Source organism: Elephas maximus, chromosome 12 (genome assembly GCF_024166365.1).
Source record: "Elephas maximus indicus isolate mEleMax1 chromosome 12, mEleMax1 primary haplotype, whole genome shotgun sequence".
NCBI classification, from domain to species: domain Eukaryota; kingdom Metazoa; phylum Chordata; class Mammalia; order Proboscidea; family Elephantidae; genus Elephas; species Elephas maximus.
The window spans coordinates 61,556,005-61,661,842 of record NC_064830.1 but is presented as its reverse complement, the minus strand read 5'-3'; the positions used below and the strand labels follow the sequence as shown (position 1 = coordinate 61,661,842).

At 45.9% G+C, this 105,838-nt stretch overlaps 2 protein-coding genes across 3 annotated transcripts; one reads left to right on the top strand and one right to left on the bottom strand.

Moving 5' to 3' along the window:
• Positions 1–4,114: 4,114 nt before the first annotated feature.
• On the top strand, positions 4,115–87,284 carry TRAP1 (TNF receptor associated protein 1). The gene is made up of 18 exons (XM_049902894.1): positions 4,115–4,243; positions 28,862–29,029; positions 29,894–29,976; positions 31,203–31,343; positions 44,824–44,895; positions 49,013–49,173; positions 51,500–51,609; positions 52,319–52,392; positions 52,939–53,094; positions 54,567–54,687; positions 55,306–55,375; positions 67,075–67,222; positions 68,887–69,072; positions 69,518–69,656; positions 70,275–70,360; positions 72,019–72,164; positions 86,760–86,832; positions 87,010–87,284. Exons 1-18 carry the CDS (start codon positions 4,156–4,158, stop codon positions 87,109–87,111), a joined length of 2,124 nt encoding a protein of 707 aa, XP_049758851.1. The 5' UTR covers positions 4,115–4,155; the 3' UTR covers positions 87,112–87,284.
• DNASE1 (deoxyribonuclease 1) lies at positions 87,199–92,133 on the bottom strand. 2 transcript variants are annotated; one of them, XM_049902895.1, is made up of 8 exons: positions 91,788–92,133; positions 91,454–91,542; positions 91,256–91,339; positions 90,776–90,928; positions 90,526–90,670; positions 90,295–90,449; positions 87,837–87,933; positions 87,199–87,540 (listed from the first exon to the last, which is right to left on the bottom strand). In XM_049902895.1, exons 1-8 carry the CDS (start codon positions 91,965–91,967, stop codon positions 87,493–87,495), a joined length of 951 nt encoding a protein of 316 aa, XP_049758852.1. In that variant the 5' UTR covers positions 91,968–92,133; the 3' UTR covers positions 87,199–87,492. The 2 variants fall into 2 exon arrangements, with proteins under 2 accessions (XP_049758852.1, XP_049758853.1); XM_049902896.1 differs by having other exon boundaries at positions 90,526–90,638; positions 90,813–90,928.
• Positions 92,134–105,838: the final 13,705 nt, after the last annotated feature.

Genomic DNA, 105,838 nt, shown 5'->3' with positions numbered 1-105,838 from the left:
GTATATAGGAAGGTGTATTTTTTTTTTTATATAAGGTTAGGGTTAGGGTTAGGGTAAGGTTTTGTATAAGAGACTGACTTGATGTGTAAACTTTCACTTACAGCACAATAAAAATTAAAAAAAAAAATATGTGTCAACTCGGTTAGGCCACGATTCCCAGTATTGTCATTGTTCTCCATTTTGTGATTTTCCTATGTGTTATAAATGATAATCTCTGTGGCTAAAGAGGATTAGGGTAGGATGTAACACCCTTGCTCAGGTCACATATCTGATCCAATGTAAAGAGAGTTACCCTGGGGTGCGGCCTGCACCACCTTTTATCTTACAAGAGATAAATGAAAGGGAAGCAAGCAGAGAGTTGGGGACCTCATACCACTAAGAAAGCAGCACCAGGAGCAGAGCAAGTCCTTTGGACCTGAGGTTCCTGCACTGAGATGCTCCCAGACCAAGGGAAGATTGATGACAAGAACCTTCCTCCAGAGCTGACAGAGAGAGAAAGCCTTCCCCTGGAGCTGATGCCCTATATTTGAACTTGTAGTCTACTGACTGTGAGAGAATAAATTTCTCCTTGTTAAAGCCGTCCACTTATGTTATTTCTGTTATAGCAGCACTAGGTGATTAAAACAAAGGGCAAGAGTCACTACTGCAGATGGCAGGGAACATGCTTGAATTCTGCATTTCCCTGGCTCAGAGCCCTTTCCTCCGATACCCTGCTGAGCTAGCTGGAGACCCCTATCTGAGAGCTCCCCCTTTATACTTGGGGACTCAATCTCAGCAAGGGAACACTGTCTGCACATGCCAGTGTGTGACACTCCCAGTGCCACCCTGGTGGGTGTAGTCTGACTAGAAGTGACCACTGGCAAAGCAGAACAAGGCCATTTGGAGAAACAACCTCCAAGTTCTCCAGTGAAATCAGAATGTTCCAGTAAGTGCCAGGCCGTCCAGTTCCTCCCCCAGGAACAGTCCAGGTCCTGCTAAGTGGTTGCCCCTGACTCCATGAAGGAGCCAGGATTTACTTCTGGCTTGGCCTGCCCACCAGCTGAATCCCAGCAGGTGCGGGGGTGGAATAGCACCTGCTTCCAGCCAGCTCTGGCTGTTACCTTGGGCTGGTCTCAAACCTAGCCACGGACCGGCATTCATCAAGCATCCTGGGCAATATTTGTCAAACGAGTGAGTAAAATATTTGGCGTCTACTGGACTCAAGCCATGGAGTTTTCAATCACCTCATATGCATGGGAAAGCCGGGCAATGAAAAAGGAAGGCAGAAGAACTGATGGTGGTGTTGGTGAAGAACATTGAATTGGACTGACAGAAGAACTGGAGCCCCAGTGGCACAGTAGTTAAGTGATTTGACTGCTAATCAAAAGGTCAGTAGTCCATATCCACCAGCTGCTCCTTGGAAACCCTATGGGGCAGTTCTACTCTGTCCTACAGGGTCACTACGGGCCAGAATCGACTCAACAGCAATGGTTTGGGTTTTTTTTTTGGTTTCAGACAGAACAAACAAATCAGTCTTAGAAGAAATACAACCAGAACACTCCTTAGAAGTGAGTATGACAAGACTTCAGCTTGCTTACTTTGGACATGTCATCAGAAAAGACCAGTCTCTAGAAAAAGTCATCATGCTCGGTAAGGTAGATACCTGGTCAGCAAAAATGAGGGAAACCCTCCATGAGATGGATTGACAGAACAATGGGCTGAAACGCACCAATGATCAAGAAGATGGTGCAAGACCGGGCAATATTTCATTCTGTTGTACATGGGGTCATCATGAGTTGGAGCTGACTTGCTAGTAACCAACAATAACAACTGGACCCACACTGAGTTTGCAGCAAAGTCCTGCAAGGATGAAAAGGACTTTAAGAAACACACCAAGCCCTGTGCAGATGCCTCCAGGCCATTAGTTGCTTCTGTGAACACAACGGCTTTAACATCTCACTAACCCAGTAGAGTTCTTGTCTCTGAAGCTTTGTCAGAGGCCCTCGGAGCTGCAGCTTCCCTTCCCAGACAGTCTGTAGCATCTCCCTGGGAGAATCCTACTCCTAAGCCTGAGCACTGAGACAGTCCCAGAATAGCTTCCTGGTAACACCCAGAGTCTCAGGATAGCCTGGAAGAATCTCTCCTTGCCACCCCATATTTCACCTTCAAAACATCAGCTGCCTTATGAGAGGGTCCACAAAATTGGAAAAAATCATATTGTCCCTGGGGTCTTTCCAGGCTGAGAGGTATCCTTCAGCCATAAGCCAGTCCTCTTCTGGGGGATTAGTGGAGAAGCCCTCCCAGAAGTTGGTGCCCTGAACAAAGAAATGAAGAAAAAGGAAAGCAGTTGAATTTTGCCTTTTGTCACGGGTGTTGTTCACTATCCTCAGCTTACCCCAGGGGTTGTGGGGGGCAGGAGACCTGGGTGGGAGTCTTTCTGCTTTCCATTTTACTTGTCTGCCCTTGGCCCCTTCAAGGCACGGCTTTGATCCCTGGGCACCCAAGAAGCCTCAGTTCCCTGGTCTAGCCTTGGACACTTGACTACAAGGTCGTCTCTGAAAGCCACCGGCTAGAGAAGGAGGACAGAAGACCCTGGTAAGTTTGTCTGGAACCTAAGGTGGTTCCGGGTCTCCTGCCCTTCCAGAGCCTGGGTCTTGCCTGTCTCAGCAGCAGCCACCCATCCTTAAATGAAGCCCAGGTTTTCCCCCACTCTTTGCCAAATACCACTTCCTTTTCCTGAAATGAAAGGTCTCCCCAAGCAAATATATTGCACCATAGACCAATGTGTCATTTCTTGCAAAAGAGATGATTTCCTGAGTACAGTGAAAAAAATGTAGAGTGAGGTTGAGGTCCTTCCATTCCCCCCCACTTCCCTATGGCTTTAGAGACACCCTGGAAACAGCTGTGCCTGGGTCACGCTCTCTGTCAGGAGTGTGGTGTGGGAGAAAGAGAATGCTGGAGACACAGGTGGGATGGGGTATGTGGGTCTGTAGGCCCAGGCATAAGACGTTTGGAATTGATTGCTGAGAAACCATTGGGGTACCTGACTGAGGGGTACATGAGCTGGTCGCTGTGTACAGAATGGGCGTGGGCAAGAGTGGAAGTAGGGGGATCAGTTAGGAGGCTACTGGAGCCCGGGAGAGAGACAGCTCTTTCATTCACATCTACCACCTCATTTTACGTCCCCCTTCTCAGTTGCTTACGCCAGGAACTCGGAGTCATTTTTAACACCTTTATAGGGTCGCTACGAGTCAGAATCTACTCCATGGCAGCGGGTTTGGGTTTGGTTTGGTTTCCACCTGGAAGGTTCCCTGACACGCCCCCCAACACCACAACTCAGGGGCCTCTTCGGGGCACTCGTCTTTGCAGGAACTGACACAATCTCAGTTAACTCCGTTTTTGTACAATTACTTGACCAAGCCAGCGAACCTCAAACTTAAAGTGTGCCTCAGCGTCGTCTGGAGAACCCGGTTTAAGAAGAGCTGCCTGAGCCCCGCCCCGGGCCAAGAAGGTGTTGGGGAAACTGAATTTTAAGTGGCATCCGGGCTTGAAACCTACGTGAGAAACGAAGGTGTACAACCAGACTCTAACCTCCAGCAGGGCAGGAGTATATGGGGCGAAAGAATTGGAATAAACGAATAAACCCAGTTTTGCTGGCTGGGGAGGTTACCGAATTCATGTTTTGGTCTAAACAAGACTTGAATTCTCCTTTTAGGTATGTGGCGTGCCTTAGTTCAGAAGAGACGGGCTTCCAGCAGTCTAGACAGGTGGCCCGGGGTTTATAGAGATGACGGGACCCTTCAATGCTCCTTACCGAGCGCCGCCTTCGCCCGCCCCCCCAGATGGTACTATTATCTGCCCCTTTTTAGGGGCAGAGAAACTAAGACCCAGCTGGCAAGCGTGTGCCTAAGGAACTCAGCCCATCTACCCCAGCTCTGCGCGCACGGCCCGTCGCCCTTGACAATGCGACACAAGGTCACGGGAGTCCCGCCCCCAGGCCCGACGGACCCCGCGCCACGGAGACCTCGCAGGGACGCCCCCACCGCCTGCGCAGGCTACTGGCCGGGCAGCCCGGCGCGTTCCGTGACGTCACAGAGCCGCGTCCCAAGGGAGGCCCGCTCCGCCGGCCCCGCCCCCTCGGCGTGCGGCTGCGCGAGGCGCTCGGGGAGGACAGACATGGCGCGTGAGCTGCGGTCGCTGCTGCTGTGGGGTATTCGCCTCCGGACTCAGCTGCAGGCGCCGGCGCTGGGGGCCTTCCGGAGAGGTGAGGGGCGGTGCCAGGAGGCAGTGGGTGAGGGCGAGCGGCGCCCCCTCAGGGGCTCCGTGAGGGACGCTGTGACAGCACCTGGTTCACTAGGGGTGCGAAGACAAGCGAGGCAGTTTGTGCAGAAGGCGGACGCAGTGGCGTGTGGTGAGCGCTCAACACGGCTTGGGCTCATTTTGCTTGTCCTCAGCTCCGGTGCTGCCGGGGCTTTCTTCCACGGAGTAACGCGGTCGAGTCCCCCGGGCGCTGCGTTCGCTCCCAGGATAGGCTTCCCCAGCTCAGCGCCTCTTCCCACCCTCGCCCCCTCGACTTAGGGGCGGGCTTCGGGTTGGGGGCGGTGGAGGCTCGGAGGGACCGCGGTCTCGTGCCTCCGGGAGCTGCCAGTCTGGTCAGGAGTAGCAGGCAGTACACAAGCAAGTGAAGTGTGCGGAGAGTGAAGGTATAGAGGGGTGCACGTGTGGGCTGGGATCTTCTTTAACGAGGTGATTTGTCGATCGCCAGGCCTTTCTTCAAAGGTGCTTCTGGGTGGGCGTTTAAGTCCCCTTAATTATGCTTTTATTCCTCTCCTCCCCGCGTTGTTTTATACAGGAGTCATGCGTAAACAATTAATGCATTGGTTCATTTGACAAATACCGGAGTGCTTACTCTGTGTCCTTCGGGCGTTCAAGTTTGGGAGACTGGACAGTGACCACACCTTCAAGGGTCACTCCGAGCCTCTTGGAGGTGATGACTCTGACTCGTTGACCTCTTTATCAGGGCCTAGGATTGGTAGATGTGCAAATCAGGTATTAAAGCTGGATTCTTTCTGATTCGAACCTCTTCTGGTAGTTTGGATTTCTAATAAGCCCTCCCACCCCCAAACAAAAACAAAAACCCATTGCCGTCGAGTCGATTCCGACTCATAGGGACCCTTTAGGACAGTGAAACCACCCCCCTACGATTTCCAAGGAGCTGCTGGTGGATTCTAACTGCTGACCTTTTGGTTAGCAGCCAAACGCTTAACCACTGCACCACCAGGGCTCCTCAGCAAGTTCCCAGGAGTTGCTAATGCTGCTGATTAGGGAGCAGTTCTGGGAACCACTGCTTTAGCAGTGGTTCTCAGAATTTATTATACTTAAGATTACCTGGGGATCTTGTTAAAATCTAGATTCTGGTTCTGTATATCTGGGATGGAAATGCAAATTCTCAGCAAGGGTTTGAACCAGCACAAGCCCTGGTGCAAATAAATGTTGCAGTTGGGGGAAGAATGATCATATGTCACAGTCTCTGCTTTCCCAGTCTCCACCCAGGTGCAACCACGGTTAGGGTTTTTGGGTTCCTTCCAGGCTTTGCGCACTCAGTTGTTGATTGCTGTCGAGTCGATTCCTCTATTCCAGCTCTTGGCACACTCAGTGAATATAAATACACATGTGTATAACTAGTTTTAAAGGAGCCCTGGTGGTGCAATGGTTAATCACTGGGCTGCTAACCGAACAGCTGGTGGTTCAAACCCACCCTGAGCCTAAAGGGGAGAAGGACGTGGTGATCTGCTTCTGTAGAGATTACAGCCTGGGAAACCCTATAGGGCAGTTCTGCTCTCACATGGAGTGGCTGTGAGTTGAAAATCTGGACAGCACCCGACAGCAACATAACTAGTTTTATGTAAAAAGGCTCAAATCTTCTGCATTGACCTGCAGATTTTTTTTTAAAAGCTCCCAGCTGTCTTACATGATCTTTCATGTCAGTATCCGTGAGTCTGTGAGCTTTCCAATGGCTGCGTAGTATTCGGTAGTATGGACATATTCTCATTCACTTCACAGTGCTCTGTTGATGGATGTGATAAAGAATAATTTTGAGTTTTTGTTGTTACAGTGTTACATAGAAAAGGCAAGTGGTTAAATTTTTGTGCACATGTGGTATTTCTGTTCCAGAGTTTGAGTTTTAGAATTGCTGTTTTTGAGCCCACTGTGTTTTAAATGTTAGTTCAAGTTGCTTTCAGATATTCCCATTAACTGGAAATGAGACTTCTGTTTCATGGCATCATCTCCGACACTGAGTGTTATGGTATTTTCCCCCAAAATGATGGCCTTTAAAAAGTATCTTGTGTAATTTGTATTTGCATCGTTACTAGTGAGAATAAGAAATTTTTTCTTTAATGGTAGCAGCCCAGCGGCACCTGAACCCAAGGTCAGCTGCATCTCCAAGAGACTGAAGAAAGACTCCAGAACCAGCGATCATGACATATGGTTTAATTGGGAAGCTTACTTACAGGACCGTGGCTTAGGGCAGCGGCTGGACCAGTTCAGCGCTCCACAACCACCTAGCAAGGGATGCAAGCTTATTATATACCATTCTAGCTGGGACCAAGTCTCATTGTTTTTCTCCCACGCCCTTGGGCAGTCAGTGTTCCCACAGACTTCATGTCCAGGCCCAGATGTTTTCCTTCCTGTTGTTAAGGCATTCCTCGGCCTTGGCTGCTGGCCCAGTCATGCCTCTCTCAGCCTCATACCTTAGCCTGAGCCCATCTGGAATTCATCCCTAGCATGCTTCGGGGAAGAGCGAAGCTGATTACATTAGGAGCGGATGCATATGGCTGAATAGCATTACCCTACAAATGGCATTTGTATATTGTCTGAATTGCATCTTCATATATTTTATACGTTTTTCTATTACCTGAGGTTTTTTTTTTTTAATTAATTTTTATTGTGCTTTAAGTGAAAGTTTGCAAATCAGGTCAGTCTCTCATTCAAAAATTTACATACACCTTGCCATACATTCCTAATTGCTCTGCTTGTAATGAGATAGCACAGTTCTTCCCTCCACTCCCTCTCTTCGTGTCCATTCAGGTAGCTTTTGGCCCCCTCTGCCCTCTCATCTCCCCTCCAGACAGGAGATGCCAACATAGTCTCATGTGTCTGTTTGATCCAAGAAGCTCGTTCTTCACCAGTATCATTTTCCATCCCATAAAAGAAAAAAAAAAAAATTATTCCAGTCTAATCCCTGTCTGAAGAGTTGGCTTTTCGAATGGTTCCTGTCTTGGGCCAACAGAAGGTCTGGGGACCATGGCCTCTGGGGTCCTTCTAGTCCCAGTCTGACCATTAAGTCTCTTACCTGAGTTTTTAATTTTGGTGTTTTGTGGGGTTTTTTTAGCACGATTTTTGACATAACATTATGTTTTAACAGACAACTATGTTACTGGTTTCTTTATTACTGTTACTTGTATCCAACATCTTCCTTTGTTTTTTTTTTTTGGATTTGTTTTGCTTTCCCAGAGTATACCCTGTTTTAGGCCTTTTCCGTTCTCTGTAAGCCGAAGCCTTTTGCTGGAATTTTCTGCCTTGGAAGGGAGAGTTGTAGGGTGGGGTCCGCTGCAGGTGGTGTGGGGTTCCTCGGTTTGTTATAAGGTCAAGCACTTGCAGATTGTGTCATCTTCCTAAAGCAGCTCACCTGGAGCCTGCTGCCAAAGGCCCTGCCTGGCCCAGTCCTCCCCACATCGACTCCTTTATCCAGTTGTTGATGGGTTGTACTTTCCCCACTGTTCTCACTTTGTGTGGAGCCTGTGTACTTAGTTTCTCCCCTCATTGTCCCATGTTGCACCTTCTCGAGGACTCAGGGAGATCTCTGCTATCCAGGGTGTTGTCTTCAGGCTGGGGGGGGGACCAGTTTCTCCCCTGGTGTCTCATGCTGCACCTTCATGAGGACTCAGGTAGATCTCTGCTATCCAGGCTGTTCTCTTCAGGTGAAGGGAGGACCCATTTCTCCCCTCTGTCTCTCATGCTGCACCTTCATGAGGACTCAGTTCTTTTCAGGGTAGAAGGAGGACCAGTTTCTCCCCTCGTGTCTCATACTGCACCTTCACTCTCCCGTCATGTCTCATGCTGCACCTTCACGAGGACTCGGGCAGATGTCTGCTGTCCAGGCTGTTCTCTTCAGAATCGAGGGTAAGAGTTCACTCTCTCACTGAAACAACTAGTTGTCTTGTTAACGTGACAGTGTAGGTTTAGAATTCCTAGCTCCCTAGGACTGTTACCGCAATTTTGCGAGTTAGAACCACCTGCTGCAAATAGCCAATTCTTGAGACAGGGGTGAGGTGGGTAACAAGAGCTTTATTAGATACACCGGTATATGGAGACAGAGGGGAATGATCTCCTAAAGTCGTCTGTCTCACCAGACTACCGATGGGTTCGGGTTTTTAAGGGGAAAGGGGCCATAAGTTTTAGGGACTTGTGGAATGTGTGCTCTCTTTCTTCTGTTTGGTTTTGGTGGTCGTATCTCAAACATGTTGCTCTTTTCCTGCCATTATCCCATCAGCTCAGGGGGTAACTGGCTCCATCCTTCATCTTATTTGACAGGCTTAGATCAATATCGCTTGTTTTCCACAGTCCTAGAGGAAACACTGGTTAACACTTAACCATTTGGGGAGCTAACATCAGGATCTTACTTGGAGGTAGGGATGGGCTAGGGGAGGGAAAGGAGCGAAAGAAGAAGGAAAAAAAAATCGGCTCAGGTGCCATTCAAGATATGGCTGAGCAGCCTGTTTCAGGACCACAGTGGCATGCCCAGTTCTTGCCGTCGATAGAAGCCACGGTGCTTGGGCTTAGGGCCAACCACAGAGACTGAGGAGGTGGGGGGAGGGGACTTCAGCTGTGGGAGGCACATTTAGGATTAGCTGAGTTGTCTGAGCAGTGTGAAAAAGAACCAGCCAACCCAAGTAAAGGCCTTTCTGGCTGCTGTTTGAGTAGCTGACCGGAACTAACACACCTCCAAGTGTTCTATGTTTTGCTGTTCCCTGGCAAGAAGAAAGGAGCCCTCGTTTTGCAGTGGTTAAAGCACTCGCTGCTAACTGAAAATGTTGGTTGTTCGAACCCACCAGCTGCTTCTCGGGAGAGAGATGTGTTAGTCTGCTTCCATAATGATTACAGCCTTGGAACCCCTATGGGGCAATTGTACTCTGTTTTGTAGGATTGCCATAAGTCAGAATTGACTTGACAGCAATGGGTTTGTTTTTGTTTTTTTTTTCACAAGAAGAAAGGGAGTACAGTTTGAAGGAAGGAGGGAGAGAAAGTCAAGTTGATGAGAAAACAGTGTCAGAAAGTAAACATTTCTCACCCCCAAAACGTCAGTAAATGCCAGATCATAACATGACAAACTCGGTGATTTAAATAAAGGAGATGATATTACCGAGACCGGGATGTTTGTGTCCTTGTCTCAAAGCAAGATACCAAGATGTGTAAGCGATCTTTAAAGTGAGTGAAAATGTATCTAAGGCACAGTCAAGTGAAATGCTTTAGATTCCAAGCCAGAGAATGTTCTTGGATTCCATTTTGGTGTCCTAAATGTCGCCAGCTGGAGTTTTTCCTCAACACCATTCTTTTCGGTCTTGATATGGGAGGCTTGCCCTGATAGGCAAGGAAGCTGCTGTTTGCTTAGTCCTCAAAGACTTCCCTGTAGCTCTGTAGCACTGGATAAAGGTAAATTTCAGAAGGTTTATTTCTGGTGCGGCTGGTTATTTCTGCTAAAGCCATTAGAAATTATAGATGTGAAAGCCGTAGCTTGGAGAACCAGTGTCTACTTGGGAGGTCTTGTCATTCCATAAAAAAACCTGTTGCCATCAAGTTGATTCCAGCTCACAATGACTCTATAGAACAGAGTAGAACTGCCCCATAGGATTTCCAAAGCTGTCGAATCGATGACACTGGGCTTTTTTTTTTAATCTTTATGAAAGCAGGGCTGCCACACGTTCTCCCACGGAGTAGATGGTGGATTCGAACTGCTGACCTTTTAATTAGCAGGTGAGTGCTTAACCACTACACCACCAGGGCTCCTTGTGAATGCCTATAGATTAGGTAAATTGAAAGCACATGTAGCTGAGTCATGGGTGTAAGTAATTTTAAAAGAATGGCTCAGCTATTTATTGGCCATATAATCAAGAAACGTGATTGGAATATAATACATTAATTTCGAGATAGCCAAAATGAATACTGTATTTAAAAGGAACAAAGGAACATATAGCATTACCATTAAGAACAAAACAGACGAGTACAACTCTAACGTAACCGGACACTCCAGGTGAGCTGATTGAGCCTGTGAAAGGGAAATTAATGGAGCACATTGCCATTTTAGTTCGCACACCAGTGCCTTATTCCAGCATTTATCAGAAATGGAGTGCCTAAGGGAATTTTCCACGAAGCTTACTTTTAAAGTAGTAAAACATTTCAATTGAAGCATTATGATTAGAAGTCTTCCTAAAAGGCTTGGCATAATCATTAGATGGCTTACAACTGAACCTTCCTTGATGTTTTCAGGGTCACCGTGATGGCTGTGGAAACCCTGGTAGTATAGTGGTTAAGTGCTACAGCTGCTAACCACAAAGGTTGGCAGTTCGAATCCACCGGGTGCTCCTTGGAAACTCTGTGGGGCAGTCCTACTCTGTCCTGTAGGATTGCTATGAGTCGGAATCAACTCGACGGCAACGAGTTTTTTTTTTTTTTTTTTTTTTGGTGATGGCTGTAAGCTTACTGTCTGCTGTTGTAGTACATGGGGTCCCTGAGTGGTGCAAGTGGTTAATGCTCTCGGCTTCTAACCAAAAGGTTGGAGGTTTGAGTCCCCCCAGGGACACCTTGGGAAAAGGGCTGGTGATCTCCTTGGAAGAATCAGCCATTGAAAGCCCCGTGACGCATAGTTCTGCTCTGACAGACATAGGGTCGCTGATTCAGAGTTGACTCACCGGCATTTGGTTTGGTTATAATACCCTGCAAGGCCATTCGGTGTGGAGAATCTTTGCCTGTAAATGTCCTCACGCTGAAACTGCCTTTTGAGTTCTTCTGCCTACTTTTTACTTAGGATTTTTGGTCTCCTTTATCTTGTCAGGCCTCTTTGGAGCTGGGTGCCCTCCCCCTTTACCAGTTTTCGTATGTGGATTGAGAAACTGGATAATAAAGCTTACTGGAGTGTTAACATTTTTTAAAAAAAAGTTTTTGTGTAGGGACACAAATAGTCGTCTATAATTGAAGCTTGGTGTGTGAGTTATATGTCATAAATTTTGACCGTTCAAAGACACCCCCCTTTTTTGTTTTATTGTATTCAAGCAGTTACTGTTTCTTGATAAAAAAAAATCAGTGTAGCTTAGTAGAGAATGCTTAGAACAGGCCCTGAAGCATAAGAAAGTTTAGGAAATAGTGAAAATGTTCGAGAGCTCAGAGGTAAGAACTTAGATACTAAGGTAGAAAGTGAAGAACTTTCTGTCTAGAATATTGACATATTTTAAAAAATTCCTATTTGAGGTAATTACAGAACTTAAGAAACAAAATGGAGAAAATACAGATATGAATGAATAACCTGTGGTATCCAGTGAAAAGTGAGAGAAAAACGAAAACTTATTTGAATAGACTTAGTGAAGAAGAGAATTTCGTGCTTGCCTCCCACTCCCAAAGCAGCTGTCCCATGTTGTCCCCAAGGCATTCTGAATCTGCAGTTGGCTGTGAAAGTGAGGCTTCGTGTTCTGTTGGCATCTCTCCCACCATCTGAGTTAGTGAAGATTAGCTGTGGTTTCAGTTGGAGGGAAATGCCCAAGTGGGGGGCCTTCCATCAGGGGAATGTTGATGGGGTGGAGCTGTGCCAGCCAGGGCCTGCCCAGCCCCTTCTTCCCTGCACCTGAGCTCACTGAATACCTGCAAGCACAGCTCTAAGTCAGCGCTTAAACTCTTTGAGGAGGGTTTAAGGAGATGCCCACATCTCAGCACTTGGTTTAAGTCTACCCTGCTTCTTTCACCGCAGCCCTTGATCTTAAACCTTGATTCTCTCCACACTGGGCTTTTCCATGTTCCTGAAATCCACGTGGAACGCGAGCCTGTCTGGGTAGTGTGCCTTATGCCAGGCTCCCCAGAACTGGAGCCTACTGGCTTATTCACTCTCACACAAGGGTACACGAGTCACATCCCAGCAGGCTCTTCAAGGTCAGTTGTTCCATGGAATCCTGGTGGTGTCTTCTGCTTCTGGGCCCTCCACTTTGTTCTGGGTCTGTCGCTCTGAATAGCCCATGCCTGGAGATTAACTCTCTCTGCCCCCTTACTGGACTTTCCTTAGTGTTGGGACCTCCAGAAGCTGGCTCCGCTTGCTGCTCTGGACGCCTCCCCGGAACCTACAGTTGGCTCTCCAGTGCTGGCCCACCCTATTCCTTGGGGTGGCTACTCCAGGGCTGCTTCTGCCTGGTTAGCACTCAGCTGCTAACTGAAAGTTCAGCGGTTCAAATCCACCAGCCACTGTTCAGGAGAAAGATGTGGCAGTCCGCCTCTGTAGAGATTACAGCCTTGGAAGCCCTCTGGGGCAGTTCTGCTCTGTCCTATAGGGTTGCTATGAATTGGAATCGACTCATTGGCAATGGGTATCTCACATAGGGTTCCCAAAATTTTCTCCCAGTCTGTAGGTTGTCTTTTCACTTTGTTGATAAAGTCCTTTGGTGTACAAAAGTATTTAATTTTTATGAAGTCTCGTCTAACTATTTTGTCTTTAGCTGCTTGAGCTTTTGTTACCATATCTGATAATTTACCTTTAAACACTAGATGGTATATTTTCTTTATTGTGGGTATTAATCCTTTGTCAATTGATACATGTTACAAATACGTTCTTTCAGTTTGTGGCTCATCACTTCACTGTTTATGGTAGTTTTTTTGGGTTTTCATTTTTTTTGGGGGGGTAAACAACTTGTCAATTTTAATGAAGTCAAAAATTTATCTGTCTTTTCCTTTATGATTAACTCCAAGAATTGGCTATCTATGGCCCATGGGCCAGATCACCTGTTTTTATAAAGTTGTATTGGAACATAGCCCTGCCCGTTTATTTGCATATTGTCTGTCATTGCTTTCCTGCTACAATGGCAGAGGTGTCTAGTTGCACCAGAGACCACGTGGCCCACAAAGCCCGAAATATTTACTACCTGGCCCTTTACAAAAGAAGCTCTTCAACCTGTGATTTACCCCAAGATCATAAAGATCACCTGCACTTCTAAAAGCTTTCCTTGACACGCTTCTATCAAGCAGGAGTGTGAGCCTCTTCTCATTGCTGGTAAACTTCCTGGTGGGTATCCTTTTCTCAGAACAGTTGAAATTGAAAATCTGTGGGGGCCAGTTACCCCTTCTTTATGGTCTCTCCAAGGGTCCGTGTTTATCTCTCACTTTAGCTTTGGGCAGATTGAAATAAAGTCTTCAACTCTGCACCGTCTGTGACTTGTAACAAGTTTCATTGATGAACTTTGACCAAGCTTAGCTTCTAAGACCTCAAATGAACTGCTAATATTCTCTTGAATTAACCTTGCATTAATAGTAGCTTCTAGCCACACTTGAAAAAATTTTCAATTTCACCACTTACTTTTCTTTGTCTTCTCTTGATGAATGAATGTCAGCCCGGACTTGGCACTGTCATTTCTCATATGTTGCAAGTCTCACTCATTGTCCTTCAGAACCATTCCTGTTGTCAGATGAGTTATCTTGTATGCACTTACAATGCTTGTTTTCTCGCTGCTTTTTTTTCTCCTTCCTCCTTTTGTAGTTACAGCCTTGTTTCCATGTATACCTCTTTGTTGTACATTTCCACTGCTTTTGTATGTACCAGACATCCCAAGGTAAATACCTCAAAACTAAACACAAAAGCTAACTGAAACTCTGTAAAAGAGAGTTGCAGACTAGCGACCCACAGGCTAATTGTGATGTATAAATGAGTTTTGTTGGGCCCAAACTCTTTAAAATTATTTGCAGACCTTTAAAATTGGAAAATTTCACATAAATCTTTGATTTTCTTACTTTTGAAAAATTAAAAATTCTGTGTATCTTGTCCTACCTTTCACAGTGACAACAGTCTTGGAATGTAGTGGCAGCAGTGCCTCCTGTAGATGGGGTGTGCACTCTCCAGTTTGCTCCAGTCCCCACTGCTCCCTGCTGACCCTCGATACTGAGCCCCGGTCAGTGCCATTTCTTTTGCTGTTATTTTTTTGTATAGCAAATTACAGTAATTGATTTTCTAGTGTTAAACCAACCATGCATTCCTGGAATAAACTCTACTTGGTCATGATGTAGTATCATTTTTATATATTACTAGATTTTATTTGATAGTATTTTATTAAGAGCCTCTGTGTCTGTGTTCATGAGGTTATTGGTCTATTGTGTGTGTGTGTTTGTGTGCAATGTCTTTGTCAGTTATAACTTTGAGTTACGCTGTCCTCATAAAACTTGTGGGGGAAATAATCCCTCTTTTTCTATTTCTGAGGAGCCCCAGTGGCACAGTTGTTAAGACCTTGGCTGCTAACCAAAGGGTTAGCAGTTCAAATCCACCAGCCACTTCTTGGAAACCCTGTGGGGCAGTTCTACTCTGCCCTGTAGGGTTGCTATGAGTCGGAATTGACTTGAAGGCAATAGGTTTGTTTTTTTGGTTTTCTGTTTTTGAAACAGTTTATATGTGATTGGTGTTGTTTCTTATGTTTGGTAGAATTCAGTGAAACTGGCTGGTCCCGGAATTTTATTTGTGGAAAGGTTTCTGAGAAGAAATTCACTTTCTTAAGTATAAGCCAATTCAGTGTTCTTTTTCATCCCCTGTCACTTTTGCTAAGTTTCATTTTTTTTCCAAGGAATTTGTTTATTTTCATCTAAGCTGTCAAATTTCTTGGCATAAAGTTGTTAATTAAAATAAATAAATAAATAAATAAACAACCAAACCCATTGCCGTTGGGTCGATTCCGACTCAGAGCAACCTTATAGGACAGAGTAGAGCTGCCTGGTGGGATTTCCTAAGCTGTAATCTTTATGGAAGCAAATTGCCACATCTTTCTCTCTTGAAGCAGCTGGTGCGTTTGAACCACCAACCTTTCAGTTAGCAGCTGAATGCTTAACCACTGAGCTACCAGGGCTCCTGAAGTTGTTCAGAGTGTTCCCTTATTTTTTAAATGTCTGTAGGATTTGTAGTGATAACACCACATTCATTCCTGATGTTGGTAATTGATATCTTCTCTTTTCTTCTTGATCAGTTTTGCTAGTGGTTTATCAATTTTTTTTTTTTAATGTTTTTAAAGAATCGACTTTGGTTTTGTTAATTTTCTCCATGTGCCTGTTTTCTATTTCAGTGATGTTTGTCTTTGCCGTTTTCTCCCTCATACTTTCTTTGATTTGACTTCGCGCTTTTCCTAAGGTGAAACCTTAGGGCACTGATTTTTTAGATTTTTCTTTTCTAATGCAGTCATTTAAAGCTATAAATTTCCTTCTGCGTTCTGCTCTACGACTTTTTAATATATAGCATTTCATGGTTTTTAATATGTTGTATTTTCATTCAGTTTGACTGTTTACTAATTTCCTTTTTGGCTTCATATCTGACCCATGGATCATTTAGAATGTGTTGTTTAATTTCCAAATACTCGGGGTTTTCCTAGATATCTTATTATTAATTCTAACTTAATTCCCTTGTGGTCAGAGAACTTGTGCTGTGATTTCAGTCTTTTTAAATTTATCGAGACTTGTTTTGTGGCCTAGCTTATGATGATCTGTCTTGGTGAATGAATGTACCTTGTGCACTTGAAAAAAATGTGAGGAATTCTGTAAATATCCATTAAGTCGAAGTGTTTCATAGTGTAGTTCAGATCATCTATGTTTTAATTTTTTTCTTTGTATAGTTCTGTCACTTGTTGAGAGAGGGTTGTTAAAATTTCTGATGATTGTAGAGTTGTCTTTTACTCTGTATAACTCTGTTAGTTTTTGCTTCAGATATTTTGAAGCTCTGTTATTAGGTACATACAGATTTGTGATTAAGTTTTTCTGAATTGTCCCTTGTATCATTTTGAAATGTCTTCCTTTTTCTCTAGAAATACTTTTTATTTTGATGTCTATTTTATTTGATAGTAATATAGCCACTCCAGCCTCCTTATGCTTTCTTTTCTGCATGGGATATCTTTTTCCATCCATTTACTATCTACCTATTTCTTTATATTTAAAGTATTTTGTAGACAGCATATAATCAACTCTACCTTTGCTGTATAAATGGATGATTTAGTCCATTAACACAAAATGTAATTTTTTTTTAATTTTTATTGTGACAAAATGTAATTTTTGATGTAGTTGAGTTCATCTCTACTATTGTATTGTTTGTTTTTAATTTGGCCCAACTCTCTCTCTTTTTTAAAACTCTAGTTCATTTCCTGCCTTCTGGATCCAGTAAATATTTTTTGCAAATTCCATTTTATGCACCTAATTTTTTTTTAGCTATGTCTCTTTGCTTTTTTTTTTTTTAATTGGTTGCTTTGGGGATTGCAGTATAGATTTTCAGCCTATTTTAGAGTTATTGATGTATTAATGTACTTTATATAAAATGTAAAAACTTTGCAACTATGTCCCAGAAAAAACCCAGTGCCCTTGAGTCAATTCCGACTCATAGCGACCCTATAGTACGTGCATTCTTTTCCCCTGACCCAGGCCTTTATGTTATATTGTCATATATATGACATGTACACATGTTATAAACTCAGTGAGACAGTACTTTAATTTATGCTTTAAACTGTCATATATATTTTAAAGAAATTAAGAGAAAAGCACTTTTGTATTTACCTCAAGGTACCATTTCCCACGCTCGGCACTCCTTCCTAGAGATCCAGGTTTCCATCTGACGTTTCTATTCAGCCTGAAGAGCTGGAGCATTTCTATCTTTTTTTACTTATTTAATCCACTATATCCAGAATATTTTGTTTCAACATGTAATCAATATAAAATTATTAACAAGATGTTTTACATGCTTTTTTTTTGCGTGCACAGGGTCTCCCAAACTCTGTATATTTTGCCCTTCCACATCTGAATTCGAATGTTACATTTACAGCGGAATTATTTGACCTCTATTTAGATTTTTGATAAAATCTACATTTGAAAAGGTAAATTCACATGGCCGAGTTAACCCAAACATAGCTAAAAGTTTTTTTTTTTTTTAATTTAGATGAAGGTTTATAGAACAAACTAGCTTCGCATTAAACAGTCATAGACATTCTGTTTTATGAAATTGGTTATCAACCCCACAAAGTGTTAACACTCTCCCTTCTCAACCTTGGGTTCCCTATTACCAGCTTTCCTGTCCCCTCCTGCCTTTCAGTCCTTGCCACTGGGCTGGTGTGCCCCTTTAGTCTCGTTTTGTTTTATGGGCCTGTCTAATCTTTGGATGAAGGATGAACCTCAGGAGTGACCTCATTATTGAGCTAAAAGGATGTCTGGGGGCCATACTCTTGGGATTTCTTCAGTGTCTGTCAGGCCAGTAAGCCTGGTCTTTTTTTTGAGTTAGGATTTTGTTCTAGATTTTTCTCCAGCTCTATCTGGGACCCTGTATTGTAATCGCTATCAGAGGAGTCAGTGGTGGTACACCATCTAGTTATACTGGAAAGTTTCCGAGGAGCAGCTGGTGCATTCAAACTGCCAACTTCTTGGTTAGTAGCCAAGCTCTTAACCACTGAGCTGTCAGGGCTCCTGGGACATTTCTTGTAGTGCAGCTTTGCTATTTATCTAAGACTTTACATATGTCATGCCACTGTCTTCTGGCCTCCCATAATTTCTATGAAAAGTTATCATTGTTCTCCCATGTAAAATCTTTCCTCTTTGGTTTTCAGTGTTTGACTATGATGTGCCTAAATGTATTTTTATATATGTTTAGTGGTTCACTGAGTTTCTTGAATCTGTAAATTTACATCTTTGGTCAAATTTGGGCAACTTTCAGTCATTATTTCTTCAAATATTTTCTTTTGCCCCGTACTCTTTTTCTTCCCTTTCTGGGACTCCAGTTACACACATGTTATACTTTTTTATAATGTCTCAGAGATCCCTGAATCTCTCTTCATTTGATTATTAATCCTTCTTTTTTTTTTTTTTTTTTGTCTCTGTTTTCCGACTGGATGCTTTCTATTGATCTATCTGTAAGTTCATATACTCTTTCCTCTGACATCTTCAATCTGTTGTTAAACCTTTCTAGTTTTTGTTGTTGTTCTTAATTTCAGATGTTGTTGTGTGCTGTCCAGTTGCTTTTTATTAAAATTGTCCATGGGGTTTCCTTGGCTTTTATTTTTATGAGAGTAGATTGCCAGGTCTTTTCTGTTGCAGAGCTTCTGGTGGGTTCAAACTGCCAACCTTTCAATTAGCAGCTGAGCACTTAACCACTGCACCATCAAGGCTCCTTCAATTTCAGATATAGTAGTTTTTATTTCTGGAATTTCCATTTGCTTCTTTTATTATAGTTTGTTTCTGAGAGTTCCCATCTTTGCTTTCATTTCAAGCATATTTTACTTTGTCAGTGAGCATTGCTATAGCAGCCATTTTTAAAACTTGTTTCCTGATTCCAATATCTAATCTTCTTGGGATTAGCCTCCATTGCTAGTTGCTTTTCTTAAGCATGGATCATATTTTTTTGTTTCTCTCTATGTCCACTAATTTTGGGTTGTATCCTGGACATTGTGAATGTTATCTGTGTATTCTCTGGATTCTCTTATATTCCTCTGAAGAGTAGTTGTTTTTATTGGGTTTTTTTTTTTTCTTTCTGTTTTTTTTTTTTTAATTAATTTTTATTGTGCTTTAAGTGAAAGCTTACAAATCCAGTCAGTCACTCATATAAAAATTTATACGCACCTTGATATACACTCCTAATTGCTCTCCCAGCAATGAGACAGCACACCCCTCCCCTCCACTCTCTCTTCTCATGTCCATTTGGACAGCTCCATCCCCCTCTGCCCTCTCATCTCCCCTCCAGACAGGAGATGCCAACACAGTCTCATGTGTCTACTTGATCCAAGAAGTCTGTTCTTTACCACTAACATTTTCCATCTCATATTCTGGTCCAATCTCTGTCTGAAGAGTTGGCTTTTGGAATGGTTCCTGTCTTGGGCTAACAGAAGGTCTGGGGACCATGACCTCTGGGGTCCTTCTAGTCCCAGTCTGACCATTAAGTCTGGTATTTTTACGAGAATTTGGAATCTGCATCCTACTGCTTTCCTGCTCCCTCATTCGACTGTGTGGATCATAACAAATTATGGATAACATTGCGAAGAATGGGAATTCCAGACCACTTAATTGTGCTTATGAGGAACCTGTACATAGATCAAAAGGCAGTTGTTCAGCCAGAACAAGGGGATACTGATTGGTTTAAAGTCAGCAAAGGTGTGTGTTAGGGTTGTATCCTTTCATTATACCTAGTCAATTTGTATGCTGAGCAAATAATCTGAAAAGCTGGACTATATGAAGGAGAATGGGGCATAAGGATTGGAGAAAGACTCATTAACAACCTGGGTTATACAGATGACACCACCTTGCTTGCTGAAAGTGAAGAGAAGTTGAAGCACTTACTAATGAAGAGCAAAGACCACAGCCTTCAGTATGGATTATACCTCAACATAAAGAAAACAAAAACCTCACAACTGGCCCTATAAGCAACATCATAATAAACAGAGAAAAGATTGAAGTTGTCAAGGATTTCATTTTAGTTGGATCCACAATCAACAGCCATGGAAGCAGCAGTCAGGAAATGAAAAGTTGCCTTGCATTGGGCAAATCTGCTGCAAAGGACCTCTTTAAAGTGTTGAAAACCAAAGATGTCACCTTGAAGACTAAGGTGTGCCTGACCCAAGCCATGGTATTTTTAATTGCATCATATGCATGTGAAAAATGGACGGTGAGTAAGGAAGACCGAAGAAGAATTGACGCCTTCGAATTGTGGTGTTGGCGAAGAATATGGACTGCCAAAAGAACGAACAAATCTGTCTTGGGAGAAGTACAGCCAGAATGCTCCTTGGAAGCAAGAATGGCGAGACTGCATTTTACATACATTGGACATGTCAGGAGGGATCAGTCCCCTGGAGGCGGACATCATGCTTGATAAAGTGCAGGGTCAGCGGAAAAGAGGAAAACTCTCAATGAGATGTATTGACATAATGGCTGCAACAGTGGGCTTAAGCATAACGATTGTGAGCACGGTGCAGGACTGGGCAGTGTTTCATTCTGTGGTAGGCACGGCTGCTATGAGTTGGAATCGACTAACAACAATTCACAGAATTTGGGATCCCCCTTGTCTCTCTCCTTGCTGGGAGCCTCCCTTCATTTTCCAGCATCAGTGGTTGCCCCAAGCTCTCCCCTGGTTCTTCAGGCCAGAAAAAGTATGTATTTCCTCTTGGAGTTTTAGCTACCCTTCATTGAGTTAATTTCAACTCACCCTCATCCTCTACTGCCCCCTCCTCCCTCCTCTGCCTGCTTTTCTTTATTCTCCAGAGCCTTCAGTTCCTACCTAGCTCATGGTTGGACGATGAGGGAGGGTTGGTGTGGTGGGATGCTGCTCAGTCATACTGAAGTGACACCGTGTAGCAGCTTTAAGATGAAAAGTGAGATATTTCTTATACCTATCACACATAGGAAAATGGGAGATTGTCTGATAGGGATATGTACTTCCAGAAAAACAGTAAGCATATTTCTCACAGCTTAAAATACTAGTGTTTCTGTATGTCAAGAGCGTAATTTATAAGATGGCATTGTGAAACAAGCTGATATATAGAAAAGATATGTGATTTAAAAAAAAGAGCTACAATACTCGGTATGATTGTCCTCATCTGCCTTCCTCCTGTGGCCCCTGTAGGCAGTTGCTTTTTAAATTCCTGCGAACTAGGCAAACCTGGTCTTGCAGAACCACTAATGCCACCTGTTGACTGAGAGCATGTGCTTCCGCTTGAGTGTACTGATGTTTGCATTTGTGAAAAGTTGAACGTTTGTAAAGAGAGCAGCTTCCGTATTCGATGTTTTGGCATACAAAGGAGTATGGAAGTTCTTGCCTTCAAAGAGTTTGATACTAAGAAATACAAGCTAGCTCCTGCCCTAATCTGGTGAGATAAGATATGTTGTTGTTGGGTGCCATCAAGTCGATTCTGACTCCTAACAAGTAGAGAGAGGAACTACTTTTTGTGACAGAGTAGACCTGCCCCACAGGGTTTCCTAGGCTGTAATCTTCATGGGAGTAGAATACCAGCTCTTTCTCCTGTGGAGCAGCTGAGTGGGGTTGAACTACCAACCTTTTGGTTAGCAGCTGAGCGTGTTTTGCCACCAGGGCTCCTTGAGATAAGTTATACATTAGCAAAATATTAATAGTAGAAGAAATGCCACAAGCCAGCATAGAATGGCAATTTTAAATGAGCAGCTTGGAAAATCAGTGTTATAAATCCACGGTAGGGAGAGGTTACTGTGAACTACAGGGATCAGGGAGGCCCTGGTGGAAGAGAGGGCTGCAAGCTGGGTCCTGAAGCAGTTCAGATGGAGAGAAGGGGTGTGGATGTTGGTAGGGGAAAGAGAATGTGCACTGGCCATTGTGTGTGTGTGTGCATGGGCGCATGTGTACATGCTCGTGTTTGTGGTGTCAGACTCAAGCTATCAGTGCTTCCCATTTTGTGGGACCCTAAACCACTGAATAGTTTGACAGTAAGACACCGTAGCCTGGCATTGAGGTTTGTGGTTTTTCTTTTAGGGTGTGGGGGAAACATGAAGACAGATACTGTGTAGATAGTGTGTTTGGTCTCTGGTTCAGGCAGATTTATTGCACCACTGGTTGGAGTTCTGTTAACCTGAAGTCAAATCTACTCTTAATGGTGCTGTGGATTAATGCAATCTTGGAATTATGATGGAAAGTGTTGAAGTGCTGGTTGGAACTGTGGACTGTTCTTTTTTTCCTTTCCTAACACCGAGGACTTATATTTGCTATCATCATACACAGCATATTAAGTCCTTTCAAAAATATTCTGTGTATTAAGTGGGGGGAAAACATAAAAGGCTAGGGAAAATGAAACATGGAAAAACTGGGTTTTCATCTTAGAGTGAAGAGAGCCTTTACAAACAAAAGGCTAATTTCTTTCATATATAAAAAGCTCCTACAAATCAGTAAGAAAAAGATTAAAAATGCAATAGAAAAATGGTCAGAGGATCGCAACAGTCCAATAACATAAAAGGAAAGAGAAAACAATTTAAAATATGGAAAGGTGCCCAATCTTGCTCATAAAAAGAGAAATGTAAATGCAAACTCCAGTGAAATTTTTACCTAACTGATGGGCAAAAATCCAAAAGTTTAATATCAGTAATACTGTCTTGGCAGGAGTGTAGAGTGACATATACTCTCATATGTTGTTGGAAATGTAAACTGACACAGTCTCTGTGGAGGGTAATTTGGCAACATCTCTGGGTTTATGGGAGAAAGACCTAGCGATCTGCTTCCATAAAGATTGTTGTTGTGTTGTTATTAGGTGTCGTTGAGTCGGTTCTTCCTCTTAGCAACCCTGCGTACAACAGAACGAAACACTGCCTGGTTGTGCGCCATCCTCACAATCCTTGATGTGTTTAAGCCCATTGTTGCAGCCACTGTGTCTGTCCGTCTTGTTGAGGGACTTCCTCTTTTTCGCTGACCCTCTACCACTGTAAAGATTACAACCTAGGAAACCATAGAGGGCAGTTCTACTTTGTCACATGGGGTTCCTATGAGTCGAAATTGACTCAATAGCATCTAACAACAGTTAAAAATGGACTTAACCCTGGACCCTGCGATTCTATTTCTGGATATATACTCATGCATAAATGAAATGACATATGTACAAGAATAGTCATTGGAGTATTTTTACTTCTGAAACTTTTATTTTGAAATAATTGAATACTTAAGGGAAGTTGCAAAAATAATACGGAGTTCCCTTACTCTTCACCTAGTTTTCCCGAGGCTACAAATGTTGAAAACTGGAAGTTAACACCGATATAGTGCTATTAGGTTATCTACGGATCTTACTGAATTTAACCAGCTTTCTCCCACCTGCCCTTTGTCTGGTCCAGCACCCAGTTCAGGACCCACTTTGCATTTCGTCATCGTGCCTCCTTCCCTCTGTGACAGCTCCTCAGTCAGTCGCCTTTGCTCTTTCAGGACTGGACGCTTTTGAAGAGCGCTGGCTGGGTGTTTGGTAGAATGCCCCTCACTTTGGGCTTGTCTGACATCTTCTCGAGGTTAGATTGAGATGCATTTTTGGCCAGAGTCTCTTAGAAGGGATGCCCTGCCCTCTCGTGGCATCAGGAGTTACGTGGTGTTGATATACAGTGAACCTGTGAGAGCCGGACCTGGTCGGGACTGCCTTGTTTTTCTGGATCTTGCAAGTTTCCCACCCTGGACAGGGTGCAGTCTTAGCACTTTCTGTCACTCATTTTAGTGGAAAATATTTGAGTTCTCCTTCTCTGACAGGTTTCTGCCTTATACAGGTTCCCGCTTTCACAGGTTTTACTGTATCTTACTCCTGATGAGGTTAACTGTGATCACTGAATTAGGGGGTGTCTGCCAGCTTTGTCCACAATAAAGTTACTGTTCTTCCCTTTGAAGTTAATAAGTATTTTGTGGGGGTGCTGTGAGATTATGCATTCTGTTTCTCACCGTTCCTTAAACATCTATCCATAATTCATGGCTGCCGGTTACTGCTGTGGTGTTTTCCTACTGGGGGTTTTCTGTTTCCATCATTGCTTGTACATATATATCAATATAGACTAATATTTATTTTATTTGCTGGCTTATAACTCATTCTATCATTATTTTGTTGCCCAAACTGTACTAGATTTTGCCATTTGGAGCACCTTCAAGTTGGATCCTATGTTCTTCTGATGCACCCCCATCATTTCTGAGAACGTCCTTACTTTTTGGCCCTAGAAGGCGTTCCAGGTTCATCTTGTACATTCTCCAAAGAGGTCTGGTTCCTTTTATTGGAGAATGGTATTTAAAAACCAAGATAAGGGTGCTGAGGGGTGTGACCAGCCATCCCAGTTTGCCTGGGACTGAGGTGTTTCCCAGGACGTGGGGCTATCAAGTGCCAAACTGGGACAGTTAGTTGCTTAGAGTAATGTTAGGTGTGTTTACGGTTACTGTGTGGTTGCTTCTAGGCCTTCTTAGCAGGCAAAGCTAGGAGACGTATACATATATACTCACTCTCACATACACACACACTTCAGTGTTTATTACTAAATCCAATGATTGGTGGATGGATGATTAATAAAAACTAGCTCTCTAGTTTATATACATAAAAAGTATATCTCTACTATATATATATATCAAATCTAATATCTATATTTATCTACAGGAGCCCTGGTAGCACAGTGGTTAAAGCACCGGGATGCTAACTGAAAGGTCGGCAGTTGGAACCCACCAGCCACTCCATGGGAGAATGATGTGGCAGTCTGATTCTGTAAAGATAACATCCTTGGAAACCCTATGAGGCAGTTCTCCTCTGTCCTGCAGGGTTGCTGAGTCATAATCAACTCGACTGCAGTGGGTTTGGTTGAAAAAAAAAAAAGAACCAAACCAAATTGCTGTCGAGTCGATTCCTACTCATAGAGACCCTGTAGGACAGAGTGGAACTCCCCATAGATTTCCAAGGAGTGGCTGGTGGATTCGAACATCTGACCTTTTGGTTAGCAGCCCAGCTCCCGAGTGCATACTGATACCTCTAACGCCAGTCTCTCCTTTCCTTATTTGTTACTCTTCAATAGTGAGAAACCTAGACTCTCCTTATCAACAATATACTTATTTGCTGGATCTTAGTATATACATAATATATACATTTTCATGCCTTCGAATTATGGTGTTGGCAAAGAATTAATGAATATACCATGGACTGCCAGAAGAATGAACAAATCTGTCTTGAAAGAAGTAGAGACAGAAGGCTCCTTAGAAGCAAGGATGGCAAGACTTCGTCTCACATACTTTGGACATGTCAGGAGGGATTAATCCCTGGAGGAGGACACCATGCTTGGTAAAGTAGAGGGTCTGTGAAAAAGAGGAAGACCTTCAATGAGATGGATTGACACAGTGGCTGCACCAGTGGGCTCAAGCATAACAATTGTGGGGATGGCGTAGAACTGGGTAGTGTTTTGTACTATTGTCGCTATGAGTCAGAACCTACCCAATGGCACCTAACAACAAATATATATATAAAGTCATCTCAGAATTGCTAATGCATCCCCCTTTGAAAAACAAACTTACTAACTGGAGTACAGTAACTGTGTGAAGTTCTTGAGGAGAACTTCATAATACTGACAATGCAGTGCCGTCAGAGTGCTGTTTTCCCAAGTTTTCTTAGGTTAGTTCTCTTCTTCCCCATCCCATCAGGGTGGCTGCATTCTTCCCAATACAGTGTGCACGTTTGTTACTGTTTGTGCTTCATTTTGGCTCCTGCACACCAGGGGTGGGGGGTCGGTTATTTATTTTGGGGGGTATGTGAAACACTACCATGGCTCCATGAGTCAAACGTGCAAAAAGGGGTACTCGGGAGGCCACACTCCCCTCATCCCTGACCGGTCCCCATTCTTTTCCATCCTGGTCCCATACCACCTGTAGGTAGCCAGTCTCATTACTGTCTGGTTTATCCTCTCTTTCCTTTGCACCAATTTTCCTATATCCCCTTCTTTTCTTCCATGAAGGGGAGCAAGCAAACAGTACGTAACTCTATCACTTTGGGGCAGTATTTTTAATATTGAAAGACTGGAAACGGTTTAAATGTTCATCAGTTGAGGACTAGTTAGAAACTTGATGGTATATACCCATTCCAGTGGAAGGCTGTGTGTTCATTAAAAAGAATAAGCAGCTCTATAGGCACTAACATGGAAGGATCTCTCAGATGTGGTCTTGATTAAAAATATACATGCGTAGAAGACTGGAAATAAAGAGTACTCAGTCCATAACTCATTCAGATTTCTCTTTCTCTGGGAGCGAGTTAAGACAGGTAGTTTATGGGAGCCTCAAGATACTGAGAGCCCTTAGCCTCTGCAGTTTTCAGTCTTAACCTGAGTTCTGGGTTTTCCTTGGGGTGGGATGGTTTTTGGCCGAGACTGTGATGGAATGCAGCCTGTTCCTCTCTGAAGATGGTGGAACACGAGTGGTACAGAAGGTGGGGAGAAATGGTCAGTTTAGCAAATTCTGCTGCTTCTTTTCAAACAGGATGAATCAGGACTTATTTCAAATAAAATTCCCCAGTATGGAAAACCAGCATTTCTCCTTGAGGATGTGGCATGTTATAAAATGTTGTCAGGGCCTGCAAGCAGTTATTGATTAAGTGCTCACTATGAGTTGGAATTGACGCGACGGCAATGGGTTTGGATTTTTTGGTGCCAGGCTGAGCTAGATGGCATAGGAAGAGGGTGGGAGGATTTCAGGATACAGGTGTGCAGTGTGCAGGTGAGGGCATGAGGGGCAGCAGGGCACAGAGCACAGTCAGCAAGCCAGCTGGCTCAGGCAGAAGGAGATAGATTCTGGAGGTTTGGGAGGCCTCTGCTGCCAGCCTGACGTGCTGTGTGGTCAGGAATTAAAAAAAAAAAAAAAAAAAAAAGTCCCCTGAAACCTGGGGGAATAAGCTGAGCCCAGTGGGAAGATACACTTGTCGTCATTGAAGGAATGGGTTGGAGGGCCCAACACTGCCAGCAGCTGTGAGCTCGTGGCGGTGTGAGGGCTGAAGGACCCGACCAAATAGACGGAGAGGGCCGAGGCCAGGGGAGCTGGAAAAGGGGGCAAGGGGACGTCACTGCTTGGAAGAAGACCCCAGAAGATGACATCACTGTCCTTCCCTGTTACCGGATCAGACATGATGAGGGTGAGTGGGGGGAGCAGAGGGGAGGATTGGACACAGGAATTCCTCATGGGTGGCCAGTGTGTATGAAGCTGCTCACAGAGCCAAGGAGGAGGACTGGACGTGGAGTTCTTCACGGGTGGCCAGTATGTATGAAGCTGCTCACAAAGCCAAGGTGGAGGATGCAGCTGGCCCTCAGCCCTGGGTTTCCTGCTCATCTTTCTTCCAGAGGCTTTCCTTCACTGTTCTTGATTTGAATGTCCACTCATGTCAGGGTATCTAAAGTCGCAGTGTTCTATGGCCCTGTCCTTCAAGGCTAACAGCCTTTCCTCCCTCAGGATGTCACTCCTTTATTTCAGTCCTCCCTGGTTTCCTTTCCCAAGTTCTACAGTACTTTAAAGGAGAAGGTGGTCCCCAACATTTGTGGGGAGCCTGTTTACATCCACAGGGTCTCATTGAATGTGGCCTGGGCATTGTGACAGGGAGGGCCAGGGGAGGCAGCAACAGGGCTCGGGCTCCACTGGGCAGGGGCTTGCCACACTGCATGCTGGGAGCTGGCCTAGGACGGAGCACTGGCCCTGCTGGGGTGTGAGGGTGCGCCAGGGGAGCAAGAGCTTCAGCACTCGGCCCAGCGCAGACATTCATTAAATCTTGTAATAACAAACATTCCTCAATCCCAGAAGAAATCCCCCATGTTTGTTTTTACCCACATGGATAAAGTGAAAGGTGCTGTTAGACCCAGAGAAATACGTACTTAGACTCTTTGGAAATTGAGTCTTTTCTGAGTTGGGGTAGATTGTTTTCAAGGTGTTCTGCTTAGCTATAAAGGCTGGGCTTATGTTATTTATAAATCCAGGACTAAGCCTAACAAATAACCGTGTTTTTATACCTCATAGGAATGTGGAAGTTGGTGTGTTGATTTTAAAAACCATCACCTTATTTCTGGGCATTCTGAATCGTTTCTGTCATTTACACGTCTGCAGGCAAGAGTAGGAAACAGGCAGGTGCAGTTTCTGAAGTGTACAACGTGGTCAACTTTTAGAGGATGTCTAGACTGTTTGAGAATATTAAAGCGTAAAAGTTTGGATCCCTCTTAGGAGAGCAGATATTTTTTCTCCTTTCAGTAAGTTTAACAGTAACTTAGATTATTTTGGGTTCGAGGCATGTTTGAGTTTGGTGGTGGGTTTATACTAGATCTCAGGAGGCCCTGGGTGGTATAAACCGTTAACAAGCTTGATGGCTAACTAAAAGGTTGAGGTTCAAGTGCACTCAGAGGTGCCTTGGAAGAAAAGCTTGGTGATTTACTTTTGCAAAACCCAATGGAGCACAGTTCTGCTCTGACACATATGGGGTCACCATATAGTAACTGGTTTTTATACTAGACCTCATCTGAGGAACATGCTCATGTAGGAAGTGTTTTCAGAAGGGCCTGTCCATCTTCTGCTGCCTTGCCCTTGAGGTTGTGATACACCCCAATATCTTACCATTGTTGTTAGCTGGCATCAAGTCAGCCCTCCTCAGCTCATCATGACCCCATGCACAACGGGGTCAGACCATAGGGTTTTCATTGGCTGATTTTCGGAAGTAGATCATCAGGCCTTTCTTCGTAGTTCATCTTATTCTGGAAGCTCTCCTGAAACCTGTCCGGAATCCTAGCAACACTCTAGCCTCCATTGACAAACAGGTGGTGGCTGTGCATGGGGTGCACTGGCCGGGAATCAAACTCAGGTCTCCTACATGGAAGGTGAGAATTTTACCACTCAACCACTGCTGTCTCACTAACATCTTATACTTGCATAATATTAGTTACATGTGAGGGTATGTTACTGAAACCACACACTGCAACATGCGCTGGCCGTACAATATTCAGTCACTTTTGATTTCTCCTGGGTAAAGTTAGGTCTTCTGAGCAACAGCCTGCCTTAAAGAAAATCCACATTGGTTTTTGCTAGACATACTAGATGTGAGCAACTTAAAGATACTCTGTTTCTGATGTCTGATTGATTCTTTTTGTCTTTTGTCTTTTTTAGAAAAACCAGTTCTGTGTCCTTGGAGGACCACAGTCCAGTCAGAAAGCCCCTGGCGAAACCTGGCTGCAGCTAACGTCCCTAGGGGACGGACGTACGGCACACAGGCTGCTGAAGAGCAGAAGGAGGAGCCCCTACACTCAATCATAAGCAGCACAGAGACCGTGCAGGGTAACTCGAGCTTGGCTGCGGTCTAGTCTGGGACATCTTTCTTGGTTCATTGCTGGCTCACAGGGGAAAGTTTTGAGCTGGAAGCATTGCTGATCTGATAGAGCCCCCTCCTCACTCCAGAATTATGCAGGTCTTGGTGATAGGGTGATCCCCAAAATGATGGGTCTTCCATTTCCGTCTTAGCCAGGAACTTTGACTTCCATCCCAGTGTGTCTTACACCCCCTGGTGGTCGCCTGTGAGATCGCAGTGTGGTGCCCCGTCTCCAGCAGTGATTCATGGCACATCTGCTAGCAATCAGCCTTGGCCCAGCTGGACAGGATCAAATTCCCATTCTTGAGAAGCACAGAGCAGCCATCTGCAGAGCCAGTTCTGACATGGCTCCACTGCTGGTTTCCAGTGAGACAACCAGAACAGAATCTTTGACATTTGGGTTAAGAAAAAAAGTGAGGGTTTTTGTTTTTAAATAAATTAATTTGGAAACCACTTTTTGAAGAATCTGATGTTTGGTCTGGTTGTTAGTGCCAGCCTGATTCTCGTGATCGGGTAGTTTAGGAAATAAGGGCCCAGACAGTCCACCTGAGGCACCCCAAGGCATTTTTGGCATCTTAGGAGGCTCCTGTTGTGTTTTGTTCTACCACATATGCCCCTTTCCTCTGAAGCCCCGTGATTTTTCTGCTCCCAAGACGTCCTTATCTAGGATTCTCTGGAGATTTTATTTCTGCTCACTTCTTTCTTTATAGTCATTTTTTTCAAAAGTATTTAAAATTCATAACCTTAAAAGCTCTTTTGAATGTTGTGTGGCATATTCCTTCACAAAAGTAGAAATTGAACTTTATTGGCTTGTGTCTGTGATTAATTACCAGGTTTCATTTCCAAGCATGAGTTCCAGGCTGAGACAAAGAAGCTTCTGGACATTGTTGCTCGTTCCTTGTATTCTGAAAAAGAGGTATGGTACCTGCCAATCACATCCAGGGGTCCAGTGCCAACAGGGTTTCTTTCTCTTGACAAAATTGTTCTTATGCTGTTCTGAGGATATGTCAGCTAGCATATTAGCTGTGAGAACACATTAAACACTGGGCAGGGCCCGATCTCAGCTGCCAGCAAGAGTTGTTTTTCCCCCACCAAAATCTGTTCCCAGTTTCATGGTTAAATCTTTGGGCCAGATAGACTCTGGGAATTAATTGACTTTTGTTGATAATTTTAAAAATCCCCCAAATATTGATACGCAGCTCTGCTGAGAGCCATTTCTGTGACATGTGAAAGCCCCATTGCAGGCATGTCCAGAGGCCCGTGTTCACTCCCACGTTACCTGGCATAATCACCCAAAAGCTTGCGGGGTCCTGGGGGCTGGAGGAAGAAGCAGCCCTGCCCTATATGGATGGGGTAGAGCAATGAGGAGTGACAACGGAACTTTCTGAGGAGACTGAAGATCTTCTAGGGGTGACAGAACACGAAAAGGGTAGAGGAGAGTCAACGGGGCACCATTGTTCATGCTTGTTGTTGCTGGAAAGCAAGGAAGAACTTTGAAGAAGGGTAAAGCACAGTGTTACAAAGCAAAAAGGAACTTTTCGGGAAATATATCCAGGTTTGACACTGTTAAATACTGTGCTCAAGTATCTCTCTGACCAACCAGTTCTATTTTCTGGGGGTCATATCACCCCAGTCTCTCCCTCTGACCCGTGTACTGTAGCTCACTTAAAGCAGAAGGCTTGTTTGAGGCAAAGGTGCTTTCAGACACTGATAAGATAATCAAGCACTGCGTATGAGTCTGGTTTTCGATGATCCCACAAGATTAAATGAAGCCAGTGGCTCTTTTTCGTGGAGTAGGAGACACTCCTGTGAAAGATTTGGGAAAAAATGGCCTCTCACAGGTTTCTTCTTAAATTTTGGGTTAACTTAACAGATTTGAACATGCAAATTCAGGCTTGGTTTTCCAAAAGGATCAATAGGAATTGATTTACTACGTAAAATATTTGTATCAGGGAGAAGCTAGAGGCCCCACAGAAGCAGGATGTCTGCGTCTGGTCAGTCGGAGAACCTTTGTGTTTGGAGAACTGAGTGTTCCGTCGCAGTTCCGCTCAGACTCCTGACAGTTATTGCAAATGCAGCAAACCAGTAGCCAGTGCAGTGTTGATGTCCATAATTCTCAGTGCCCTGATTTCCTCCCCACAGGTGTTTATCCGGGAGCTGATCTCAAACAGCAGTGATGCCTTGGAGAAACTGAGACACAAGCTGGTGTGTGAAGGCCAGACGCTGCCGGAGATGGAGATCCACCTGCAGACCGACACTGAGAAGGGCACCATCACCATCCAGGTAGCCCCTCCATATCCAGACTGTGCAGAACCCTCTGCCTACCTGCCTCCTGACGATGCCAGTGCCACTCACGGTGCAACTGGGCCTGGGAACAGATGGGCAGGGACCCGGCTTCACACATGAGCACAGAAGGGATGGGTCTGCCTTTTAGCTTTTTCTGGAGACTCCACGTAAAACGGAGGCTGTCTTTATTTTTATAATGACTTTTGTTTTATTTTACTATAAAAGTAACACTTAATCGTTATAGAAAATTTGGAAACCACAGGTAAGCAAAAAAGAAGAAAATTAAAAGTCACCCCATCATCTAGAAGATAACTGTTGTTAACGTACTAGGATATGTCCGTTTAGGTTTTTGTTTGTGTGCGTATGTTTACATATCTAAACATATTTTAAACCATGTATTGTTTTTATTTTTACTGTGCCTTAAGTGAAAGTTTAGAAATCAAATCAGTCTCTCATACAAAAATTTATCTACACCTTGCTATGTACTCCTAGTTGCTCTCTCCCTGATGAATCAGCACACTCCCTTCTTTCCACCCTGTATTCCCTGGGTCCATTCAGCCATCTTCTGTCCCCCTCTGCCTTCTCATCTTCCCTCCAGACAGGAGCTGCCCGCATAGTCTCACGTGTCTACTTGAGCCAAGAAGCTCACTCCTCACCAGTATCATTTTCTATCTTATAGTCCAGTCCAATCCCTATCTGAAGAGTTGGCTTTGGGAATGATTCCAGGCTAACAGAAGGTCTGGGGACCATGACCTCTAGAGTCCTTCTAGTCTCAGTCAGACCATTAAGTCTGGTCTTTTTATGAGAATGGGAGTTCTGCATCCCACTGCTCTCCTGCTCCCTCAGGGATTTTCTGTTGTGTTCCTGTCAGGGCAGTGATCGGTTATAGCCAGGCACCATCTAGTTCTTCTGGTCTCAGGCTGATGTAGTCTCTGGTTTATGTGGCCCTTTCTGTCTCTTGGGCTCATAATTGCCTTGTGTCCTTGGTGTTCTTCATTTTCCTTTGATCCAGGTGGGTTGAGACCAATTGATGCGTTTTAGATGGCCGCTTGCTAGCGTTTAAGACCCTATGTGCCACTCTCCAAAGTGGGATGCAGAATGTTTTCTTGATAGATTTTATTATGCCAATTGACCTAGATGTCCCCTGAAACCATGGTCCCCAGACCTCCACTCCTGCTACTCTGGCCTTCGAAGTGTTCCGTTTGTTCAGGAAACTGCTTTTGGTTTAGTCCAGTTGTGCTGACCTTTCTGGTATTGTGTGCTGTCTTTGCTTTCACCTAAAATAGTTCTTGTCTACTATCTAATTAGTGAATACCCCTCTCCCTCCTTCCCTCCCCACCCTCATAACCATCAAAGAATGTTTTCTTCTGTGTTTAGACTATTCCTTGAGTTCTTACAATAGTGGTCTCATACAATATTTGTCCTTTTGCAACTGACTAATTTCACTCAGCATAATGCCTTCCAGATTCCTCCATGTTATGAAATGTTTCACGGACTCATCATTGTTCTTTATCAATGCGTAGTATTCCATTGTGAGAATATACTGTAATTTATCCACTTATCCATGGATGGGCACCTTGATTGGCTCCATCTTTTTGCTGTTGCAAACAGCTGCAGTGAAAATGGGTGTGCATGTATCTGTTTGTGTAAAGGCTCTTCTTTCTCTAGGATGTATTCCAAGGAGTGGGATTGCTGGATCATATGGTAGTTCTATATCTAGCTTTTTGAGGGAGCACCAAATTGATTTCCAAAGTGGTTGTACCATTTTACATTCCCACCAGCGGTGTATAAGTGTTTCAATCTCTCCACAACCTCTCCAACATTTATTATTTTCTGTTTTTTTGGATTAATGCTAGCCTTCTTGGAGTGACATGGTATCTCATTATAGTTTTGATTTGCATTTCTCTAATGGCCATGAGCATTTCCCCATGTATCTGTTAGCTGCCTGAATTTCTAATTTGGTGAAATGCTGGTTCATGTCCTTTGCTCATTTTTTAATTGGGTTATTTGTCTTTTTGTAGTTGAGTTTTTGCAGTATCATGTAGATTTTAGAGATCAGGCGCTGATCAGAAATGTCGTAGCTAAAAACTTTTTCCCAGTTTGTAGGTAATCTTTTTACTCTTTTGGTGAAGTCTTTGGGTGAGCGTAGGTGTTTGATTTTTAGGAGCTCCCAGTTATCTAGTTTCTCTTCTGGTGTTTGTGCATTGTTAGTCATGTTGCATATATCGTTTATACCGTATTTTAGGGCTCCTAGCGTTGTCCCTGTTTTGTCTTCCATGATCTTTATCGTTTTAGATTTTATATTTAGGTCTTTGATCCATTTTGAACTAGTTTTTGTGCATGGTGTGAGGTACAGGTCTTGTTTCATTTTTTGGCAGATAGATATCCAATTATGCCAGCAACGTTTGTTAAAGAGACTATCTTTTCCCCATTTAACTGACTTTGGGCCTTTGTCAAATATCAGCTGCTCATAGGTGGATGGATTTATGTCTGGATTCTCCATTGTGTTCCACTGGTCTGTGTATCTGTTATTGTACCAGTACCAGGCTGTATTGACTACGGTGGTGGTATAATAAGTTCTAAAATCAGATAGTGTGAGGCCTCCCACTTTGTTCTTTTTCAGTAATGCTTCACTTATCTGGGGCCTCTTTCCCTTCCGTATGAAGTAGGTGATTTGTTTCTCTATCTCATTAAAAAACATAGGAATTTGGATCAGAATTGCATTGTATCTATGGATCACTTTTGGTAGAATAGACATTTTTACGATGTTGAGTCTTCCTGTCTGTGAGCAAGGTATGTTTTTCCACTTACGTAGGTCTCTTTTGGTTTCTTGCAGTCGTGTCTTGTAGTTTCCTTTGTATAGGTCTTCTACGTCTCTGGTAAGATTTATTCCTAAGTATTTTATCTTCTTGGGGGCTACTGTAAGTGGTGTTGATTTGGTGATTTCCTCTTCAATGTTCTTTTTGTTGGTGTAGAGGAATCCAACTGATTTTTGTACATTTATCTTGTAACCAGATACTCTGCTGAACTCTTCTATTAGTTTCAGTAGTTTTCTTGAGGATTCTTCAGGGTTTTCTGTATATAAGATCATATCATCTGCCAATAGAGATATTCTTACTTTTCCTTACCAATCTGGATGCTCTTTATTTCTTTATCTAGCCTAATTGCTCTGGCTAGGACCTCCAGGCCAGTGTTGAATAAGAGTGGTGATAAAGGCCATCCTTGTCTGTTTCTCCTTCTTAAGGGGAATGCTTTCAGTCTTTGTCCATTTAGGATGATGTTGGCTGTTGGCTTTGTATAAATGCCCTTGGTTTTGTTGAGGAATTTTCCTTCTATTCCTGTTTGGCAAGAATTTTTACCATGAATGGGTGTTGGACTTTCTGAAATGCCTTTTCTGCGTCAATTGATAAGATATGTGGTTGTTGTCTTTTGTTTTATTTATATGATGGATTCCATTGATTGTTTTTCTAATTTTGAACCATCCCTGCATACCTGGTATGAATCCCACTTGGTCATGGTGAATTATTTTTTCGATATGTTGAATTCTATCGGTTAGAATTTTGTTGAGGATTTTTGCAGCTAAGTTCATGAGGGATATAGTTTTGTGATTTTCTTGTGGTGTCTTTACCTGGTTTTGGTATCAGGGATATGCTGGCTTCATAGAATGAGTTTGGGAGTATTCCATCCATTTTTATGCTAAAATACCTTTAGTAGTAGTGGTGTTAACTCTTCTCTGAAAGTTTTATAGAACTCTCCAGTGACGCCATCAGGCCCATGGCTTTTTTTTTTATTGAGAGGTTTTTAGTTAACTTTTCAATCTCTTCTTTTGTTACGGGTTTATTTAATTGTTCTACCTCTGTGTTAGTTTAGGTAGGTAGTGTGTTTCTAGAAATTGATTCATTTCTTCTACCCAAAAACCCTAAAACCCAGTGCCGTCGAGTCAATTCCAACTCATAGCGACCCTATAGGACAGAGTAGAACTGCCCCGTAGAGCTTCCAAGGAGTGCCTGGCGGATTTGAACTGCTGACCCTGGGGTTAGCAGCTGTAGCACTTAACCACTACGCCACCAGGGTTTCCCCATTTCTTCTAGGTTTTCAAATTTGTTAGAGTACAGTTTTTCATAGTAATCTGTTATGATTCTTTTGATTTCAGCTGGGTCTGTTGTGGTGTCGCCCATCTCATTTCTTATTTGGGTTATTTGTTTCATCTCCTGTTTTTCTTTTGTCAGTTTGGCTAATGGTTTATTGTTTTTTTCAAAGAACCGGCTTTTGGTCTTGTTAACTCCTTCAACTCTTTTTCTGTTCTCTGTTTCATTTAATTCAGCTCTTAATTTTTTTTATTTGCTTTCTTCTGGTGCCTGAGGGTTTCTTTTATCACGCTCTATTTGCTCAAGTTGTAGGGATAATTCTTTGATTTTGGCCCTTTCTTCTTTTTGGATGTGTGCATTTATTGATATAAATTGACCTCAGAGCACTGCTTTCTCTGTGTCCCAAAGGTTCTGATAGGAAGCGTTTTCATTCTCATTGGATTCTCTGAATTTCTTTATTTCATCCTTAATGTCTTCCATAACCCAGTCTTTTTTGAGCAGAGTATTGTTCAGTTTCCAAGTGTTTGATTTCTTTTCCCTGCTTTTTCTGTTATTCATTTCCACTTTTATGGCCTTATGGTCAGAGAAGATGCTTTGTAATATTTCAACGTTTTAGATTCTGGTAATGCTTGCTTTCTGACCTAATATGTGGTCTCTTCTAGGGAATGTTCCATGTGCACTAGAAAAGAAAGTATACTTGACTGCTGTTGGGTGGAGTGTTCTGTATATGTCTGTGAGGTCCAGTTGGTTGATTGTGGCATTTAGATCTTCCGTGTCTTTATTGAGCTGCCTTCTGGATGTCCTGTCCTTCAACGAACGTGATATGTTAAAGGCTCTTACTGTTTTTGTGGAGCTGTCTGTCTCATTTTTCAGTGCTGTTAGAGTTTGTTGCATGTGTCTTGAATCCCTGTCATTGGCTTCATAAATATTTAATGTGGTTATATCTTCCTGTTATATTGTCTCTTTAATCATTATATAGTGTCATTCCTTATCTTTTGTGGTAGATTTAACTTTAAACTCTATTTTGTCAGAAATTAATATTGCCGCTCCTGCTGTTTTTTGGTTGTTGTTTGCTTGATCTGTTTTTTTCCATCCTTGTGAGTTTTAGTTTGTGTCTTTAAGTGTAAGGTGTGTCTCTTGTAGGCAGCATATAGGTGGATCGTGTTTTTTTAATCCATTCTGACAGTCTGTGTGTCTTTATTGTTGCATGTAGTCCATTTACATTCAGCGTCGTTATGGATAGGTATGAGTTTAGTGCTGCCATTTTGGTTTTTTTTTTGTGTGTGTTTTTGACAGTTTCTTTTTTCCACTTAATTTTTTGTTCTGCATAGTTTATCTTCATATGTTGTCTTTTCCTCTTATTCGTTGTTGTTGATTTGTTTTTGCTGAGTCTTTGTGTTTTTCTTGTATTATATTTTGATACGTAGAATCGTTATTCTTGTTTGTGGTTACCTTAATATCTACCTCTATTTTTCTAAGTTTAAGCCTAACTTTTATTTCTTTATATCGCCTTGACTTCCTCTCCGTATGAAAGATGTATGACTACATTTTTTAGTCCCTGTTTATTGTTTTAATTTTGTCATCTTTTATATAATGACGTCGCTTTTTCCCTGTTTTGAGGGTTTTTCTGGTCTTGATTTACTTTTGTGATTTCCCTATCTGGGTTGACGTCTGCTTGATCTGTCCTGTGTTCTAGTCTTGGGTTGATATCCAATATTGATTTTTTAACCAGAGAACTCCCTTTATTATTTCTTGTAGTTTTGGTTTGGTTTTTACAAATCCCTTAAACATCTGTTTATCTGTAAATATGCTAATTTCGCCTTCATATTTGAGAGACAGTTTTGCTGGATATGATCCTTGGCTGGCAGTTTTTTTCTTCAGTGTTTTATATAGGTCATCCCATTGTCTTCTTGCCTGCACACTTCCTGCTGAGTAGTCCGAGTTTATTCTGATTGACTCTCCTTTGTAGGTGACTTTTCGTTTATCCCTAGCCTCTCTTAGAAACCCTGGTGACGTAGTGGTTAAGTGCTATGTCTGCTAACCAAAGGGTTGGCAGTTCGAATCCACCAGGCGCTCCTTGGAAACTCTATGGGGCAGTTCTACTCTGTCCTATAGAGTCGCTATGAGCTGGAATCAACTCGATGGCACTGGGTTTTGGGTCTCTTAGAATTCTCTATTTATCTTTGGTTTGACAAGATTGATTATAATATGTTTTGGTGACTTTTTTTATAATTGTGCTTGAAGTGAAAGTTTACAAATCAAGTCAGTCTCTCACACAAAAACCCATATACACCTTGCTACATACTCCCAATTACTCTCCCCCTAATTTTTTTTTTTTTAATGAGACAGCTCTCTCCCTCCCTCGACTCTCTCTTTTCGTGTCCGTTTTGCCAGCTTCTAACCCGCGCTACCCTCTGATCTCCCCTCCAGGCAGGAGATGCCAACATAGTCTCCAGTGTCCACCTGATCCAAGAAGCTCACTCCTCACCAGCATCCCTCTCCAACCCATTGTCCAGTCCAATCCATGTCTGAAGAGTTGGCTTTGGGAATGGTTCCTGTCCTGGGCCAACAGAAGATCTGGAGGCCATGACCACCGGGGTCCTTCTAGTCTCAGTCAGACCCTCAAGTCTGGTCTTTTTATGAGAATTTGGGGTCTGCATCCCACTGCTCTCCTGCTCCCTCAAGGGTTCTCTGTTGTATTCCCTGTCAGGGCAGTCATTGGTTGTAGCCGGCCACCATCTAGTTCTTCTGGTCTCAGGATGATGTAGTCTCTGGTTCATGGGGCCTTTTCTGTCTCTTGGGCTCGTAATTATCTTGTGTTCTTGGTGTTCTTCATTCTCCTTTGGTCCAGGTGGGTTGAGACTCATTGACGCATCTTAGATAGCTGCTTTCAAACATTTAAGACTCCAGATGCCACTCTTCAAAGTGGGATGCAGAATGTTGTCTTTATAGATTTTATTATGCCAATTGACTTAGATATCCCCTGAAACCATGGTCCCCAAACCCCCACCCCTGTTACACTGGCCTTCGAAGCATTCAGTTCATTCAGGAAGCTTGTTTGCTTTTGGTTTAGTCCAGTTGTGCTTACCTCCCCTGTATTGTGTCTTGTCTTTCCCGTCACCTAAAGTAGTTCTTATCTACTAATTAGGGAATATACTTCTCCCACCTTCTCTCCCTCTCGCCTCTCACAACCACAAAAGAATGTTTTTCTCTCAGTTTAAACTGTTTCTCAAGTTCTTATAATAGTGATCTTATACAGTATTTGTCCTTTTGCAACGGACTAATTTCAGTGAGCATAATGCCTTCCAGATTGCTCCGTGTTATGAAATGTTTCACAGATTCCTCACTGTTCTTTATGGATGCGTAGTATTCCACTGTGTGAATATACCATATTTTATTTATGCATTCATCTGTTGATGGGCACCTTGGTTGCCTCCATCTTTTTCTATTGTAAACAGTGCTCTTCCATCTTTTTCTATTGTAAACAGTGCTGCAGTAAACATGGGTGTGCCTGTATCTGTTCGTGTAAAGGCTCTTATTTCTCTAGGATATATTCCGAGGAGTGGGATTGCTGGATCATATGGTAGTTCTATTTCTAGCTTTTTAAGGAAGCGCCAAATCGATTTCCAAAGTTGTTGTACCATTTTATATTCCCACCAGGAGTATATAAGTGTTCCAGTCTCTCCACAGCCTCTCCAACATTTATTTTTTTGTGTTTTTTGGATTAATGCCAGCCTTGTTGGAGTGAGATAAAATCTCACTGTAGTTTTGATCTGCATTTCTCTAGTGGCTAATGATCGTGAACATTTCTTATGTACTTGTTAGCTACCTGAACGTCTTCTTTAGTGAAGTGTCTATTCATATCTTTTGCCCATTTTTTAATTGGGTTATTTGTCTTTTTTTAGTTGAGTTTTTGCAGTATCATGTAGATTTTAGAGATCAGGTGCTGATCACAGGAATGTCATAGCTAAAAACTTTTTCCCACTCTGTAGGTAATCTTTTTACTCTTTTGGTGAAGTCTTTGGATGAGCATAGGTGTTTGATTTTTAGGAGCTTCCAGTTATCTAGTTTTTCTTCAACATTCTTAATAATGTTTTGTATACTGTTTATGCCATGTTTTAGGGCTCCTAATGTTGTCCCTATTTTTTCTTCCATGATTTTTATTGTTTTAGATTTTATTTGTCGGTCTTTGATCCATTTTGAGCTCGTTTTTGTGCATGGAGTGAGGTACGGGTCTTGTTTCATTTTTTTTTTACAGGTGGATATCCAGTTACGCCAGCACCGTTCGTTAAAAAGACTGTCTTTTCCCCATTTAACTGTTTTGGGGCCTTTGTCAAATATCAACTGCTCATATGTGGATGGATTTATGTCTGGATTCTCAATTCTGCTCCATTGGTCCATGTATCTGTTGTTGTACCAGTACCAGGCTGTTTTGACTACTGTGGTGGTATAATAGGTTCTAAAATCAGGTAAAGTAAGGCCTCCTACTTTGTTCTTCTTTTTCAGTAATGCCTTATTTATCCAGGGCTTCTTTCCCTTCCATATGAAATTGGTGATTTGTTTCTCCACCTCATTAAAGAATGTTGCTGGGATTTGGATTGGAATTGCATTAAATGTATAGATCGCTTTTAGTAGTTGGTGACTTTCTTTTGAGATCTGCTTTATTGGGGGCTTGATGAGCATCTTTCACGATATCAGAGAAGTTTTCTGCCCACGAATCTTCAACAATTCTCTGTATTTTCTGTTATCTCACCCTGTTCTGGTAATTTCTCTTGGTAGAGTCCCATGTGATTCTTAGGGTTTCTTATAAAAAATTTTCTTAGTTTCTTTAAATTCTTTTATCTCATTTTCCTTTGAATGTATTGATCCATGTGTTTAATCTTCAGTCTCGCTAGTTCTGCCTTCCATTTCCTCAGTTGTCCTCATCTGACTTTCTATTGAGTTGTCTATTTCTGTAATTTTATTGTTAATCTTCTCAATTTCTGATTGCTGTCTCTCTGTGGATTCTTGCAGCCTATTAAATTTTTCATTATGTTCTTGAATAACCTTTTTAACTTCTTCGGCTGTTTTATCTGTGTGTTCCTTGCTTTGTTCTGCATTTTGCCTGATCTCGTTCCTGATCTCTTGAAGAGTTCTGTGTATTAATCTTTTGTATGCTACATCTGGTCATTCCAGTAATACTTCTTCCTCCAGAAGATTCCTGATTCTTTTTTTGAGAGGTTGTTGATGCAATCGTCGTCTGCTTTATGTGTTTTGATATTGACTGTTGTCTCTGAGCCATTTATAAATTATTGTATTAGTTTATTTTATGTTTTGCTTACTGTATCCTAGCTTCTTGTTTTGATATGCCCAAGTGGGCTGCTGGAGTGAGCTAACTTGATTATTTTCACTTTTGAAACTCTAACAACCTGTCACAAGATGGCGAGAGCTGTTATCAGGTATATGAGCCTGGGAGTCCATTTACTTTTTTTGTATGGGTTCGGCTCGGGTGTCCAGGTAGTTGGTCATCAAGTGTGTGGTACAGGCTTTGTCCTACAGTCTTAGAGGGGCAGGGGTGATTAGTGTAGGCACAGGTATCTGGTTGCAGCAGGGGGGTCATGCTTTGAACAAGGCAGGGGGCTGACAACCGTCACCCGAGTGTCTTTGACGAAATCACATCCCTGTTCCCTAGAGTGCACAGGTAGATGGGTTTTGCAGCCAGACCATGGGCACCTAGTACTTTTGGATGTAAGGACTGGGAGGCACCTCTTATCCTTGAACCCCTGTTGTGGGTAGCTAGATTACGTGGATGGAGCCACCAGTCCTCAGGCCCCTGATATGGGTAGGTGAGGTCCCTGTTTCATAGGCAAAGTGATGTTAAACATCAGAAATCCACCTCTCCACTGCATAGTTGAAACAGTTGAAGCCAGATCTCAAGCACACGCACTGGCTGCCAACAAGAGCCTAATCTCCTGAAATGGGCCCACATACGTCCATTCAGGGGTAAAGGGTATTCAAAGTCCGTGGGCTGTTTGAGCCTGGACAGGAACCACTTCTGTCTTGAGCTTCCCAGCTTAGTGGAGCTGGCAGATTATCTTTTCCCCCAATTGTGAATTTACTCCTTCTTCAAGGTCCGAGGAATGGCTCAGGGCATGTAGCAGGACTTATCGCAGGCTCAGGAAAATCAACAGCCACTGATAGCAGGTTGGCGGCTGAGGGTGCAGTAAAATAAATGCAAGTACTTAGCTTTTGCCGAGTGCTCCATCCTTCTCTGGTTCTCGAGGTGTGAGTAAACTGTGCGGTTTGCTGTCTCTCCCTGAGAAAACCATATCCCGAACGCTGCCACCAGCCCCGCCACGGTCACTCCAGGGGATCGCGCCTGAAGGGTTCTGGTTCCCACTGAGTCAGGTCTGGCAACTCCTTGCCGCTTCTAAACTGTCTCTCCCTCACCCTGCCTCTCAGTCCAACCTCCCATCTTTGCCTTTGATGTTCAGGACTCCTAACTTGTCATATATATTATAATCATTTCACTTGTTTTTTCACGTCGTTGTTGTAAGAGAGATCACTGGAAGCATCTGACTACTCCTCCATCTCGGCCCCGCCTCGTATGTATCATTTTTTAATGTACTGTTCATATTTTAAACTGTAGTTGTGTGCCACATAATGTCTGTTCAAAAACATCCCACCACATGTACGTCTATGGTCCCATGAGGTTTTTTTTTTTTAAAAAAAGGGAAAGCAGGTCTTCCTTTGTTTATTATTTCCCTGTAATGGTTTTAAAGACCCCAACCCCCAGAGTGGATGAGCAGCAGGGCTCGAGGGCACATCCCAATTCCAGCAGCACCACCTCCTTCTCCATTCCCGCCTCAGGTGGTGGAGTTGGCCTGGAGTACTTGCAGGCTCCTGGCTCCTCCTCGCATGCACACAACCACTCCCTGCCTGGCCCCCACAGCCACCTCTCTGTGTCCCCGTATGCCCCTGGCCCAGTGTGGCCAGCAGCCACATACCTGCCAAGGCAGGCCTCCTGTATCCAGTGGATACAGCTCTTGGGGTTTGTCTATTGGGCTCCCCTAGGGTTTTAATATAAAAGGCTTTACGGGAGTTGGTTCATAACTATGGATCGTGTGGGGACTGCCTGTATATAACATGGTGTTCATACAACGTCCAAGTCGTGCAGTATCCTATGTCATAGAATGTATCGTGGACAGTAAGCAACATGTGACTGTATGCTTTTCTTTCTTATAGAGGCTGTTTCCACACATTTGTAAATATTCTGTGCCAGTGTTTTTAAGAGCAGCTCACTGTGTGGATTAACAGTCTTGATTTAGATGAAGCAGTGTTTTGGGTTGCTGTTCTAGCCTTTTGAAAACTGTATGGTCAGAAAGGTAGAAAGGCAAGAGGGGCCCGTCCAGCCATGGCCATGAGGGGCATCATGGTCCCGAGATGGCTGTGTCAGGACCTGCCACCCCAGGGGTGCGGTATGTTTGGGGGTGTCATCTCTGCAGCGAGGTGGAGGAGTGCAGCTCAGTGGGGCCTTTGTGGGCAAGGGTCCTGCCTGGCGTGTTGGCTCCAAGGCTGTGCTGGGCACTTGAGAGAAGGAGGGCCTGGGAGTTACCTGGAACCTTAGTCCAGACTCAGGGGACATTATCTGTGTGGCTGTACTTCTCAACTCCATTCTGTCATTTCATCTCTGTCTGTCCTTAAGTGCCGGCATCACAGGGTCTTAACTATTGTAGCTTTATGCATCACAGGAAGTCTTAGTATTAGCTAGTATACGTTTTTCAACTTTGTTCTTTTTGAAAACGTTTTTTAAATATCCTAGGTTCCTTATCATTTCCGTATACATTTTAGAATCAGCTTGTTGTTATTTATAAAACCTGCTGAGATTTAAATTTAGGCTTAGGTCAATTTGGGAAGAAATCTAAGCGAGTCGAATGTGAATATGGGAACTGTTGACTGTTTTCTCCCTTTGTCAGCCCAGCACTAACCACCTTAAGGTTCTATTGAAATCTGGAAGGTGCTAATGTAACACTGTACTATAAATTATACCTAATGACTAATATCAACAAGAAGTTAATTCTAAGCAGCTTAATTGTAACTGTTACATGTTTCCCAGTAAACAGATCCGGCAGGGTGCTGGGCTGTTGCCACCAGTACTTAGGAGGAATTAACAAAGACCTTACCCTGTGTTGAATCCTGGGCTCAGCCATGTGATGTGGGCAGTGCAATTCCCTTGGGATGTGGTTTGCAGGGCTGGGGCGGTGGCAGGTTCCCACCAGATGATGTCCATTCCCCATAAAAAAAAAAATTTTTTCCCCCCATGCGTGGGCTAAATGGTTAAGGTCTTCACCTGGCATGGGTCTGTGGGTCCCACACAGGCTCAGAGTTGCATCATGTGACCAGCCCTACTCTGTCGCTGCCTTCTCAAGTGGAGCGGCTGATGGGACAGCATCGCCATCCTGGTCCTGGCAGGCACCATGGCACCCGTGGGCTGTCCTTGAGGGGAGTGTTTAGAAACGATGTACTGGAAGAAGGCCAAAAACTGCTTCCGAGTGCTTTGTCCCCAAGTTCATAAAGCGATGGAAGCTTGGTAGTAGCAAATGCCTGGCTTCAGGATGAGTGGGTCGCAGCCGCGTCACAGTGATTGAGAAGCAGGGACTCCGAGTAGGCATCTGCCAGGCTTTCACAGGAGCAGGGGTGCAGCTGGTTGTTGAAGATTCTAGGATCCATGTAAGTGCTCCCACTGCTCAGGGTGGTGCTGGGAAGCCAGGTGTCCCTGTGCAGTCACGCTTCTTAAAACGTGTGCCTCCACTGTTGGCATTCTCTTACCTCAGACTGTTCTGGATTGTTAGAGCCACCGAAGGAGAAGCCGGGATAAGATGCACACAAGGCCATGTTTTTATGTACTGTATTTTAGGTGAAAGTTTACAGGACAAATTAGTTTCTTATTAGAAAAGTAAACACAGGTTGTTTTGTGACATTGGTTGCAATCCCTTCAATATGTCAGTACTCTCCCTCTTACCCTTTCCACCCCGGGTTTCCCGTGTCCATTAGTCCAGTTTTTCTGCCCCTTCCTCCTTGTCGTCTTGGCATTTGAGCAGGTGTTGCCCATTGGTCACATATATCTGATTGAACTAAGAAGCATGTTCCTCACGTGTGGTATTGTTTGTTTTATAGGCCTATCTAATCTTTGGCTGAAAGGTGGGCTTTAGGAGTGGCTTCATTTCTTGAGTTAGCATACCTGGGGCCATAGTCCTTGGGACGATTTTTAATAAAGAAAGCTCCTCTGCTACCCTTTTGGTTTTCTCTCGTGAGCCTGAGTCGATGTGACTACAGGTGATCTTTCTGATGAGTGTGTAGAGGGGGCTTACTGGCCCATGGTTTGGCACTTAGAGTCTCTCTCTCCTCAGGACACTGGCATCGGGATGACACAAGAAGAGCTGGTGTCCAACCTGGGAACAATCGCCAGATCGGGGTCAAAGGTGAGCACCGGCTGCCCCCACTGCCTCTTCCTGTTTGGTTGATGTGTAGTTGCTGCCACTCGTGGGGCGGGAGTCCTGAGGTGCTAGATGTGAAAGCCAGGAACAAGTGACCAGGTGCCTACTGCCTGTCGGTGTTGTGGGAATGTTCTGTGGTGTGATTTAATTTTATTGTTGCAGTGACCTCTGCAGTAGATGCTGTTAATGCTCCCATTGTGTAGACAACGAGACTGAAATAAGCACTTTGCCCATAGCAAGATGTCAGTGGACCCTCGTCTCAAAGCCTATCAGCCCAAGTCCTGGCATGGCTTCCTGCCTCGTGATGCAGGTCTTCCGATACCTCTCTTAGCACTTCTGTAAGCTGTGCAGGCTTAGGGCAAGGAGGGCCTTTCTCCCCCAGACAGCACTGGGCCGTGTCTGTACTTGGATGGTTCTTGTCAGAACCACCTTGTGGAGGCAAACAGTCATGAGGAGTGTGGCTTCAGAGCCGTGGTGGGAGACACATGTGGTGATTGACATGTCCTCCTCGCCAGCGTGTCTGCGCGAGCCCAAGACAGAGGCTGGTGGCCCTTGGCTACCTTCACACGTCTTGGTGACAAAATGCTTTCCTGTTGGTTTGAGTGATACCTAAAATGGCACTTTATGTCAACTACTTTAAGGTAGCCTAGTTGTTGGTCCAAAGTGATTTACAGGAATGCCTGCCTTTGAAAACTACTTAACCACGGTTAATTCTTTTTTTTCCTCTTTAAGTTTTTGCTGTGTTTCCAGCAAGGATAGCCACTAGCCACATGTGGCTGTGTAAATTTAAATTAATTAAAATTAACTTTTAAAATGTAGCTCCTCAGGTGCACTAGCCACATTTCAAGTGCTCATGTAGTTGATGCTACCATATTGGACAGCACAGATAGAGAACACATCCATCGTCACAGAAAGTTCTCTGGGACAGCCTGGCCACAGCAGTGAGCGTGTGTGCTTCACTTAATCTTTAATCCTGGGAGCTTTGGTCATGTTGGATTGTAATGGTTAAGTGCCTTATGATACTACAATAGAGCATATACTGTCTTTGCACGAAGCTTAGAATCTAGGAGACATCATGGAGAAGACAAATTTAGAAGTCTTCTCTCTTCCTGCCCTCTGAAAAAAATAGGGTAGGTTTCTAAGGAGAAGAGGGATGGACACAAGAAAGCTGGAGCAGACCTGGAGCCGGGCCAGAAAGCACATTTTCAGCTGTCTGAGGCCCCAGCTGCTTAGTTCTCCAAGACATCCTGGGTACAGGCAGTAAAGGAGACCAACGCTTGGTTAACTGATCATCTTTTAAAAGTCTACAATGAATTATATTAATGACTCTCTTTCGTCAGTAAGTCCTAGTTCCTGAAGATTTTCTCCCGTGTTTTCTTCTCAAAGCTTTATAGTTTTACGTTTTGCATTTAAATCTATGGTCCATTTTGAGTTTGTTTTCATGTAAGGTGTGAGGTTTAGGCCAAGGGTCACGTCTTTGCCTGTGGATGTCCAGTGTCTTCTGCACTGTTTATTAAAAAGACTCCTTCCATTGAATTGTTTTTGCACCTTTGTCAAAAGCCAGTTGGCCATGTGTGTGCAGGGCTATTTCTCGGTTCCCTTGTTTTGCTCCATTGATATGTGTGTGTCTTTCCCTCACCAACATGACACAACCTTGAGTCTGTACCTACATAGTAAATCTTGAAAACAGGTGGAGTGATTCCTCTGTATTTTTTCTTACTTTATTTTTTATTTCACTATTGTTTTAGGTATTCTAGCTCTTTGCTTTTCCATATAAATATTGGAATAATCTTGCCTATATATATTTAAAAAGAAAAAAAACACCTGCCAAGATTTTGGTAAGAATTGCATTAACCCTATATATTAATTTGGGGAGAATTGACATCTTTACTCTGTTGAGTCTTCCAGTCCATGAACATGGTATGACTCTTTAACAGAACTATGTCTACATTTGTCTGTGACTGCTACTGATATTTATGTAAGTACATGTGTATTTTATACTGTAGAGAGGCACCTGGTTGTAGTGGAGAAAGCCTGGGCCTTCTCATCTAGCATGTGGAGTAATGGTACCTGTCTCTTAGGATTATGAGGAATAAATAAAGAAGACGACTAAAGCACTGTCTTAGTCACCTACTGCTGCTGTAACAGAAGTACCACAGTGGGTGGCTTTAAATAACAGGGATTTATGGTCTTAGTTTTGGAGGCGAGATGGCTGAATCAGGGCACTGGTTCTAGGGGAGGTCCTCCCTTGTCAATAGTCCCAGGAGTTCCTTGGCATTCTTTTGCTATTAGGTGGGTCTTGACGTGGTGTCTGTCTTCCCCCATGTGTGTCTCTGTGTCCATTCTGCTCTTTTTATAACTCAGAAGTGATGAGGTTTAGGACCCACTTTACTCTGGTATGACCTCATTAATACAACAAAGAAGACCCCTATTTCCAAGCAGGGTCACATTGACAGGCACCAAACCAAAATCCGTTGCCGTCAAGTCGATTCCAACCCATAATGACCCTATAGGACCTAGTACAGCTGCTCCCATATGGTTTCCTAGGCTGCAGTCTTTACAGAAGCAGACTGCCACATCTTTCTCCCATGGAGCGGCTGATGGGTTCAAACTGCTGACCTTTCAGTTAGCAGCTGAGCACTTAACCACGGGTTCCATGTTGACAGGCACAGGGGTTAGGATTTCAACACACATTTTTGGGGACACAGTTCATACCAAGCACCTAACCTAGGGGCATGCAGTAGGTGCTGCAGCTGTTATTGTACACGCCGGTGGCTGATGTTTAATTTTCGTGCTTCTCTATGATACTCAGTTCCCATTTTCAGTCATCAACTCTGGCTGTGTGGAGTTCCCTCACCTGTGTGTCACTGGCCATTTAAGTAATTTCCAGCTTTTCATATTATCAGTAATGTTGCTATGAGATTCTTTGGACATGCCACATCTGTTTAATCTTTTGTGTTACTTCTTACACTATATCTATAGGATTCAGATTCTTAGAACAAAGGCCCTGGAATGTTTTTGTGGAAGGGAGGACAGCCTTACCTCAGGAATCTTCAGCCTGGGCTCCATCAGGGCCCTTCTTCCTCCTTGTTTTCTTGTTCCTTTTACTTTCTTTTGCCTGTGCTCATTCCCGGGTATCCCCCTTTCCTTGGGGGAGCCCTAGTTGCTCCCCACTCAGTGCCCCAGATAAGGTGTGTTCTCTGGGTGGTGTTCAAATGCATTATCCCCAAGCAGCCCTTGCTTTCATCCTTCTCTCCTGGCTGGAACACCAGGCAGAGTGGAGCTAGCCATCTCCCCTTACTTCTGGCCCTGACCCAGCTTGCGATTCAGTGTCAACCCTGGCCCCTCTGTACCCTTCTTTCTCTAGCTCAGTGGGGTGATCTCAGAGGGTGGAATGATGGAGAGGACAGAGGAGGGGAAGGAGAAGGGCCCAGGCAGCAGGGAGGAGGCTGGCCAGGACGGGGACGGTGGCTGCCCTTTGCTCAGTAGGAGCTCCAGTACAGGGTTCTGCCTCTGCTAGCTCAGCCTCAGGAGGCTGCTCCCCGTCCCCCTTCATCTACCTCAGTGTCTTCTTCCCAGGAGGGGGATGTCTTCTTCCCATGAGGGGGACTGTGAGCACAGCCAGCTTTCCCAAAGGGGCTGTTCTAGAGCTCTCATGAGTCCTGCCGTGGACCTAGGTGCTGTTAGAGTATCACGGTGGACCCTGCAGGGGCATGCGGTGATAGGGCAGGGGGTCCGCATGGGTCTGCATGGCCCCACACAGCACTCCTCTGCTGCTTCGACCCCGCCCTGCTGTGCTCCCTCCCACTGAGTGCTACGTGTCCACGCCAGCCCAGAGGCTGCTGCCCCTTTGCTTTCCCACCCCCGGCACGTGTGACCCAGGCCTGCACCTGCTTTACTTGCAGTTGATCAGGCAGAGCTGCGGCATTGTGAACCAAACCCACACTGCTCCCCTGCTGCCCAGCTGGGTGGCCTTGGGCAAGTCACGTGACCTCTCTGACAGGCTCTTTACAGTGGGATATTTGCCTGGGAGGTGCTAGCTCTTACAGAGAGTTAGGATTCCCTGGGAAGGACGCCTCCTGACCGGCCTCTGTCACTTCAGGCCTTCCTGGACACGCTGCAGAACCAGCCTGAGGCCAGCAGCAAGATCATCGGCCAGTTCGGTGTGGGCTTCTACTCCGCCTTCATGGTGGCCGACAGGGTCGAGGTGTTTTCTCGGTTGGCAGCCCCAGGGAGCCCAGGCTACCAGTGGTTTTCGGATGGGTGAGTGAATGAGCATAGTGGCCCACACCATGTCCCTGTGGGCACTCGCAGCCAAGTGGGGGATTCAGCTGGAACAGCGCCACGTAATCTGGGGGGCACTGGGCCTTCCTTTGCAGGTGCAGAACAGTCTGCACTCTAGAGATGTCAGCGTCTGCTCTTGACATCCCCCCACACAGTCCGTGTGCTTGTGTGGGGCCACCTGGCTGGTCCCAGTAATTATGCCCACGAATATCAGGCCACCCCAGGGTGCACTCCTGGGTTTAACTATGTGGCTTTGCCATTGGCCCCTCCTGGTGTTCCCATGTCCTGGAGCTGGCCTCCTCCAAACTCTGCTCTGTATGAGCTCACTCTGGTTCCTCTCAACCACGAGTTGTTATCTGACCCCCTGGCCACCCTCACCACTCTCACGGGGAGCAGAAATCATCTTCCACCAACCCTTCCCTGAGCACACCCTCACTGCTATCTCAGGGAGGAGGGGTAGACATCGTTGTCTTCCTCCAGCCTCTCTCCACACACACCTGGGGAGTTTTCTCTCAGAATTTGTTTTGTTCTCTAATATCCACTTGAGACATTTATTACACATCGATCAGGTGGAGGTTCCCCAAAAATCTCCAGACCGAATTTGAGGAGAACGGTACCTAAGCCAAATTCAAGCATTTATTCCTATAGGCCCACAAAATTTACTTCTGAAATACACCTTCCCTGATGTGGCCTCCTGCCTGCCACTGTGGTCCAGCAGCACGGCCCACGATGACAGGGCTGGCCAGAGCGCAGCTTATCCCCTCTGAGTGGAAACTTAGCTAGCTCTTCCATGTCACTCTACAATAGCTGTGCCCAAAGCAAATTGCCAGGGCTTTAAACCAGTTCTTCCTGGTTCGGTCATGGCTGACAGAGTGACACCGGAAGGGACCTGAATTTGTAAAATGTGGGTATACCGGAACAGTAACCAAAATGGGAAAAACTACAGGTCAATGCCCTGCTTAATCTCCCTCTTAGAAAACAAGGGCATTGTGTGCATTGCATAGCAACCAAATCTCTTGACTAGCAGAGTTGGAACCAGCTGTGGCCTGCTCAAAGATGTCAAAGATGGCAGCTGACCACACTGCTTTGAATATGTGTTCCTCTCCACAGTCCTGGCAATAATCCAATCTCCTGCATCAGGCCCTTGAAGGGGCTCACTGTGCTTCTTCTGAACCTCCTGTTCCAGGGCTTTGACCTGTAATTTTTCCCATTCTCATTATTGTTCTGATATACCCACATTTTATAAATTCAGATCTGTTCCGATTTTGCTGTGTTACCGTGACTGAACTGGGAAGAACCAGTTCAAAGCCCTGGTAAATTGGTATCCATGGGGCCCTATATGGGTGTCTTAGTCATCTCGTACTGCTATAACAGAAATACCACAAGTGAATGGTTTTAATGAAGAGAAGTTTATTTTTGCACAATAAAGTAAGCTAAAAGTCCAAATTCAGGGTGCCAGCTCCAGGGGAAGGCTTTCTTTCTCTGTCGGTCTTTTCATCAATCTTTCCCCCAGACAAGGAGCTTCTCTGCGCAGGGACCCTGGGTCCAAAGGACATGCCCTGCTCCTGGCACTGCTTTCTTGGTGGTATGAGGTTCCCAACTCTCTGCTTGTTCCCTTTTATCTCTTGTAAGGTAAGAGATAGTAGAGGCCACACCCCAGGGAAACTCCCTTTATATTGGATCAGGGATGTGATTAGTAAGGGTATTATAATCCCACCCTAATCCTCTTTAACATAAAATTACAATCACAAAATGGAGGACAGCCACACAATACTGGGAATCAGGGCCCAGCCAAATGGGTACATACATTTTTGTGGGGATATAATTCAATCCATGACATGAGTATGCTCTCTTGAACTTCTGAAGTGGTCTTTCTGTTCTCAGGAGGTACCCAGCCTCTGCCAGAAATTAAAAAATGCCTAGAGTTAAATGCCTCTGGCATCTGCCCTGTCCTCTTCCTGGCCCCCTGGTGTCTGCCCTTTCCCTTCCTGGGCGCTTCCGGAGGTGTGTGGCCCCAACATTCCTCTGACGCTCCTGGCCTGTTTAACCTCAACACCGAGCCCTAGAGGTTCTCCCGGTGAGCAGGCGGTGGCCATCTGTCCCCATGTGGAGGCGGTCACTGTCCATAGTAGGTCTGGTGGCTTGAGGGGCTCTGCTGGGCCAGAAGTGGAGGCACTTCCTGTTTCCCTTTTTGTGTGCGGGTGTGGGGTCTGCCTTTCGAAATCCCAAGAAGAGCGACTAGGCCTGCTGCTCGAGGGTTTGTGTGCAGCAATGTGTGAGCTGGCCTTCCTTTTCTCCATCTTAGCTCTGGAGTGTTTGAAATTGCCGAGGCTTCTGGAGTCAGACCTGGAACCAAGATAATCATCCACCTCAAGTCAGATTGCAAAGAGTTTGCTGTTGAGTCCCGGGTTCAAGGTGAGAGGGAACCTTGCCAGGTCGGCTCTGGGTGGGTGAGCGGCTTGTATTGGATTCTGCTCCCGAAGGCCGTGAGCGGGGGACACTGAGGGCAGAGCGGGGCAGCCTGAGCAGTGCAGGGCGGTAGGGCCTGGGCTCCGTGTGTTTGGCTATTAGGTTGGTCCAGGACAGAATTCCTACTGGCTCTTCCCAGTGGATGAGAAAGTAAGTCTCATCAGCAAAGGGCCAGGTGTTCCTTCTTCTTTCAGTAGAACTTTGTTGTTGTGAACCGGTGGTTATAGCTTTTATGCATTTATGGACCTACCTGTGTTGTAAAGTTTTGCTGGGCCCCCAACCCCTGCCTTCCGTGGTGGCACAGATGGACATGTCCTGCCAGCCTAGGCCCACTGACAGCTAGGGAGGTGGCTCCCTGGGGGGCGTTTTCTCTCCGTGTCTTGCTGGGGGCTGATTGGAGACACTGTGACCGACTCAGGTGAGGCCTCAGGGATGTAGTGGGCTCTTGTTTGATTCCATCCCCGGGAGATGGGCAGGGCAGGCACGGCTCCCTGCGGTGCCTTGGCCTCTGTGCCTGTGCAGGGCCACCGCTGGCTGTGTCCTTGTCCTGGAGCTGTGCAGGGGCATTCCCGGCATGCGATATTCGCCTCTGGAGCCGACCTCAAAGACATTTGTCTCCAAATTGTCATTTGCTGCATTTGTTTATCTCTTCCAGATGTGATAACAAAGTACAGTAACTTCATCAGCTTTCCCGTGTACCTCAACGGAAGGCGCATGAACACCCTACAGGTGAGCCCCGGGCAGCCGGAGGGCCTGCACCCAGCAGGAGGCAGAGGTGAGAGGGGGGCCTGGTGCCCGTGGAGGAGGGGGCAGAGGTGAGAGGGGAGCCCGGTGCCCATGGAGAAGGGGGCAGAGGTGGGAGGGGCTTCTTCCAGAATCAAGGATGGAGGTGCTCCTTGTGGAGGGACAAGATCTGTGGGTATAGGCAGGGTCACCATCTCCTGTACCCTAGCCAAACGCTAGGCAGACATGGCTTGGATCATGATACCTGTGCTGGGATGGGGTGCTGTACCCAAGAGCCTTTTGTGCATCTTTTCTCTACCTTCCCAGGCCCTTCATTCCAAGAAATCCCACATGAAGGGGATGGGGTGGTACAGAGCTAGAGCGGGCAGCTGCAGGCATGAGGGCACTTGGCCTGAACACATTGCTGGGATCTGAGTCACTGCCAGGCGCCAGTCGATGCCGTTGTCAGGGTTGTAGATGTCAGCACCTTTTCGCACATGTGGCTGTTGGAGGCAGCATTTGAGCTTGTGTCCCCATGGGTCTCGACCACAGGCCATATGGACAATGGACACCAAGGACGTGGGTGAGTCGCAGCATGAGGAGTTCTACCGCTATGTCACCAAGGCCTATGACAGGCCCCGCTACACGCTGCACTATAGGACCGATGCACCCCTCAACATCCGCAGTATCTTCTACGTGCCAGAGATGGTGAGACACCTAGGCAGCCAGTGAGGCCTGTGAGGGGTAGGGCCAGACCTCAGGGAGAGTGAAGCATTGTGGGCAGGGCCCAGATGCCCAGGGAGTCTGTGAGGCATGTGAGGGGTTGGGCCAGGGAGACAATGAGACATGTTCGGGATGGGGGAACTACAGGGAGACAATGATGCATGTGGCGGGGGCAGGGCCGGGGAGACAGTGAGGCACGCGGTGAATGGGGCCCAGATGCCCAGGGAGATGGTGGGGGTTCGGGGCCTGGGAAGACAGTGAGGCACATGGGGGGTGGGGCCCAGGGAGAAGGCAGTCTCCTGAGAAGTGTCCGTTCAGGGCACAGGTATCCTAGAGAAAACATGCTGCTAGATGGGAGACCACAGTTTTCTAACCGTATGTGGTCACAAGCCATGTGAGGGCATGTTTAAGTGATGTCACGCCTGGGCTCCGGAGCTTTAGTGAGTGGAATGCTGGCTTGGGGTGGTATGAGGGCCTCCCAGGGCAGGAGCCCTGTCCTCTGAGGCGCTCTGGAAAGGGTGCCATGGGCGAGCAGAGGCGCCAGGATGCTCTGCATGTCACTGCTTGTCCTTCCCTTTAGACTTCGCACATCAGAGGCTCTGATGAGTCCTGCGATCAGGAGGTCCACTCAGGGTGGTACCACACTTTCCCGACTATTTGTCTGCAACTCCTCTAATGTCCTACACTTAACCATTTTCCACTTTGGAAAGAGCTACTCAGATCCTCACTACTCAAACTGTGGTCCCTGCAGTGGCTTCTCCTCTCTCAGACCTCGCCAGCCCTCTTAAGCCAGAGTTTAAATTCTGACAAGACTCCAGGTGATTGCATGCAAGTTTTTTGCCACACTGATCTGGGGTCGGGGGGATTTCTGTAAAGGGCTGGAGAGTACATATTTTCAGCTTTGAGGCTATACAGTTGCAGTAGACAACACACAAATGAGTCAGTGTGGGGTTATGCTGCAATAAACTTTATAGACACAGGTAATTGAATTTCATAATTTTTACGTGTCATGAAATACTACCCTTTTGAATTTTTTTTTCCTCAACATTTAAAATTGTAAAAATTGTTTTTAGCTCACAGTGAATTTGGCTTGTGGGCTGTAGTCTCCTGACCCTTGACATACGGGGAGGTTGTACCTCAGGGCAGGAGGACATGCTCAGCTTCACTGTTTCTCCTACATGGAGCTGGGTGGCTGGGTTGGGAAGGGTGGCAGCTGCCCAGAGAAGCCTATCAAGGCCATGTGGGGCTGTCGTGTGGGGTCAAGCAGGATGTCCTCCCAGCTCAGAGCAGATGTGGGCAGGGAGGGAGGAGGGCTGGTCAGGGCCGCACTGTTCCCTCCCTCTGAGTGTGTCACATGGCCCTGGCAGCCTCAGGCCAGCTGGGATGGCTGGCCTTCTGTAGTCCTGTGGTTGAGGTGACCTCCGCCCCACATCTGACCGGCCTCTCCTTGCCCACAGAAGCCGTCCATGTTTGACGTGAGCCAGGAGCTAGGCTCTAGCATCGCCCTCTACAGCCGCAAAGTCCTCATTCAGACCAAGGCTGCTGACATCCTGCCGAAGTGGCTACGCTTCGTCCGAGGTACGGGTGGACGCTTTGCTGGGGGCCAGCTAATGGGCCTACTGACTGTGGCCGTACAGTACCTTGCCAATCTTGGTCTCAGATAATTCTAACAAGTTGGGTCAGGGAACTGGTTTAGGATTTTTTTTTTTTTTTTTTTTTTTGTACTTTATTAAAGGATTTTGCATTTAAACCTTTGTCTCATGTTAGCAGACAAAGGGGCAAAATATCCATGATGTATTTGTGATTTTTAACATAAAATCTAGGCTGTCATAAAACAAAACAGAAAAAACCCTCAGAACCCAGGCAGTCATTTTCAGAGTATCAAACTGATCCTGAAACCTGAGAGACTGCTCCCTGGCAAAGCCATGCAGCCCTACAGCTTTCCTGATTCCCGTGTATCGTCTTCACGTACCAGGCTGTCTGCACAGACTAGAATGCAAGCAGGCCGTAGTGAAACCTCAGGAGATATCCCCTCTAAGACCCTCTTCCCTGCTTGTCCTTCCTGCTTCGCTCACACCCACACCTGGTCTGCTTTGACAGCCTGGCTGACAGGGTGAAGGGCCAGTCAGAATGGGAGGAGCTGGTAGGGTGGTTGTAGGCCGGGCCCAGGGCATGTGACACTCCTTGTCTCACTAGGTGTGGTGGACAGCGAGGACATCCCCCTGAACCTCAGCCGAGAGCTCCTCCAGGAGAGTGCACTCATCAGGTAAGTGAGGGGAAGGCCCCTCTCCTCATCAAGGCCCTGGCAGAGTGCTGGGTTAGGTTGTGCCTCAGGAGGCCCGGACCCCTGAGGAGGCAGGGCCACCAGGAGCTGATGGGGCCCAGGCCTGGGTCCCTGAGGCACATAAAGTCCTTGAGCAACTTAATCCATGACCAGAACAATCTGGGAACTGCGGGTCACTTCTGTGGCTGGAGTCTAGAAATGGGGAGGCTCCAGGGCCAGACTGGGTCAGGCCACCCCCAGCCATGCCTTGGACAGGCGCCAATGGCCCCTGGTGGGGCGACACTTCCTGCTGTGGCGACAGCTTGGGTGGTCTGTCTACATCTCCGACCCCCAACTCCAATTCTAGGCACACTAGTCTTACTAAAAATTTTAACTACTAGCTTTTTTCCCCCTAATAAAGTAACGGCTAAGTGAAGGACACAAAAACCACCTGTGATGCTAACTCACTGGTAACCGTTGTGTACCTTTTAGGGTGTAGGAGGTGGGCAGCCTAAATGGGGCAGGTTCTAGACTTAGCGTGTGGGGTAAACAAAGTGGAGCTGCCCATAAAATACAGCATGCCATGCTGAGGTACCGTCCCGGAGCCTCACATGGTAGCTTGCAGAGAGTTCCGCACCCAGATCTCCTCCATTGGATGGATTGCACCTGCTTGAACGGAGCACCAGATGAGATCACTGGTTTGAGCCAGTGTTCTTTCATTCACTCACTCCGCCCCGAGGGTGGTGAGGTGCTCACGCTGGGGTAGGAACAAAGTAAGTCTCTCCTCTCGTTACTCGGGGCAGCAGCTTGTCTGCAGATGTGGCGGAGGACAGCTACCTGCTGAGCAGAGTTCCTACACAACAGAAAAGTGGGGTGTACCATACAAAGGACATTCTTCCTGAGCCCTCTGAGAGTGAGTTGTTAACCCAGTGCCCCATCTTACCCGGTGTGTTAGGGTATTTCCAACAAGCAAGGGCATTCTCGTAGCTACAGCACAGCCGCCAAAGTTGGGAAATTAACACTGAGACACTACTACCACCACCTAATCCTCACACCCCATACAAGTGCCCTACCTGTCCCTCTAATGTTTTTTTACAGTAAAAGGACCAGTCCAGAGTCACACATTGCTTTTATTGGTATCATAGCAATTAAAGTCTTCCAATCCATGAACATAGGATGTCCTTCCATTTATTTATTTTTTGTTAGTTGCTATTGTGTTGGCTCTGACTCAAGGCAACCGGATGTACAACAGAATAAGACGTTGCCTGGTCCTGAGCCACCTTCACGATTGTTGGTGTGCTGGAGTCCATTGTTGGAGCCACTGTGTATTTTAAGTGACTTCCACTATTGGAGGCTCGTCTTCTAGCACTTGTATCGGACAGTATTCTCTTGTAATTCATAGGGTTTTCATTGTTAATTTTTGGAAGTAGAAGGCCAAGCCTTTCTTCCTAGTCTGTCTTAGTCTGGAAGCTCTGCTAAACCTGTCCACCATGGGTGACCCTGCTGGTATTTGAAGTACTTGCGGCATAGCTTCCAGCATCATAGCAGCACACAAGACACCACAGTATGACACAGTGAGAGATGGGGGGAAGGGGGTGGTCGTTTATTTAGGCCCTGTGGTTAAGAGCTTAGCTGCTAATGGGAAGGTTTGCAGTTTGAACCCACCAGCCACTCCGTGGGAGAAAGATGTGGCAGTCTGCTTCTGTAAAGATTACAGCCTTGAAAACCCCATGGGGCAGTTCTACCCTGTTCCGTCGGGTCACTATGAGTCGGAATCAACTCGATGGCAGTAGTTGTGTTAGGTTAATTTCTTTCAGCAGTGTTTTATAGTTTTCAGTGTACAAGACGTTCACCTCCCTGGCTAAATTTATTTCTAGGTATTTTACTCTCATAGGTGCTATTGTAAATGGGATTGTTTTCTTCATTTCCTTTTCAGATTGCTCATTGCTGATGTTTAGAAACGCAATTGATTTTTGTTTGTTGATCTTGTACCCTGCCACTTGGCTGAATCTATTTATTAGCTCTAGGGGGTTTCTTGTGGATTTTTTTTGAATTTTCTGTATATAGGGTCATGTTGTCTGCAGATACAGGTACTTTTACGTCTTCTTTCCTAATTTGGATGCCTTTTATTTCTTTTTTTTTGCCTGATGGCTTGGCTAGAATGTCCAGTACAACACTGTATAGCAGTGGTGAGCGTGGCCGTCCTTGTCTTGTTCCTGATTTGGGGGGAAAGAGTGCACTCTCTCCATTGAGTATGATATCGTCTGTGGGGTTTATATAAACGTCCACTTACACGGGTGCTCACCTTGCCCTGGTCTACCCAGGGCTGAAGGACTGACTTGTTTGGGATGGGGGAGCGGAAGAGGAAAAGCTGGATGAATTTTAAACATCATTGTTCCCTACCCTGGATTATTAAGGAACTACATGGCAGTTTAACTTTTTTAAAGAAAGGACAGTTATTAAGAAGAAAATAAAAAATACCCCTAATAAAATTGCTCATAATTTTATGTAATGCTGTGGGAAGCGTCCTGACCCACAGAATCCCAGTTTTGCAAAATTCTAGTGTGCATATCATGTGATCAGTACAGGTCCCAAAGTCTAGAGTGCAGGCATGTGTGCAGCGTTGGTCCTGGCTGTGAACACTGAGTGTGCAGGGTAGCACGTGTAGTTTGTGCAGGCACACTCAATGTGCGTGGTCATTTTTCCAAGTTGAGAATTGTTTTTCTTTCAGCACAGGCACTTTCTCTCACTAAGGATTGTCAGGGAACATGGGTACGAGGGCCATCTGTTTCTTTTACCCTCTTCTCTCCTGTGGAGCATAGAGGTTATTCACAATCTGGCTGTTCCATGGGTGGCAGGGAGAGCCTGGCCATGAGACTCTGTGGCTCTGACCCCCTCCTGAGGTGCGGTTCCTGCTACTGGAACCACCAACTTAAAGGGTAGGGGCGTTTTCAAAGCTCGTGATGAAGCCGTCAACTAATAGGTTCTTGTCAAGCAGACTAGCAAATTGAAGTCAGCCAGACACAGGGTTGGAAGAGCAGAAAGGTTTATTCACAGTTTGCAAATTGGAAGACAGGCAGAGTCTCGTGACCTAAGGCTGCCAGCTCCCTGAACCAGGACAGATTTGCTCCCCTTATAGGCAGTGACATACAAAAATGCATGAACAGTGAGGGGAGGATTTTCAGTCTTGTAATGCTTGCGCAGTCCACATAATTTTAGTGAATGGGGTTTTGTGCATGGCTGTAAAAATACTGCGCACAGCCCTGAAAAAATGGCGATGGCTCGCTCCTGCCACCCCAGGAAGGTCATATGGCAGGTAGATTTGGAGTCAGTGTGCCTGTGCCTTGGCCTCCTGCCAGGAGAAGAAACCTGGGGATTCGACCAGTCATGGTGAAGTGCTGTTAAAGTTGTAACAAAAGGCGGGGCCGAGATGGCTGACTAGGTAGAAGCTACCTCAGATCCCTCTTGCAACAAAGAATAGGAAAAACAAGTGAATCGATCACATACATGACAATCTACAAACCCTGACCATCAAACACAGATCTAAAGAGTTGACCTGAGTGACAGAGACTGAGAACGAACAACCACAGGGAAGCAGCGACTGTTTTCGGAGCCTGGAGCCAGCATCCCAGTCAGGAAACCTTGGCGCCGGGCTTTGGACTGGGTGCAGGGGAGCTGAGCACGGCATCCTGAGACGGCACAAACACGGGGCGCAGCCCTAGCCCCCAGAATTGACCTCGGGGGAAGCCAAGCCAGTGCACACAGGCAGCGCAGCGACGCGGCTGACAGAAGGAGAAGTCACCGGGAGGCAGCGACTGGTTTTGGAGACGGGAGTGCCATGTCCCAGCCAGGGAACCTTGATGCTGGGCTTTGGACCGGGAGCGGAGGAACTAACTGCGGCTTCTGAGACAGCGCAAGCACGGGACGTGGGCCTGACCCTCAGGGGCAATCTCTACCCAGCCAGCGCACACAGTCGACTTGCTCCCCCCTCGGGAATCTCAGATAAAATAGTCATCCCAAGCAAGATAAGTAACTTTGTCTATATTCCGGGGTGCTACTCTCTCCTACTTATCTGAACCCACCCCTCCCCTTCCCAGGTGGCTTCATTAACATTGGAATTTCCTGAGCCAGAGAGTGAACTGCTTGCGGTTTTTCTTTCTTTTTGGTCTTTTCCTAACCCATTCTCCTGGCCTGAGAGAAGCAGCTACAAAAAACCCAGGGACCAAAAATCCTTGCCTAATTGGACTAAACACACAGAACCAGCTCCAGCCAAGCATATGTGATCCACAGTCTTAGGCTTTCATCCCTACAGGGAACAAGGTGGCTATTATAATGCAGAGGCATTTGTGATAGGGATCTGACTGTAATTGTTTTAGCGGATTACTGGAAAGACAGGTTTCCCAGGTCTGATATCTCTGTGTATTCAACAGAGCCCTCACTGACCCACAACAGGGAACTGAGGGCTGAAGCTCCCCCCAGACCACCTAGCCTCCTGCCTTAAGGGTCTAAGGAGGGTGATACCTACCAATCTGTAGAGGTACCTGCATTGGGGGCCTAAGGTACAGCTGCAGAGCCCACCCAACAAAGTGCTTTAGGAATAGAGACACACCTACCTCACTGACACTTGGGGGAAGCCTGTCAGCATCCTGCCCCCCCCCCCAGAGTGTGAACCCCCTGCTGCTACTAGAATCTGGTGCACACAGCTATCACCACTATTTCTCTAGGTGGATAGGTGACAGTCTGCACCACACACTTGATGACCCAAAATCAGATTCTACTCAAGAATAGTGAATGGACTCAGGCTTATATATCTGGTAACAGCCCAGACTAGCTGGTAATAGGACGTAAGTGATTCAAGGGCTACAACAATCAAGACAGCGCAGTCTGGTAGCCCATCTACGTATATTGAAAGAAAACAAAACAAGATAAGACTCAGTGAGCAAATATAGAATAAATCACTACAATATCTTAGTGATGGCTCGGAGACAGCAGTCGATATCAAACCACATAAAGAAGCAGACCATGATTGCTTCTACAACTCCCCAAACTAAAGAATCAAAATCTTTCCCAAATGAAGATACAATCCTGGAATTGCCAGATACAGAATATAAAAAACTAATTTACACGATACTTCAAGACATCAGGGATGACCTCATAAATGAAATAAGGCAATCTACAGAAAAAGCCAAGGAACACACTGATAAAGCAGTTGAAGAACTCAAAAAGATTATTCAAGAACATAGTGGAAAAATTAATAAGCTGCAAGAATCCAAAGAGAGTCAGCATTCAGAAATCCAAAAGATTAACAATAAAATTACAGAATTAGACAACTCAATAGGAAGTCAGAGGAGCAGACTTGAGCAATTAGAATGCAGAGTGGGAGATGTGGAGGACCAGGGAATTGACACCAATATAGCTGAAAAAAAATGAGATAAAAGAATTAAAAACAATGAAGAAACGTTAAGAATCATGTGGGACTCTTATCAAGAAGAGTAACTTGCATGTGACTGGAGTCCCACAATGGAGGGATATCAGAAAACACAGAGAAAATAGTTGAAGATCTGTTGGCAGAAAACTTCCCTGACATCATGAAAGACGAAAGGATATCTATCCAAGATGCTCATCGAACCCCATTTAAGATTGATCAAAAAAGAAAATCACCAAGACATATTATCATCAAACTTGCCAAAACCAAAGATAAAGAGAAAATTTTAAAAGCAGCCAGGGATAAAAGAAAGGTCTCCTTCAAGGGAGAATCAATAAGAATAAGTTCAGACTACTCGGCAGAAACCATGCAGGCAAGAAGGGAATGGAATGACATATACAGAGCACTGAAGGAGAAAAACTGCCAGCCAAGGATCATATATCCAGCAAAACTCTCTCTGAAATATGAAGGCGAAATTAAGACATTTACAGATAAACACAAGCTTAGAGAATTTGCAAAAACCAAACCAAAGCTACAAGAAATACTAAAGCACATTGGTCAGAAAACCAATAATATCAGATACCAGCACAACACAAGGTCACAGAACAGAACATCTTGATATCAACTCAAATAGGGAAATCACAAAAACAAATTAAGATTAATTTTAAAAAGAAAAAAACGCTTAAAACAGGGAATCATTGAAGTCAATATGTAAAAGCTCACAATAATCAAAAACAGGGACTAAATACAGGTGGCACAGAACTGCCATATGGAGAGGGATACAAGGTGATATAGGACAATACAAGTTAGGTTTTTGCTTAGAAAAAATAGGGGTAAATATTAAGGTAACCACAAAGAGGTATAACAACTCCATAACTCAAAATAAAAATCAGGAAAAACATAACAACTCAGCAAACACAAAGTCAAATACTATGAAAAAGAGGAACACACAATTTACAAAGAAAAACGTCTCAGCACAAAAAAGTAAGTGGAAAAATGAAATTGTCAACAACACACATATAAAGGCATCAAAATGACAGCACTAAACATATACTTATCTATAATTACGCTGAATGTAAATGGACTAAATGCACCAATAAAGAGCCAGAAAGTCTCAGACTGGATAAAGAAACACGATCTGTCTATATGCTGCCTACAAGAGACACACCTTAGACTTAGAGACACAAACAAACTAAAACTCAAAAGATGGAAAAAATATATCAAGCAAACAATAAGCAAAAAAGAAGAGGAGTAGCAATATTAATTTCTGACAAAATAGACTTTAAAGTTAAATCCACCACAAAGGATAAAGAAGGACACTACATAATGATTAAAGGGACAATTGCCCAGGAAGATATAACCATATTAAATATTTCTGCACCCAATGACAGGGCTGCAAGATACATAAAACAAACTTTAACAGAACTGAAAGGTGAGATAGACACCTCCACAATTATAGTAGGAGACTTCAACACACCACTTTCGGAGAAGGACAGGACATCCAGTAAGAAGCTCAATAGAGACACGGAAGACCTAATTGCTACAGTCAACCAACTTGACCTCATTGACTTATACAGAACACTGCACCCAACTGCTGCAAAGTACACTTTTTTTCTAGCGCACATGCAACATTCTCTAGAATAGACCTACATATTAGGTCATAAAACAAACCTTTGCAGAGTCCAAAACATTGAAATATTACAAAGCATCTTCTCAGACCACAAGGCCATAAAAGTGGAAATCAATAACAGAAAAATTAGAGAAAAGAAATCAAATACGTGGAAACTGAACAATACCCTGCTCAAAAAAGACTGGGATACAGAAGACATTAAGGAGGGAATAAAGAAATTCATAGAATGCAACGAGAATGAAAGTACTTCCTATCAAAACCTCTGGGACACAGCAAAAGCAGTGCTCAGAGGCCAATTTATATCGATAAATGCACACATACACAAAGAAGAAAGAGCCAAAATCAGAGAACTGTCCCTACAACTTGAACAAATAGAAAGTGAGCAACAAAAGAATCCACCAGGCACCAGAAGAAAACAAATAATAGAAATTAGAGCTGAAGTAAATGAAATAGAGAACAGAAAAACAATTGAAAGAAGTAACAAAGCCAAAAGCTGGTTCTTTGAAAAAAATAACAAAATTGATAAACCATTGGCCAGACTGACTAAAGAAATACAGGAAAGGAAGCAAATAACCCGAATAAGAAACGAGATGGGCCACATCACAACAGACCCAACTGAAATTAAAAGAATCATATCAGATTATTACAAAAAATTGTATACTAATAAATTTGCAAACCTAGAAGAAATGGATGAATTCCTAGAAAAACACTACCTACCTAAACTAACACAATCAGAAGTAGAACAACTAAATAGACCCATAACAAAAAAAGAGATTGAAATGGTAATCAAAAAACTCCCAACAAAAAAAAGCCCTGGCCCAGATGGCTTTACTGCAGAGTTCTACCAAACTTTCAGAGGAGAGTTAACACCACTACTACTAAAGGTATTTCAAAGCATAGAAAATGACGGAATACTGCCTAACTCATTGTATGAAGCCACCATATCCCTGATACCAAAACCAGGTAAAGATATCACAAAAAAAGAAAATTACAGACCTATATCCCTCATGAACATAGATGCAAAAATCCTCAACAAAATTCTAGCCAATAGAATTCAACAGCATATCAAAAAAATAACCCACCACAACCAAGTGGGATTTATACCAGGTATGCAAGGCTGGTTTAATATTAGAAAAACCATTAATGTAATCCACCATATAAATAAAACAAAAGACAAAAACCACATGATCTTATCAATTGATGCAGAAAAGGCATTTGACAAAGTCCAACACCCATTTATGATAAAAACTCTCAGCAAAATAGGAATTGAAGGAAAATTCCTCAACATAATAAAGGGCATCTATACAAAGCCAACAGCCAACATCACTCTAAATGGAGAGAGTCTGAAAGCATTTCCCTTGAGAATGGGAACCAGACAAGGATGCCCTTTATCACCGCTCTTATTCAACATTTTGTTGGAGGTCCTAGCCAGAGCAATTAGGCTAGACAAAGAAATAAACGGCATCCGGATTGGCAAAGAGGAAGTAAAATTATCTCTATTTGCAGATGACATGATCTTATACACAGAAAACCCTAAGGAATCCTCCAGAAAACTACTGAAACTAATAGAAGGGTTTGGCAGAGTCTCAGGTTATAAGATTAACATACAAAAATCACGTGGATTCCTCTACATCAACAAAAAGAACATCGAAGAGGAAATCACCAAATCAATACCATTCACAGTAGCCCCCAAGAAGATAAAATACTTAGGAATAAATCTTACCAAATATGTAAAAGACCTATAGAAAGAAAACTACAAAGTACTACTACAAGAAACTAAAAAGGACCTACTTAAGTGGAAAAACGTACCTTGCTCATGAATAGGAAGACTTAACATAGTAAAAATGTCCGTTCTACTAAAAGCCATCTATACATACAATGCACTTCCGATCCAAATTCTAATGACATTTTTTAATGTGATGGAGAGACAAATCACCAACTTCATATGGAAGGGAAAGAAGCCTTGGATAAGTAAAGCATCACTGAAAAAGTAGAAGAAAGTGGGAGGCCTCACTCTACCTGATTTCAGAACCTGTTATACAGCCACAGTAGTCAAAACAGCCTGGTACTGGTACAACAACAGACACATAGACCAATGGAACAGAATTGAGATCCCAGATACAAATCCATCCACATATGAGCAGCTGATATTTGACAAAGGCCCAGTGTCAGTTGGGGAAAAAATTGTCTTTTTAACAAATGGTGCTGGCATAACTGGATATCCATTTGCAAAAGAATGAAACAGGACCCATACCTCACACCATGCACAAAAACTAACTCCAAGTGGATCAAAGACCTAAACATAAAGACTAAAACGATAAAGATCATGGAAGAAAAAATAGGGACAACCCTAGGAGCCCTAATACAAGGCATAAACAGAATACAAAACATAACCAAAAATGACGCAGAGAAACCAGATAAGTGGGAGCTCCTAAAAATCAAACACCTGTGCTCATCTAAAGACTTCACCAGAAGAGTAAAAAGACCACCTACAGATTGGGAAAGAATTTTAAGTTATGACATCTCCGACCAGCACCTGATCTCTAAAATCTATATGATTCTGTCAAAACTCAACCACAAAAAGACAAACAACCCAGTCAAGAAGTGGGCAAAGGATATGGACACGCACTTCACTAAAGAAGATATTCAGGCAGCTGACAGATACATGAGAAAATGCTCTCGATCATTAGCCGTTAGAGAAATGCAAATTAAAACTAGGATGAGATTCCATCTCACTCCAACAAGGCTGGCATGAATCCAAAAAACACAAAATAAGAAATGTTGGAGAGGCTGCGGAGACATTGGAACTCTTATACACTGCTGGTGGGAATGTAAAATGGTACAACCACTTTGGAAATTTATCTGGCGTTTTCTTAAAAAGTTAGAAATAGAACTACCATACAACCCAGAAATCCCACTCCTCAGAATGTACCCTAGAGAAATAAGAGCCTTCACACAAACAGATATATGCACACCCATGTTTATTGCAGCTCTGTTTACAATAGCAAAAAGCTGGAAGCAACAAAGGTGTCCATCAACAGATGAATGGTTAAATAAATTGTGGTATATTCACACAATGGAATACTACACATTGATAAAGAACAGTGAGGAATCTGTGAAACATTTCATAACATGGAGGAACCTGGAAGGCATTATGCTGAGTGAAATTAGTCAGAGGCAAAAGGACAAATATTGTATAAGACCACTATTATAAGATCTTGAGAAATAGTATAAACTGAGAAGAACACATACTTTTGTGGTTATGAGGGGGGAGGGAAGAAGGGTGGGAGAGGGTTATTTACTGATTAGTTAGCAGATAAGAACTACTTTAGGTGAAGGGAAGGACAGTACTCAATACACGGAAAAAAAAAAAAAAAACACGGAAGGTCAGCTCAACTGGAGTAGACCAAAAGCAAAGAAGTTTCCAGGATAAACTGAATGCTTCAAAGGTCAGCGGAGCACGGGCGGGGGTTTGGGGACTATGGCTTAAGGGGCTTCTAAGTCAATTGGCAAAATAATTCTATCATGAAAACATTCTGCATCCCACTTTGAAATGTGGTATCTGGGGTCTTAAATGCTAACAAGCGGCCATCTAAGATGCATCCATTGGTCTCAACCCACCTGGATCAAAGGAGAATGAAGAACACCAAGTTCACAGGATAACTATGAGCCCAAGAGACAGAAAGGGCCACATGAACCAGAGACTTACATCATCCTGAGACCAGAAGAACTAGATGGTGCCTGGCCACAACCGATGAGTGCCCTGTCAGGGACCAGAACCGAGAACTCCTGAGGGAGCAGGAGATCAGTGGGATGCAGACCCCAAATTCTCATAAAAAGACCAGACTTAATGGCCTGACTGAGACTAGAGGAATCCCGGCGGTCATGGTCCCCAAACCTTCTGTTGGTCCAGGACAGAAACCATTCCCGAAGACAACTCATCAGACATAGAAGGGACTGGACAGTGGGTTGGAGAGAGATGCTGACAAACAGTGAGCTACTTGTATCAGGTGAACACTTGAGACTGCGTTGGCATCTCCTGTCTGGAGGGGAGATAGGAGGGTAGAGAGAGTTAGAAACTGGCAAAATGGTCACGAAAGGAGAGACTGGAAGGAGGGAGCGGGCTGACTCGTTAGGGGGAGAGTAAGTGGGAGTATGGAGTAAGGTGTATATAACCTTGTATGTGACTGACTTGATTTGTAAACGTTCACTGATAGCTTAATAAAAATATTATTAAAAAAATAAAGCAAAACGTAATGCCACACAAAAAAAAAGTTGTAACAAAAATGTAGTAAGAGTAGACTTTTCTGAAAAATAACTATTATGGGGTGGGGGTGGTTAATAACCCTTAATAACCATTTCATGATGGCCTGCTTCAGCGATGCGGTGGCTGATGGCCTCCAGGAGGGGATGTCGTTGATGTTCCTTCCTGTGGGGGGCACACTTCACTCTGCCAACCCTCCTCCTCTGGGTTTGCCAAGGGTTGTTACCCCTTTTGGTTTTAAATCTTTTTCAGTTTAGCCAATAGTGGTATGTTGTTTTTTTCACTTACCAGTTATTAGTGAGGCCGAACTTTTTTCATGTGCTTCTGGCCATCTGTGTTTCATCGAATTGCTTGCTGATGATAACTGCATTTTTGTTCTGTAGGAAACTCCGAGATGTTTTGCAGCAGAGGCTGATAAAGTTCTTCATGGACCAGAGTAAGAAAGACTCTGAGAAGTACGCGGAATTCTTTGAAGACTATGGCTTATTCGTGAGGGAAGGCATCGTGACCACCACTGAGCAGGAGGTCAAGGTAGGGCTGGGCCTTCCGGCGGCCTGACTTGGGGCCACAGATGGAGGAAGCTGGACATGAGGATGCAGTTGGCACCCTGGGCATTGCTCCACAGGCTTGGCTGATGGGGCGTCTTGACTCTGTGTGTCCCAGTGCTCCGCAGGAACCATGCCTTAACTATGTGGATGGACCTTGCCGCCCTCCAACCCCTAATAACCAGAGCTGGAAGGACGTAGATATGCACTGTCTCTTCTCGGACCCGTCATACTTCAAAGGCTCAGGCCACAGTGGACGATGCAGCTTCAGGCACAAAAACTGAGAGAGAGGCTTTGGAATTTCAGTCTTTCCTTTCTTCCGTTCTCACTGGTGTTTGGAGAAGTGAAGCTTAGCCACTGCTGTGTCCACTCGCCACTTCTTGTCTTTTTCCGCTTTTACAGGCAGAAGCAGTTTCAGTTTCCATTAATTTCTTTTTTTTTTTTTTTTAAGTTACAGAACTTGTGTTTTGTATGACGAAGGGCCTCTGGTTCCAAGTCAAGCTTTTCATCACTGGACTTTCACAGGGCCACAGGTCTGAGACATTGTCCAGAGCTTGTCACACACCTAGAAATTTCAGGATACTTCTCAGATTCATGTGTTAATCTCCAAAACTCCAGGAACACTATTTAGTGACTTGCTTTAATTGAATCTTTCAAAACATTCAACATTGTTAACTTAGAAACACTGATAAGTATTCCTTTTTGCGCTCATCTTCATTGTTTTACAAAATTTAAGTAATGTATTCACTATCACAAGGAGCCCTGGTGGTGCAGTGGTTAAGCACTTGCTGCTAACTAAAAGGTGGGTGGTTGGAACCCACCAACCACTGCTCAGGACAAAGATGTGGTAGTCTGCTTTGGTAAAGATTACAGTCCAGGAAACCCTATGAGGCAGTTCTGCTCTGTCCTGTAGGGTTGCTATGAGTTGAAACGGCAACAGGTAATTACTATCACAAACACGCTGCCATGGCCAGTTTGGAACGGACCCAGAGGCCTGTGGTGAGGTGTGTCCAGCTCTTTGGAGTAGAGGGCGGGATGACACAAGCCTGGGTTCCCTTGGCACAGCACGCTGTGGGTGGTGGGCATTTCACTCCTGCACGAGGTGGTCCACCTGCTTGTAAGAGAACAGTTAAGAGAACGGGCATTTCATTGTTCTGGTGATGCCGTCAACAGGATAAAGCTCGACCAGAACCTTTTGCATGGTGGGGCCAGAAATGAACATGCGAACGCTGTGGGGACGTTGGATGAGAGACATGGGGTGCCCAGGGGCAGGGCTCCATCACCAGCAAGGAGGAGGGCGCAGGGTCCAGGAGCGGGCTGCCTCGGGCAGGACCTGTCTGTCCCAGGACTGTGGTGCACAGCTTGCCCAGAAAGCCGCTCACTGGAGGCCTCTCCCCATACTTTTGGGACCCAACAGGCAGTGCACAGCCTGTCCTGACACTGCTCAGTTGTCCACCATGGCTTCTAGAGCCAGTCCAAGGCCACCCCTGGTCAGCTGCCCGGCCCCACGCAGATGTGTTCCTGGCTTCCAGGGCTGCTGCCTGTGCTGCCTCTGTGGCAAAGCATGTGTGTCCAGCCCAACCCTGTAGGGTGACTTTCCCAGCATGGCTAGAAGGAGCAGCCACATGCCATCTTTCTGTCTATCTGCAGGAGGACATAGCAAAGCTGCTGCGCTATGAGTCCTCAACCCTGCCCGCGGGGCAGCTGACCAGCCTCGTGGACTACACCAGCCGCATGCAGGCCGGCACCCGCAACATCTATTACCTGTGCGCGCCCAGCCGGCAGCTGGCTGAGCACTCGCCGTACTATGAGGCCATGAAGCAGAAAAACATGGAGGTGGGTGGACTCTCCAGGCAGGGCTGCACATCGTCTTAGCCCCCAGAGCCATGCAGAGAACCCAGCAGAGTGCAGCCCTCTGAGGGGAGTGCCTTGAATCTCTTATGCCTGTGCTCAGTGTAAGGTGGCTGAAGGTGCCAAGCCACAAGTTGCCAATAGTGAGTTCACAGACACAGAGGTCTCACTGGGGTCTCTCTCAGGTGGGACGTGGTTTCTTTATGAGCAGTAGAGTCAGGGTATCTGCTAAGACACAACCAGCTGTCCTCAGGCCATCTGGTCAACCAGTGTGGTCCCCGTGTCCCAGGAACTCAGCATCCTATTGCATCCCCATGGGGCTCCCTGGGGTGTGGGGCTGAGCTGCTGCCCTCTCCCTCTTCGGGCATCCCTCCCTCCTGTTATGGGGGCACTCTGGCCAGGCCGGTCCTAACCTTGCAAACATTCCCAGGTTCTCTTCTGCTACAAGCAGCTTGATGAGCTTACCTTGCTCCATCTGCATGAGTTCGACAAGAAGAAGCTGATCTCTGTGGAGACAGATATTGTCATCGATCACTACAAGGAGGAGAAGTTTGAGGACGGGTCCCCAGGTCAGTGTCCTTCCTTCCCCTAGACCCTGTGCAGTACCTGGGGCCCAGGACCACCGTGGCTGCCCTGGGGCTGGTGGGCTGGCGGGGGGGACACTGCGGCGATGTGCCTCTGGCCTGTGGTGCATTTATATGGGGGCTGTCCCAGTCATATTTGGGGCCTCTGACCAGAAAGAGACAAGAAGCTGTTTGTAAACGTCTTCATGGTTCATGGAAAATGCTTCCCTGCCTAGACCCCAGGGTTCTCCCCGTGGTCCTTCCAGTGTGGCTTCCCGAATTAGCCCGAACTTCCTAAGAGAATCAAAGATAGTCTTCCTACAGCCCTTACGTGGGCTGCAGGCAGGCAGAGTGTCTTGGAGAGGTTCTACTTCTGTCTGCTTCAGTTTAGATGAAAAGCATTTTTGGTGGCTTTGTCTTTTTGGTGGGTGGACAGTTATGGTCAGAGAGCCAGGACGGGGCTTTGCATCAGGGTGTGGGTGCTTCAGGTCCCATAGTTACTGTGGTTGTGTTGCCTGGTGTGGGCCGTGGTTGGGGGTTGGGGGTGGGGGTGGTTGTTGGGTGGTCGTTTGGGGGGGATTGTGAGCGGTGGCATCCAGGCTGACACTCACTGCTCCTCTGTAGCTGATGAGCGCCTGTCAGAGAAGGAGACTGAGGACCTGATAGCCTGGATGAGAAATGCACTGGGGTCACACGTCACCAACGTGAAGGTGAGGTCTCCTGTGCCCGAGGTTGGTGTACTCAGTGTGCAGGAGACAGACACACTGCTGCTCATCAGCACACACATGCAACACAGGCTGCCCAGGAGGGTTGCTGAAGTGGGAAGGTGGAGTCTGCCTCACCATTCCATCTACTTTGTGGAGAACATTAGAGGCAGAGCAGACTAGGGCCTGGGGGCCTGGTGGAGGCAAAGGATCGTCCTGGGTACAGAGCTGCTAGGAGGTGCAGTGGCTAGAGACATGGGAGACTCAAGAGAAGGAATGACCCGTCCTAGACCCCAGACAGGGCACTAATCTGGCTTGGGTGCTAATGGGGTTATGGGTGCTTGAGAGAGCTAAGGCCTGCTGGTCTAGCTGCATTGTTAGGCCTGAGCATCCAGCTCAGGGCCACGTCCAGGAGTGGCCCAGGAGAGGCAGGTGTGCCTGGTGGGGTGACAACAGAGGAAGATGGACTCGGGGTCCACAGGAGATGGTGGCATGGCCCCTGGAGGCTGTAGGGCGGGACCCCAGGAGCTGAAGAGCAGAAGTAGCTGGCAGGAGCATCAAGAACCACATGTGCAGATGGGGTTTCATTACTTAGTGCTCTTCCAGAGTGTTTTAGTTAAATACAAATCACAACTCGGCTAAACCTCAAATCATTACCTACAAGGTGGGTGAGATCATCACCCCCATTCCAGGATGCAGTCCCACGGCCAGGCACCACCACGCCAGGCTGTGGTGCCGCTGGTTCCCGGGCTCCCTCTGCTACTGGGGATCAGGAGGCTTAGGGCCTGTGGGTGAGTGGAGGGCAGGCTGCTCACAGGAACAGCCCTGACTGCTTCTTGGGAAGAGGTGCCCCTGACAAAATAGGGCCATAGCAGCCTGAGGGCTCAGACCAGTTGGTGGACGGGGCTGAGGCCAAAAAGAGGCCCCATGGACAGGCCCACCTAGTGGGGGGCCTGCGGACATGGGCGCCAGTCTTTGGAGTTCTTAGAGAGGTGGTGTAGAGCTTAGTCATAGGCCACATGACAGAGCTTTGATGGTAACTGACAAATTAGAACCTAGTGACTCTGGGGAAGGCATCCCTGTCTTAGTCTCCTTGTGCTGCTCTAACAGACACAGGCGGGCAGCTTTGACACACAGGGATTTATCGTTTAGGTGTTTATGTATTTTATTTAGGAGGCTGGAAGTCCAAATTCGGGGCACGGGCTTTAGGGTAAGGCCCTTGTCTCTTTCTCAGCCTCTGTTCCTGGGTGATCTTCGTGTGGCTTGGCATCCGTATTCTCCATCTGCTTCCTTGCTTCTGTGCCTAATCTTCTATAGCGCATAAGTGATTGGCTTAAACACACCCTACACTGATACGGCCTCGTAAGCATAAAGAAAATCTTATTTTCAAGTGGGATTACACCCATAGGCATAGGGGTTAGGATTTATAATACATATATTTAGGGGACACAATTCAGTCCTTAACAGTGGACATACAGAATGCTATTACAGCAATGTCACGTGGGACAGCAGGCCAGTCCCCTCCTGTTAGGGAATGGTTTGGAGGGGGCATCGCCAGCCAGTCCCCAGAGAGACCCTGCTTCTGGCATGTCTGGTCGGAGGGGCAGGGGCAGGGTGTCAGGCCTGGTTGAGACCCCTCACCCAAGCCCTTGGCCTTGCTGCAGGTGACCCTCCGACTGGACACCCACCCAGCCATGATCACTGTGCTGGAGATGGGGGCCGCTCGGCACTTTCTGCGCATGCAGCAGCTGGCCAAGACCCATGAGGAGCGTGCCCAGATCCTGCAGCCCACCCTGGAGATCAACCCCAGGTGAGCGCTGGGCTCCTGGTGCAGGTAACAGGCATTCTCATTTCTCACCTGTCGAGAAATGTGTGGAAACTGTCTTCTTCTTTTATTATGATGTCTCACACATAAGAAAAGTATATAAAATCCGTATGGTTTGGGGGAGGCGGGACCAAGATGGCAGAATAGACAGACGCTCCCAGCTACTGCTCTTACAACGAAGACTGGACAAAACAAGTGAAACAATTATGTTTATGAGAAGCTAGGAGCCCTGAAAATCAAAGGCAAAGTTAGAAAACGGATTGAGTGGCAGGGGGACAGTTCAGAAGTGGAGAGCAGTTACCGGACCTGAATTGCCAGGAGCCCTCAGACGCCATTCCCGGGAGTGGCTGCAGTTTCCTCAGGGAGAAGCAGACAGCCACACAGCCTACTCACACCTCTGGAACCAGAGAAGAACCGCACTCTTGGCAAAAGCTAAGTACTTGCGTATATTTTACTGAGCCCCCTGCCCCCAAGCTAGCTTCAGTGGCTGTTGATTTCCCTGGGCCTGAGATAGGCCCTGTTGAGCACCTAGAGTCATCCTCCCAGCCTTGGAGAAGGAATAAATTTGCAGTTAGGGGAAAAGATAATTTGCCAGCTGCACTGACCTGGGGAGCTCAAGACAGAAGCGGCTCCTGTTCAGGCATAAACGGTCCGTGGGCTTTGAGTACCTTTCCCCGCTACATGGACCTGTATGGATGGGCCTATTTCAGAATAGGCTCTTGTTGGCAGACTACAGCTGTTGCAGCTATGCAGTGGAAAGGTGGGTGCTTGATGTTTGAAACGGCTTTGCCTATTAAACAGGGTCCTCACTTACCCACATCAGGGGCCTAAGGACTAGTGGCTACACTCTGGTCACCCATCTACCTGCAACAGGGGTCCAAGGATAACTGGCACCTCGCAGTCCTTATAGCCCAAAACTTTGGGTGCCCGTGGTCTGTCTGCAAAACCCACCCACCTATACGCTCTAGGGAAGGAGGACACACTTTCCTCAGAGACGCTTGGGGGACAGTTCTCAGCCCCGTCTTTTTCAGAGCATGACCCCCTGCTGCATTCAGATACCAGTACCTACACTAATCACCCCTGCCCCTCTAAGACTGTAGGACAAAGCTTGTACCACACACTTGACACACTACCTGGATACCTGAGCTGAATCCATACAAGAAAAGCGAGTGGACTCCTAGACTGGTATACCTGATAACAGCTCTAGCCATCTTGTGAAGGACGTCAGAGCTTCAAAGGTGAAAATAATCAAGGTAGCTCACTCAAGCAACCCATCTGGGCATATTGAACCAAAACAAAGCAAGAAGCTAGGATATAGTAAACAAACGAATACAATAACTTATAGATGGCTCGGACACAGCGGTCAACATCAAATCACATAAAGCGACCGACCATGATCACTTCAGCAAGCTCTCAAAAAATCAAGGGATCGTCTAGATGAAAGTGTCTTCCTGGAATTACTGGATGCAGAATACAAAAGATTAATGTACAGAAGACATCAGGAAGGAAATTAGGCAGTATGCAGAACAAGCCAAGGAAGAAGCAGTTGAAGAAATTAAAAAGGTTATTCAAGAACATATTGAAAAATTTAATAGGCTGCAAGAATCCAGAGAGAGACAACAATCAGAAATTCAGAAGATTAACAATAAAATTACAGAATTAGACAACTCAATAGAAAGTCCTGTTCCAGGGATGTGTCTTAGAATTGTTCTTTATCATCAGGTGTACAAACCCCCAGATCCCAACTGTGAAGGACAGGAAAACTGCACAGCTAAAGCCACTTATCACACGGATGGTATGTGGGCAATGTTGATAACAAATCACCTCAGCTCAGTGTACCTTGGGGTTTGATTGTTTTTTTACTTCCTTCTGGAAGTTTTCCATCATTGCCATCACATTCCAGCCTGGAAAAAATCCATCGCCCACTGGGGCCTGAAGCTCCCCTGATAAGTATTCTGATCCAACAATAAATCTTGCATTGCAAAAGAAAAAAAGCCTGTACGGCTTGATAATTATAAAGAGAATTCCCATGTAGTAGTGGAAGTGTAACTTTAGACTGTATCCACATAAAGATTATGACATTGAACATTGCTGGCCCCCCAGGGACTCCCCACTACAATCCCATCCCACTTTTCGAGGTAACCATAGGCTGACTTTTGCTGTCTATGTGGTGTCCTTGAGCAGCAAGTTGAGCTCTGCCCGATTCTAAACTTCACGTGAGTGGAACTCATGTGTGTGCTTTTTGAAATCTTACTTTTCTGTGTTAAGACCCCATCTGTGTTGTGGGTAGCTGTAGTTCATTCATTTTCACAGCTGAACAGCATATCACGTTAATTCACCCCTTCTACCTTGACAGCCATTTGGGGAGCTTGGGACAATCCGCAGGGAGGCTGCCAGGAGCCTTGTGGTCTGTGTCTGGTGCGCGTGTGCAAGTTTCTCAGAGGTGTGTCCCCACTGATGAAACTGGCATGTCTTTACCGTGACCATACAGGGCCCCTCTGTTCTCCAGCCTGGCTGCGCCCACCCCCATTTCCCAACTGTGACGCGCCAAGCCCCTGGTAACCAGTGATGGTGGGCACCTTCCCAGATGTTTGCTGGCTTGCTTGTGGCCTGCCCTTTTAGGGCACACCCTCTTCCAGGACTTTTGCTCCACTTTCCTTTCAGTCTCTTTTTATTGATTTGTAGGCTTTGTGTGCTTTATGAGTTGCATATATCTTTTCTGCCTTCTCACTTGCTTTAAGCTCTTTTGATGGGTTAAAAAAAAAAGCCAAACCCATTGCTGTCGAGTTGATTCCGACTCATAGTAACCCTATAGGACAGAGCAGAACTGCCCCATTGGGTTTCCAGGGACTGGCTGATGGATTTGAACTGTTGACGTTTTGGTTAGCAGCCGAGCTCTTAACCACTGCACCACTCTTCTGATGGGTAGAAAGTTTTAATTTTAATATAATCAAATTTAAATCTTTGTTAGGTGGCATTTTGGGGATCTTAAGAAGTCTTTCCCTACCCCTGGAGTCACGGATATATTCTCCTGTTATTACCTTCTAAAATCTTGAGGTTTGGTCCTTTCATATTGGTTTTTGACCCATCTGTAATTACCAGTTACTCCATGCAAATGCCAGTTGTCCCAGCACCATGTTCCCCATGAGCCCAGGTTCTGGGCTCTGGTCTGTCCTTGTCCAGTACTGCACTAACAGCACCACTCAGTGTTTCTACAAGTCTCTATGTAGTAAACTAGGGCCCTGGGTGGCCCAATGATTGGCTCATGACCTACTACCTCAGGGTTGGTCATTAAAACCCATCTAGTGGCTCCATGGAAGAAAGACCAGGCAATCTGCTTCTGTAAAGACAACAGCCTGGAAAACCCTATGGAGCAGTTCTCTCTGTAACACATGGGGTTGCCACAGGTCAGAATCAACTCCAAAGCAACAGGCTTGGTTTTTTTGGTTCTATTTGGTAAAGTGAGTTTTCCCTTTAATTTTCTTCAAAGATGTCTTGGCTACTCTTGGTCCTTGCTTTTATATAAACTTTAAAAATTAGCCTAAGTTACATAGTGTTGCGGTTCTGCTGAAGATTAATATCAATTTTGAGAGAATTGGCGTCTTTTTTTTTTATTATTATTGTGCTTTGAGTGAAACTTTACAAATCAAGTCAGTCTCTCACACAAAAACTTATATACACCTTGTTACATACTCCCAATTGCTCTCCCCCTAATGAGACAGCCCACTCCCTCCTTCCACTCTCTCTTTTCATGTCCATTTCGCCAGCTTCTAACCCCCTCCACCCTCTCATCTCCCCTCCAGACAGGAGATGCCAACATAGTCTCCAGTGTCCACCTGATCCAAGAAGCTCACTCCTCACCAGCATCCCTCTCCAACCCATTGTCCAGTATAATCCATGTCTGAAGAATTGGCTTCAGAAATGGTTCCTGTCCTGGGCCAACAGAAGGTCTGGAGGCCATGACCACCGGGGTCCTTCTAGTCTCAGTCAGACAATTAAGTCTGGTCTTTTTATGAGAATTTGGGGTCTGCATCCCACTGCTCTCCTGCTCCCTCAGGGGTTCTCTGTTGTATTCCCTGTCAGGGCAGTCATCGGTTGTAGCTGGCCACCATCTAGTTCTTCTGGTCTCAGGCTGATGTAGTCTCTGGTTTATGTGGCCCTTTCTGTCTCTTGGGCTCATAATTACCTTGTGTCCTCGGTGTTCTTCATTCTCCGTTGATCCAGGTGAGTTGAGACCAATTGATGCATCGTAGATGGCCGCTTGCTAGCATTTAAGACCCCAGATGCCTCTATCCAAAGTGGAATGCAGAATGTTTTCTTAATAGATTTTATTATGCCAATTAACTTAGCTGTCCCCTGAAACCATGGTCCGCAGACCCCCGCCCCTGCTATGCTGGCCTTCGAAGCATTCAGTTTAATTCAGGAAACTTCTTTGCTTTTGGTTTAGTCCAATTGTGCTGACTTCCCCTGTATCGTGTGCTGTTTTTCCCTTCACCAAAAGTAGCTCTTATCTACTATCTAATTAGTGAATGCCCCTCTCCCGCCCTCTTCCCTCCCCCCTCTCGTAACCACGAAAGAATGTTTTCTTCTCAGTTTAAACTATTTCTCAAGTTCTTATAATAGTGGTCTTATACAATATTTGTCCTTTTGCAACTGATTTCACTCAGCATAATGCCTTCCAGGTTCCTCCATGTTATGAAATGTTTCACAGATTCCTCACAGTTCTTTGTCCATGAGTAGTATTCCATTGTGTGAATATACCATAATTTATTTATCCATTCACCCATTGATGGGCACCTTGGTTGCTTCCATCTTTTTGCTATTATAAACAGTGCTGCAGTGAACATGGGTGTGCATATATCTGTTCGTGTAAAGGCTCTTATTTTTCTAGGATATATTCCAAGGAGTGGGATTGCTGGATCGTATGGTAGTTCTATTTCTAGCCTTTTAAGGAAGCGTCAAATCGATTTCCAAAGTGGTTGTACCATTTTACATTGCCACCAGCAGTGTATAAGTGTTCCAATCTCTCCACAGCCTCTCCAACATTTATTATTTTGTTTTTTGGATTACTGCCAGCCTTGTTGGAGTGAGATGAAATCTCATTGTAGTTTTGATCTGCATTGCTCTAATAGGTAATAATCGTGCACATTTCCTCATGTATCTGCTAGCTACCTGAATGTCTTCTTTAGTGAAGTGTCTATTCATATCTTTTGCCCGTTGTTTAATTGGGTTATTTGTCTTTTTGCAGTTGAGTTTTTGCAGTATCATGTAGATTTTAGAGATCAGGCGCTGATCAGAAATATCATAGCTAAAAACTTTTTCCCAGTCTGTAGGTAGTCTTTTTACTCTTTTGGTGAAGTCTTTGGATGAGCATAGGTGTTTGATTTTTAGGAGCTCCCAGTTACCTAGTTTTTCTTCTACATTCTTTATAATGTTTTGTATACTGTTTATGCCATGCTTTAGGGCACCTAACGTCCCTATTTTTTCTTCCATGATCTTTATCGTTTTAGATTTTATACTGAGGGCTTTGGTCCATTTTGAGTTAGTTTTTGTGCATGGCGTGAGGTATGGGTCTTGTTTCATTTTTTTGCAGATGGATATCCAGTTATGCCAGCACCATTTGTTAAAAAGACTGTCTTTTCCCCCATTTAACTGTTTTGGGGCCTTTGTCAAATATCAGCTGTGCATATGTGGATGGATTTATGTCTGGATTCTCAATTCTGTTCCATTGGTCCATGTATCTGTTGTTGTACCAGTACCAAGCTGTTCTGACTATTGTGGCGGTACAATAGGCTCTAAAATCAGGTAAAGTAAGGCGTCCCACTTTGTTCTTCTTTTTCAGTAATGCCTTGTTATCCGGGGCCTCTTTCCCTTCCATATGAAATTGGTGATTTGTTTCTCCATCTCATTAGAGAATGTCGTTGGGATTTGGATCGGAATTGCATTAAATGTATAGATTGCTTTTGGTAAAATAGACATTGTTATAATGTTAAGTCTTCCTATCCACGAGCAAGGTATGTTCTTCCACTTATGTAAGTCTCTTTTGGTTTCTTGCAGAAGTGTACTATAGTTTTCTTTATATAAGTCTTTTACATCTCTGGTAAGATTTATTCCTAAGTATTTTATCTTCTTGGGGGCTACTGTAAATGGCATTGATTTGGTGATTTCCTCTTCGATGTTCCTTTTGTTGGTGTAGAGGAATCCAGCTGATTTTTGTATGTTTATCTGGTATCCCAATACTCTGCTGAACTCTTCTATTAGTTTCAGTAGTTTTCTGGAGGATTCCTTAGGGTTTTCTGGGTATAAGATCATGTCATCTGCAAATAGAGATACTTTGACTTCTTCCTTGCCAATCTGGATGCCCTTTATTTCTTTTTCTAGCCTAATTGCTCTGGCTAGGACTTCCAGCACAATGTTGAATAAGAGTGGTAATAAAGGGCATCCTTGTCTGGTTCCCGATCTCAGTGGGAATGTTTTCAGGCTCTCTCCATTTAGGGTGATGTTGGCTGTTGGCTTTGTATAAATTATGTTGACTAATTTTCCTTCTATTCCAATTTTGCCGAGAGTTTTATCATGAATGAGTGTTGAACTTTGTCAAATGCCTTTTCTGCATCAATTGATAAAATCACCTGGTTCTTGTCTTTTGTTTTATTTGTGTGGTGGATTCCATTAATTGTTTTTCTAATGTTGAACCATCCCTGCATACCTGGTATGAATCCCACTTGGTCATGGTGAATTTTTTTTTTTTTTTTTTTTTTTTGATATGTTGTTGAATTCTATTGGCTAGAATTTTGTTGAGGATTTTTGCATCTACATTCATGAGGGATACAGGTCTGTAATTTTCTTTTCTTGTGTGTCTTTACCTGGTTTTGGTGTCAGGGATATGGTGGCTTCATAGAATGAGTTTGGTAGTATTCCGTCCTTTTCTATGCTCTGAAATACCTTTAGTAGTAGTGGTGTTCATTCTTCTCTGAAGGTTTGGTAGAACTCTGCAGTGAAGCTGTCCTGACCAGGGCTTTTTTTTTGTTGGGAGTTTTTTGATTACCTTTTCAATCTCTTCTTTTGTTATGGGTCTATTAGTTGTTCTACCTCTGTTTGTGTTAGTTTAGGTAGGTAGTGTGTTTCTAGGAATTCACCCATTTCTTCTAGGTTTTCAAATTTGAGTGTAGTTTTTCATAGTAATCTGATATTCTTTTAATTTCAGTTCGGTCTCTTGTCATATCACCCATCTCATTTCTTATTCGGGTTATTTGCTTCCTCTTGTGTTTTCCTTTTGTCACTTTGGCCAGTGGTTTATCAATTTTGTTGATTTTTTCAAAAAACCAGCTTTTGGTCTTGTTAATTCTTGCAGTTTTTCTGTTTTCTATTTAGTTCAGCTCTAATTTTTATTATTTGTTTTCTTCTGGTGCAGGTGGGATTCTTTTGTTGGTCTTCTTCTGTTGGTCCAAGTTGTAGGGATAATTATTTGATTTTGGCCCTTGCTTCTTTTCGGATGTGTGCATTTATTGATATAAATTGGCCTCTGAGCACCGCTTTTGCTGTGTCCCAAAGATTCTGATAGGAAGTGTTTTCATTCTCATTGGATTCTCTGAATTTCTTTATTCCATCCTTAATGTCTCCCATAATCCAGTCTTTTTTGAGCAGGGTATTGTTCAGTTTCCAAGTGTTTGATTTCTTTTCCCTGCTTTTCCTGTTATTGATTTCCACTTTTATGGCCTTATGGTCAGAGAAGATGCTTTGTAATATTTCGATGTTTTGGATTCTGCTAAGGCTTCCTTTATGACCTAATATGTGGTCCATTCTAGAGAATGGTCCATATGCACTAGAAAAGAAAGTATAGTTGGTTGCTGTTGGGTGGAGTGTTCTGCATTTGTCTCCGAGGTCCAGTTGGTTGATTGTGGCATTTAGATCTTCCGTGTCTTTATTGAGCTTCTTTCTGGATGCTGTCCTTCACCGAAAGTGGTGTGTTGAAGTCTCCTACTATAATTGTGGAGCTGTCTATCTCACTTTTCAATGCTGATAGAGTTTGTTTTATGTATCTTGCAGCCCTGTCATTGGGTGCATAAATATTTAATATGGTTATATCTTCTTGGTATATTGTCCCTTTAATCATTATATAGTGTCCTTCCTTATCCTTTTTGATGGATTTAACTTTAAAGTCTATTTTGTTAGAAATTAGTATTGCCACTCCTGCTCTTTTTTGATTGTTGTTTGCTTGGTATATTTTTTTCTATCCTTTGAGTTTTAGTTTGTTTGTGTCTCTAAGTCTAAGGTGTGTCTCTTGTAGGCAGCATATAGACAGATCTTGTTTTTTAATCCATTCTGCCACTCTCTGTCTCTTTATTGGTGCATTTAGTCCATTTACATTCAGGGTAGTTAAGGATAGGTATGAATTTAGTGCTATCATTTTGATGTCTTTTTTTGTGTGTTGACAGTTTCTTTTTCCCACTTGATTTTATGTGCTGAGTAGATTTTCTTTATATATTGTCCTTTCCTCATATTTGTTGTTGTTGATTTTGTTTCTGCTGAGTCTGTATTTTTCCCTTGTATTTTATTTTGATGAGTAGGCTAGTTTGTCTCCTTTGTGGTTACCTTATTATTCACCCCTATTTTTCTAAATTTAAAACTTTTATTTCTTTGTATCACCGTATCTTCCTCTCCATATGGAAGGTGTATGATTACATTTCTTAGTTCCTCTTTATTATTTTAATGTTGTCTTCTTTTATACAATAACATCGCCATTACCCTGTGCTGGGCTTTTTTTTTTTTTTTTTTTTTAATCTTGCTTGGTTTTTTTGGATTTCCCTGTTTGGGTTGACTTCTGGCTGCGCTGCCCAGTGTTGTAGTCTTGGATTGATACCTGATATTATTGATTTTCTAACCAAAGAACTCCCTTTAGTATTTCTTGTAGTTTTGGTTTGGTTTTTATGAATTCCCTCAACTTGTGTTTATCTGGAAATGTCTTAATTTCACCTTCATATTTAAGAGACAGTTTTGCTGGATATTTGATTTCTGGCAGGCATTTTTTTTCCTTCAGTTTTTTAAATATGTCATCCCACTGCCTTCTTGCCTGCATGGTTTCTGCCAAAGTAGTCCTACCTTATTCTTATTGACTCTCCTTTGTAGGTGACTTTTCTTTTATCTCTTGCTGCTCTTATAATTGTCTCTTATCCTTGGTTTTGGCAAGCTTGATTATAATATGTCTTGGTGTCTTTCTTTTAAGATCTGCCTTATGTGGAGTTCAGTGAGCATCTTGGGTAGATATCTTCTCATCTTTCACAATATCGGGGAAGTTTTCTGCCAACAAATCTTCAGCAATTTTCTCTGTATTTTCAGTTATCCCTCCCTGTTCTGGTACTCCAATCACTCGTAGGTTATTTCTCTTGATAGAGTCCCACATGATTCCTAAGGTTTCTTCATTTTTTTTAATTCTTTTATCTGATTTTTCTTCAAATATGTTAGTGCCAAGTGATTTATCTTCCAGTTCAGAAATTCTAGCTTCTACTTGCTCAATTCTGCTCCTCTGACTTTCTACAGAGTTATCTAATTCTGTAATTTTATTGTTAATCTTCTGAATTTCTGATTGCAGTCTGTCTATGGATTTTTCCAGCTTATTAAACTTTTCATTATGTTCCTGAATAATCTTTCTAATTTCTTCAGTTGCTTTATCTGTGTGTTTCTTGGCTTGTTCTGCGTATTGCCTCATTTCCTTCCTGATGTCTTGAAGGGTTCTGTATGTTAAACTTTTGTATTCTGCATCTGGTAATTCCAGGAATGCACTTTCATCTAGAAGATCCCTGGATTCTTTGTTTTGAGAGCCTGTTGAGGTGATCATGGTCTGTTTCTTTGTGTGACTTGATATTGACTGTTGTCTCTGAGGCATCTATAAGTTATTGTATTAGTTTATGCTTGCTTACTGTGTCGTAGCTGCTTGCTTTGTTTTGGTATACCCTATGGGTTGCTTGAGTGAGCTAGCTTGATTATTTTCACCTTCGGAGCTCTGACATCCTGTCCCCAGATGTCTGGAGCTGTTATCAGGTATGTCAGTCTAGGAGTCCATTCAGTTTTCTTGTATGAATTCAGCTCAGGTTTCCAGGTAGCTGGTATCAAGTGTGTGGTACAGGCTCTGTCCTACAGTCTTAGAGGGGCAGGGGTGATTGGTGTATATACCAGTATCTGATTGCAGCAGGGGGTCATGCTCTGAACAAGGCAGGGGGCTGAGAACAGACCCCATGTGTCTCTGAGGAAAACGCATCTCTGTTCCCTAGAGCGTGCTGGTGAGTGGGTTCTGCAGAGGGACCATGGGCACCCAAAGTCTTTGGTTGTAAGGACTGGGAAGTACCAGTTGTCTTTGGACACTTGTTGCGGGTGGCTGGGTGACCTGAGTGGAGGTACCAGTCCTTAGGTCCCAGTTGTGGGTAGGTGAGGACCTTTTTTAATAGGCAAAACAGTGTCAAATGTCAAACACCCACCTCCCCATCGCGCAGCTGATACAGTTGGAGTTTGCCAACAAGGGCCTATTTTCCTGAAATAGGCCCACACAGATCCATGGAGAAGGGAAGGGTGCTCAGGGTCCACGGATTGTTTATGCCTGGACAGGAGCCGCTTCTGTGTTGAGCTCCCCCCGGTTAATGGAGCTAGCAAATTATCTTTTCCCCGCAGTTGCAGATTTTTTCCTTCCCCAAGGCTGGGCGGATGACTCTAGGTGCTCACCAGGGTCTATCTCAGGCCCAGGGATTCAGCCGGTGAAGCCGGCTTGGGGATTGTGGTGGGGGGGGGGTGCGGTAAAATATACGCAAGTACTTAGCTTTTGCCGAGAGCACACCATTCTCCTCAGGTTCCGGAGGTGCGAGTGGGCTGCGTGGCTGGCTGCTTCTCCCTGAGGAAACTGTGGCCGAACGCTAGTACTAGTCCACCGCTGCCGCTGCCGCTCCGGTAATGGTGCCTGAGGGCTCCCTGTGATTCAGGTCCAGTAACTCCTCTCCACTTCTGAACGGCCTCTTCCTCCCCCGTCCCTCAGTTCGTTTTCTAAGCTTGCCTTTGATGCTCAGGGCTCCCAGCTTGTCACAAATATACTTGTTTCACTTATATTTTCAGGTCTTTGTTGTAAAGAGGGCTCGACTGAAGCATCTGTCTATTCTGCCATCTTGGCTTCGCCTGCTTCCATCTTTTTGCTATTGTAAACAGTGCTTCAGTAAACATGGGTGTGCATATATCTGTTCATGTAAAGGCTCTTATTTCTCTAGGATATATTCCAAGGAGTGGGATTGCTGGATCGTATGGTAGTTCTATTTCTAGCTTTCTTAGGAAGTGTCAGATCAATTTCCAAAGTGGTCGTACCATTTGACATTCCCACCAGCAGTGTATAACTGTTCCAATCTCTCCACAGCCTCTCCAACATTTATTATTTTGTTTTTTGGATTAATGCCAGCCTTGTTGGAGTGAGATGAAATCTCATTGTAGTTTCGATTTGCATTTCTCTAATGGCTAATGATCGTGAGCATTTCCTCATGTATCTGTTAGTCGCCTGAATGTCTTCTTTAGTAAAGTGTCTGCTCATATCTTTTGCCAATTTTTTAATTGGGTTATTTGTCTTTTTGCAGTTGAGTTTTTGTAGTATCATGTAGATTTTAGAGATCAGGTGCTGATGAGAGAATTAGCATCTTTACGATACCAATTTCCATCCAAGATTATTTAATATCTTTAGGTAACTGGTGCTCTCTGGAGAATACCTGTGCATTCTTTGGCATTATTCTTGCATGTCTTACTAGTTGGATATTTAAATTTTCATTTTGTATATGCTTCATATACAATTGCTATTGTATATGAAGACAGATTTCCCTTTTTTTTTTTTTTTTAATTTATTTATTGTGCTTTAGGCGAAAGGAAATCCTGGTGGCGTAGTGGTTAAGTGCTACGGCTGTTAACCAAGAGCTTGGCAGTTCAAATCCTCCAGGCGCTCCTTGGAAACTCTACAGGGCGGTTCTGCTCTGTCCTATAGGGTCGCTATGAGTCGGAATCAACTCGACAGCAGTGGGTGGTTTTTAGGTGAAAGTTTACAAATCAAGTCAGCCTGTCATATAAAAAGCCATACATATCCCTCCCGGCATTCCCAGCTGCTCTCCCTTTAATGAGATAGTACATTCCTCCTCTTCACCCTGTATTCCCCGTGTCCATTCAACCAGCTCCTGTCCCCTTCTTCCTTCTCATCCTGCCACCAGACATGAGTCATCCACATAGTCTCATGTGTCTCCTTGAGCCACGAGGTTCACTCCTCACCAGCATCACTGTCTATCATGTAGTCCAGGCCAATCCCTGTCTGTAGAGTTGGTTCTGGGAATGGTTCCAATCTTGGGCTATCAGAGGGTCCGGGGACCATGACTGTCAGGGTCCTTCTGGTCTTAGACCATTAAGCCTGGTCTTTTTACAAGAATTTAAGATGTGCATCCCCCTGTTCTCCTGCTCCATCAGGGATTCTGTCTCGTGTTCCCTGTCAGGGCAGTGATCGTTGGTAGCCAGGCACCATCTAGATCTTCCAGTCTTAGGTGATGGCGTCTCTTGTTTGTGTGTCCCTTTCTGTCTCTTGGGGTCATATTTTCCTTATGTCTTTGGTGTTCTTCATTCTCCTTTGCTCCAGGTGGGTTGAGACCAATTGATGCATCTTAGATGGCAGTTTGCTAGCATTTAAGACCTCAGATGCCTCTCACCAAAGTGGGATGCAGAATGTTTTCTTAATACATTTTGTTATGCCAATTGACCTAGATGTCTCCTGAAACCATGGTTCCCAGATTTCCCTTTTTTGGAAATCGATTTTACCAAAAATTTTAGAAAATGCAGAAAGAAAAACTGCCTATCACCTTACCGCCCGCCACAATCCACTCTATGTATTTTCTTTTGGACTTTTTTCTCCATTTACAGCCTTTTTTTTTTTTTTTTTTTAATTAGTTCATGTCTGACTGTTTCATTTGTCTCTTTATCCTAAGTATCCTCCCACGTTTTATAACCATCCTTTCCCTTTGGATGTTATTGATTCCCTCTGGGGAATTCCTTTTCCCTTCTCTTGAGGCTGCATGAATTACCAGGGAAGGTCTGATTGGTTTCTGGCCAGCAATTTAGGAAGTCCTCCTCTTTGTAGAAGGACTGCACAGTTCAGTGCGTGGCTGCCGGTGCCGAGTGACAAGTGCTCCACCACGAGGCAGCTTTATGAGAGCCGGGCAGAAGTTTCCTTTACCCAGGGACTTTAAAGTTTACTCTGCTTTTAAAATTTGCAATATATTCACTTGGATCAGAATTCAGGAGAGTTTATAGTCAAAGTTCCCTGCCCATCGCGTCCCTGTGCGTCTTTCCAGAGACGATGCACGCGCGGCTCTGTTACAGGAGGGTGGGTGCCAGCTGCGCACCCTGCCGCACCTTGCTGAATGGCATAAGAGGAGCATGCAGACATTAGGGCGTGAAGACTCTCCTCCTGGTCTTCAGCCAACACTGCTGTGAACGGCATAGGAAACGGGATGGCTGAGTCTGCACCTTCCGTGTCTGATTCTTGAGTAAGCTTAAACAATTTTGTTTGTGGTATTTTTTCCTTTGCAGACAAATTTTAATTTTTATATAGCCTAAATTTATCCTCCCTTCTTTTTGGCTTCTGGGTTTGTATGTTGCTTGTAGAAGCTTTCACCTTTCAAGAATATAAAACATTTTCTGTCTGCCTTCTTTTAGTGTTGTGCTTTTGTGGTTTTATTCTCTACAACTGATCTTTGATCCATGTGGGATTTGGTTTACGAAGTAAAGTAGGATCCAGCTTAACCACTTCCTGGATGACACCAGGGCTAACTGAGTAATCACTGTGTTCCACTCTTACGCGAAGTGCCATCTCTGTCCTGAATCCATGAGTATTTGGGTCTGTTCCTACATTTCCTCACTGAGTTCTTTGCCTTTTCCAGAACTACCCTGGCTTAACTACTAGAGCTTTATCATAATGTTTTAACATGTGGGACCTCCTTCCCTGCCCAGCTTTTCCTGGCTATTCTTTTGTGTTTATGTGAATTTTTATATTAGCTTGCTTAGGTGTAGAAGTCTTTTAATATAAAGCAATCATCAAATGTATGGATTAATGAATGTAGGGAAAGTTTCCCCTTATCTGTGGTCTTTTCTGTCCCTTTAAGAGCTCAGCTGCTAACCAAAAGGTTGGCAGTTTGAATCCACCAGCTGCTCCTTGACACCCTTTGGGAGCAGTTCTACTCTGTCCTATAGGGTCGCTGAGTCAGACTCAACGGGTTTGGTTTTATAGTGTCTTACTGTATGTTCATTTTTTTACTCGGCCATCTCACTGCACCCCCTAATGTAGGAACTTTTCCAGGTTTTCTGGGTAACAATCAAGTCTGTAACTGACCACGTATATATACCTCCTTTCTAGTCTGTGTACACCTTGTTTTTTTATTCTGGACAGCCCTGTACATTTTTTAACGCTCTGATAATCCCAGCCTTTCAGAAGGATGACTGGTACATGAGCTAGAGCCCTCTGTGCTGATTGAGCAGGCCCAGCCCCGAACGCACACCTTAATGGTGATTTTCCATGTGTTGCAGGCACTCACTGATCAAGAAGCTCAGTCAGCTGAGAGCAAGTGATCCTGACCTGGCCCAGCTGCTCGTGGATCAGGTAAGAAGGCTGCTGGCCTCACCCCTGCGGAGCTCTGAGAGTGGAGGGACAACAGCTGAGTTTCCCTTTTGTTTAAAAAGGAAACGCCCTCCTCTTTCTTCCCTGCATTTTGGGCCCCTGAGTTGGAACAAGAACCAAGCCACCTTCCTGCTAACATGGTTGTCTCCTGCCTTTCAGATCTACGAGAACGCCATGATAGCAGCAGGGCTCGTTGACGACCCCAGATCAATGGTGGGCCGCCTGAATGAGCTCCTCACCAGAGTTCTGGAGAAGCACTGAGCACCCAGGGCCCTGCCTACAGTAGGACCACCCTGCTGTGACCATCCTCTCTCTAGGAGAGGGAACAACGAGACTGAGTGCTGGGAGGAGCCCCTACAGCCACCAGGATGTGAGGAGGCCCGGACATAATACTGAGACCACCGCCTTGAGTTTGAGTTTATTTACCTCAATTAAAGGTATTTCTCAATCTAAGTGTCATGTTTTTGTCCAGGCTCTGAGAGGCAGGTGGGGTAGTGACATCTCTGTACCAGTGTCGACATGCCCCCCCGAGGACTTGACTGTGGCACACAGGTCAGGTCAGTGTACAGGCCCTGGGGCTGAATCTGCCACCCATGAGTCACCGGATTCCCAGCTGCTGGCCGGGGTGCCACTGCATCAGGCTCACTTCAGTGCCACCTCCACAGGGTAGTGGTCACTAATGGCTTCAGCCTAGGGGAAACATGCGGTCATTGTGGAGATGATGCTCGTATGGGGTGGGCTGTCACCCAGCACCCACAAAGTGCTCTGGGCACCTGTTAGGGAAGAGGAGCAGGGGAGGACACCGCCACCACCTCTGCAGGTCTCCCTACCCCAGAGCGGGCCAGGAAGGAGATCTGGCCTTTTCTCCCCAGTCAGTGACTTCAGGAACCATCTAGCCAAAAAGTTGCTATGGCCAGGGGTCACACCATGCTGTGTGTCACGTACCAAGTCCCCATGGTGTGAGGACAGAAAAGCAGAAAACATACCATCTGGTTACTCAGTCCATATGCAGCCTGGAAGTCAAAGGGCATGGCCGAGCTAGGGACAACAGCGTCTTGGAGGGATGTTCCAGCAACCACGATCCTGCAACATGGCAGGACAGACAGTGGTCACCTTACAGTCTTGGCTCCATGACTGAAATTGCTAATCCCAGCACATCCCTCTGTGAGCTCATCTCAGCTGATGAGTGGGCACCTGTCCTGTTCCCTCATGGGAGGGAGGGTCCTTTGGACCTCTCCTAGCTGTGGCAAGCTGAGCCAGATGAGCTTGAGGGCAGTACCCACCCCCCCATTCAGGCCCCCTCCCCACAGGGGAAGCAAAACTGCCACAGCTTTGGGGGTCCTAAAACCCAAGTGCTCGTTGGAACAGCAGGATGAGCATCTGCCTCATCTTTTTAAATGTGCTTTTCCAAAAATCAAGAGATTTTATGCCATTTCATCAGTGGATCTGCTACAGCTTGTCAAAAACCAAACCTGTTGCCATCGAGTCAATCCAGACTCATAGCGACCCTACAGGACAAAGTAGAAACTGCCCCCTATGGTTTCCAAGAGGCGGCTAGTGGATTCGAACTGCCGAGCTTTTGGTTAGCAGCTGTAGCTCTTAACCACTATGCCACTCTTAACTACTATGCCACCAAGGTTTATCAGCACTGAGGAAACTGAAAAGGAAATTTAAGGAAAGAAACACCATTCTTTTAGGTGCTGTTGTAAATGATAAAGTACCTAGGAGTAAATTTTACCAGGAAGGTGACTTGTACACAAGAAACTAAAACATTACTAGAAGAAATTAAAGAGTGAAAGGACATTCTGTGTTCATGGATGGGAAGCTTGATATAATGAAGATGTCAGAACTACCCAAAGCAATCTATAAATTCATTGCAGTCACCATCAAAATTAAAACAGCTTTCTTTTCAGAAGTAAAGAAAAGCTAATGCTCAAATTTGTATGGAAGGGCAAGGGACCTCAAATAAAGTAATCTTGAAGAATCAAATAGGAGGATTCACACTTCCTAATTTCAAAACATACTGTAAAGCCACAATAATTAAAACAGCCTGGTGCTGGTATAATAACAGACATATAAACCAATGGAACAGAGATGAGAATTCAGAAATCACACGTCTGTGGTTAACTGATTTTTGACAAGGGTGCTAAGTCCATTCAGTTGAGAAGGAAGAGCCTGTTTGATAAATGGTGCTGGGAAAATTGGATTTCCGCGTGCAGAAGAATGAAACAGGATCCATGCCTCACACCATACACAAAAACCAATTCACAATGGAATTAAGGACCTAAATATGAAAACTAAAAACCATAAAATTCTTAGATAGAGGTATGCCTGATGGGGACTATGGGCTTATTAGTTTTTTAATGTTGGAATATCAGATAATACAACAGAAAAGTGGACTTCATAAAAAAATTTTTTTTTTTTTTAATCAAAGGACTTTATCAAAAAAGTGAAAAGACAGCCTACAGATGGGGAGAAAATTTTCAGGAACTATATACCCGATAAGGTTCTAACACCCAAAATATATATATATATATAAAAAAGTTCTACAACCCAATAAAACAATTGGCAAAGAACCTGAACAGACATCTCACTAGAGCATTATTCAGATGATCAACAAGCACATGAAAAATATTATTATTAGCCATTAGAGACAACAAATCAAAACCACAATGAGATACTACCTCACCCCCATTAGTATGACAATGATCAAAAAAAAAAAACCAGAAAACAATAGGTATTGACAAGGTTGTAGAGAAGAAACTGGAACTCTTGCCCATTGCTGGTGGGAATGTAAAATGGTACAGCCACTGTTGAAAACAGTTTGGTGGTAACTCAAAAAGTTGAGCATGGAACTACCAAATGACTCACAATCCTAGGTATATACCCAGAAGTGGTGAAGGCAGAAATGCAAACAGAAGTGTGCAGTACTTTTCACAATAGCCAAAAGGTAGAAAAAACTGAAACGTCCATCAGTAGATGAATAAACAAAATGTGGTATATCAAGACCATGGAAATACTACTTAGCCATAAAGAGAAATGAAGTCCTGATGCGTGCCACAACATGGATGAACCTTGAAAACATCAGACTGAGTGGAATAAATCATTCACAAGAGAAAAAATTATAATCTAACTTAAATAAGCAAATATATAGAAACCAAAGTTTATTAGTGATTTCCAGGGATGGGAGGGAAAGGGGGTGTATTTGCTTAGGAGGCACTGGGTCTTTGTTTATCGTGGTGGAACAGTGTGGAAAAGATGAGATGGTGCATGGCTTGGAGAATGTGATCAGAGTCAGTGAACTGTACATGTAGACATTACTGAGCTAGCACATGTTCTGTTCCATATCTTGTGTATATTTTCACTACAATTTTTTTTAAAAAGCTTGTGAAGCATTTGGGAGGCTGGAGATGGGAGTCCCGGCTGCTTGTGGGGACCGCTCACCGGTCGTAGGGGCAGTGTGTAGACTTCACGGTGGTGTCAGCAGTGTCAAGGATCAGCCAGCGGAAGGTGGGGCTCATGCGCAGGCGGATGGACGCCCAGTGGGAGAGGCTCACGTAGCTGCAGCCAGCATTGAAGTCGCCCATCAGCATGATGTCCTGTGGAAGCAGCGTCCTGTCAGTCTGGGACCTGTCAGCCCAGGGAACAAGCGGGGGCCACTGGGGCAGGGTTCACCTCCAGGTCCCACTTCTTTTGCACGTCCAGGTAGACATCATAGAGAGCATCAATCTCGGCCACCGCGTCCAGCGGGGCTGCGTGCAAGGGGACGATGGCAAACTCGCTGACCTCTGAGGGCAAACCACAGTCACAAAGAGGGCACACGGTGAGGGAGCCCCACCACAGCAGGGCCAGCAGCCTGGCCCAGTCCAAAAGGTAGACGGACGGGCCCTGGGGCATGGACATGCTCCCAGGTCATGGCTACGTATGACCAGGGGCTTGTGGGGAGGAGTGGGGTTGCTCACGCGTGAAGGGTGAGGAGAATTTGACAATGGCCGGCTCCCGGGCGAAGGTGTCGTTCCCACAGGGCTCACAGCCATCGTCATAGTAGTAGCTGTCCAGCACGGACACCTGGTCAGGCCTGCAGAGCCGCAACGGGTTAACCTGAGGTTGGGGCTGGGTGGCTTCCTGATGCTGCATCTTCTTGGGAGAAGGCTGGTCCCCATGTTCTTGGGGGATGGGTCACAGCACAGACCCTCTCAGAACCTCCCCGGCTCCTAGACCTTCCAGCCTCACCTTCCCCCCCAGGGATGGGTGGGGTCTGTTCTGGGCCTCTGGCTCCTGCCTCTGTAGAACAAAGTGTAGTCTCCATGCCACAGGGGTCTCCAAACAACCCCCAGCCTTTGGGCTGGCACCCCAAAGAGGAGCAGACATGGGTCTGTCATCCCTCATCTCATCCTCGTCTCACCTGAACAGGAAGAGGTAGCGTTCCTTGTAGCTGTTGCGTCCCAGCGGCTCACTCACCACAAAGTGGAAGGTGCCTGTTGCGTGCCTAGAGGCAGGATACACATCCTGGTCAGGGGACCCAAGGGGCCCATCACTATCCCAGGGGCAGTCTGAAGAGAAGCTGAACCCAAAAATGTACCCCACCCTCCACGTCACTCACTGGTTGAGGCTGTCCAACAACTTCCCCACAGCTACCAGGTGGCTGTCCCTGACCTCCTGCACCAGGGCAATGTCGTAGAGGCTCAGGATCTGGGGGAGAGGGGGGAGGGAGGTACTCCACCGCACAGGAGGCCCACCAGCCACTGGATCCACGCAAAGTGACAGGGATTCTGTGGTGGCCACAGGCCTGTTCTGCCCTGACTCACCAGTGGAGGCTGAGCCCAGATATCCAGTGGTACCCCGTACAGAGTCCCTGTGACCTGCCCACAGCCCCACCACCAGCCCAGACAGCCCAGGGCCCTGCTAGCTCCCTGCGGCTGGCCATCCTGGCTCACCTGCACAATGTAGTGGGAGAGGGTGGCATTGGACATCTTGGTCTCCCCAAAAGTCTGGATGTTGAAGGCAGCTATTCTTAGGGACAGGGCCACCTGCAGCACACTGGCCACAGCGAGTAGTGTCTCTATCAGCCTTGAGGCCCTCATCCTGCAGGAGGTGGGGGGTCCCGTGTGGGTCATAGTGCCACGGCAACAGGAACACGGGAGGACTAGAGACGTTGCCCCTGCCACTTCACCCTGCGTCCAGCTCGCAGAGGCTGATAGAGCCCAAGGTTAAGTCAACTCCGTCTCTGTGGACTGTGCTGGAATGCAGGCTTAGGGACCCCCAAGCCCTTCACCACGGCATCCAGAGAGGCCAGCTACATGCCTAGCACCAGGGTACCCCAGGTTTTTCACCCCTGTGAGGACACCTGCCTGAGGGGCCCCCAGCTCTCAGCACTGTTCCACCTCTAGGCACTGACCCTCCGCTGGCACTTGCCCCCACAGCCTGACAGCAGGAGCACGTGAGGCCACACAGCCCCCAGGTACCAGATCTCACCTGAGACACGGCTCCCAGACGACGGAGTCAACCAACAAGTTGAACTAATGTGCTGATACTGGTGTTCTCTTTTTGCTGCCTTCAGAAAGGAAAAATCAACTTTCACAGGGTAGCCTATGAAGAGGAGGTGGAGGCACCTGGGAAGCAGCCCAGTCCAGTGTTCCTCGGGGACCACTGCCACCAAGTTTTAAAGGCCTGGGAGCCATGACCTCGGGGCAAGCCGGTGGCCTCTCCTTGGGCCTGTAGAATGACAGGGTGCCCGCAGGCGGCACTCGCAGGTGGCATTGGCAGGTGTCCCTTAATAGAGCAGCTTCTTGCTGCTGTGTAAACAGCACCTGACAATCAGATCGGCCCCAGCTGGAAGATGGTAATAACTCTATGTCCTTCACACAGTGTGGTCCCTCCCACACCCGGGCTCCAGGCCGAGGGAAGGTGCACAGGTGTGCACAGGTGCACATCGGAGGGCGGGGCCAGCTGCTCCCTCTGGCCTGGGGGACTCCTGGTTCCTGGGAACTGAGACCCCAGTCTGCATGTTTCCAATGGAGACCCATGGCAGCCGCGGTGTTTAGGCTGCCCTGGGCCTTGGACCCTGCTCTCACCAGCCCTCAACTCCCCAGACTCCAGCCGTGCAGTTGGCCAGCGTGAGAGCTGCAGACAACTTGGAGAAGTGGGGGGACTCTGGATGGGGAGCATGTGTGAAGCAGCGTGGCGGGGGGCGGGGGTAGGGAACACAGTGGGGTCAACGAGGCACACCTGAGTTGTAGGCCAGGCCTGGGAACCTTCTGGAGGCAGACAGGCCCAGGTGACTTGACCCATTGTCTTTGGAATTTTTTTTTGTCTTTGGAATTCTTGACCTTCCCATTTGTAACAGCATCCTGAGGCTCCCCTCACAAAGGGCCACAAACCTAGTGGCTTAAAACACCACAGATTTCTTCTCTCCCAGTTCTGGAGGCCAGAAGCCCAAGGCAATGTGTCAGCAGGGCCATGCCCCCCCATAAGGCCCTAGGAGAGGGTTCTTCCTTGTCTCTTCCAGCTTTTGGTGGCCCCAGGTATTCCTAGGCGTGAGGCTGGATCACTCCAACCTCTGCCTCCGTCATCGTGTGGCCGCCTTCCCTCTGTGTCTTCTCTCTTAAGGACACTTGCCATTGAACTTGGGCCCCACCCAGATTAAAAAAAAAAAGATAATCCATGACAATTCCCTGTCTCAGGGTCCTTAACCACACTTGCCATGTAAGAGGCCACATCCCCAGGTTCCAGGGAGGACGTGAAAATTTTTTGGGGGCCATGGCTCTGCCCACGACCGCAGCCCACTTTGGGGGCTGAAGGGGGCCCTCCAGGAGGGACAGCACTGCCTGGGAAGGCTTGGTGCCATAGAGCCTGGGTACGAGGGCCTCAGAGTGGGAGGGGCCGTGGGGCTGGAGAGAAGGGAATGGGCATGGCCTCAGGCCAAGGTCAGTTGGCAAAGGGCTGCAGGCTCAGCCAGCTAGCTGGGAAACAGCAAGGGGGGAACCACTGCCCCAAGGCCAGGCTCTGAGTGATGAGGACTTGTGGATGCGCAGGCAGCTCTGCTGTCAGCTCCACAGTGGTCCACTCATTGTCCCATCGGTGTCCACATGGTGGAGTAACAGGGCTGCTCCTTAAGCTGTTAGCAGACCCTTCACAGCCCTTCTCAAAGGTTCCACTGCTGATACTGCTCGTTTTCAATTCCTGAGACTGGGATGGCCCCAAGTTCATCAAAATCCAGACCCCAAACAAGCACAACAACCAGGACTCTCCTGTAGGGCCTGGGCCTCTAACCTCAGGGGTTTGCTGTCCTTGACCCTTCACATGAGCAGTTTGAGTGGGAGAAACTGAGGGCAGCTGCCACCCTCCGCCACATGGCCCCTCAACCCTCAGCCAGGTGGGACGAGGGTCCTATGGCTCATGACACCCCTCCCTGCTCCCAACAAAAGGCTGCCCATCTGTTCCTGGGGCTCCCAGGCCCATCCCTGCCCTCCTTCACCCACCCTCCCTCGCAAAGGTCCCAGTGAAGGAATTAATGTTCTTGGCTGTGTGTGTCTCAAGTTAGGTAGCTCTTGCCTTTCAAGATGGCAAGATGGTGCATCTTTCTCTCTCTCTCTCTCCATAATATATGTATACATGCACACATACTTATACACTGTCATGGAGTCAGCTCTTACTCATGGCCACTTCATGTACAACAGAATGAAACATTGCCAAGTCCTGCACCATCTTCACAATCACTGGTACGTACGAGTCCACGGTTGCAGCCACTGTGTATTTTGCGTGCCTTCCAACCTATAGGGTCACCTTTCAGCATTATATCAGACAGTTTTCTGTTGTGGTCCATAACGTTTTCATTGGCTAATTTTCAAAAGTAGATCACCAGGCCTTTCTTCCTAGTCTGAAACCGGTCTACCATGGGTGGCCCTGCTGGTGTTTGAAATCCCAGTGGCATGGTTTCCAGCCTCAGAGCAACATGCAAGCCACCACAGTGTGACAAATTGACAAACAGGTGGTGGGCATACATATAAAATCTGGCTCTACACATACATATAAAGTTCACACTTGATACAAAGTGGGCAGGAAACTTGGCGTTTGGGGGAAGCCCAGGGCCACAGTGGAGATGCAGAAATAGGGCCAGGGAGGGTGGGCAGTGATGTAAGGGAGGAGAAGGAAGCCCAGCACGTCTGGCATCGGCTAAAACATGAAAAGCCGGGCCACTCTCTGACTGAAGGGGGCATTTTTAAACCAGCCATGAGGGTTTGCCAGCCGACTTTTGTTAAAGGCTAAAGACAAAGTCCTGTGAGCCCGATGACTGGGACCAGGTGTCCTCAGAAGCAGGCTTCATGCAGCCACGGATGCTCTGCAGAGCTGGTGTGAGAGGGCCGGCGCTCTAACAGCCCCCCAGACTCTCACAGATCAAGGGGGGTACAGAGCTCAGGAGACAGAGAGCTAAGGGGGCACGGCTCGGGGGCACAGACCTAAGGGACACAGAGCTAAGGGAACACAGCTAAGAGGGCACAGCCCAGGGGACACAGAGCTAAGGGGCACAGATTAAGGGGACACAGAGCTAAGGGGCACAGAGCTAAGGGGACACAGAGCTGAGGGGGCACAGAGCTATGGTTCCCAAACTGTGCCACAGCACCCTGACACCACCGTGAACTCACGGGGCGCCACAGGCCGGTTTTGAAGGGAAATAGCCACATTCAGCATCTTCAGACACCGCGAAGACCACTCGCTCGAGTGGTTCAGTTTCCACACTGCCTGGCTACGCTCCTACCCATGACGCCGTATATCTTCGCAAAGCTGGGTTTTCGCCAGTTGCTCAAAGAAAGCTATAACTGTGAAAATTGATGTGGAAGAGGCCGTGAGGGCAGAGGGTGCAACCTGACCCCAAAGCCTGAGAACCATGCAGGGCCCAACGGGCGCAACATCCCATTAGTAATTGTGGTTCCTCAAGAATGAAATAATTTTTTTGTTCAATTTATGTGTATTATTTTCTCAAATGTCTATTAAGTTGCTAGGACATGAATACTTATTAAGCTGTCTGGACTGATCTACTCAATAAATGGAACTGTTAGGTATTTCATTTAGCCTAAAAAACCCATTGCCATCAAGTCAATTCCGACTCACAGCAACCCTATAGGACAGAGTAGAACTGCCCCATAGAGTTTCCAAGGGGATTTGAACTACTGACCTTTTGGTTAGCAGCTGTAGCACTTGACTACTATGCAATTAACCACTACGCCACCAGGGTTTCCTTCGTTTGGCCTAGGGGTGACCTAAACAATTGCCGAAACTTGACCAAGGGCGCTGTGAACTGAGGCAGCTGGGGAGCCTCTGGCCAACACGATGGGCGCGCCTCAGTGACTGCTTAGGAGCCACAGCTCTGTTCCCCCAGCCCCTCTTGGTCAGAGATTTGGCAGCAGCAGGATGGGGGGGCAGGCAAGGTGTGAGCTCCGAGGTCTTGGGAAGTAAAATGGACAGGACCAGGGCACACAGGTGTGGGGGGTGAGGCAGAAGGGACAGGGGCACAGGGTGTAGGGTGAGGCAGGAGGGAGGGGTCACAGGGTAGAGGCATGAGGCAAGAGGGACGGGGGTACATGGTTGTGGGTGGGGAGTGAGGCAGGAGGGACCAGGGCACATGGGTGTGTGGGGTGAGGCGGGAGGACTGCAATTTGTGACCGGTGGGAGAGTCGTCGTCAAGCCCTGGGGTCAAGGCCCTGCGGCTTTCACAGGTGTGGGGATCCCTGCTTGCTGGTAACTGCCAGCGGCCCTTGGTCTATGCCGAGCTTACTTGGCCCAGACATCTTCACGTGGATCTCATGGTCAGGTCAGACTTCAGATTGCATCCTGGCTGTCCCCTCACTTCCCACCACTCGGACAAATATCAATGCCAGTCACCTGTGGCCCTGTGTTCCTTCAGCCCCACCCCATTCTGCAGCTACCACATGGGCCCATGTCACCACCGCATGCCACATGGATACTCCCAGTGGTCTACCTGCTTCCAGAAAACCATTCCTCCACCACCTGAGTCTCCACATGGCACCCAGAACAATCTTTTAAATCACATCATGCTGTCCCCTGCTCACAATCTGTCATCAGTTTCTCATTGTCCTTCACATACCGCCCAGTGTTCACACAGCCTGGCAGGCCAGGTGGGGTGCCCGCTCCACCTGGAGCTGACCTTCTCACTGGCTTCAGGGAGGTCTCCTCTCCCCACGCGCCCCCACCACCGTGGACCCCCCATCACCATCTCGTCTGTTCTGCGCTTATCCCCATGTCTGTGGCCTGCCTCTCAACTACAACACGAGTGCTGTTAGAGGAGAGACCGCATCTACCTTGTTCAGGAGAACGCCCCCACACCTAAAACAGCTGGGAGCATGGTGGGCACTCAGAAAACAACAGTGGACAAGGCTGAGCCAATAGCCTCTTCCTGTTCCCCACCACCCCGAGCTACTTCCACTTGGCCAGAAGAAGCACCTTCATCCCCCGGCCCTCCAGAGAGGAGCTTGCATGCCTCCTGTCCTGAGGCACAGAGGACAGGTGGCACCCAGATGGCCTTCAGACCTTGGCTTCAGCTGAACAAGAGCTCCCCGGCAGCCCAGACCCCACAGGGGACTCCTTCTCCGCCCTTGGGAGGGGCTTGCTGCCCCCACAGACAGAGCATTTTAGAGGACAAAGGGTCTTTTCTTCTTACCTCCAGGCAAAGGGCCAGACAGTGTCTTTGTATCTTTGTGGTGACCTTGCTTGAATCCATGTCAAGTGACCTGCACAGGTGAGCAGTCATCACTCGGGTTAGTGCACTGGCCTTGGCCTGTGACCCGGCCTCACTCGCCACCCTCATGAATTTATTTCTGTTTATTATAAAGAAGCCATTAACCAGGATGGAAAATTTCTCAGAATAACATGCATTTGAACCACGAAAATTAGAAACTGCTCTACAGTCACTCCTAACGGTGGATTCAGCCCCTGCATTCCCATCACTAGGTGACAGAGTTGGCATCTGAGCCTCCGTGACGTGAGGCTGGACAAAGCCAAGGCCTCACCCCCTCTGCGTATCATGGGCAGCCCCTAGCTCTCTGCCCCCAGGTCTACTCTTCTGCACTCTGCTTCTAGGAGAGAAGCAAATGAAAAGAAGCTTGTGTACAAAGGCACTTCGGAAGGTACGTGCTGGAGAGGTTAGAACATGCTCAGCCTGAGCCTATGAGTACAAATGAGAGCCTAGGTTCCATAATGGTGAATGGGAGGCCTTTACAGACTTACCCAGGGCCACAAAACTCTACTTACGGGGGCATGAAAATGGCCTCCCAACTGCCAGTAATGCTTTCAATAAGGGCTGCAATAGAAAGTGTTCCCCAAATTCTTCATTTCAAAGCCACCTTGGTCTCTTCCAAGCACAAAGAGCCTTCTCAGCAGCACCCCGCCCTGCCCAAGAACTGGGGTCCATGGAGGGGCAAGCGAGGCTGAAGGTCTCAGAGAAGGCAGCTCACCTGTCACAGCACAACACGCCCTAATCATGGTGGTGTACACAGGGCCACTTTCCACTGACCTATCTTCCAGCTCACAAATTCTCTCTTCAGCTGCCTCCAATCTGCTGTGAAATCCACTTACTGAGTTTTCATTTCTGTTATGGTAGACTCCCTTATCCACTGGGGGATACATTCCAAGACCCCCAGTGGATACCACACCCTATATATACACGTCCCACCTCTACCTCACCCTTCCCGTGCCTCCCGATCATTCCCAAGAACTCGCCCCGTGGCCTTGCCCTGAGGCCCTGAGACCCCTGCCTCGCCTGTACCTCCTGCACCTGCCAGGTCCCACAGCCCACCACCCCGACTGGTGTGCGCAGCCGAGGCAATGGCTCCAATTGAGTCTGGCACTGCAGTTGACTGTGGGTAATTGAAACTGCAGAAAATGAAACCGCGAGCAAGAGGAAACTACTGTATTGTATGTTTCCGATTTAAAACTTTCGTTTTATTCTTGTCTATGAATTCTAGCCCTCTGTGAAATTCTCCATCTTATTTATTTTCCTTAATATACTAATCACAGCTATTTTAAAATCCACGTCTTTTTAACTCCAATATCTTAGCTTCCTCCAGCTCTATCACCCTTTTTCCTCATGGGCCTATTTCTCAGTATGCCTCGTCATTTTTGACTGAATGCCAGGCACTGCATATGAAGAAACTACAGAGGGTCTGGATGACAACTCCCTCCAGAGAAGCTTCATCCTATCTCTTGGGCAGCAGCAGGGGGGCAGGGGCTGAGCTAATGCTAAGCTGGTCTGCTGTCCTTGTAAAGACCAACCTACCTCTGGCTTGTCCCCCTCCTCTAGTGCCCCTCCAAGGTTCCCCACCAAAAGCCGATGTCCTTGTCACCTAGCTCTTAAAGTGAAGGTGGACAGCGCCAGGAGATGGCGATTCCCCCTCAGAAACCCACTTTGCTGCTCCTCAAAGAGCAAGAGCATCTGTCCCCACCACAGGCCTGTTACTTTTCTCCTGGAGGGAGGTTTGGGAGCCTGCAGCCTGCCAGCTCCAGGGCCGTTTTCTTTTTGAGGGCTCTGCCCTCTGGGCCAGGTGGGCAGTCCTGGTCTCTGACAAGAACTATGTGTAACTGCCCAGGACTGGCCGTCGGGCTCATCTTCAGACACTACAGTTTTTTCTCACATTGACAGTTTCAACCATGTTTTCCAAGCAGGCTCCTGCCTCAGGGCCTTTGTACTATTCCTCTACCCCCAGGTGGCCACACACTTGTCCCTCCCTTCACTGGAGCCTCTGCTCAGACTTCACCTTGTCACCACATCCTATTTAGTTAGCACATCTGCCCCATTAGTCTCCAGCTCCTTTATCTGCTTATGTTTGACACCACTGAGCACCAAACACTGTTCCCATCTGTCCCATCATGCTCGACGTGCTCCGTGGGAACTGGGGCTCAAGCAGCAGCCCCAGAACCAGGCCTGGCCCCAGCAGGTGCTCACCAGTAGGGCTGGGTGAATGGACATGTGTGGGAGGGCATTCTGCAGAGAACAGCAGCTTCTCCCACTCTTCAGTGGCTGTGTGTGTCCTCCGTTTAAGCATGAGCATCTCCCCAAGAGGACCCTGATTTGGGCTTCCCTAAAGGAGTGAAGGACAGGCTTCTGTGGCCTCCAGATCCCAAATCCAGTAGGATAGAGGGTAATAAAGTTATGGTTCATAATAGCAAGGGGCTCTTCTATGGGCTAAGGCATCTGTCAGAGCAGCATTTTCAGGTACAGGCACCACAGGAAAGCAGAGAACTCAACACCATACCGCCTTGCCATGGGGGGCCCAGGAAAAAGGCTAAGAGTTATCAGACAGAGACCCAAGAGAGCAGCTGGTGTCTCCGTGGAGAAGAGGGGGCATATCCACCCTCATCTACTGCCCAAACCCACACAGGAGCCTCTAGCTGATTGGCGGCCCTGGTCAGCCTCCAGGATGCACCAGTCACCGAGGCTCTAACTGCAAACTCTCAGGCCTGAGTCCAACACGATGGTTGAGTCCTTTCCAACTTATCCACCACCACAAGAACCCATGAGCTGTAATGTTCTCTGTAACTTAACTCTCTTCCAGGGGGCTGGGGGGGGCGGGGTTGGGGGTGTGCGGCAGTCCCCGAGTTACCAACACCTGACAACATAACATTAAAGGACAACTCGTACTTGTCCTTTAATGTTATGTAAATTTGCTCTCACACTGAAACAGGGCTTCAAACCAGTTCTGTCATGCCTGACAAAGCGAAACAAGAACAGACCCGCATTTTTACAATTTGGGTGATTGTCATGGTAACCAGAATGGGAAAAATCACGGGTCAAAGCCCTGGAATGGGAGACTCAGAAGAGGCGTAGTAAGCCCGTTCAGGAACCTGATGTGGGAGACTGGATTATTGGCAGGACTGTGGAAAGTGACACATATACAAAGCAGTGCAGTCAGCTGCCATCTTTGAGCTTCCTTGGCCACGACTGAATTGGGAAGAACCAGTTTCAAAGCTCTGCTTTGAAATGACTGAACATACTCCTACTCTCAACAAATCCTTCATCACAATCGCCTTCACTTGCACACGCAGCTTTTAACATTGAAAAGGCTTCAAGCCTGTTCTTGCACTAGAAAACCAAGGAACAAAACCTGTTGTTGTTGAGTTGATTCCAACTCACAGAGACCCTATAGGACAGAGTAGAACTGCCCCTAAGGTTTCTAAGGAGCACCTGGTGGACTCGAACTGCTGACCTTTTGGTTAGCAGCTGAGCTTTTAACTACCGCGAATAAGAGCCATTATGCAACTACTTCGACTTCTCTAAACCAAAAAACCAAACTCAGTGCCGTCAAGTCGATTCTGACTCATAGCGACCCTATAGGACAGAGTAGAACTACCCCACAGAGTTTCCAAGGAGCGCCTGGTGGATTCGAACTGCTGACCCTTTGGTTAAGCAGCCGTAGCACTTAACCACTATGCCACCAGGGTTTCGTCAACTTCCCTACAAATTCTTAAAGACACAGTTAAGAACAGATCTCATTTGTACCTTGGGGACTGCCTGTACTTTGTACTTCCACTGAGACACTGTATGGGGTTTTGGTGATGGGGGGCTCAGTGGTGAGAGAGGCTCGGCAGTGGGAGGGCTCAGTGGTGTTGAGGGCTCAGCAATGGGGGGTTTCAGTAATGTCAGGGGGCTCAGGGGTGTGGAGGGGGATGCCCTTTTCCAGTGAAAGGCTCATGGTTGAGTGCACCCTCCCCCAGCACCCATGGCCACCTTCTTAAGGGCCTTCTGGGATAGATGCCTGGTTAGGCCTGGGGGGAGTGAAGTCTACTGCATTTGGTCCTGCTCACAGAGAGAGTCATACTCCCACCCCTTCCCACCCACTGCGAGGGGATCCCCAGAGGGTCTGCCTGTGCCCAGGGCCCCAGATGTGGGCAGACAGGGAATCCTCCCTACCCCCCATTTTCCAGCCTAAGGCCTGGACACCACCCCAGAGAGGAGGCCTGAAACACAAGGCTCCTGCCCAGAGGAGACTAGGAAGGGCAGCTGCAGGAATGATTGCCTCCACGGACTCACAGGGCTCTGGGCCAACAGCCGGAGCCAGGCCCCACCCAGCCTCCCCTCACCCCGACGCCTGCCCTGGAAGCACAGGCCACTCACCTTGTAGGCTACAGCCATCAGGAGTCCTCAGGACACTCCCTGTGGGCGGGGGTGCAGCAGGACAGCACTGCCGGCCCCCTGCCACCCCAGCAACTGAGGCTACGGATGGGGCTGAAGGCAGGAAGGAGCAGCCGGCCTGGCCCGGGAAGTGAGTCCAGTCAACTCTCTCCTTCCTTGTCCTCTGGTGACCCAAAGCCAGGGTGGCCAGAGATGGGTGGCCTTGTCAGGCCTGTCCCCTGTTGGCCTGAACTCTGGAGCCAGCAGGGCTGGTGGGGCCACCGAGGCAGTCCATGGAGACCTGTGGCTTTTCTCCCTGGGCTTCCTCTTCACGTGGACACATGGTGTGTCGATTTTTGGAGATGCCTCAGCCGACCACCGATGACACAGCCTCACGAAGCAGTAACTCCAGGAGCATGCTGGGGGCAAAAAGCCAGACTGCCCCCAAACCCTCCTCACAGCCTGTGCCATCTTCCTTGTTCCCATTCTTGCCACAACTGGTCAAGAAAAGAGGAGGAAAAGGAAAGTTGATAACTTCAGCCTGCTCAGCAGTGGCACCACCTGTCCTAAAACTTCATCAAGCTCCAGACATGCAACATCATTCATTCATTCATTTGTTCATGCGCCCATTCAAGATCAAGTAACAGAAGCCCCTGAACGACTAGAAAACTAGACAAAATACACAATACTCCAGTTTTTAGTCACTGGACAATAGGCAGTGCAGACAGCCACCCAGGAGGAGGGGCCTGTGCAGAGCGAGCCATAGGACTGCACCAGCTCATGGGCTGGGGGCCAGGTGGGAGGGGACTGTAACAGAATCCAGCTGCCTGGAGAGTTCAGAGCTCAGGGGGGCAGGGAGGCCGAGGTGGCTAGAATTTGGAGGGCAGCACACAGGATGGGAGGGAGCTGCACAAAGCGCCGGGGCTCTGAGTGCAGAGGGCCCTCAAGTCTCCAGCAAAGGACTGTCTGTGCATGCATGAGTGGAGCTGGAGCCACTGAGGAGGTGGGGACAGAGCTGCTGAAAAAGAACAGCCAGAACACAGACAGCCGGGGCTCATATGGGGATCCCAGGGCTCACACGGGGACCTCCCTGGGGCTCTCACAGGGACCCCAGGGCTCACATGGGGACCCCAGGGCTCACATGGGCACCCCCAGGGCTCACATGGGGGGCCATCCTCCCAGAGCTCATATGGGCATCCCTGGGGCTCACACATGGACCCCCAGGGCTCACACAAGCACCCTCGGGGCTCACAAGGGACCCCCTCCCCCAGGGCTCACACCGGCACCCCCAGGGCTCACAAGGGGACCCCTTCCCCAGGGCTCACACAGGGATCCCTCCCCCAGGGTTCACACGGGAAACCGTCCTCCAGGGCACCCCCATGGCTCACACAGGGACTGGACTATGCTGTGTTCCTACAGCCATAGTGGAAAGGCCTCTCCCCAATTCACAGGGTAAGATAGAATCCTCAGAAGGGCACTGCCCTTAGTAATAACTAAAGGCAGTTCTGAGCTTACCCTATCAGAGCTTAGAGGTAAGCCCCTAAAGGGCCAAGCTGATTTCAAGTAACTCCACTCTGTGCCAGACCAAACTCCAACACTATTTAAAGGAATAAAACCAAATCCAGCAACTGACCTAAAATTCACAATGTCTGGTGTCCAATTAAAAAAAAAAAAACAAAACTGCCAGGTATATTAGTCCAGGTCCAGTCAGGAGACAGAAAGCACACGGTATTTTGAACAAGGAAGGTTTAATGTAAAGAATTATAAACTATTTGCAGGGACTTAACTAAAAGGAAAAAAAAAAAAAAAGAGAGAGAGCTCTAAAGAAGACCCCAGGGCTCAGGGGGAGTATTTAAGGGAAGGGTCCAGCCCTCATTGGAAAGGGTGTGGTTGCTAGGGTGCTAATAAAGTTAGGTGGGAAGCTCTGTGTGGAGTGATGGGTACTTGCTGGGAGTTAGCTGGGGCACTGGCTGGTTGAAGTCACTGGAGAGCTGCCAGGAAGCTGGCTTGGACACCTGCAGAACCTTTCCAAAAATGGCCTGCAGAGGTGCCAAGATCCACACCTGTGGCACCTATGGGAGTGCTGCTGAATCTGCAGTTGGAAAGCCACCTAAGAAGGTGCATCTTAAAGTCAGAGGGTGAGCTCCCTACATGTCCCACATGCCAGCCAGGTAGCAGGAACAGAAAAGTGGCCAAACACAGCAGAACCAAGACAAAGCTCCCTTCTCCTTCAGTGTCTCTCCATCACCCTCTACTGACAAACACTAACATTGGACCAGCTGGCAAGGGAGGAATGTTCTAAGATCACAAGCAGGCAATGAAGAGTGGATATGGAGTCGAGGTGCAATAAATCAATAACTGGTTTACTAGGCATGCAAAAAAAGAGGAAAATATGGCCTATTACCATGAGAAAGATAAATCAATAAAAACTGACCTAGAAATGACAGAGGCAAGGGAAATAGCAAAGACTATAAAACAGCTATTACACCTACTCCTTACTTATTGGCTATCTCATTATACATTTTGCATTTACAACTATAGTAAAAAATCTACTATCCAGCTATTTTGAGCATTAACGACGTACGTCTGGCAGTAATGAACACCAAAATGCAAGGTGAGAGAAATACTGGCTCTGATGGTTAAGGCTATGTGTTCACCTGGCTGGGCCATGGTTCTCAGTGGTTTGGCAGTTATGTAACGATGTAGTCATCTTCCATTTTGTGATCTGATGTGGTCATCCTCCATTTTTGCATAATGCTGACTTTTGCGTAACAACCTGGCCTTTGGAAACTAACCATGTTGATAAGGAGGAGTGAGTGTATAAATATGCTTCATATGCTCAAAAAGGTAGAGGAAAACAAAGGAACCTTGGTAGTGCAGTGGTTAAGCATTCAGCTGCTAACTGAAAGGTCAGTGGTTCAAATCTACCAACCGCTTGGCAGAAGAAACATGTGACCATCTGCTTCCATAAAGATTATAGCCTTAGAAACCTTTAGTGCAGTTCTACCCTGTCCTATAGGGTTGCTATGAGTCGGAATCAACTTTACAGCACGCAACAACAACAGAAAGAAAAAAATGGGCATATTGAGGAGAAAAATGGAAGATTTAAAAAGATACAATGGGAACTTCTACAGACAGTAAATACAATATCTAAAATAAAAGAATATACAGTATTGGATTAACATAAGATAGACATTGGGGGAAAAATCAGTCAATTTGAAGACACAGCAATAGAAACTATGCAAATAAAGCACAGAGATTAAAAAAGACTGAATAAAAATAACAAACAGTGCCCTGTCAAAAAAAACTACCAGTAATCTAACATACATGTCATTGGAGTCCCAGAAAAAAAAAGAAATATTTGAAAAAATAAAATTTCCCAAATATGATGAAAACTATAAATTCACAGATTCAAGAAGCTTGATAAAATGCAAGCTGAATAAACCTCAAGAAAATCACACCAAAGTGCTCTAGGAATAGAGACACACCTACCTCACTGGCATGTGGGGGAAGGCTGTCAGCATCCTGCCCTCCTTGGCGTGGGACCCCCTACCACTACTAGAATCTGGTACACACAACCATCACCACTACTCCAAGTTAACAGGTGACAGCCTACACCACACACTTGGTGACCCAAAATCAGGACACCTAAGCTGATTCTATTGAAGAATAGTGAAGAGACTCTTAGGCTTATATATCTGGCAACAGCTCAAACCAGCTGGTAATAGGACATAAGTGATTCAAAGGCTACAACAATCAAGACAGCACAATCTAGTAGCCCATCTGGGTATATTGAAACAAAACAAAACAAAAAGATAAGACTCAGTGAGCAGATATAAAATAAATCATTACAATATCTTATAG

Coding starts and splice junctions, on each gene's coding strand:
- TRAP1 (XM_049902894.1), top strand. CDS start 4,156: ATGGCGCGTGAGCTGCGGTCGCTGCTGCTGTGGGGTATTCGCCTCCGG. Junction 49,174..51,499: donor TACCAGTGGTTTTCGGATGG/GTGAGTGAATGA, acceptor TCTCCATCTTAG/CTCTGGAGTGTTTGAAATTG. Junction 72,165..86,759: donor ACCCTGGAGATCAACCCCAG/GTGAGCGCTGGG, acceptor CATGTGTTGCAG/GCACTCACTGATCAAGAAGC.
- DNASE1 (XM_049902895.1), bottom strand. CDS start 91,967: ATGACCCACACGGGACCCCCCACCTCCTGCAGGATGAGGGCCTCAAGG. Junction 90,671..90,775: donor TCCCCACAAGCCCCTGGTCA/TACGTAGCCATG, acceptor CTCCCTCACCGT/GTGCCCTCTTTGTGACTGTG. Junction 87,934..90,294: donor ACACACTGCCCCTACGACCG/GTGAGCGGTCCC, acceptor GCCATGTTGCAG/GATCGTGGTTGCTGGAACAT.